The sequence below is a fragment of the Mustela putorius genome, unplaced genomic scaffold (assembly GCF_011764305.1).
Source record: "Mustela putorius furo isolate JIRA1106 unplaced genomic scaffold, ASM1176430v1.1 tig00003834_pilon_pilon_pilon, whole genome shotgun sequence".
NCBI lineage: Eukaryota > Metazoa > Chordata > Mammalia > Carnivora > Mustelidae > Mustela > Mustela putorius.
Window position 1 is genome coordinate 93,105,542 of NW_025421987.1, and position 127,845 is coordinate 93,233,386.

Consider the following 127,845-nt stretch of genomic DNA (forward strand, 5'->3'; position numbering starts at 1 on the left):
GGTCCCTGAATTCTAGTAGGCAGCTGTGTGTGTTTGCTGAATCCTATTCATGGGAAATGTGTTTGTTTATTTCATAGTATATTATCTATTTTTCCTTTTAGTGCCCATGTGGCCAAATTCTGAACTCCATCTTAATAAGACTCAAACATATTTGACAGAGTGGTTAGACTTAATGGTTTCCATAAAGTTGTTTTAATAGTTATTTTTCAACAGATGGACAGCTTACATTTGGCTAGATTTCTGTGACAGTGTGATGATTGAAGTTTTCAACAGATGGCACACAAATACTTGGGAAAACACCCTCCCAATATTAAGTGTTGTAAAAAAGACTTTTAGAGTGCCAGAAAAATGATAGTCTGTATTTTCAAGTCCTTAGCCTATGCTATTATGATTATAACTTAGATGGTTTGGAAATTTCCCTTTCTGGCACTTGGATTTATTTTGTTAATGAGCATACATATCTATATTAGAGTGAGAGATGATGAGAAACTGCTGTCAATTAGAGATTCAACACGGATATAGCACTAAATCTCCTTTTGAGTATTGATGAATGTCTCTAACTTCCGCCTGCTGAGTCATTCTACGTCCATGCCATACATACATAGGAAACCTCCTATGTAACCTCCCATAAAAATCAACCATCAGGGATTTCTATGTTCTTTCTGAAAAGTTTTGACTTTAAAAAAAAAAAAAAATTTCACCAGCTCAGAATTTTCAGACATATTCACCAACATGGTGAACTCCCCGACCTTTCAAGTTGTCTCACTTCTACAATGGCTACTTTACACTGTTTTTGGAATCAGTAAGTAAGTGAAGCGGTAGGGGAGTGGTGGAAATCTGTGGGGATGTTCGTGGTTGTCATATGACACAGAGCATTTACTGATTATTTAGTGGGTAGAGACTGAAGTGCCTAGTCCTGCACGATACAGTTTGGCACAAGGAAGCAATGTCCTGTTTCTTACAGTATGACTGAATATCTGGCTGGCCACTCATCTGAGCCTGGAACTTATCTCTGGTTAAGTTAAATGATAGATTAAGTTTTGCAATATAAAGTATTTTTTTTCACAGAATATCAGTATCCACCCATGCCCTGTTCTTTGATTTTACTAGGCTGGTATATGAAAGGCGGAAAGACTTCTTATCTTCTGCTTCTGAATGGTGACCTTTTTCATGCTAAGTAAGTACAAGCATATGGACACTTTATTATGGGTTTTGGTACAGTCACAGACTGAGTGTTTACATAAAACAGATGTTATTATAAATTAAATTCCCCTCTCTATTCCCAATAGGACATCCTATTAATACTTTGGAAATTTTGTATGCAGGCAAATTATCCTATCTATGAATTTCTGGATTTAAAGAGAGAACTATAAAATGCTTACTATTGTAAAGGAGCCCTGGGATTGACCAGGATGAGAAGCATTACTATAGAAAATTAAGCAATTAACAAACAAAATTCTTTCTCACATCTTTTTCAACTGTATGCACATAATACAGTGTTGGAATCATTCAAAGAAAAGGACAGTGGCATGAGTTTTGATAAGTCTTTAATAAGGAATGCAATCCCAATAATTTCTGTGTGTCTATACTTCTATGGAAGTCTTAAACAGATTTTCTTTTATCAAGTCATGTCAGCTAGATCTTCTTTGTTTCTATCATTTCAGATGGCGTTTAATGATTGCTTTAGTTTGAGCTATCCTGCTAACCCCCAGCCAGGGGACTTGATTGAAGTATTTCGTTCTGGCTATCAGCACTGGGCACTGTACTTGGGTGATGGTTATGTTATCAACATAGCACCTCTAGGTAAGGTTTGTTTACAGGAACTCCTAAGAGCTTTTGAGTTTTCTTGTTATAAGGAGGAATCATGAATGAAATCATGAAATAAAATAGAAACAAAATATAGAAAGTAGATAAACCTATCTGAAACAGGTTTAGAGAAGGACATACTAAGACCAAACTGGCATTGGATAAATCACAAAGACCAATTAACATTAAGATTTAAAACCTCTGGATTGGAAAAAAAAAATGAAGAAGTAAATAATCCACTGGGGAAAATATTTGTCACAAACATGGTAAGAATTATTGTCTTTATATATCACACAAATTATATCAATACATTCAACATTTATTTATAGATTACTCAGCATATGCCAAATGCTATTCTAGATGCTGTGGATACATAAACATCAAAATCCCAACAAACAACTGGGTAAGGACCTATGAACAGTTTTTAGGAAAAGAATACCAGAAGCCAATACCTATCTTTAAAGGTAGTAATCTAGAAATTGTATAATAAAATAATAGATTTTATGACTATCACATTAGCAAAGATTTTAAAATGATAATAGTGTGGATAAGGCTATAAGGAAATAAAATCAAGGTTATTGTTTAAAGAAATGAAACATCGTTCTTGAAAGCAATTTAACAGTATGTATTAAAAGTCTATTTTAAAAGATTTTATTTATTTGACAGAGAGAGACATAGCGAGAAAAGGAACACAAGTGGTGGGGGGTGGAGGGGAGGTGGGTGGGAGAGGGAGAAGCAGGCTTCCTGTGCATCTGGGAGCCCAGTGTGAGCATCTGGATCCCAGGACCCTGGGATCATGACCTGAGCTGAAGGCAGAGGCTTAACCACTGAGCCACCCAGGTGTTCATATATATTAGAAGTCTTAAAAGAGTTCATATATTCTGACTCTGTAATTGTACTTCCATGATTTTATTCTTCAGAAATATTTATAGAAATGTGGACTAACATTCCTTATAAGAGTGTTTACTTCTACCTCATTTATAACAGTTTAAAAAATAGACAATAGCAAAATAACAAATATTGGTGAGGATTTGGAGAAAAAGGGAACCCTCTAGCACTGTTGATGAAAATGCAAACTGGTGAAGCCACTTTGTAGAAAACAATTAAAAATAGAAAGTCCTATGATCCAGTAATTCCACTATTGGGTATTTACCTAAAGAAAATGAAAACATTAATTTGAAACGATATATGTACCCCTATGTTTATTGCAGCATTATTTACGATGGCTAACATGTGGGAAACAACCTAGGTGTCCATCCATAGATGAATGGATAAAGAAGATGTGGTATATAAATAATGGAATATTACTCAGCCATGAAAAAGAATGCGTTCTCACCATTTGCAACAACATGAATGCACCTAGAGGGTATTATATTAAGTGAAATAAGTCAGACAGAGAGAGACAAATACCACATGATTTCATTTACATATGGAATCTAAAACACACACACACACACACACAAATGAACAAACAAGCCAGAAACAGACTCGTAAATATAGAGAGCAAATGGGTGGTTACCAGAGGGGAGAGGATAGGGGAATGGATTAAATATGTGGAGGAGACTAAGAGATACAAAAATAGAAATTCTCAGTTGCTTAATGTTCAATAGGGAACTAGTAAAATGAATTATGACTTTGCCACAGAATATCAGATATATGACATATCTAATATTTGACATATTAGATATGTCAAACATATTCTATGTTTGACAGAATTCTTAATTGCAAGTAACAGAAAACAAACAAATTAGGTTGAGCAAAAAGGCAAATTCATTGCTTCACTGAGGGGAACTACCAAAAGGGTGAAGATGGTACTGGACTCAGGCAGGGATACTTGGATGAAAGGGATTGAACATGACTATCAAGCCTCATATCTGCATTTTCTTTCTGTATATTGTCTTAATACTCCCAGACTGTGTGTCTCTAGGAAGCTGAACTAATTAACTGTCAGTATCCTTAGGCTCTCATTCTTACAGTCCTGTGACCCAATAGAAGAGAGCTAATCCCTTCCTGTTCTAGTAAGAACTAGCATGGAGAACAATCCTAGTTCGTATAGTGTGGATCCCATGCCCATCACTGGACCATCCCTGTGCCCAGGAGAATGAGCTGCTATAACTGACCCATACAAAACCTTTTCCAGAAAGAAAGAGTCAGTTGTGGGATGGGGTGCTAGATAGGCCAAAACAATAGCTACTATAATGGCCATTAAAAAAATTCTGGCCACGTTTAATTGCATGAGATAATCTTGCATGATATTTACTTGAAAATTCCAGATTAAAAATGTAGTATGTAATATGAAACCTGATTTGCAAAGAAATAATATATACACATGTGAATGCACACATATACACACATCTGTATTCATGTGTTAATAAGACATAATTGAAGTACATCAAAATAATAACAGTTATTTCTGGGTGGGTAGATAATGGGTGATTTATATTTACATGTTTATGTAGTTTTTTCTGTATTTCCTAAATGCTTAGAAATAAGCACAAATCATTTCTTAAGAAAAAATATATGCAATTAAATAGACTGGGACACAATACCTTTAGAAAAAGTGTCAGAGAATTTTTAATGAAGTGGTTTTTTCAACATTTTGAGATATTTGCCTCTTCTTCTAGAGTATTGGAAATAGAAATGGCAAATAAAATAACATATATGATAAAGAGCCATTAGTTTCTGCAGAGTCTGGTGATTACCATTAAGCAATGTTACATTATTTCTGCAGTTTTCACATCTGGAAAATAATAAAGAGATTTTCCTGTTCTTTCCTTATTTTCACACATTAAGCTCCATATTACTGTGGTTGTAGCATGGAGCTTTGATCATGGATACTGAAATCCAGTTCCTGGTTCTGTTGTTAACTACTCACATCATATTTTGCAAGCCAGTTTATCTCTCCACACTTCAATATCCTCACCTGTAAATTAATTGCAACAGACTAGTCTTTAAAAATTTTAGGAATTCTAACTAGGAGATACAGGCTTTAAGAACTTATAATGTATAAGGACTTTCAACGTGTAAGACAGTAACTGGAAATGCTGCTTGAAGAAAAGGAGCTTGGAAGGTAGGAAAAAAGAGAAGTAGAAAAAGGAAGAGTGTCTAACCACTAGTTATATGGAGACCCCCCACCCCACCCCATGATTTACTTGAACAAATAGCCAAGCATAGCAGTCTCAGGCAGATGGAGAGGGACCAGGGCCTGGCGTTAGAGCTGAACACTGAGCAATCATCTGTCCAGGCTCAGATACTGACAGTTATGGTCCCTGGCAGTCTAGGCAGATGCTTGCCAAATAAGGCAGCTGAAATGGAGTGGCAGGGGATGGGGCATATAACAGGTGGGTGGGTAGGGCATAGCCTAGGGCCACATCTATTGGACCGCACCTACTAGGTTAGGTTCAGTTTCAGGACCTAGTTTCTTGGTCAAAAGAAACTGGCAAGACAAAAGCAGGGCCCCAGTTGACCCTATCTGACCCTTTAGAGGACTGAAGTACCATGCAGGTTTCAAATTGTATCAGGCAGATTTCAAGCCAAATTGAAAGGACAAGTGTAAAAGGCAGAGGAAGGGGTAAGGAGCACAGCTTCGAGACCAGGATGAACTCACTGATCCTAATGCACAACTGCTGAGCTCCAGAGATACTAGTCTGGAAGGTTCAGATGCTGAAAAAGAGCATGTTTTATAGAAAAAAGTAGACAGTGGTCTTAGATGTACTGTGCTAAGAACATATACCAAGATCTCTAACAATAATGCCAACTGATAGAGATCTTATTCCTCAAGAATGGGTAGTTTTCTCACCCAGTTTGCTCTATGGGCAGATACAAATATTCATAGTTTCCTTATATTCCCACTCATATTTTACTAAGTGTTACTGATAAACTTACAGAATGAGTTGTTCAGTCTGGCAAGATTAAGTGGCCTCTGGTTTGGTGGTAAGTTAGGAACAGAGCTTCCTTCCTTCAGGGGCCTCAGTGACTCCATCAATTCCAAAGGTGTGGCACTGTAATTATATGGCATTGGGTTTCACTGGGTTGTGTCCCTTGATCTTGCTAACTAGAATTCTCCTTATAGAGGATGGCATTTCTTCCTCATTTACGAGCGCCAAGTCTATATTCAGCAGGAAAGCCCTGGTGAAGATGCAGCTGCTGAGGGATGTTGTGGGAAAGGACACATACAGAATAAACAATAAATATGATGGGACCTACTCCCCTCTCCCCATGGAAGAAGTCATGCAACGGTCAGAGATGGTTATTGGACAGGAGGTGGAATACGACATACTTGTCAACAACTGTGAGCATTTTGTGACTTTGCTTCGTTATGGAGAAGGAGTTTCAGAGCAGGTGAGTTTCCTTTAGAAGATACATAAAAAGGTTCTTACATTGGAAAAATAGTAACTACTGACTGTAAGACTCCCAGGCAGCAAACAAAAGGAAAAGGACAAGAAAATATGAGAATTCCGAAGGATAAAGGAAGGAATCTAGCTGACCAAGGTCATGTAGCAAGTTAATGGCCAAATTAAAGCTTGAATGTGGACATCATGAATTTGGGGCTGGAAGGAACTTGAAGCGGAACCAAGACCATAGCTTTTCTGTCAGTCCTATTACTCTCTGTCCTTCAGAGTTTTGTTTTGTTCTATTTTCCCATTTCCCTGTCATACAGCAGTTTCAAATCAGTAACCTCATGCACTGAAAAGAACATTCTGAAAAGAATGTTGCCATTTTTAAGTGGGAGATCATTTGCCAAAAACATAGATGGTAACTCCGGGATTCTTTTCCCTTAGCTGAGAGAGGCCAACTAATGACAGACATATTTTGGTGGATTTGAAAATGGTTTCTGTCTCCTTGCAATGCCAGTTTCAGAGGAATTGTGTGCTTTTAAGCAGCTCCTTTGATTCATTGAGCTTTTGGATGATTTTTTAAAAATGGATCGATTATTTTTAAAATAGCATGCAATGTTGCCATTTCTCACACTATTTTGTAGCATAGCAGATTCCTAACTAAAAGCATGCTTGATTCATTTGCCTTCTTTTTCCCTATCATATCACCAATCCAATTCCAACATGGCTGTTTTAAGCTAAAGATTTATTAAAGTGATGTAAGAGAATGAATAAGGTTTCCCAGTATCTTGAAACTGTTGAATGTGTTATATAAAAGTCTATTCTAAGGAATGAGTTTACAATTCTTCTCATGGAAGCTTGGGAAGATAGGAGAGGGAACATTATGAAAGGATACATTTGTTTTCATTAGGAAATAATTTAATTGGAAACTCATTTTTATTAGGAAATACATTAACATAATGAATGTTCTATTCACATGTAACAATAAATTGCTTCTGAACCAGAACACAGAGGCTATCCACATAAATTCCTGCTCGTCTTCGCATTGAAAACTAGTGATACAGCTGGAAATGCAGTCCATCCCTCTCCTTTGCAAATGATAAAGTTGTCTGCTGTGTTCAACAAGCAATTTTTTTAATGTGTTTTTTTAAAAAAAGGGATTAATACCACCTTTTTGCTTTGACTCTAATTTACAGTCCCTCATCTTTTAGCCTTTCATACTCAGAATCAACTCAGGAAAATTAATCATTCCTCAACAACTAGAATGGTTCTCTAACAGGTTCTGTTGAAGACAGTGCTGTGACAGCTTTAAGGAGCCATCTAAACTTTGGAATTCTGCTGACCGGAGCTAGACCAATTTCTTCCCCAGGGGTTAGCTGGGTGGTTTTGGGAACATTGTTTATCAGTTTCCTAATCTATAAACTGAGGTTGTTTGGAGGATTATAGGAGATATTTGAAGTCTGTTAGCACATTGTATTACATATTATCCATCACCAAACCAGCAAAACTTGGATGAATATTTTTAATTGCAATATTTTAAAAATTTTATATATCTTTGTTGGTACTCTTCAATAAAATGTTGACCTGATAGAAACTATAGTACTTGTATTATTATTTTCATTACTATCAATAATTAATAGTATTATTACTAATAATAGCTAATATTGGATTCATTTTTGGATCTCCTCAGGGCTTTGGGGTCTTGGGCTTAGAACTGTTTTTTTGGGGGGGAATGGCTGTGTGTTTATCCCAATTTAAAAAACTGCAAATACATTTAAAAAGATTAGAAAAGTGGAAGGATTGTAGCTCCATCTTTTTCTTGTGTTTTTCTGTATTCAAAAAAACAATAATAGACTTTATTTTTTAGAGCAGTATATAGTTCACAGCAAAACTGAACTGGAAGTTTAGAGAGTTCCCTCAAAGCCCTCCCCATTAGTCATGTACACAGCCTCCCAACTATTAACAGTCCACATCAGTGTAGTATACTTGTTACAAAAGATGAACCAACACTGACATGTTACCCACCAGAGTACATAGTGATGAAAGCTGGAATATGTCACCTCAAAATATGTGGCATAAGGATTATTTTGAGCTGAAGGCAGTTGAGAAGCAAAGCCTAAAATTGGGACATATATTTTCAAAGGTGTCCCTCTGCCCTTCTCTAGCAGGAAGGACAAAAGTTAATCATCCAGGACAACTGGTGGTTATCATTAAGACTCTTACCAGCCTGGAAAGGACACCAGAAAAATCTAAATGACAACCTTAACTAACTAGATTTTGTCATAAGTTTCTCATATATTTACCTTCCCATGGTCTGCTGCTCTGGGAAGCCTAAAAGTGCTTTCTTTTGTCCTGTCTTTACTCTACAAACCTACTATTCTTTTTTGAACATGCCATATAAGCCTGAATTCTACTCCACCTCTTTGAGATACTCTTCCCTGAGTTTCTCCCATGTATATATGAAATGAATATGTTAGTAAACTTGTTGGTTTTCTTTTATAAAGTTGTCTTTTATTAATAAGGTTCAGCTGAGAAACTAATGGGGGTACAGGAAAAAGTTTTGCCTCTCCTAAAATAGTTTACATTAGGGTTCACTCTCAGTGTTGTATATTCTATAAATTTCGACAGATGTATAGTGACATATATATACATCACTATAGTTTCATACAGAATAATTTTCCTCCCTTAAAATTCCTCTATCTTCTGCTTGAGGATTCATCTTTCCTTCACTCTAAACCTCTGGCAACAATTGAGCAGTATGCATACTATGCAATATGCATGTAAAATTCCTCCATCTATTTTCATGGTTTGGTAGCTCACTTTTCTTTATCGCTCAATAACATTCCATTGCCTGGATGTACATTCACCTACTAAAAAACATCTTGATTGATTTCAGGTCTTGGTAATTGTGACTAAAACTTCTAGAAACATTTGTGGGCAGGTTTTCATGTGGATATGAATTTTTAGCTCCTTTCAGTAAATAACAAGGAGCATGCTTACTGCATTGTATGGTAAGAGTATGTTTAGCTTTATAAGAAACCACCAAAGTGTCTTACAAAGTGGCTCTACCCTTTTGCATTTCCACCAACAGTAAATTAGAGTTTCTGTTTTTCCACATCTTCTTTAGGATTTGGTGTTGTGATCATTTTGGGTTTTAGCCATTCTGCTATGTATAGAGTGGTATCTCATTGTCTTACTTTGCAATTCCCTAAGTCTGTGAAGTTAAGCATCATTTCATGTGCTTCTTTGTCATCTGCATATCATATTTGATGATGTGTCCTTTGAGAGCTTTTGTCAATTATAGATTTTTAAATTGGGTTCCTTGCTCATTTTCTTTTTGTTGAGTTTTAAGAGCTTTTCGCATATTTTAAATAACAGTTCTTTACCAGATCTGTCTGTTGGTAATGTTTTTTTTTCTAGTCTGTGGCTTTTCTTTAAAAAAAAAAAAATTTAAAATAGACATTTGCCACTGTTCCAGTCTTAAAAGGTATTAAAATGTGCCTGCCTTTGTGGAAGATGGCAGCACCCTTGAATAGGCCTGGACAAGCTGAACTGTGATACACTCTGACTGTGCTTCAGTGCATAGCACTGTGGCCTTAGTCTCAGGGGAAGAGGAATTTTGATAAGCCCTGCAGTCATCTGTGACCCAGCTACACTATGTGAGGACACAGCACTCCAGATTCAGCTAATGTTTCATTGGTCATGTATAGATCCTTGGAATGCGGCCTTTATTCTTTATGAACCCTGTAAAGGATAAAATGTGAAGAGTCAGCTTAAGTGATTTTGTAATCCTAAATTATAAAATAAAAGCTCTTGTTCATAATAGTTCACTGAGAAGATTCTGGGATGTTATATTCTTGCAGGTCAAATCCCATTACACATAACTCCCAAGAGATTATCCGAATTACTCAGAATTTTGCCATCTAGACTATAATTTGAAATAAGTTTTTGGGATTTGGGAAACTGCCTACACTGTAGGAAGTAGCTTCCTTGTCATGGTATCTGGCATATGTGCTCTCAGGGGGTTTTGGTTTAGGATCACATTGCTTTCCCCAGACCTCTTAGATCTGTGGGATTTCTCTCACCTCTTATGTTTCGAGCCGCTGAAGGAGACACAGTGAATTAGGTCTGCATTTAGCTGGGACCACCCTACCCATAGGCCTCTGCCACCTCCCCAGGCTATCTTTTGACTCCTCTTTCTAAAGGCACCAATTGCACCTTCTTATTTGTTTATTACCTTCCACACTTCCCCATCTCAGAACTTCCTGGGATCTCAGTCTCTGCCTGAAATTAAATGAGGGTTAGGCTTGATTTATAATCCTTGATTCTTGTCTGATTACTGATTTTGCCCCTCTTTGGAATGTTGTCCTGTATCTTGTATCTTCCTGTCCCTTTGGCTTTCCATGTGCCAAGTGGGTAGCTCTATGCTGCGGCAAATTCTGACTCTTCCTTGGGAAATAAACTTAGGCGGTGACTCATTAAAATGTATGAATAAAATAATCAACCAAACAGAATTAGAATTGTAAACTAAATTGGATTTGTCAGTTGTTTGCCAATGCCGTTCTCCCTGGCAACTGAGGATGGTGGCAGAGCAGGGAGCTACAATGACAGGCCTTGTCCCTAGAGACCACAGGATGGTATAACATTGTGTTTCTTTCTTGGCCAGGCCCTTGTGGTCTATTTCCAACAGGGAAGCTACAGTTGGGGAGTAGCACTGTGTAGCAGTCCTGTGGGGATGGCAACCTATGTGGGGAAGGCCTGTGGGTTAGACAGAAGATATGCTCAAATGTGAGCTGGGTCAGGATTTCCAGTATTTGGGTTGGTCCCTAGAGTCATTTGGGAGAAATGTTTTGCTTTATTTGAAAGCCTGATTCTTAAATCCCAGAGAACAACTGTTGTTTTCAGAATACCTGATGACTCTAAAGCATCTGAATGTGACCTTTGGGTCATAAAATTGCACTCAAACTCATACAGATGGAAGGCAATATTAGCTGAGTGCCATGAAAACCATGAATATTCATTAGATCCCTCATCATGATGATGATTAATATCCTTAAAGCTATAAATGTCTGAACTCCTTTATGGACAATTGAGCTTGAGAGTGGTTTATTTTAGTTTGTCTACATGAGAAATTAATTTTTGACACAATAGTTAACATCATTATTGACTTCTTTGGAAGTTTGTTATCAAAATAGAAATTGTATCTACCAAATAAGAGCTTATAGATATTTAGCTTAGATGACACCTCTGAATTATTTTGCTAGTAAACATTCTCAAGTCAGAAACACACACACACACACACACACACACACACACACAGACTTTCACCCTGGTATAGACCCAACCAAACCTGTATATGTTTAGGAGATAATGATTGTTTAGAGGGAATTGGCTCATGACTCAACCTGTACCTAAACATCATGGTGGTATGACCTCAGGCAAATCACTTAACTTACGAAGCTTTGCAAAACAGGAGTACTACCTCCCAGATGTACTACCATGCTTATAAGGAATTGTGCCATAATGAGTTATAAATTTTTGGGGACCACAAAAATATGAAGAATATATACATATGTGTATTTAACTATATCTTTGTCATAATTGTAAAAATCATAAATTTATTTGTTCATACACAGTTAAATTTTACATGAAGCTTTAAATTTATCCTTTGTACATTAAAAAGGTCTTCGTTTTAAGAAACAAGCTAAAGTTTGGATTTAAGACAGAGATGCCTTTAGAATAAGATTTGTTTTTTGTTTGTTTCTCATTTCTTTATAGGCCAACCAAGCAATAAGTACCATTGGGTTTGTGGCAGCTGCTGCTGGTGCCTTCTCACTCCTGGGCTTGTTTCCAAAAAGACAAAGAGCAAAATACTATTAACAATTTACTGAAGAGATATTGGAACTGAAGGAATTTGTGAGGAGGGGAAAAAAAAAAAACTGGGATGAATACTTATTTTCAATGCATCATTATTGTTCCAAATTCCAGTGATGGATGGCAGGCTCTTTAATAAATTGCTTACTGATACTATCTCATCATTGAGCCATGGAAATTTTTCTTCCTACTAGCAAAGATTTGCTGTGGCAGCTTGAACAAGAAGCAGTAGCCTTTTGAGCAAGCCAGCAGCGAATCTTAACAAAATCACATCATATTTTATCTTCTTCCATAAATGTTGTTTTCCTTTTTCCTGAGGGTGGCTATTTTCTACTTTCCAAAGGAATAGAGAACAGTTTATATGTGATTTTAAAGGAAATGTTAAGAGCCCCAAATTGTAGAGATTGACATCTAACTTCATATTCCCTTTCTGGTCAGAAAAGAAACTGGGAGATTTGAACATTTCATTCAGCAGTTTGAGGAGCTCTGATTAGCAATCTATTTGAGAGTGCACGCCCATCTCTTAGTTCCTGTGTCAATGCAGGTGGAGTAGACAGGAGACAAAATTCTGTGCTCCAGCATTTTAGATCCAGTGATTTCCCTGGAAGTGACTCGTTTGTCAGGAGTATGTGACAAGCAAGAGTGGGCTGTTACTTCTACGTAATTCCCTTTGGATTTTGAAGTATTTCAAGGATTTGACCCTCTTAACCTTAGCAAGAGATCATTAAATGCAGGTTTAAAGTGCCATATTTAGAAAACAATATCTCGTGTTACTATTTAAGACTTTTACTGTAAGTCAAGGAGTGTCATTATTTTATTCTTGCGTTTTATTGATTATGTGTTGAATGAAACAAATTACCTTTTAATAACTTCCCAGTGGAATTCTTGTTGGCAGCAGGTGGAGAAAAGTGAATGCAGGTCTCTAAGCCCTAGGGTTGTATCAGACATTACAACATTACCCTACGAACCACACTACCAGCCAATGACATCCTTCTCATGCCATAATTAGAAGCATGGCATTAAATAAAGGAAAAGTTCAAGCAGGTGGGGGGTGGAAGGGGATGATCAGGGAACTAGAAACGTGGTAGATAAGTAAACAGAAGACTCAATGAAAGTCTTGGACCTTTTAAGCTGATGTAGATTTTACCCCAGAGTCAGAAATACTTTATGGTTTAATTGCAGCGTTAAGAGTAATGATGACAGCAGGGGTAATGTGCTACACTCAGGGCCAGTAGAGATCCTGTCTTTCTTCTTTGTTCCCTGACCAATCTCTTTTCTTTCTTATGATACCAATTCTATCTCCTGATAACCCCCAAAGTGGTCCTCTGGGAGGTGTGAATATCTTCTATCATGATCAAAAATGACCCCTTCAGTTTTCTTCTAAATTAAATTTCCCTTCCCTTTTATGTTTTGCATTCAAGTAAGAGTAAAAAACAAACAACCCCCCCCCAAAAAAAACAATAAGTTTTTTTTAAGATTGTCAAATAGGGATGAGATTGGCAGCAGTTTAATATGTTACTTTTCCCAAGGTGTACTTACTTTTTAATAAAGGATGACTACAGAGGGCAAATCTTACCCAAGGCAGGAGACTTGAGTGTGGTGGGATTACCATGCTAACCAATGGGAGAGGAGAGGGAGTCGAACTAGAGAAGGAGAGGACCTCCTGAGGACCCTCAAGTCAAACATTTCTAGACATTTCCACTCCAGAAGACAGTTATAGCTATGCTATGTCACAAATGCACTTTTAAATTGAATTTAAGGAAACCTTTTCAGGTAAGTACTCAGACTCCATTGGTTTTTACCCTGAAAGGAAAGCTCACAAAGTTAGTTATCAGTCTTTCCATAAAAATGGCCAGTCTTGATGATGGGCAACTTAAGACTGTACAGTTTGTGTTTCCTATAGGTAATCATTGATAGATGATCATGCTCATTGTGCTTTTATCAAACATTTCTTCCAAAACTATTAAACCTTTCTCTGAGTGTACTTTTAGCAAAGCCAAGTGTAGAGTTCAATTTTATTATGTACCCCCTCCACACAAAAGGATGAGTGAAATAAATATCATCATCTATCAGGTAATAAATAGGTTATTGGAAAAACTGGGTGGGAGAAGCTGTACATTTATTTAATAAAGTTTTTTTAAAAAATCTTTTTATGTCATCTAAATGTCATGGTGTATCAGTTGAATCTCTGATTCTAAAGGTCAAATTACTAATTACAGATATGCCAGTTCAAGGAACCTGAGCTGTCATATATTTTAGGTTGACATACATTTCTTAATCATAATCTAAAAATCTTTTTTCATCTTTTGTTCTTTCATTGGTAATCACTAAATGAAACACATTTAAAAATTATCATTCTCCAAAGCTGTGCACCAAAGAAAAGGTTAAAAAGCAAATAAAATGTAAATATAAAGGCTTTATTCCTATAGGAATTGGCATTTATGCTACTGGCTTGAATAACATAGTAAAAAATACTATTTAGAGCAATGCATTGCTGAAATGTTAACATTTTTTTCAATCCTAAAGATTCCAGAATCGTGAAGGTGTATGGAATCCATACATCCCACAGTATTTGGCACATAATTGGCACTCATGGGATAGAACTGGCTAACTAATCACCTATGCGCCACTAGAAATCTGTTAAATTGGCAAAATCAGATTTATTTTTATAAAAAATGACTAGTAGTTAATTTAAAATGTTCACTAGGGATATATGTCCTCTCAAGGTCACAGTGAGGTAGATATATATTAAAGGTAATAGTGTGCAGCATATATCTGCAGATTTACCATTCCTGTGGCTATTAAGTGGCCATTAATAATTGATTAAGATAATAAAAAGATGAAATGGAACTTAAGGTTGTTTAGCAGCTTGATAATTGTCATGCTGTAGATACAAACATCATGGGTCCCTTCCCCAGGATTGTTTTTAAGATGAGCAATGCTGATTTTGAGCCCACTTTTCAACTTAGCACTTGAGGTTTAATCTGTCAGCAGCAAAAAGTAAATAGAAGTGCCATGCTTCTTTTAGTGAAAAGTACATTTTAAAAGGTATCCCATTATCTTTGTGATTTACCCAGGATTTTCTTGCTCTCTGAGCCCAAAACCATATACTTTGGAAGATGCCAACATTGGTGGAGTTTGCTTAGATGTAAATTGTGCCCAAGCCAAGATTATAGACAATTAACAGACATCTCCATCACTCTCCTTACCTACACTACCACAGTTAGTGTTGACTTTTCTGAAGTAAATGTCAATTCTTGTTTCTCCATTAAAGCCATACAAAAGAAGCAAAAAGAGGAATTTTGTGACCTTGGGAAAAGATATGCACATAAATGATCTTTGCAAGTAAATAGAAGATTAAACTTATGATGATTTATTGAGAGAAAGGCTTTTCCCCCAAATTCTTTTATTTCTGGAGGTGCAAATAAAAATATATTATTGAAACTTTCAAACATTAAACTGGTCTTCAATTTTCCTTTGTTCTACCAATGTTCATACTCCTAATTTCACTACCATGAAAACTTTATTTTAGCCAGGATAATGCTATGCAATGTGACTAGTTTATTAGGGGTGGAAAAAAAAAAAAGGTAATCCAGGAAGTGCATTTTTTTTTCCTCAATAGGAGAGAATACAGTCCAAATAATCATATTTAAAGTTCTCTTTTGCAAGGTTCAGTACATTGAGAAACACCCTTTGAATCATCCAATGGAGAGAGAAAAGATAAGGATAGACTATGATCCATTTTCCATAATGGTTTAGTTTCAGGGAACAAGGAGATGCTGTGAAGCAAGTACGACAATTCTGATTACAGCCTCGTCCAAAACTGCTGTTCTGTGCTTTGGCCTCCCATTTCGAGTTTTGCTCTTGGAATCTGTTCATGGTCCTCATAGCCGAGGTTGATGTAGAATCCATTTTTGCCATCACCTGAATAATCTGTTCTGTGTGTAGGAGGCCAGGTGGGATCTTCTGCCAGCCTTTTTTGCCAGTTTTTATATTGACTTTTAGAAGAGAATCCAAATTCTTTTTTGATCCATAGCCAGAGCTTTTGGTTTTGAAGGATGACATCCTGAGAAATCAGGTAGAGAAAACATCCAAATTATGAGCCTACTTTTCCCTGCAGCCAGGTTGCTCACCACCGCACTCTGCTCCCCCAGGTCTTCCTATGAGATGTGCTTAGTACTGCTGCTTCTGAAGCAGCTTCTCCTTCCTACTGTCCCCACGATGTCTAGCAGCTCCCCCTGGTTCTTCCCTTTGAGGAAGAAGAGTGCTTGAGAGAAATCTGCCCAAAGCTTACAGCCTTTCATTTCTACAGATTTTCTAGTTAAATCCTGGCTGCTGATTCACTTAGAATTATTTTAGTGCCAGACTGAAATAATAACAAAATAATGTACTCAAAATCAAGGAAAGAAAAAAAAATCACTGCTATCTGCCACATGCCAATTTATCAAATTGTTGTATAACTATTTAAATAAACAGCATCTCTATTTTTGAATGCATGAGTTGAGTCTAAAATTTCAGATAATACTGAGATAATACCTGATATAATACTATAATGAATACCTTCATACACATAAGTTTTCTTTCTCCTTTTGGGTTATTTAAAAATATATAGGCTCAAAAATGGAATTCCTTAAAGAGTACGAGAAATTTTATACCATTATATACAGTTATATGTATGGGTGTGTGTGCGTGTGTATGTATTTTTTAAAATTTGGTTGATCCCTTTCCCCAAGGGACTTAGAATACATAAATCTTTTTTTTTTAACTGTCCCTTTAAAAAAAACAATAGTTCCTGAAACTTTCACTGAGTAGGTGAAGTCATTTAGTGACACTGAGTAGAAGAAAAATGCTATAGAGGAAGACTTTCAAGGGTAAGAATTGACTAAAATGAGAAATGGCTTCCTTTCTCTCTTAATTAAGGAAGCCCTTCTGAAGACAGTTCTTCACTCGAAAGGTCTCATTGAATTTTAGAGCTGGTAGGTCACCTGGTCTTGTCTCTACTAGCTCATGAGAATACTAGAAAAGTATAATATAATGCCTTCATGGGAGATTACATTAGAGTTAATTTAATGTTTTGCTTTCTATGCTACAGATCCTAAAAGCACTTCTATACAGTCTTTAAGATTTTAGAATTTCCCCCAAAGAGAGCATGTACAGCTTTTACAAAACCTTAATAACTATCACTTTTGGGGACAAAAGAGGTTGCATTAAAAAACAGGCATGTGCATAATCCCACCCCCTTCTCCCAAACCCCCTCCCCCCGGCAACCCTCAGTTTGTTTTGTGAGATTAAGAGTCACTTATGGTTATAAAAATAAAAAATTAAAACCTAAAAAAACAGGCATGTGTTGAGAATGATACCTTTTTTTCCCCTAGAAAGAAAGAAAGAGATGTAAGAAATCACTTTACCTCTACAAAGAAGGCCACACAGAACTGGATGAGGGCTACCACCAAAACTGAAACCCTCCATGATGTCAGGGTTGGGATGAGCTGTTAAAAAAAGAAATGCTACCTTTATGCTTTGCATATCTTCCATTTTCAAACAAAATATCTTAATGATCTTGTTTATATTAATTAATATATATTTATATTAATTAATTTATATTTGTAACAAGTCTCTGAGCTTGGAGGGTGGGCATGGCTTTCTTCACTTCACGGATGAGGTCAGTAACTTGCCCAAGGATTCAAAGCCAATCAATAAATGGCAGAGCCAGAATGCAAATGAGAATTGACTGCCTCTGGGCCTGTGCTCCCTTAACTGCCTGACAGAGACTTTGGAAAATGTGCTCTCAGTCACACACATGAGACAAAGCACTTTGGAACTTGCGTGTCTCTCTTCATTTTTATCTTTTCAAAAATAAGAAAGAGAATACAAGATGAAGTTGTTCATTTAATAATACTATTACTTCTAATCCTCCCAAAGTAAAATCTACCTGGAGTTCATTCTTTCAGTAAAACTGATTATGAGTAAAACATAAAGGGGAAAGAGATTCAAGTTGCTTTTGAAACTAGGTGGAAATTTTCTGAACAAATGGTCCTAGCACTAAATCTAATGGCTTGATGGAATTTGAACCCACTCAACCCACCTCCTTTTGAGGACTAAAGGGTGCATACTGACCACCAAATAAAATTAGGTAATAAGTGTGAACACTACAACTTCTCATGCTGCATCCATAGCAAGAGAATATTCACACAGAGCCCTTCTGACCCAAAGTAAAGGACGGGGATTGAGCTGCCTTTAGGACTAAACCCACAGACCTTTCACCACGTCTAGAAGCTCACTTGCAACTCTCACCCCTAGTCTGATATGGGGTATTTCAAAGTAACACTTTGTTATTTTTTTCCCCAAGTACAGACAGACTTTCTGAGGTTGTGAGACACAGCCTGGGAGCATGCTGTCTGGAGAAGGTTGTAAGGTGTGGTAGGGGGTCAGATGCCAGTGGAGAACCTGGCCCTTGCCCTCCCTGTGGCCCCTGCCCTCATCTTGGAGGTCTCTTCTCCATCTCTTGGCTTGGACGGCACCTGTCATATTGCTTTGGAATCATCTGCTTATGTGATGGTCTTCCCTCCTAGTCCCTGAACTACTTGAGAGGGGTGCCCACATATTACTCATCTTTGGAGCCCTAGTGTCAAGCATGTGCTAAAGCTTCATAATGTATTGTAAGTGACTAAATGATATAGGTTTTCACTTCCTAACTGCGTCTCTGTCCACAGCCTCTCTGGCTCTAGCATGTAGCCTTCCTGCCATCATCTAATTAGTCATCCTTAAAAACTCTGCTGAAAAAAACCTGTTTGGATATCATCAATGACTCCCTGTTGCTTTCAGAAGAGAGCCCAAACTTCCCTGACCCTCTCCATCCAGCCATGCCTTCATCATATTCCACAGCATGGTGCTGCCATCTTTGCCAGTCTTCCAGGTGTTCTGTGAAACAAGTCTGGCTTTTGATTTTTATCTCTGCCACCCTACATTCTTTTGCATTTCCAAGACAAAATAGATTCTTCCAGCCCTCTCTGCTTGTGCTCAGGCTGTTCTCCTGGTTGGAAATACTCCTACCCTTTACCTAGCAAAACCTAGCCTATCCTCTAGACACAGATCACATTGTGCCTCCTCCATGAAGCCTCCCATGATAGACACAGGCCCCGTGAGAACTCCTCCTTCTTATGTTCTCACTTCTATGTTACACCCTCTTGAAGCATGGGTGGTCTCATGTTACTACATCATCATATCTCTTGGGTGGGACTCATCTTCACAACAAAACTATAGATTGCAAATCAAGAGTTAATCCTCTTTTTTTTTTTTTACTTCTCCCACAAGTATGGCTCCAAGAATGGATTCAATGACCTCTTGATAAATTTTATTTTAACTCACTGCACCCCAGATTAAATGATGTCCACTGAAATAAAACTCCCTGCAGTCCATGTCTGACAGAGAGAATATGATTGGCCTGTACGTCTACTTTTCCTTACTCCTTACAACTACATCATAAAGGATTTCTACTATATGTTAAAAAAACTAAAATTGGAGAATTAGTTATTATTGTGTTAATAGATTAATTTATTATATTAGTATAACATGGAAGGGTAAAATATCCACGCATAGTATTTTAGGTGTGAAGAGATAAATGTCCCTGACTGAAAATATAGATCATCTGAAAACAATCAGAGGGTCGCATATGGGAGAGCCAGGTAAGCTATTTGTTGTTTTAGTAAATGAGAAGAACCTCACAATATTAAAATATCAGAGAGAATATGGTAATAATTAACGGTGCAGATATGGTTCCATCGCACATGTGAGTCATTGAAGATGTGATAATGAATAGCTCTTACCTCCATTCCATGATATATATCTTGAAAGTCAGAAAACAGAATGAAAACTGTGAGACCCAAGGCAGACATCAGCAGAAATGAAAATATATCTGAAGAAACACCAAAACATTATTTTCAGATACTAAATGAATGTTTCATATAATTTGGCACACACTGCAGAACCAATGATCTCTGTTGGGCAAATACCGGATACATCTTCAGATGTTTTGATATATCCTCATATGCTTTAAAATATGTTCTAATGCTTATAAGACAAAGGCTGTATCGTAACATCTTTCTTTGAAAGGCGAGGTGCAGAAAACTGCCAATTAACTACGGTAAACTCCATAAAGGAGTCACGTCAGCTGAGAAGTCCAGGGGGGCTAGGACACCCCGCAGGGACCAGCTCATGTAAAAGGTCCCCAGAGAGGCCCTAAATCACTGCACAGCTAGTGAGTCGTGCCTGAACGGAGAGTCAGTCCCCTCAGCACCACTTCATTCTTCCTTGTTGCCTAGAGAATAAGGTCCAGGGTCTTCAACTGACGTTCAAGGCCTTCCCCAATTCGATTTCAATCTGCCTTTCTGATCTGCTCTCTGATGGCTCTTCCTTATGTGTCTTAGGGAAGTTAAATCACATAGCTGCCATTTCCACGGAGGCCTTTGTTGACAACATACACTGTGTAGGTGATATTTTTCCTGTCTTGGCAAGTTCCACTTTTTCTTAAAAAAAGCCAATTCAGATACCACTTTTTAAAAAAGACTTCCCCAGCGTCTCTTACAAAGTTTTATTTCGTATGGTTATGGACCATTCTGCTTTGCCTGATCTTCCTTTATGAATCTACTAGACTGTAACCACTTAAAAGTGTCTTTGTATGTGTTTTTCTAGGACTCTGAACGGAAAGAATGAGCAACTCTCCTGTACATCTGCTAGGTTCTTTCTCTCCAACCAGCCCAAATGGCTTTGCTTTGGGGAGCTAAACTTCCCAGGATGCAATGTGTCAGCACCACTGTTCTTAACCCTCCAAGCCTCCCAACACCTGTGTCCTCAGAGCTCTTGGGCACTTTGCAGATGGTGCCTTAGAAATGTTTTTGGTAAGATTAGCATCTCCAGGCCAAAAGAGCAGCATTTCATCTGTGTTGCCATGACATAAATGACTCTTACAAGTGTTAAAATTCATAAACAAACAAGCAAAGTAGGTTTTCTCTTATATTCTCTCCACCTCATTTATTCCAGTGTTTATGGTCTGCCAGCCCCCAACTCTATATAGGCCTCTATAACCAGAAATCAGAAGTAACTGCCTATCTACTGCTGGCCCTATTCTATTTTTTTTTAAGATATCAGAGTTCTGTTTTCACCCTTGTGCCCAACGTGTGCCCACATACTCTTCCAAGCTTCACTTTATTTATTTATTTATTTATTAAAATTTTATTTGTTTATTTGACAGAGAGGGACAATGAAAGAGAGAGCACAAGTGGTGGTGGGGGTGGGCAGCAGAGAGAGAGGGAGAAGCAGGCGTTCCACTGAGCAGGGAGCCTAATATGGGGTTCCATCCCAGGATCCTGGGATCATGAGCCGAAGGCAGATGCTTAATGACCCAGGTGCCCCAAAGTTTCACTTTAGATACACAACTAGATGCAGCACCTCCCAGAAGAATACTCAGGCTTGCATGGAAGAGGTGTGAGGCAGACAGAAGAAAAGCAGGAGCTGCAGGATTGCTTATTTCCCAAAATAAAGTGACCTGAATAGCTTGGTGATAAGAAGAGCCCAGAAAAGGGGCTGTATGGAGTTTTCATTTATTCCATTGTCTCCATGTCTCAGGGACCCAGCTAGTGGGAAAAAGAGGATGCCCCCAAACGTCCAAGCTGATGAAGGCCCGGTCATCACAGGAACCAACTGAGTGCTATGCACATCACATTGTCCTTAGACTGACGATCTGAAAACCAGGCCAGGTGGGTGCACAAATGACCATTGTGGAAGCAAATGCTTAAGACCTTCATTTAATTCAGCTTTGATTAGAAAACATAATGAGGAACCAGATGAATGTTGCCTCCCCTGATCAATGGCTACTGATGAGGAAAGTTAAAACTCTTTTTACATAGGTAATTTGGAAAGACAAGTCCTTGGCAAGGCACTACAGATTGTTTCCAGACCATATTTATTCCACAAATATTCACACCTACTTCCATAAAAATTAAATTTGTATTTTTTTCTATATCTCGTCATCATAAAGTTGATCTCCTGTCCAAGGTTATTAAGACAGGGACAAACTTGTCTTTTTTTTTTTTCCCCCAAGATTTTATTTATTTATTTGACAGACAGAGATCACAAGTAGGCAGAGAGACAGGCAGAGAGAGAGGAGGAAGCAGGCTCCCCGCTGAGCAGAGAGCCCAATGTGGGGCTCGATCCCAGGACCCAGGGATCATGACCTGGGATTATAGAATGTAAATAATTCTAAAATTAGTTTAATGTAGTAAATGTATGTTTCTAATTTAGAAAGAGGAATAAGGCTTACTTTTCTAATATCTATGACTTATTTTGAAAATTAGAGGTTACAGGTTATGCCATGGGATGGCATAACTGTAGTAAATTCTCTAAAGCAAAAATTTTATAGACTAGATTTTCTGATCATGATAATGAAAGTAAAAATTATTAATCAAATTTAAATGAAAAATCCTTTCCAACATAGCAATTTAAAACAAAATTCTAAACATCTCTTGGTCAAAAAGGAAATCAAGTCCATTTCATTTGTAAGCTACTGATAAGAAGAGTAGTAAGAGAATGAAAACAAAATCTCTTCCCACTTGAAGATGAAAAATTGCTATTCTTAAACTAGTGGGTCAAAGAAGAAATTCAATAATAATTAGACACATGAAAATGTAAAGAACGTAACCCAAAATATATTTCTTGATCTTGAATGCTTTTCTAATTTCATAAAAATAAAAGAAAATGCATATATTATAAAGACAATTCTAACATTACAATTTTTTTCAGACAAAGTAAGAAGGGGGAAAGAATGGGAAAAGCAAAAATTAACAAGTTAGAAAATGGAAGACAGAATTATTAAATTTTAAAGAAAACCAATAAAAATACATTTCCGCTAAGAATAAATGAAACCAGGGAAATCGGAGGGGTAGAGGAGAGACTGTGGACTCTGAGAAACAAACTGAGGGTTTTGGGAGGGAGAGGGATGGGAGAGATGGATGAGTCTGGTGGTAGGTATTAAGGAGGGTACGTATAGCATGGAGCACTGGGTGTGGTGCATAAACAATGAATCTTGGGACACTGAAAAATAAAATTAAATTAAAAAAAGAATACATGAAACATAAGACATACATGATGAGAACATTAAAAGTTAGAGAAGGCATTAGAGTTAAAAGAAAATGCCACTCAAAATCTGATGCTAAGGTTTGATAATCTCGATGAAATAGAATTATCCAGACCCCCCCCCAAATTATTATTTTAAAAACAGTTTAAAAATAAAATAACTTAAATCAATTCTTTAAAAAAAAATCTTTCAAAGGAAGGATTTTGAGGCAGATGATATTACTGGGTTCTTGCAAACTGCCAAGGAATAGACAATTCCTATCTACAAAGTACTTTTTCTGGGAAAGAAAAAGTCGAAGAGTTTTCAAATCTAATACTCATACCTAACAAAACACTGCACAAAAACATCAGACCAATCCAATATAAAATGCAGACATTAAAATACTATAAAATTCAATTTAGTAAGAGTATAATCCACCACAAATAAGTAGGGTTTGCTCAAGAATATGAAGATAATTTAATAATAAGTTTATTAATATAACAGATTCTAACAATGGGTCAAAAGGAAAAAAAAAGCATCATCATCTCAGTAGGTGATGGGAAGACATTTGATGAAATACATCTCCTGTTCTTGTTTTATTTCATGGAAATAAAAAGGTATTTTCTTTACATGAACTAATATTGAACCAATATTTGAAATCATATTTACAGGTGAAAACAACTGATGTATTTTTATTAAGGAGTAGAACTTTTTGCTACCAACACAATTATTTAATATTATCCTGAAAATTCTGGACTGTATACTAAGACAGAAAATATAAATAAGCAATATAATTACTGGAAAAGAAGAAGAAGCATTACCTGCAGATGATATTAATTATCTTTCTAGAACACTCAAGAATCAAGGAGTAATTGCAAAGTTCAAAAAGTGTTCTGGATAGAAAATAAACAACACTATAACTTTTACAGGTATTAGTGATAACCAGTTAAAAAAATGTGATGGGGGGCTGGGTGGCTCAGTGGGCGAAGCCTCTGCCTTCGCCTCAGGTCACGATCCCAGGGTCCTGGGATCGAGCCTTGAATTGGGCTCTCTGCTCAGCCGGGAGCATGCTTCCTCCTCTTTCTCTGCCTGCTTCTCTGCCTACTTGTGATCTCAGTCAGTCAAATAAATAAATGAAATCTTTTTATAAAAAAATGTTTTAAAAAATGTGATGGGAAAAAGTCACTCACAATATAAAGAAAAATATTAAAAAACACAAAATAAGTTTCTTAAATGTTCAGGATCTACAACAGAAAAAAACAATAAATATTTACTGAACGATGTAAAAAAAAAAAAGCATGAACAAATAGAAAAGGATGGCATGTTTTTAAATGTGAGGACTAAATTGTGTTAACAAATAATTTTTTCCCAAAGTATCAGAATTCAGAAAGGGATTTTTTTTTTAAACCTTACAGTTTGTTATAGAGTTTATCTGGAAGGATGAATAAGCAAGAAAAGTAAGAAATTTTTGAAAAGTGAAGAGTAATGAAGATATGCCAATCTTACTATTCATTAAAATTTATTATAAAACTACAGCTAAATGAATGAAACTATAATTTTTAGATCAAGAATAGACTGGTACATTAATGAGACAGAAAAGATAGCTTAGGAACTAGTTAATTATATAAAAATTGATTTATAGGTATATAACATATATAAATATAATATAGGGGTGCCTGGGTTGCTCAGTTGGCTCAGTGCCAACTTTGGGTTTTGGCTCAGGTCATGATCTCAGGATCATGGGATCCAGCCCCGACATGGGCTCTGAACTCAGTGGGGAGTCTGCTTGAAGTTCTTCCACCTTCCCTCTCCCTTCCTCTGTTCTCCTTGCTCCTACCCCCACAGTCTCTCTTCCAAGAATAAATAAAAATAAAATATTTAAATATAATATAAAAACTCACATAATATAAATTATGTATATAATAAAGCCATACATATACATGAATATGTATGTATGCTAAGGGTGGCATTATATTTAATTAAGAAATAAATGATCCAAAGAAATATTAAGTAATAAAATCTTCTGGGAAAACTAGTAATTACTTGAATAAAGTAGTTTGAGTTCTCAAACTATATGCCACTATTAACATTAGATTTAAAAAAAGAATGGATTAAAAAATATAAATAAGCAATTCAGAAAAGAAATGTTTAATCATATGAAAATATGTTCATCCTCACTGGTGACTTAAGAAATGCACAGAATGGTTAAAGTAACTTGTCCAATGTTATGAAGCTACTAAAGAGGTCAAGTTGTATCTGAATTGATTAGAAGGTCTTCTACATGGTCGCCTGTGTAGCCCAGTCGTTTAAGTGTCTGCCTTGAGCTCAGGTCATGATACCAGGGTCCTGGGACGGAGCCCCGCATGGTGTTTCCTTCTCAGTGGGGAAGCTGCTTCTCCCTATCCCCCTACCCTTTCTCCCACTCATGTACTCCTTCCCACTTGTGGACTCTCTCTCAAATAATTTTTTTTTTTAAAGAAGGTCTTACAAAATACCTTGACATATACAAATGTGCTTTAAATCGTTCTTGATGACTCACAATGGGACAGGACTCACGTGACTATTTAATAATGCATGTGTTTATCTGCCAATGAGGAGGTTACTGCCCAATCGTCTACCACCTATGAAATGTCCTTCAATACTCAATTTAAAAAAAATTTAGAGCAGAATTATATTTTTAATGACAAGGCAAAGCTGAGAAAATAGAGAAAACTGAATAAAATAATGAAAAATGTGGATAACTAGAAGGGGAACTTAGAAGAATGAATCAAGTCAAAACAGCATTATATGACCAGTAGAAATGCCAGCGCTCCATTTTGGCATTCAGCCATCCCTTCACCACCGCCCTGGGATTCTGGGAGGGGGGGAAACGGAAAGAAAATGTGAAAAGAAAAATTAAACTTCATATACTCACAGTTTGTGTAGATGGGTTTTCGAAATGGCTTTCCCTTAGAAAAGATAAACGCCACAGTGATGCAGTTGATGGTGGCGATGGGCCACAGTGTGGTACTCTCAAAACTTAAAATTGAACCAGGAATCAGAGTCGCATTTCCAGTCCCATTTCTCTCCAAACTCACATTCGTTGAGAAATTACTTTGGTTGTCCAGAAAGCACTTACTACAAAAGAATTGCCAGCATTTATGGGATCTTTTATTCTATTTTTATCAGGTGGTACGAAAAAAAGTTTATCACTACCATGGGATCTCAGCTTTCAAATTGCTCCAGCCAGTAACCACCAGAACATATTTTGTTCACTTTTTGCAATGACAAAGCAAAAATAAAATTTAAAACAAGTCAAAATTATTCTTTGTCTAGCATTCCATTTAGAACAAGTGATCTGTCTTGAAAGGACTTGGATGATAATTTTCTATGGCATTCCTTTCAATTCAGAATGAATGAACCATGGCTATCTGCGTGTGTGTGTTTGTCTGCATATATGGTTAGGTGTGTTGTCACACGTGTGCCTGTATGCGTTAGAGTGAGCGTGAGTGTGTGTGTGTGTGTGTGTGTGTGTGTGTTGTTTTCTCTTCTGTGGACGAATGTAAGCCCACTGACTCAGGCCCTCAATTTGAATCTGCCTACTCTAATCCACTCTCTTACTGAGGATCCAAACATGACCCTCTCCTGCTTCTGAGTGTCCATGGCTCTATTTTGCTAATAAATTAAGTTCCAGCTTCTCAGGCAAGCTCAGAAGATCTGTGTACTCTGGTCTCTATCGGCCTTCCTTCCCTTATCTTTTGACAGTCTTCCTATGCTCCTTATATTCCAAACATAGGAATATTTTCTGTTGCCCAAATATCACAGTTTGCACACATCTGGGTCATGTACTCCATTCCCTCTCCACCCCTTTATCTGAAAGGCTTTGTCTTTAGTTCACTGGCAAGCATAACTACCAGACTCCATTCTTGCCTCTAGCACTGAATTTAGCTCACTGTTTTGCAATTATTCATTTGCATATTTTTACTTTCCATCTCAGGGATGAGAGTTCCTTGAATATGAACTGTCTCTTTTGGTTTTATTTTGTTATTGTTTTACTCAAATTTACAAATCCTTAGCACCTAGCGCAGATATGCCACAGAATATTTGCTCAGAAAAGTGCTTAAGTGATGGGTTTTCCCAGTCCAGATTGATCTATTAGCAATATTCATTTTTTTAAATAATCAAACTTACAAATTAGTTTCTATCCACTTTCTTGTTCAGCTTGAAACTTTTTACTCCTATAACTTGTTATAGATGAAATTAGTTCCCAAAAAATAGACTTAAGTCTTTTAATCCTTGGCTCCCTAGGGTACTGAGATGTGCTTTCCATAGAGCAGAGGTTCAGTGACTATTTGCTGAATACATTAATCATCAGTAGCCACAAAGTGTTTTTGCACAAAGGTGACAGATAGACCAGAGGCCTGAATTATAGAGTTTAACATAAAAGTGTATCTAATCTGTTATACTTACATTGCAGATAAGAAAGTTAAGGCATAGCATAGCATAGCCGTTAGTGATAGAGGCAGGACTACCTATCTATCACCCTTGGGGCTATACGTTCTTGTCCTCCAGATTCAATCAGAATATTATCTCTGAGTACACACACTCCAATTAGGAGAAAAATCTTGTTTTGAGAAAAATCTGGTTATGAATTCTCACTTCAAGTAATACTTGAATTTCTGAATTTAGGATCTCAATGACAATCCTGGACATCATTTGATAGTTTTTCATCTTTCACTGATTCCTGGGGCTCGGCTCCTTCAGGATCACAGTAGAGTGTGTGTAAAGGAGTTTGTACAAGCCTTACTTCAAAAAGAGATGCTCCTTTTCTGCCTTTCCTTTGGAGGTCAGGCAGGTTTTGTCAGAAAAAGCAAAGTTTGAATATCTATGGCATAGTTCACTACATTTTACCCTTAATTTACAGTTAAAGACTTACCCTAAGTCTAGTGTTCAGTTAAGTCAGAAAAATGGTACCATCTACTAACATATTATTCATTTGAAAAATGTAAATAAATTTAAACAAATATATCTGGTAAAACAGGGGTCAGCTTACTACAGCTCATTAGGTCAAATCCAACTCAACACCTCTTTTTGTAAATAAAGTTTTTTAAATTAACATATAACATATTATTTGTTTCAAGGGTATAGATCTGTGATTCATCAGTCTTACACAGTTCATAGCACTCACCATAGCAAGTACCCTCCCCATCTTTGTATAAACGAAGTTTTATTGGACATGGTCACACCTACTTTTTTACACATTGTTTGTGGCTGCTTTTCACTACAACAGCAGCACTGGGTAATTACAACAGAGATTGTCAGGTCCACAGAGCCTAAAATGTTTACTCTCTGACCCTCCACAAGAAACATTTGCTGACCTCTGGTCTATATGATCTCCAAACCACCAGGGAATGAGTACATTCATTCAGTCAACCAATGGTTGGGTCTACACATCAACAACAAATGTGAAGATCTTTTCCCACCCACTGCACATGGCTCACCCCAGGACTCTACCCATTAACTGTGTTCTGTGTTCTATCTGGTCATTGATATTTTGCAGTGTGGAGACACAACTTTTGTTAATTAAAAAGTTACAGACTGGGGAGAGGGACAAACCATAAGAGACTCCTAAACTCAGGAAACAAATTGAAGGTTGTTGGGGGTCAGGGGACGGATAGTGTGGCAGGGTTATGGACATTGGGGAGGGTATGTGCTATGGTGAGTGCTGTGAATTGTGTAAGACTGATGAATCACAGACCTGTACCCCTAAAGCAAATAATATATTATATGTTAATAAAATAAAAATTAATTAATTTATTTATTAAGGGTATATGTGCAAAACAAGTTGTACAATGACATTGCGGACTCATTGTATCACCTTCAGAAAGGAAAACTAAAAAACTGAACTTTACCTGTATCTGTAGACCTCACAATACCAGGGCTGCTGCTTCACATAGAGAAATGCACAGATTTGCACAATGCAGGTGAAACAGGTGTTCAAAAAGACTGAGAGCAGCAAAGGTGGAGAAAGGAGCTGTCCTGCTGGTCGGTAAGAAGCCAGCTTTGGGTAGGCATGAGTTGAACTCACTGAAAAACAAATGCATTTTCCCCTATTATGATTTCATTATTGACAGTAAAAATTGGGATGCATCTTATCTCAAGACTTGCATTAGGGTTCAGAGTCAGCAAACATGAATGAGGCTTTATATCTAGATAAGCACATTGCCTAGGTGCATATCCAATGCTACCAGTCCTTGCCTCTTCCATGTTTTGTTTCACCTTCAGAAATGAAAACCAATAGGTTTAAAAGTTCTGCTAATTATACATTTACCATGTTTCATGGTGCAAATATTTTCTCCATAACAAGACTGACCAGGAACGGTAGGTAAAATAGAGTGTGGGCTTTCACATGAAAAAGCAGTACTATGATCTCTCAGTAGAGGTGGGAAGGTGGGGAGTTAAGAAGAGGAGCATAAAGGTCGCCTGGGCAGTTCAGTCAGTTAAGCATCTGCCTTTGGCTTAGGTCATGATCCCAGGGTCCTGGGATTGAATCCCCTGTCAGGCTCCTTGCTCAGCAGGGAGCCTGCTTCCCACTCTACCTGCCTCTCTCCCTGCTTGTGCTTGTGCTCTCTCTCTCTGAAAAATAAATGAATAAAATCTTAAAAAAAAAAAAAGTGGAGAATAAGAGGCATCAGGCTAGACTAATCTTTATATACTGGTGATTTTTTTTTAAAGCACTCATTTTATTATTCATTCAGTCAACATTCTCTAAGTACTTCAGTGTACCAGGATAGATGCTAAAGGTGTGTTCTGTTCCATCCTGCTCACTGGTTAAGTCGCAAGTGGAGAACTGTTAGAACACATTACACCTGGTCAGGGAAAAGAGTTCATAAGATAAACTTGCTTCCAGATGAGAGTGTTAAAATGTATTATAGTTTTGATCCTAAGGTGTTATTTTTTTTTTAATTTAAAGGTTTGACAATAGGCAAAGGTTAAATAGAACAACTATAAATAAGAAAAGATGACTGCATTCTTCTTAGAAGCCACATATTCTAACAAGCTGATGAAAATGGAATGTACTTTACTTCTTAGTGCATCACAGGAAAGAAGCATGGAAAGGTCAGGAATTAGATACAATGCATTCAAAGGTTTACATTATAGTCGGGTTTCAGTTCTTATCTTCAGTTCTTATCTATTGCCTTTTCCTTTTTTATAGCTGATCACTGGTTTCTTTGATGTAAAGAAGAAAGTAGGGTATATATGATTAGATTTATGTTCATGAATGTAAGAGCAAAGCAGTAGGAGCAGGTGTCCAGTTTGGGATGATAACACTCTAAAGTAGGTCTTCAGTTTTCTCAGTGGGTTCTCAGGTAATCACGTGGACCTTCTGGTACTTCATTTTCTCATGTAGAAAGTGGATGTGTAGGAATGTCTAAATGGTCTCCAAAGTCTCTCCTGACTCATTTACTCTAAAGCTCTATAACTATCTAAGGCTTTAGCTTTACCAATTTAATCAGTGTTTCCCCAGGAGGATGCTAGGCTATAGACCATGGGGTATGCAGAGATGAAGAGACATCTCATTTGCCCTGAAGAGCTTGAATTCTGATGGAAAAACACAGATGGGTTGTGTCATAAAGAATTTGGCCAACCTTTATTCCTAGATCCTAGGATGTATCCTCTAAACTGTTGGGATTTCTTGAGTTGACAAAACTGTCTTTTTATTCATGGTAGCCCTGATGGTTTATGCAAACAAGATCACAGATGGTGGGCCCAAAGAAAGTTGGTGATGAAATGATGACTCAGGATGGAACTGGCCATCCCACAGAAAAAGCTAGAGATTGTGATCAACCTCATGGCCAATGATACAATCAAACATGAGTACATAAGAAAAACCCAATAAAAATTCTAGACAAGACACCAAAGTTCAGGTGAGTACTGTTTGGTAATACTCTGCATATTGTCGCCATGGATGTGCCAGGAAAGTAGGGCAAACGGACACCCCGGGAAGAGGACAATGGAAGTGTTGAGATCCTCCCACCATGGGATCCTTTCACCAGACCTCACCCTGTGTGTCTTTCCCTTCGGCTGGTTCTGATTTGTATCCCTTTGCTATAATAAAACTGTAATCCTATGTAGACCACTTTCCTGAATTTTGTGAGTTATTGATATGAATTACTGAACCTGAGGAGAAAATGAGAACCCCTACATTTGCAGCCAGCTGGTCAAAAATGTGAATGGGACCCAAAGCTTATGGCTGAGGTCTGAAGTAAGGACAGTCTTAAGGACGTTATGTCCTTAACTTGTGAAGTTTGGCATCACTCTGGGTAGTTGGTGTGAAAAGTCATTGCATGGCATGCAAGGAAGGGGCACACAGTGTGGCCTCTTGTCAATGCAAAGAGACTGCTCTGGCCACAGAAGGCAGAGGGTGCCATGCTTGGAGTTTTTTCCACGTTCCTATACTCAAGGATGAAGATGGCTATAGAGTGCATGAAGAGGCAGTGGGTGATGGAGAGAGGTGCAACTATATCTCTATGCATTTGGCTCTACCTCTCCAGTCCTCCCTTTTTCAGATGCTCACTGAGTTTCTGACTTTTCTATTACCCAGAAAATTATTGGCCTCATGGTGGTAGAGTGCACTTTATCAGCCTTTAATTTCGGTTTCACTGTGTGATTTTCTGAGGCCAAAGCAATGTTTTCAGAGGTTTCAGGTGTGCTTGTGTGCCCAGCCTCACTCTATGTGATCACAATGAGAGCATGCCCAAGTCTGTCATTCCATCCTGGCTCCAGAATGAAAAATGTGGAGCAGACCTGAATGAAACCCATAGCCTGGACCAAGACTACCTGATCTACGTCCTAAAGCTGATCCGATTTAACTGACCTAGATGTGCTGAATGACAGTCTATCTACAGAGCAAGAGTGGGTATTGTAAGCCACAGAATTTTGGGGAGAGGTTTGTTATACAGTATTATTGTGGCAATAGCTGATTGAAGCAGAGTCCTTACATAATGATTATTTTAACCCTTTCTATATTAAAAATTCTAATGCTTTCTGATAGAGAATCTGAATATCTGATCACACACACACACACACACACACACACAATAAATAAATAAAAGACTAGCATTTTAGGGCCCCTATTATGTTCCAGAGGCTCTGCGAAGTGTCTTACAAACATTATTTCATTAAAAAGCAATGCAAGGGGCACATGTGTGACTCAGTCAGTTAAGCAACCAACTTGTGATTTCTGTTCAGGTCATGACCTCAGAGTTGAAAGATCGAGTTCTGCCTTGAGATCTGTGATGGGCATAGATTCTGTTTCGGATTATCTCTCTGCCCCCCTACCCCCGCCTCTCTCTGACCCTATCCCTTGCTCATTCTCTCTCAAAAAAAAAAAAAAAATAATAATAATAATATATTTTTTTAAGTAATGCAAAATAGGTATTTCAGTTTTATTTTACAAGTGAAGAAAGTGAGGTTCAGAGAAGTAGGGTACCTTATTTAAAGACCCATAGTTGGTGAGCAACAGGGTGATAATATCAACTTAAGCCTGCCTAATTATAAAGCCCCCCATTCTCTGCTCTATAGCACATTGCAGTAGCGTGGATTTCCTGAACTGAAAAGGATAAAATGAGGAGCACTACAATGCCAACTTGTTATTTCTCAGCAGCCAGAACTTTTCTGAATAGTCCAGGTTTCCTTAAAATGGTGATGATATATGTTATCATACTGTATGCAGAGGAATGTAAGCCTGTGAAGTGCTCTATTTCATTCAGAATTAATTATTCCCTCCTCTGAGTTTCCACAGCCCATTACTCATTTTGCTGCTATGTAGTGAGAATGTCTTGCATTAAATCCAGTCATTTACACATGCACTCAGCAGACTGTGAGCTCCCCGAAGGAGGAAACTCTGTCTCATCCCACTGTCTGTCCCTCACTGAACCTGGTACAGGGCCTGCTAAGTAGGAAGACATTTTCAAAGTCTTCTTTTTAGTTGTTCAGCATCATTTGGATATAAGGTAGGCATGCTTTTCCTAAACAGTTGGCTTAGCTTTATATAAAGGACACTTCAAGTCATGTACATCAAATTTTCAGAGGTTCCCAAACCCACCTAAACTACATGCAAAATTTTGAATAGGCTTCATGAGATTTTTAAGGTGAAAAGATCTATGTCTTCATGAGATTCTCCAAAGGGACCAAGACCCCAAAAATGTGAGGAGTCCTTGAAGCACTGATGGAATTTATGTAAGAGAGGCATTTATATAATGGATGGGTTCCCTCCCACAGTCTTCTCTGGACACTGTCTCCATCCATATGCTGGAGTGGTTGGCCTAAATTGAGCTAAATTACATGACCTCATCTTTATTTACAGAAAGGACTGGCTTAGAAGTGGACATTTTACCCAAGTTAGGTCCATAAATTTTCTCTCCAAAATATTTGCAAAGGAGACACTGAGAGGCAGAGCTAATTAGCTGTCCAAAGCTAAACAGAAAGGTTATGGAGGTTCAATAGCAGAGTCACCATTTAGGGTCATTTGCAAGGTGAATGAGTAGAAGTCATACAAAAACAGTAAGAATAGAAAGAAGAAGAAAGAGATAAGATGGCCTCTTGGAAATAAAAAAAGGTGGCCTCTGTTTTCTATTCTTTAGTGCTCTAGACCTGCTCTGACCCCAGGTGCTTCTGAGTTTCTATTCTCAGATTTTTTTCTTTTGAGAATTATGCTCTTAAACATCCCCCTACTTCTTTTTTCTTGATCTAATTTGAGTAGGTTTTGTTAAAAAGAGTAGAGATGCAGCTAGAACAATTTCCTTTTATAATGACTTTGGTAACTTTTAGGGTCAAATTGGGCTTTAAGACATACATTTTCTTAATTGAGTTCTCTGACTTCATTTTACTTTTCTCCTTGATTTCCCTTTAACATATTATATCTTGTCTTATTAGCTGCTTTTGTGTTGCCTTAAAACCTATGGAAACAAGACAAAGTATATATAGATAAGCAAGTACCTAAATTAATTAAATATATTATAGTGTTATCTTTGTCCTATACTAATTCAGGCTTGAGGTCAAAAGCCCTAATCCTGGAACCTGGAAAGGCAGGCCAGGCCGCTTGGTGAGTGTGATTTTACATTGATCATTCAATTGCCAATGACTACTAACATCCACAGATGAATGTCCACAGTTCTCAGCCTGGAAGTCAGGTTCTGTGATCTGATCTGACTCACCTTCTCAAAATTTATCTCCGGCTGTTTTTTTTTTTTTTTTTTCACATATCCTACAGTATGGTCAAATTGAAAAACTCATGTTCTAGCTCTCTCTTGATCATGCTGCTTCATTCTACTTGAAGTACCCATCCTTTAGGAAAAGATTTTTGAAATCCGTCCTTCTTTTTCTATTCTGATGCAAATGTTACTTCTTCCATGAATCAGTCCTTAGTATTTCTCTCTTTTCTCCATTGCTAGCTCTTCCCTAACCCCAGATTTTCAGCAACAATCTCTCCTTTCTCTGAACTTCCAAAGCACCTGTTGTTTCTCTCTCACTCTCACCAAGGTGCCTGCCTTTTTAGGTTCCTACATTAGGGCTTTTGACCTCAAGCTTAAATTAGTATGAAACAAAAACAACACCATCATGTATTAATTAACTTATGTACGTGCTCATCTATATATAGCCTGTCTTGTTCCCACAAGATTTTATAATCTCTCCTTTCTCTGAGCTCCCAAAGTATGCATTGTTTTCTGGCACTTACTACTTTTGACTTGCATTTCCTTATTTATGTATGTGAATCCCCCACTAAACTGTAAACTTCAGTGATCAGGCTTTTTATGTCCCAGACACACCTATGTGCCTAACACATAGTAGAAGATGAACACATCTAAGAGGATATTAAATGGGGCTTTTCCTTTGTTTGGGCCTTTCCTTGCTGAGCCTTATATTTGCTGACCATGAATGGTAAACGCTAACTGAATGAAAAGAGAGATGACAGCCTGTTTCTAATGCACCCATTCAGAGGGATCCATACTGGTCCCTCAACTGTAAGCACGCCCCTAACCCCAAGCAATTACCTATGTGCAGAATATATAAAACTACAGAAATTAAGAGATTTTTAAAAAGATTTTATTTATTTATTTGACAGACAGAGATCGCAATTAGGCGGAGAGGCAGGCAGAGAGAGATGGGGAAGCAGGCTGCCTGCTGAGCAGAGAGCCCCATGCGGGGCTCGATCCCAGGACCCTGAGATCATGACCTGAGCTGAAGGCTGAGGCTTTAACCCACTGAGCCACCCAGGCGCCCCTAAGAGATTTTTTAAAGGGAATTGTGAAGAGTAGCGAGAACTGTGATTTTCTTCCTGGCATCATTCCAATCCAAAATGAGGGGTAGTCATAAGAACCCCTCCAGGAGAGACCTGAAGTATTTGGGGAGGCGGAGATTAGCTTGCTCATTCTGGTTACAATACCAGAGGGAAAGACAGATGGCAGCAGTGAGAGCAGGCTACATCCACTATCTGGTAGGCCAGGTAGAAACAATGGAAATGAGCCAGGCTAGAGTTGTCTCTGAAGGACTCTGCCCAGTGTGGGTAGAGGGCCGAGCAATAGAAAAAGGCTTCAAGTGCATACCATTAGAAGGCAGCTCCTCAGAGGAATCCTGAGGAGTCAGAGAGTGAAAGCACCACCCATGTCAGGGAGTAGTCTAGTCCAGAGTAATTTGCAGGAATTTCTGAAGAGCCCAAGAACTCACCAGTGAGTCCCATGCCAATTTAAATCAATGATACTGCTTCAGCAATATTGAATATTTTTAAGCAATATGTATGATTTACTTGTGAACATGAATTTTAGATGGCTGCCATGTTAGAGGACACTTGATAGGACAGATTAAAATACCCCCATGTAAGTAAAAAGTCATTGGCTCTTGTTGCTCCTAGAGTCCCTGAAGCAAGAGTGGAGAGTAAGCAACACAAGCAGAGTAGAGACCATGGCCTTCTCTCCCATTGCTTGCTCCAAGGTCAGGCTTGATCTAGAGGAAGAAAAAGTCTGAACTGGATGAAAACATGAAATGTTAGCTTACAATGTCTAGACTAATGTCTAAAGATGAGATCATTTTAATACCTGATACTGACCAGGAAATGATCTGCCTGTGGGATGACTGGGCTTGCAGTAATGGAAAAACAATAGTCATTGAAAGCAGAGGATAAAAAAACAAACACTGAGGTGTGTGGGTGACTCAGTCAGTTAAACATCCAACTCTTGATTTCTTCTCAGTGTTGTGAGACTGAGCCCCTCATCAGGTTCCCTCCAGCTCAGAGCCTGCTTGAGATTCTCCCTTTTCCTCTTCCTCTGCCCCTCCCCCCATCTCTTTCTCTATTTCTGTTTTTCTATCTCTCTCTCTCAAACAAATAACTAAATAAATAAAATCTTTAAAAAATACCCCAAACACACTATTCATATTTTTGGATTTCTAATCAATCTACTTGTACTTAGTCTAATTCTGTTCAAGGGTTCGCCGAGTTAGCCAGTCATTTCGAAAGAAGAATAAAAGACTAGGTGCAAGGTGATAGCATTCATGTTGTGACAAGGGCTTACAGTATGTGGCACACTGCTGTACATGTCACATGCATTGTTTTGTCCGATCTTCTCAACCCTAGGAGGACATCTCATATCAGGAAATTATTTCATGAATAGTTTGCCAAAGTTTGCAAAGATAGGGAGTGATCGAAAATGGCCATGGCCTTCTCCACCATGCTACCGCCTTCTAGCTTAGCTCCTAGAACTTCCTGATGTATTTTTGTCTTTTTTTTTTTTTTTAGCATCATTGACCATGTTCACAAATAAATCATACAAATTACTTAAAAATGTCCAACACTGCAAAAGCAATATCACCAATTCAAAATGTTCCAGTCGTGTGACTATTAATAAAACACAGAAAATATGTTAATGGACTATGAATATATATTTCAGCCTGAAGAATCAAAACTGATGTTACTTACATCTCTAATGCTGGTAACTTCTGTCATCGGGTTGATATAATAAACGATTTCTGTATCAGTTTCATGTTTTAAGATGTTACATGAAAATTCTTAAGGTTATTAATATCCTGCATTGCCTGATGTTTAATCTGTTAGTTTTCATAACACTTCCATTGTTGAACAAGGAAAAAGAGATGACTATGTCATTCTTTTTCTTTGCTCTCTGTTGAGGTAGTCACCTTTCTTGCTTATTAAGAGTTAGTATGAAGCCCTGAGTTCTTTGATAGGTAATACTTTATCAGTGTCATCTTAAAGGAGGAAAATGAGCAATAGCTACTGTGAGCCACACCTTGCTTTTGATAGAATTCCTAGAATTAAATGCTAGCATTTGTTTTCACATGTCAAAGACCTAGCAAAAATCTGGTTTTACGTCAATGTGAAGTATAGCTGAATAATAGAAAGTGACCTTTGGGTTTTAAAGATTTCCCTTTCTAGATTTCTTGTACATTTTTCTATGTAAAAGACACACACCTATGAAGAAGTCAGAATACATTGATCATTTTATGAGACTAAGACCTATTTGCTATCAGGATGTTTTAGTGCCAGATCCGAGGACTTCAAGACTCAAATTACTCCAACACCTCTTTCAAAAAACTCACAGGTGATGTGGTTTTAGTACATAAAGGTGCATCTTTCTCAGAAGCTTCGGTTTATGTGAGCATTTCTGAAGTGTCATGGATAAATAAAGATAATTCTGTTTACTTTGCTAAAACACTTACTTGTTAAACAGACCATCAAAGTAATGGCTACATCTTGCATGAGGTACTGGTAATTCCCAAAGAGCTGTAGTTGCTGAAAAGGAAATACAAGTAAATATAAAGGGACGCCTGAGTGGCTCAGTCAGTTGAGCATGCAACTCTTGGCTTTGGCTCTGGTCACGATCTCAGGGTCATGGGATTGAGCCCCACCTCTGGCTCTGCATTCAGTGTATAATCTGCCTGAGATTCTCTCTCTCCCTCTACCTATGTCCCTCCCTCCCCAGGCTCTCTTTCTCTCTTTCCCTCTCTCTCTCTAAGAATAAATAAATAAATAAATCTTGAACAAAAAGTAAATGAAAGCAGCCTTGTTATCACTGCCAAAAATCTTTCTGAAAAGTAGTCAGGAAGCAACAGTTATTTTTCTTTCCTCTTTAAAAAGGAAGTAATTTACCTACAACCTTTAGCATCTCATTGGAGAGAATGAAACCAGATGACGATTTTGCAGTGTTTGCCTTAACTCTATGTTAGCAATGAGAGTCAGCCAGTTGGGAAACACCCTCTTTATTGGCCACAGTAATCTGGCAGCTGCAGTCTCAGCCTGGACAGTTGAATTCTCAACATAAGATACCCACTGGGAACGTCAAACTTAAAATTTTGAAATCCAAGCCACAAATCATTCAACAGGTATTACTCTCCATCCTTATCCATAGATTGAGTTCACAATATCATTCTCTTGGGGTTCATTCACTTTCACAAAATGAACAAGTACCCCCTACCCCAAGTAAGCCCATTGCAGACTTCAGTCTGGTATGCTTGACTTCCTAGGTTTGTATAGACACAGAACTTGTCTGAAGTTACGTTTATGGAGTCTTATATAAAGGTCAACTCGTTACCACCAGAAACATACTTTGCAATACCTGTTGCAACCAGCTGTTTCTCTGCTTCATGGCTGCTGACTGAACACTAAATTATGATTTGAACCATTGGGGACCATATTTATGCGAATAAGAAGTATTTCTGGATTTTTAGAGTGTGAACTCAAGACCCTGAAGTTTCTAATTAAAGGTTTTTTGTGGGGTGGGGGGTGCACAGCTCGGTGGCTCAGTTGATTTAAGCATTTGCCTTTGGCTCAGTCATGATCCCAGAGTCCCAGGATTGAGCCCCACATCAGGCTCCCTGCTCAGCAGGGAGTCTACTTCTCCTTCTGCTCTCCACCCCACTGGTGCTCACTCTCTTTCTCTCTCTCTCAAATCAATAAGAAAAATCTTAAAAAAAAAAAAAGTCTTTGTGGAACACTTTTATTTAAGCCCAGGCCATCAGAGTGAATGGCTGCAGAGTGGCCTATCTCTATGTGGACATGACTTTATGCATAAAGACTTGGAACTGAGAAGTCTTTCATATTTTTGAGAAGACATAAATTGTTCCTCATCCCCATAAATTGTTCCCCAAGGTTCTCACCCTCCAACTCTCTCTCTCTATCTTCTTACATTTCTTCCTCATATCTTTTCCTTTCTTTTCCCCTCAGAATGCAGGTGAGATGCAACAGGGAGAGATTTCCCAAGGCAGCCTTAGTTTTTGTTCTAGAAGCTGCTTTCCTAGAACTTTGGAAACCTGCCAACCTGATTTCCCAGAGGCACATAAGGGCTTGGCCAAGGGCAAAATCTAAGGTGTTCTTAGTGATAGAGGTAGAACTTGAATCTAGGTTTTCTGACTCTCAACCCAGTTCCTATTTCTAATCTGCCTGGTTGCCACTTAGCCCTCTGCATATGATTCTTGCACACAACAGCCCACCAGATTCTAGAGGCCTGTGGTCCTCTCATTCATCTCTCAAATGTCTCAGAAAAACAGTATAATAATTGCCTCCTTGAAGTGTTTCCTGAGGCTGTTGGATCATCTCACTATAGAGCAAGCTATGACTGAATTAATGAAGATTACTTTTGACTTATACATATTTCTTCCATACAGTTAGTTAATTTTAAAATGTTCATTTTTTATTATTTAATTTCAAAAATCTTTTTAAAAAGTTTTTTAAATAGGGACACCTGGGTGGCTCAGTCAGTTAACTATCTGTCTTCCAGTCGGTCATGATCCTGGGGTCCTACGATTGAGCCCCACATCGAGCTCCCTGCTCAGTGGAGAGTCTACTCCTCTCTCTTCCTCTGTTTCTCTCTCTCTCTCTGTTAAATAAATAAATAAATATCTTAAAAAAAATTTTAAATACTAATCCTCTGCTAATGACATGTCGAAGTGTGTACATCCTGACCAGGTTCAGCAGTAAATTTCTGGTCTGGGAGTTTTTCTAATTCTTGGTGCTTCAAGGTCAATTCAAAAACTTTTCTTTCTTTTTATCTCCTCTTAGTCTTTTGTCAAAAATATTCCATAGTTGGAGACTGATGCATTTCCTGCTGAGTTATATTTAGGCTGTTCTGAAGCTCTCTTCATATTCCAAGTAAAGAAATAGATGCTCAAGAGGTCAAGTGTCTCCAGTTATCTAGAAAAAACACCACTCCTAGAAAACTGATCCCCAGCTACTTATTTCTAGCTCCATGTGTCATGTGCAGCTATGCCAAGTTCCCAAGTTTGCAGACATCTATTTTGAGAAATGTCATTTATTTATAAAACATTAAATCCCATGTAGGAGCCACACCCCAAAGAATAAACCAAGGATGTAAATGCAATTAAAACTGGGAAGAAATTATTTAGGTTCATACCCAATAGAGCAGTGAAGTACCAATAAACTGGATTATGCCGTACATGGTCAAGTATTTAAATACCCCGAAGGATGAAACCAGAGCAGCTCGGCCTTCTCTGTTTGAGAAAAATAAAAATAAAAATAACTGGTTATGCATGATATACAGTTCTCAATCTCTTATATTTCAAACAGAGTTCAAGTTTAATAGCTTGTTGATATACATTCACTTAATCAGTGATTCATCCTCTCGATTATTTATTGAAGCGCTCATTTGCTCATTCATTCTCTGCTTCAATCATGACCTCACTCACTGACTCATGCACGCACTCTTATTTAGGACTGATGAGGTACCAACATTCTGCTTAGAGTCGTGGAGGATATAAACGAATCAGGCACAGTCTTTATTTTCAGTGAATCAAAAAGATTAACATGGATATTATAAACACAAGACATCATGATAAGGTGCAAAATGTCAAGCTTTGACTCGACTGTGACTCGTTACATCCTAACAACTTGCTTCTGAGAACTGAACTGTGTACATTTTAGAGTCCCACAGAGACTTCACGCTAAAGGACAGGTGTTCTCGCATATTAGGAAGCATGTCTATGACTCCAATATGTGAGATGAATGGGGTTTTGTTAGTTTCAATGCTCCAGGAAGATCCCATGGTAATAATCTGAGCTGGTGTGGAGTTCAAAAGACATAAAAACAACAGTAGAAACTGCAGGTTAAAAAGTAAGTATTTCCCTTTTAAAAATGCTGTTTGAGCTCTTATTCCCTTAACTGAGGCTTGTTTCAGTGGTGGATGATGACAGGCAAAGAAGACAGTGTGGGGCAGGAGCTCACAATGGAGGAGTGAGGAAACCTGGCAAATAACCCCTCCTGTAGCCTGCTCTTGTCATGACAGAAGTGAATTCACATGGGAGGCAGCCCAGGTCCTCTCTCCGTGGCATGGACATCTGCACTGCTTGAACATTTTGTCAAAGGATGGGGTACCCGAGAAGGAAAACCTTAAAAGCCAAACTAGTAACCGCTTCGCCTTAGACATGATGAGAAGGTTTGGGAGAGATGGGCCAGGATGCCTTGGCCAGATGTTTTTCACCAGTTTTAAGGCACTGCCATTTGTTTTCAATGCAGAATGGAGCAACCTACGAGCTGAGGAGGGGCCAGCATGTGAAGCCTGGACCAATTTCTCACATAAACCTTGTGGTTTCATCCTTTTTATCCTTCTGTGTGTACCTTTCCAGAAAAAAATGAAAGCACCCAGATTCAAAGGCAAGTGCAAAAAGCCATTTTGAGGAAAGTATAAGGGAGGTTTGCACAGGCCTCCAAAATTACCGCTATCCCTAATGATGATGAATTTTAAGAAGCTAACTCATCATTTATGCATTCCACAACCACTCCTCGAATGTTCTGATGTATCCAGCTTAGTACTGGGCATGATAATACAAAAAGGAATGAGGTACAGTCCTTGTCCTGAAGGGCTTCAACTAAAGAAACAAGTCAATCATGTTTCAAAAGATACAAATGAGAACCTGTGGATCTACGCATCTAAAACGGTACCTCAATGCCCCTGGGGTGGGGAGGATGCTTTCCCAGGAATAAGCATGCTTCAAGGATAGCAAGGGTAAAATGAACCTAACAGAGCTGAACCATACCTAATTTTTATGAATCTATGAAATATAAAAGCAAAAAGCTTCTACCCTGAAATCTTACTAAACCATCTGCCACTAGAGAAATTTTACATCATGACCTGGATCTTAAAATACTACACTGCATTCACAAATGCATTAGGTCACATGTGTGAGACAGAGCATCTGAAGTTCAAATGTTACTGTCTTTGGATGGATCAAGTAGGCACTTTGTGCAACTGTCCCAGAGTTTAAACTCTCTCCACACTTGGCACTCCAGCTTACCCTGCGTCACTCCCACCTGAGAAGCTCCTTAGCCCAACTGGGCCCTTGGGTTTCTACACTCCCAAGTCAAAACCCCATTGCTAAACATGGCTCTCCACTTCCCCAACCTGGAATATTCTCCCACCTCCTTCCTGTTTACACATGTTCTGTCCCTCCTTCGAGTTCCAACTCCCCTGCTGAAATCTTCCTTTCTGGCTTAAGTCATCAACCTGAACTACTGGAAAAAATTACCATATTTTCAGGGCATTAATTCATTAAAACTAATTTGCTGAACACTTCTCACTTATCAGGCAGAAGAGTCTCTGTTCTAGGATTAGATTTCTATGTATCTGTACCTTTACTAGGATGTGAGTCTTCCAGGGCAAGATTGGTCTCATCCTTCATCCACTACATTTCCAAGCACAATATTTTAAAAAGCTCCATGAGTTGTGTTGATGATGGAAGGCATGATCTAGGGAAAGGGTCCTGGGCACTGACATTTTGCAGTTGTCATAATATAAACCAAAATTAAGACAGTAGAGAGAGTAAGGAAAGGGCTTGGAGAGAGTCTCTGAAAGATCAGGAAAACACAATGCTCGCTTGGCTATGGACAAAGAAGGGAAAGAGTTCAAAATGCTCCGAGGTTCTCAGGGCTCTAAGGACCAGAGAACACAGGAGTTAGGAAGAGGAGATGTTCTGGAGGCAGGGGAGGTGCTGATGTTTCAGGGTGTGGAAGGCATAGGTACATGCACCCTGGGATCAGGTAGATGTGTCAAGCTGTCTTGCTGCTATGCAAGACGCGGGTGTGGAAAAAATTGCACTGGAATATTTAGGCCAATGACTCCTACTAGTAGTTGCCCATTCAGATGCACAGATGCACCAAGGGACATACTGGAGAACTTCAGGATCATCCTTTTTGAATATATCTCAAGTTTTGGTGCTTTCAGTCCACTGGCTATGAATATAGACTGAAGTTACCCCACCGTGTTACAGGTGAATAAGATTTGTGAACGAAACATAAAACTTAATGTTTTATTTTTAACTACATTTCAAATATGAGTAGAGACAAAATCAGCAATGAGAGTTGAGGGGAGGTGAGGGACCTACTGAGAAAATCAAGTTTTTATTCCTTAAACTTCCTTCAAATGTAGTCTTCCATGTGATCATTTTGGATTTTTGCTGATTTGTATCTTAGAGATGTAACACTATTTGGGGAAGCTTTCTGATGCAGTGTTCCCTTTGTGCTCCCTCACCCACCCCAATCCTAGGGAGGAAGGTTCCAGTATATATCCAACATATAAAATAAGGGAGAGAAGAAGTAAGAAATGCAACTGTTTTTTAAATATCAACTCTACCTTTCAACTATTCGCATGGCATAGGCTTTCATCCTGTAAGCCTCAGCAAAAGTCACTTTTTTGGGTGGCTGTTACCAGCATTCCCAAGCACTGATGGTCCCTTAATTGGTGCTCTGATAACATTTTACCCATACCTCTGTTGGGACATTTATCACTTTAAATTATGTTGAATTCTGCCCAGAGTCAGACAAGGAGCCCATCAGTCATGAGGGTGGAAGGGGAAGTAGTGGCTTACTTGATGAGCTGAGGCACACACTCGATGTTGGCTATTTTCGAGGTGAAATGGGAGGCCACAGATGCTTCCTGCTCTGACAGCGAAATGCCTGCGTGAGCCATTTTCAAAGCCTAGAATGACAAGTCCACATTACACCCAGGACTCCTCAGGCCACATTCTAACTCTTCCAACTCCACGAGGCTATTCTTCACATTGTCGAGTTTATAACACTGTAACCTTCCAGCCCTGGGTTTGTGCTTATGCTGTTCCCCCACCTGGAGTACCTTCCCTCTCCTGATCCAGAAAGTCATCAACTGAAGAGGGACCAGCTAAACAATGACCTCAGTGTAGGAGAGTGGTGGGTGTGTTCGTGTGTGTGTGTGTGTGTGTGCGTGCGCGCATTGGTTGCAGGGATGTAGATGTGAAAAGAAAATGGAAGCATTCATTCAAATAGTCCATGAAAAAGATGACAGCATTTGGGTGGACATTTGTGGGGGCTGTCACAATTCTTACCACTCAGCAGGCTATCTTCATGAACAAAAGGAAAAGCTATCTAATCCTCATCTTTTCCTGGGTATCCTGATCTAGCCAACCAGCTAACTGCTGGGATGAAGTACGGGACGGAAAGCATCTTCACTGGAGACAAGGACCGGATCATATACATCACAGATCACTCCAGGACATGTGTTTCCTCACTGAAATAAAGGCTAATTCATTCTCATCAAGACGAGAAGCAGCCCAGAGAGTGTACAGAACAGACAATGGCTAATTAGCAGGCCAGCAAGTTCCTAATCCTACAAGAATTTTATGAGCATAAAATGGGATTTTGTACTTCTGTAGTTCTTAGCATGCAAAGTACCTTGTTACCACAGCCAGTACATGCTAAATTCCTATTCAATAAATATTAGAATATTTGCTTCTTCCTCTTTTCTCCTTTAGTATTTGGTTTCTTTATTACATATTTTAGGACTATCTACTTTATGCTTCAGTTAATATTATGCAAGATTCTTACCCTGACTAGATAATGAATTTTAAGGAGACAGAGACTATGTCCTTTTTAACACTTACTATTTCTTTTGTACTAAATTCTACATAACTATGGCAATGGGTACTCATTTTTGAAAAGCAGACTAACAGCTGGCTTCTCATGAAGCATAAGGTAGAAAAATGTATAAGAGATCTTTAAGTGTGAGCAGTTTTTCCATAGCACTTTGAAGAAAATATGTAAAAAGAAAGTAAAACAGCTACTCAGATCTCAAGTATCTAACAGCTTTAGAAATACAAAGCAATACTCCTCAGTTTTATACTGAAAATTTTGTACTAAAAATATTTTCTTATTTTCAAGGTAGGATATGGTTTCATCATATCTTCAAAACTCAGAATCCAAAATATGTGCTGCCTTCTATTGTGCATGGAATGCAATCTGCGGAGAATCATTAATTTAGGCTTGCTATAGTTTGTAATAGCCAAAGAGTTTGGTCTATGATTTTACTGATGATAAGAATTTGGGGTTAAAGCCAACTTTTAAAAACTAACCTTGGGGAAGTTTAGCAGGGGAAAAATGCAATTTATACATAATTCAAAACTTAAAACCATCTGTTTCAAATGTTTTCTTCACTAAGCCTTTACCAAGTTGTGTGACTTAAGACAAAATAAATAAATAAATAAAAATGAAAATGAAACAAAAGAGAAGAAAAAGAAAGAGAATAAAGAATTCATCTCCTTGAGATTCACCTCTGTATTGGTAACATGAGCGATTTAAACCAGCTCATCGTGAAAAGTCCCTTCTGGGTCTGAACCACAGGAGTCTAAGTAGACTTTCATTGTCCTTCTTATTCTAGGAGTTGTCAGAAAACAGAAATGGCTCATCTGACTTTACGCTTCTCAGTGTCCAGCTCACACTCGGGTGTGGGGAATATAAACAGCAGACTGATGAAGTGATTGCTGACAGAAGGGTGAAGAGACAGACCCTGGGGAGCTGTGGGGTCCTCGAGAGGGACAGTAGGGAACCACCTGCATTGGTTGAATTCATTTCTACTCACCCCACAGTCATTAGCCCCATCTCCACACATGGCCACATAGTAACTGCAAGGGAAACCATGAGAAAAATTAATACCTTAATGCCTCACTTGGATAATTTTCATCACAACCAACTTGCATGCAGTGTGTGTGTGTGTGTGTGTGTGTGTGTGTGTTTTGAACACATGTGGAATCAGGCTGACAGAAAATGACTGGGAGAGAAGTATTCCTAGACAAATAAGGCCATTGTGTTATCTAAATTGCTTCAATCACATAGAAAGTATAGTGATTCTGCCAAAGACATTTACCAAGATGAATATACATTGTGTAAGAAGTCCTGGGTGATTGTATCAACTAGGGCTAAGCCTTAGAGCGTGCAATCATAATCATAGCACTTTCCACACCTAACACACAGATAGAACATAATCCATCTGTGTTTTGGTAGCTGACAGCATGGAAACCTCAGAGTTTAGACACGAGGAGGAGAAACACTTTTTGGAAATGGTTGAACAGATAAAACCAGAGACATAGACACATAATCTTGGTGCAACCTGGAGTGATATGAAATAACATGTTATACCAGTTGATGTGCAAACACAATGATTTAAATAGAAGGTAAATATAAAGCTGTTGCCAAAGAAAAGGAATTTCTGATCCAGGACATACTCTGTCTTCTCTTATAGGTTAAATAATACATTATGGGTATTGATTAATGGCAATACTATTAAAGGTTCAGAGACAATTTGCCAGAAACACACAAAATAACAAAATTAATACAGGCAAAAAATGAACTTCTCAGAAATTTCCTTATTATTAGTTGAAACATAAGAAATACTCATTTTTTTAAGTCTAAAATGGTCAAATGTAAACAAACTCATGAGGTTTGAACAAACTCCTGAGGTTGGCTGGGAGACATGAAGATCCCCCATGAACATTTCATGCGCTCACATGAGTGTCATGACCACACACATTTGCTGAAGTGGTTTCCTTTCTTCAGGCTCGAAGCCCATGATTAGTCTTTACATCACACAAAGAATCTTACATCTTCTAGTGTTCCCTGAATGCAGACAAGAACCTGGACAACTTTATGTGCATTGCCAGTGATAAAGACAGGAGGAGTAAGATGGGGAAATCAAGAAGAGGGTTCATTCTGAGACAGCATCTATCTTCCTGAATCGATTTTAAAGGGAATATAGCTTTTCAAAAGTAAGCATATAAATTGGTAACATATCTTAGGCATTTGAGAAAGGTAAAATCACTTTCTTCAGCCACTATCATATAATGACCATGTAAGTAAAATAGTCATTTTAGAGGTTACTAACCCAGCTTCAAGGCATTATAGGAGTTGGTAGGCAGTTTCTTAAAACTTCCCTAAGAATGTTTTGACAACAAAAAATAGTAGTGAAAGTCAGTCTCCTGATTTTACCTACTACTTCTTGGCAATTATGGGAAGTTTCACTATTCTCTTTTCCTTTTTACTTTCCTGAAGTCTGTAGCCCAGAAATTTTAACATTCCCAGAAAGTTATAGGTAGGTCTGGTCTCAAGAACTATTTTGTTCTGATGTGACTCGGTCATCTCTATTTTTAAAAACATAAGAAAGGACTTTTTTTTTTTTTTTTTGCCTCTATACCCAAACCCCTGCCAGGGCCAGATACAGTGAAAATATCACTCCACCTCCTTCCTGGAAGACCTGAAATTATTCACCTATCCTCTAATGAACCAACCTTAAATAATTCCAGGTGACGACTCCAACACTTCCCCATTTTTCCTGTTTTAAACTATACAAGCCCCTATTTTTTCTATTCTCCACATTCAAGCCAAGAATCTTCCTCTAAATTATGCTGTAGAGGAACGCTGTCTGGGGTAGGCAGCTTCCAAAATTGCTCTCTGCGATTGCCACCTCTTGGTATTCATAATGTTGTTTAAGTTCCTCCTTCAGTGTGGGCTGGACCTACTGACTCGTTTCTCATGAAGAGAATACAGCAAAAGTAATGGGATATCACTTGTAAGATGAGATTATTAAATATAGTGATCTCTCTCTCTGTTCTCTTGCTCACTCTTGTGGAAGCGAGCCACCACACTGTGAACTGCTTTATGAAATGACGTGTGTAGAAAGGAACTGTGGATGGCTTCTGTCCAATAGCCAATAGAAAACTAGGACTCTTAGCCCAACCACACACAAGGAACTAAATCCTGCCAACAACATGCAAGGGAGACTGGTGGCAGTCCCCTCCAACTCCAGTGCTGAGGGAGCTGCTGTCCTGGCAGACCTTTGATGGCAGTCTTTTGAGAGGCCCTGAGCCAGAAGATTCCACTCAGTACACCTGGATTTCTGACCCATAGAAATGAAAAATAATAAATAGTGTTATTCTAAACTAGTAAACTTGGAGGTAATTTGCTACACAGCAATAGATAATGAATACACTCTCCTTTCATGCAATAATACCTACTTTAATTTCTGAAATTCTTCAATAAGACTAGATTTCTGTCCAGGCGACATTCTTGCAAAAATGGTTCCATTCACCAGAATCTGAAGAGAAAAACAACTATTGCAATAAGATTAGGATGAGGAACACCTTTTAAGTTAAAGAACAGCCCTGAAAATCATTCCTGGCCTCTGTTCGAATATAGCCTTGGGAGGTGTGTCATTAGCGCAAATGTCAGGACAGGGAGAAAGGGGACTCAGTGCTTTACTTTCCAGCTTTCACTTTCATCCCCCATCACGACTTTATGACTTTCTTCCAGGCCATTTTTCTGAAATGGGATAACCTTGAGTTAATAACTGGAAAGCAGCAGAGCATATGGGACAAAAATGCTTAAGGAAATACAGTTCTTTCTACTAAACACCATCCCCACAATTGCAGTACAGGTAGAGGAAAAACAACAAATGAGGAGTAGAGAACCAAGGTTCTGTTCTCAGCTCTGGTCCAACTAGCTGGGCAAACATTTCACAAGGGACCTAACCTCTCTGAGTCTCAGCTGCCCCATCTCCTCAAGGAGGAACTCCACTAACAGCTTTCTAGAAGCCTCTGGGGTTGAGATCCAATGGTCCTTGACTGATAAGGCGACAGAATTTTCAAGAAACTGCTAACAGATGGTTGCTGCCCTCAGCTTGTGCTTCACACTTATCTCCTTCACACTGACAGCACAACCCTGCACAGCACTATTTTTAAATAGACACACAGAGGACAAGATAACAAATGATTTTGAAAATAAACCATGAAGCCTTTGTTTCCTGCTGCCGTAATTTAAGAATCCAGACAGGATGGGGAATAGAGCTTAGCCTGACATTGAGTTGGTGGCTTTTAGAGAGAGACTGACCCACAAAACAGGCAGCACATTTGGAACTATTTGGAGATACTCCCTGCTAGGGAGGGAGAGATGGAGGAAGCCTGAGGTTGGGCTGGCCATGGGGGTGAGAAGCTGGACCAGAGCTCAGACTCTGAAGAAGGGGTCATGTGCATATGTGGGACCAGGTAGGTCTGGGGAACTTCTGAAGGGACAAGTGCCCCTTTGGGGATGTATATTCCCCAAATCTGAGACAACCTCACTAATTATCACCTTCACTACTCTCTTCTTTTTTGACTCACTAGTTTGAGGCAAAACAAAACACTTCATTTCACCAGTACTTACTTTTGGAAGCAAGCTGTTGAAATGCTGAAATATCACTTGGTATGATTTCCCACTCATTGCAAAATGGTAACAGCTCCCTCTTGCTCCATCAGGCACTGAACTGTTCCCAATGTTAAGGTATGTTTCCTAAATTCAAAAGAGCATGGTTTTCACATGGGTTCTCAAGGAATGTTTCTGCTTTCCTATGTTTTATAGAAGGAAGTATGTTTAAGTTATGTAACAGTGGGAGGACCAGCAAATACATAACGTATAATTGTTCATGGTACGTAGATACAGATGAAGAAGATGCTTACAATGTCCTCCCCAAATTATATGAACATATGAGACATTGACAACATAATGCTTGGGATTCTGTCCCAGGAGATAATACATGCATTATCGGTCTACTGAGAAAATCCTTCCAAGGTATCACTTAGCAATTCCAGGGAAGAACAGAAAACATTCTTCCCTTCTCTTTCTTCTCCTCTTCATGCAAACTAATTTTCTAAGATCTTTTACTATTCATTCATTCATTCACACATCATGCCCCAATATCTTTTCTGTAAAAAAGGCAGACTTCTTCTTTGGAGCCTAATTCCTTATAGCACCTGCCTTCTCCCCACCTCAGCAGGTGACACATTCCTTCACAGTGGCCAGCATCTCTTGCATACCCTAGGTGTCATTGCACCAGTTTGACTCCTTCGCTGAAACCCTTCTCTCCTGTCCTCTGTATGTCAATGTGTCCCACCTGGCTCAACCTCGAAAAAGAGCTCCCAGTGAATGCATATGTATTCATCATACCCACAGCTGATCATGCTTTTTTTTTTTTTTAAGATTTTTATTTACTCATTTGAGACAGAGAGAGAGAACATGAGCAGGAGGAGAGGGAAAAGCTGACTCTCCAATGAACAGGGAGCTCAATATGGGGCTTGATCCCACAACCCTGGAGATCATGACCTGAGCCGAAAGCAGATGCTTAACCATCTGAGCCAGCCAGGTGCCCCGCTGATCATGCTTTTTAATGCAACATTTCTCGAGGTCTTCACATTAGTGTAGGACTCTGAGTTCAAATGGTATAAAAGGTGAGAACTTTTTTTTTTTTTTCATTAGAGGGATCCATCTGAGGAAAAGCATTTTTGGGGGGGAAGAAAAATATTTTGATGTACTGAATTAGGAGGCAAAGTGATAGAGCCCTCCCTTTGCATTCCCCCATGCAAAACAGCCAATAAAGGATATGCTTAAAGAATTCTACATGAGGGGCGCCTGGGTGGCTCAGTGGGTTAAGCCGCTGCCTTCGGCTCAGGTCATGATCTCAGGGTCCTGGGATCGAGTCCCACATCGGGCTCTCTGCTCAGCAGGGGGCCTGCTTCCCTTCTTCTCTCTGTGATCTCTTCCCTTCCTCTCTCCTACTGTGATCTCTTTCTGTCAAATAAATAAATAAAATCTTAAAGAAAAAAAATTTAAAAAAAAAGAATTCTACATGAGGTAAAGACAGAATTCCTTTTATTTTCACTGAAAAGCTGGAGAAGAAAAGTGTGGTGGGGAGCCATGGAGGAGGAAAAAGCCTGAGACTGTGATGTGACTTCTCCCAGCAACAACTAAAAATTCACTAAAGGTATTACACAGGTGAATGGGTAGTGTGATGGACTATTTGTTAAAAATTAATGCAGACTGATCTCTAAAAAAAAAAAATAATGAAGACTTGAGTTTTATCACACAGTGCAATTGAGGCAAAATGTACTGACACAGAAGCAAGTGAGTTTGCAAGGAAATAAGCACCAGAAATCTGCAAAACATAGAGAGAGCTGCCATCTTTTACAGCCAATGCAAAGGGGTTTGAGCCAAGTAAGGGCAAAGTTACTCTGTACAGCTGTGCAGTTTGTATACTGAACAAGGCCTACTCTACACTTAACAATCCAAAGGGCTGGTCAGTCTCAAGGAAGGGAGCATTTTTATAATTTGCCATCTGAAAACCACCTCCTTGAACTCACATGTAGGCAGAGGCATTACACTTAGGGATGGGATGTCAGGCTGCAGCTCATTTTCTTCACAAAAGCATAAGAAACTTGCTATCTAGAGAAGCCCAACACCTGTTAACTTTATGTCACAGGCACAGCACAATCTAAATGCCCATGGTTCTGGGTGCAATCAGACAGACTTAAATTTTATTTCCCACTCTGCAACTTGCCAGTCGTGTGTCTTGGGTAAGCCTACCTTGCTGGGCCTCAGTTTTTTCATTTGCAAAATGAACATTTTGTCAACTGTATAAGCTAACTGTGAAAATCAAATGGGAAATACGGATGTAAATTATTGGTTCTCAGCCGCTATTGCATATCAGAATCTTGGGGAGAAGTGGGCTGCTGCAAGCTCCCAACACAGAGATTTGGATTTAATCAATAAAGCCTTGGCACTGGAAGCTTAAAAACTCTTCCAGGTGATTTCTTTGCACAGCCAGGGCTGAGACGTGCTAGTGGAAATGCTAAATGCTTTGCAAATTGCAGAACTCTGGACAGCGGTAAGGGGTTTCGACTGTGGTGACTTCTAATGGTGAGAGAAGGTTGCTGGGACCAGGGCTATATGCCATCAGGGCAGGCCACCAAGGGGCCTTCTAACATTTGCTCACATTCTTCCTCAGGCCATTCTCTTGGTTCTCGACCAGTTGCCAAGTCACAGAGGCAGGAACAAAATCTTCTGGTTCATTGGCTTCAACAAGGATCACCTGGCTTCCTCTAGGAATCATTTCAGAATTCTTTGCCACAGTAATAGCTGTTTGAAGGTTGTCACCTATATGACAAAGAGAGTTAGCTTGCTTCTGTATTAATCTCTCAGCAGCAAGAATTGAGCTCTGCCTCTTCTGAGTGTCCGTACTACATTGCTGGTGCTCTTTGGGGGCATTTCCCTTTTTCTGCCTTATTTTATAACCATTTGGCAGCATCTCTTGCCCAAGCTTGTCTGTCCCTAGTGGTGAAAAACTATGTCTGAAGCTCCCTCCCATAATAGCATCATGTCCAGAACATTGCATATTCCCAACACATGCAGGACTGAAGAAAGACATGGTTAGACAATTTATGACAGATCTCAGGAGACTGACAGCCCTGAGTGGTTGAAGGTAATATGGGCCCACTCTGATAGCATGGGACCATCTTGGGGATCCGGATTGCTGACAAGCAGAGAACAGAACACTGAAAGCTGTGCCGCTCTTGGATTAGATCAGCATATGACTGCCTGCTCCATAGCCCGAAGGATAGTCCAATAGAGTCTTTACATCCTTTACACAGAAGTCTCACTGTGGTTCCTGGTGATCACATATCTATTCTTATGTTTAAACATTTATTATGAGCTGACTAGCATTGTGCCAAACCCAGGTAGGGAGAGGGGACATGAGACAAAGAGTATGAAGTATGGTCCCCGCCACCAATATATGGTCATATTAGGGCTGCTGCACTTATGCCCGGGTAATGGGAGCCCAAGATAACAAATGACAGCTAAGCATTTTTCCTTCTACCTTAGCCACCTGAACCCACTCAGCTCACATGGTCTTCTCTGATTCCTGGGATACATTGAATGTTTCAGGCCTCCAGAAACACACACCAGTAATCATCACCGTCCTGATGCGGGCTTCACTCAGTTCCTTCAAGACTGGTTTCGTTTCCTTTTTCAAGCGATTCTCCATTATGAGAAGTCCCAGAAATGTCAACTCTGACTCTGCTTTCTCTCTTTGGATTCAGGAGAAAATCAATTTTAAAGCTTATTTATGTAGTTTTGACAATTGAACTTTATTTCTTCCTTTTAAAAAAAATTTGTTTTATCAATGTAGCACATGCATATGTTTTAAAAATCGGAAAGAAAGAACCCAAAGCTTATGATGAAAACCAATAGTCCCTGTCTCCAGACACCCTCTCACCTTCAGCTTCCCAGAGGAAAGCACTTCTATATCTTTTATCAACTTCTCCCAGTTTCAACTTCATTTTTAAAAACAATGTGCTTCTCTACAACTCTTTTGTTGTTTTTAAAAACTTTTGTTTTTAATGTGCTTATCTAACAACTCTTTTGTTGTTTTTAAAAACTTTTGTTAATCATATATACATGCCATATTAATCATATATATATTTATTTATTTCAAAGAACTTTTTTGACCTTGTAATTATTTTAGACATTGATTAAGTATGTACTGCATATGAAATACTATGGTAATAGTTGAATATGGAATCACTCATTTCAACCTTCATCTGTAACCTCCAGAAATTACATGACATCAGCCAAACATTTGAAAAGTTTTCAGAGTTTGAAATTGGAAGCTTGGAATCTAACTGCGTCACAATCATTATGTGGGACAACTCCTCAGGAATGGAGACCTTTTAAAAAGTAAATGTGGGACCAAGATCTCTTCCCTAATCTTGCATCATTTCTTTTTCTGTCCAGAGAGGAGTTAAGATTGAAGAAGGAGAGGCAGATTATGGTCAGTCAACCCTGGTGCTGGGTCCTGTCCCACCTCCATATTCCACAGTATATGACAGAGCTGAGTCACAGCCTCTCAGCTTCCACAGGGTGAAGCAACTTCCCTCTCCTGCCATCTCTCTTTCTGGTGTGGTGTAGACTATACTTCTTCCATCTGCTGATTCAGCTGCCTCTCCTCCTTCCCCCACCCACCTACTTCACATCTTACAGAAACGTACAGAAATCTCTCATCTGTACTTATCGCTTGTCTAGTTTTCTTTGATATTGTTTCTTTTCTATCACGTTGGTAGAACTGGGAGGGAGAGGAAATAAACACAGAAAAGAGAAAGATCAGAGTTGGATGTCCTGGTGAAAAATATAACTCAAACTTAGATGGGAACATGGTGAAGAAACTTCTCTCTGGAGTAGAGAGCAAGTTACTACATCTTCATTCAAAAGTCCATTCACCAAATAACTACTCTGTTTTAGACCAAATAGTAGGCACTTTGGTGAATACTCAGGTAATTAGATATGAGTCATGACTTAGTGACCTCAGGAGAATATTATAAAAGAAGATCTATCTAATACAGATTGTGCTAAATTCCCATCATTTAACTTCATGAGTCTCTATTACAGATTGGACTAATATTTTCTAATTACCTAGAACTAAAAGAAAGATCCAGAAATCTTCTCACCAGTTTATTCTGTTTTTGATCTCTATTTTATGACTCTTCCATCTTTCACCAATTCAGACACTTAGGCCTCTTGTTACTCTGCAACATTCTCAGCAAGATCCTGTGTCAGGGCTTGTACTGCTTTTCCTATTGCCTATAGTGCCCTTCCTCCGGATAGCAACGTGCTTTGCTCCCCTACTTTATGCATTTCTTTGTTCAAATGTCACCTCCTCAGAGGACTCACTGATCGCCCCATGTAAATTGGCATTATTATCTATCTCCCCTAATTAGGATATAAACTTCTGAGGGCAAAGATTTTGTTTTATTCACTTCTGAATTTTCAGTGTCCTGAAGAGCATCACACAGAGTCAAGCTCAATAGAAATTTGCTAAACCAGTGAAAGAGGGAATTTTGAAAAAGTACTGCTTCTGCTTTCTAGTTTGCTTTTCTTTTTTTTTTCCTTAAAAAAATGAAACTCTTCTAATTCCCTTTTATGATACCATTTTTAAAAGAAGCTTTTGATTTTCCTGATTGGGAAACTTTGCTAAATATAATTTGATTGTGCTAAAACTCAAAACACTTTTCCTTTTCTCTGTTTGAAAATAGTAACTAAATTTTAAGAAGCATAATAGGGGGCTGATATTCTCTATGAAAATATGAGATGGTTGGAAATCTAGCACATTATATCATCACTTTCTTATTTTGTTATATTTATAATAATAGCTATCTCATTAGTTACTAGTATGTGGCAACTGGGTGATGGCTATCCTCCTTGTCTAAATACATCAACTTTTTTCTTCACACATAACCCTAGCTTTTGTTATTAAAATTGTTTTGTCTTGAAAAATTACAAAATCCTGTGTGTAATGGGTCTTCATGCTTGCTTAAGAATAGCTAACACCTTGAATATTAAATCTGACAGTGCCATTCATTTATTTCAAAATGATCTTTGCAATTCTATTTAGAAGATTAAAATGTCATGGTTGAAAGTCTCCTTGAAGATCATCCCATCCTACACTTTACACAGCATAAAGAAGAGACAATGATTCCATTAGAGCAAATGGACATAGGTTGCAAATAGTTACCCTGAACCAAGGATATCCACATCTTATGTATGCAAAGGTGTTAATTGAATATAAATGAGGGTCTTTCGATCAGCAACACAAAATCAAAGATAATAATGCATAGATAATTTGTTATTCAATGTTCCACAGTATTTCACTATTCCTTTGTCTTAGACAATTCAAAAATAACCTTTAAAAACTGAGAAACATTAAGAGAAAAAAAAAAGAATCTGCAGATTATCCTCTAATGGAGATGATTTATACCCTTAATGTAATGAAGAATGCTGAATTCTATTTCATATAACTCAACTTGCACTCAATATCTCTCCAGAACTGAGGGAGGTGTACTATTGAGCCCTGGAAGAAGCCAGGTCTGAAGGATGCTGAAGGTCCGTCACAGTGCCCATTGTCTCCTTCTTTCAAGGAGATGGGACCCCAGTGAGTCAGCCACATAATGTTCCAAGGCTGAAGGAAGGTCAGCTATTTTTGATGGGATGTTGGAAGGTAGGGCAGAGATAGCACACTGACGTCTGGGAGTCAGGAGATCTGGACTGCCATCCTTGTTCTACCTCTAACTGGCATTGTGACCTCAGCAAGTCTTCCCCAGTGTGGCTTAGAGTCACCTATCTCCAAATTAGGAGATTGGAGGAGATGAGTCTCCATCTCCAGGAGGCTTCCCTGTGATTTGAGCTTCCCTGTCCGTCTCCAGCATTCACTTACTTGATGCACACAGAGCCTGCTCTAGTGCTGATTTCTGAGTTCCTTACCGGGCTAAATTCTGTAATTCTGAAAGCTTCTCCATCTTCAAGTCTTTATGGGCAAGAGCAATAACACGGAAGCCTTGTACTGTATAATTCCTCAGTTTCTGTGGGAAATCTTTGGGTACTGTCAGGTGAGAGGAAAGAGGTAAATGTAATATCACATTGAAGGCTACCCAGCTCCTAAACAAGACTGGGATCCAGTCACTGTGCCTTGTTTTAACAAATCTTTTTTTTTTTAAGATTTTATTTATTTATTTGACAGAGATCACAAGTAGGCAGAGAGGCAGGCATAGAGAGAGGGGGAAGCAAGCTCCCTGCTGAGCAGAGAGCCCGATGTGGGGCTCAATCCCAGGACCCCGAGATCATGACCTGAGCCGAAGGCAGTGGCTTAACCCACTGAGCCACCCAGGCACCCCTGTGCCTTGTTTTAAAACTCCAGAAATACTTTAATAGAAAAACTAAAGCTCCAACTAAAAGTCACTAACAACTTCATCAATGTGATCTTATTATTTTGACAGAACGCCAAAGCTACACTGGTCATCAACTGGGTGTCAAATCCCCTGGCTAGCTTTAATAAAGATGGCCCTCAGGACTGGGTCTACCTGGGTAAAACAAGGGAAACAGCCAATCCTCTAGACTAGAAGTCAGCAAACTACTGGCCAAACCCGGCTCATTACTTGTTTTTTAAAATAAAGTTTTACTGAAATGCAGCCATGCCCATTTGTTTACCATCTATGACTACTTTGGAGTCACAATGGCAGAGTTGAGTGGTTGAGACAATACCATGTGGCCTGCGAAACCTAAAATATTTTCTACCTGGCTCTTTGCAGAAAAGCTTGCCAATCCCTGCTTTAGATGACAGATGATACAATGCCAACATTTGTGTATTTTGGCATAATAGTCATAACTACTGTTAAAATACTTACAAAATCTTTATGGTTTGTAGAATGCCTATAAGGGTATTAGAAAGAAGCACAGCATAATGGAAGTATATTGTGGCTTAGGTAACAAAACACCTAATTTTTAGTCTCTACACTACCACTAACTAGATCTCTGACCTTGGGCTTGTTAGGTCTCTCTGCTATACTTTAATTTCCCCATCCATAGAATGAGGGGATACGGAACTCTATGTCCCCATTCAGCTCAGACTTTCTGTAGTTCTAAAATGTTCCAGGAGGTGGGGATTGAAGAAGATCCTGGCTCTCTCTCTTTCTTAAATACAGAGTCCTTATTAGCCTATGTCAAAGATCTGAGATAAGAACAATAAGAAAAACTGAAAGTTCTACCAGAAGGATGAGAGGTGAGAAGTGACAGGCTCAAACCCTCACAATAGTCATTGGCAATAGTCATTGATTAGAATTTCAAGAAGATACTCACTTGTATCTGTGAGGGAAAAAAAAATTAAACAGCGAAATATAGGACATCAGTCTGTGAAGGTTAGAGTGATAGAGGTAATGAGAGCTCTGAGAAAGATCAAAGTCAGAAAAAAAGGGCCCGCTTCCAAGGTAAAAATGGCTCTAAGTAGGAGGCAGAAGTTAAAGCAATCATTTGCCGAATCTAGAATTGTGTGCACAAGTTGATGGTTATCAGCAATCATAAGGAGAATATAGATGAAAATCAGGAGAAAAAGACCAATTTTATCCAAATGAACTCATTTGAATGCAACAATATTCTTACAAATCTGGGCTGCCGCTTAGAGGGTGCATATATTTATAAGACTAAGAAACAATACAAATCAACTCAAAATCTGTCCCAGAAAGATGAAATTGCTATGAAAATGATCAATTACACTGCTCTAATACCACCTAATTTACTCCAATCACTTTTTTTGGTAAGAGATTTATCTTGTCTATATTCTCCTTCCATTGATCTGCACAAGCTTTTACGTGGTGTCAGCCCCCAGAGGGGGCAGGCAGAGTACCCCAGCCGCAGGAAGAGTGCAGGGTCCAGACCTGTCCCATTGGTTCCCAGTGCATGCTCCTCATTCTTGCCCTTCTGGAGACCCTTATATAGCTTCCTGTTTTGGCTCCTGATGGCTGCTTCATATGTCCTTCCCTGATACCCCATTGTGGTTAGACTTTTCTGGATGGACCAAAGTCAGATATTTACTCTCTGCCTTTCTGCCTTGAAATTCTCAACCTCTGCCTTATCAGATGTATTCATTGATTCAGAGTTGTGTGTTTAATGTATTTGGATTTCTAAAATATTTTACCTCCTAAAAGAGAACAGGGTCAGTTAAATGAGTACCTGTTTCAGGCTTGCAGAACTTGGCCAGCATCTCTGGGGCACCCTTCATGTAGACATGGAAGTGATCCTCCCCGGCCACCTGAGTGACCACAGACATCCTCTGCAGACTTGAGGAGAATGGAAACTGGCGCAAGATGGCTATGGCTTCCACAGGACTCTGCGAGAGCACCAAGAAAGGGGAGCTTAAGATGCCTATAAGTGAAATTTAGCAGGTGCACACCAACAGGGTTTGCTCTGCAGTGAACCCAGAGACATAACAAAGTGGTGTATTTGTCACAACATTGATAATTTTCTGCCTGTCTCTAAGGTGATTCCCTCATCAAATTGTCTGGTCTGCAGGGCCCTTCCCCATGGCTGCCTGGGGAAATCCTAATTATCTTCCAGGCAAACTTAACAGGTCACTTCATCTGTGATGCTTCTCTCTGTCTCAGAAACAGTATTCACTCCCACCTCTGGACCCATGTAGCTCTTTCTTCAGCTTTTATTAGAGCACTTGACACATTGTCTTGCACTTATTTGCACCTATATGGATTTTTCTACCCACCCATGTATTCCTCCAACACAGAGGCCAACACATCTAGCTCTGAATTCACTCTGTCCTTTAGCACATAACATAGTGCTGTAGCACATATAGGCACTCCATGAGTGTTTGTTGAATAAATTAAAGGACAGATTCATTAATAAATTAAAGGATATATTCAGGAATTCATTAATAAATTAAAGGATATATTCAGGATATATTCAGGAATAACCTATGCATACTGTTAGGAGAAGGCAATATAATAGGAATATAAAAATACGTGCAAGTCCAGAGAAATTTACCAATTTCAAGGAGAAAAAAACCATTTGATTTAAAAAAGCAAATCATACCCAACTGGCTTTTGGTCCTGGTTTTATTACAATGTTTGAATCTGACATCCCAAATTTGCCATAGTCTGCATTGCAATCTTCCATTATCTGTTTTAAAATGAAAACATTCATAAGATTCCTTAGAGAAAAATAAGAAGAAAGAAATACCTCTCATTTGTATAGCATTTTAATCTTTTTAAAGTTTTTTTCACATGTTTTCTCTTCTAGGCCAATTATCTGAATACCATCATTGTCAAATTTCTGTTGCATTGATTAAGATTAAGGACCTTATTGTAGAATGTCAAAAAGCCAGAAATATTGTGAGTACCATTTAAGTAGTAACTAATGGAAGAAATGTTAGCTATAGGCCAATGGCTCTTCCTAATTAGTATGTCTAGTAACTGGACAAGAGTTTAAGTAGAGATCTACCTCTAATAGAGCTGAGCACATTAGCCCTCAGATAAACATGATCTTGAGATAAATATAGGGTTATTTCTTATTCTATATTTATGTTACAAACAAATTGGTTAGCTAGAGAATTAGCAAGTTAGTTGTTAGCAAATTAGAATGCATATTTGAAAATGGTTTGTATACCTTGGATGTTACAACAGTGTAAGTTATATCATCTGAGAAACTGATATTAACAAAAAATATGGAAAAGGCCATCCATTGTACAAATCTGTTGTACAAGTCAGAAAATAGGAGACTACATCTGGCCTTTGTTCTTTCACTTACTGTTTAACCTTGGGAACATTACTCCATTTCTCCAGATCTCAAATTTCTCCTGAAAAATATTCTAATATCCTTTTTAGAGCTAAAATTCTTAGAGTCTACAGGGATGTTTCCCCTCCCCCTTATGTTTCATGAAAGTTTCCTAACCACCAAAGGATATTTAACTGGAGGCTGCTTCTCACCCAGCTTTAAACTCAGTGAATCACCTTGCACTTTCATGCTTTGTTTGGGGTGGATACCACTGTTCTTAAAGACAATTCTTCTTATAGAGCTAATACTAAAGATTTATGTTCCCATGCAAGACCCCAACTTGTAAGTAATTTGTACAAATAGATCAAACCCCCTCGATGGAGAAGAGGCACTGTCAGAACCAGGATCAATGTCACATACAGTAAATATTGACCCTAAGAAGCTCATCATTGTGTCAGCTCAAATGATGCTGCTAAAGACATTGGTTATAAGGATTACACCAATTACTCCCCTGTAAGATCCAGGAAAGTGATCACTGCTTTGTCTTTATGTCAAAAATTTCTCCACAACACATGCTCGAATTTTAACTTCCTGATATCAGAAATTTCCCTGCTAACTAGGTTTCTTCTTTCATTACTTTTGTTTCGAGAAAGCTGCTCTTTTCTTACTCCCCATCTTTAAATTCTCTCTTGTGAGGTGTATTTCACGTCCCTGCAATCATTTGTTTTCACCCCTTCACCATTCTGTTTAAATGCTGTCCCAGTAGTTGATGCATTACTGTCAGTACCTTTAAAATTTATTTTTTGAGAGCAGAATAATGTAATTAATTAAATAGTGAATGAATGAATGTGTGCCTTCCACTCATGGGGCACTTTACAATGCAAGCAGCCCCTGTAGGGTCATAAGCTCAATGCTTACGACAAGTCTGTGAATGAGGCATCATTATCACAAGGGCACACATGAAGTTAACAGACACAGTCTTGGTTCCGGTTTGGGGGTCACAGAGCTAGAAAGTGGTGGAGTTGAGAAGCCTGCCTACCATGTCATGATGGCCACCAGGATGGTTTTGTACCCTTCAACTCTCATTCACACTCACCTCAGAAAACAGCCAGTTGGAGTGGGGGACTTCCAGTTTGGTGTCTAGACCTATACTGTCTAACACAGTAGCTACCAGCCACTTGTGGCTATTGGTATTTAAATTAATTAAAGTGAATAAAATTGAAAATTCAGTTTCTCAGTTGCATAGCCACACTTCAAGTAGTAGATAGTTACATGAGGCTAGTGGCTACCATGCTAAACAGCACTGCTTTAGACTACTGTTTCTCTGAGGGTGTTAAGGAGCATCATTGTACCATATTTTGGCCTGTCAAGAGTTTGTGGTCAAGTAGGCTTGATAAACGCTGCATATCATAGTCACTCTTGAATATTCATAATGTACCACAATATATCAAAGAAATTCCATAGTTAAGAAATCCACTTTACTTTCTTAAAATAGCAGTTCCCTTAAATTATTTGATCGTGGAACACTTTCATGTTGCACTCATTAATAGAGTTCTTTTGCGTATAGATCCGGAAATTTGGGAACAGTCAGACCTTCAATCACATATTGTTATAAGTCTTCTCTGGGTTTCAACTGAAGTTAGAAAAGCTTTACCACTCCCTGTAAGAATCTCTTCAGGTTTTTCTCATTTAGTCACACCAAGAAACTATCACCTTACCCAGGCAGTGCCCTCCAACATTTTGAGGTCCAGTGGGTCTCCCTGGATGGTCCCGTCGAGAAGGATCAGAGAGTGGCAGCTGGCCATGGCGGCACACAGCGGGCTCCATGGCAAAGTCTTGCCTGAGGCAAAGCTGTGGACTTCTTGAAAACTGATAGAGAAGATGATTAATAAGTGAAGGTCCTCAACAAAATCATTTTACACATTCTGCCCCTTAAATCTCACCAACATAGAATTTAAATAATATGTAAACCTTATGCTCAAATCCTTCCATAGCTCCCATGCCCTATGTAATAAAGTCTGAGCACTCGGATATAATCACTGAAACTTCTGTCAGATTACTTGCAGCCAGCCCCTATGGTGGGAGTGGCAGGGGAAGGCTCAGACTGACACCTGCAAGCTCTTCAGAGTAGTTTCTAGAAAGCCACACCCCCAGGCAAGAGGTCTCTGGGTCAGTGAAGTAGCAGGGATTGGAAGGAAGACTGCCTACTGGTTTCTTTTTCCTTCAAGTAAAAGCGCACCTGGACTGTGAAATGTTTCTCAAGACTCAGTCCTTCACCCTTTGTCCTATTTCTGAAATTCTGGGCATGGATATCCAGCATCTGAAGTTCACTTTCCTCTATGCAAATAGGTTGGCTGGTTTACCTTTCCCTCCTCCCATCTTACAGCCAAACAGTAACTGTATCCAGTTTTCTCTACACCCCAAAAGTTTACTTGGGGAAAGCAAAGAAGAGGAGGGGTAAAAGCTGCAAACACCCCATTCCCCTTTCACTGGTCTGGCCAATAGAAGACAAAGTGGTACCTGTCTGAACAAAAGCCTGGACCAGACATCTGAGCAGCCAGGAGCTGAAGCACACAAGTAGGGTTGAACCCAAGTATCTTCACATGTCTCACTGCCTGTCTGCTGTTATCTTGTGCCAGATCTACACTCTTCCCATCACTGTCTTGGGTAGCTCCTGTATGACTCTTTCAATGACAGAGACCGAGCCATGTTTGGAACCAAAGTAGAGTATCCAGAGCTCAAGGGCTGAGGGATTTGCACTTGGATTGAGAAGGCAGATCTCATCCCTACTACAAAGGCAGCTAGGGCCTTTCCCTCTCTAGCTCCATCCTGGGGTAGCATCTCTGTGATTGCTGTCTCCACTCCCATGGCCAGCTTTAAGCCCGTGTCTATAAAAATTTTAGCCATACCTGTTTCAAGATTCTATTTCAAGTGGTATCTCTGTCACGTGGTTTTCCTCATTCAATTCATTTTCAAAATTAATTTCTACCATTTATTATGTTATTCTAAAATCTGACTGTGTAGTATATCAAGCAATCATTATTGTTTCTCCTTCTCTATATTGATCTGTGTGTCTTAATAGTAGCACTTTCCACAGCCTGTATTGTGCATAGAAGGCAGGTGAACATTTTTCCCATGAAATGTGAGCTCTATGAGGGAGGAGACAGAGCTCTTTTTCTCTGGACTCCTCCTCAATCCCACCCCCACCAGCCCACTAACCACTAGCAAGTCTTTGCAGTTTTTAATTCAGCACAGTTCTGATTTCACTCTTTGTTCTTCCATTTTATTCATGCAATTCCTTACTCATCCAGCTCATTCTATTTTTCATGTGGAGTTTGAAGACCTACTTTTCTTGTCTGATTCTGTACTTAGAACTCATTTGACTTAACAAATTAAAATAATTGAGAAGTAGTTCTAGTAAATTATTATATATATTTTATGTGACATTCATCCCTCACCACTGGAAAGATGGCTCTGAGTAGCACCAAGATAGCCACACAAATCCCACAGTCCACCTTCGCTAAAGTACCTACCAGTTGTCAACAGTTGGGACAGTCCCCCAGAGGTCCAGCCCATCTTCCGTAAGGGTGCCAGTCTGGAAGAAATTAGAATTGGTGTTAACATAAGATTTAGAGCTTTTACTTACATCATGACTTAAACTAAACCCAAGCTCCCAAGAAATCAAAGTAGATCTAGTTGTCCAAAGCCCCTCTTTGTAAACATCAAATTTTAAATCAGAGAAGGGTACCTGAAGGAAAGATTCAGCAAGGAAAGATTCTCCCAAAGCCTATGTTGATCATTAAATGACTCTAGATACTAGTCATTACAATAAAATGTAAATGTTTTGTTTTTGTGTGCTTATTGTACTTGCTATTGTTCAATGGTAGGTGCTCAGGGAATGGAAATCCAATAAGAACCAGTGCGAGTCTGACTTTTCAGTTGGCACCTGCTGTCTTTCTAAAGCAGAGTTCAGAATTTTTTCTTTCTTTTCAAGACAATTTAGTTCATAGTGTGCCATCTGGTTCATAACAGTTTTATAAAATATGGGTGACATGGTGACTGTCCAGATTGATAATGAAATGTTGATAAAGGACTTTGAGAATTTGGAGATAATGAAGTGCTAATAATAAATATTCATTAATGCCCATGAAAGACTTTTATTGTTAGATCAAGAGGAAAATGGTTGGGAGAATTTGATTTGCTGTGTTATGAGGATATTTGTCACATAATGTAACAGAGAAAGCTACATGAAACTAAGTACTATCACAGCACTTTGAATTTGCTCTTTGCTTCAGAGTCCACTATTAATTACAGACGCTGGTGTCTTTATGCAAGAAGCCAACACCCAGAGTAAGCATGAGGCTACACTGCTTCAGCACTATCAAGGCTAAACAGAACACTACCAAAGGGCTGGGGTGTGTCCTTCAATACTGACACCCAGGTCTATGTCATCATTCTTTTAAAATCATTTCTGTACAAGGCACTGAATTTTCTAGTCTTCTATCAATGACATTTCTGTCATTAAAAAAACATAAAATAGGCATAATGTTTTACAATGAAGTGCTTATGATGCTTCCAATTCTTACAACTGAGTAAACAGGGAAAGGACATTCTCAGGTTAGAGATGAAAGGAGCAGCCTCAAGGTCCAGTGGCCTGCAGGTTGAAAAGAAAGAGCCAGAATCCAGCCTGTCTAGATAAAGTTAAATAAATTTTGTAAAATATGCAGAAAGACAAAACCCATACTGGACTTTCAATTAAAGAATGAAGGAATTTTGGTTTCATTAATTTATTTGGACTTCCCAGAAAGCTAACATGCTTTGTGTGAGTTATTCCTTGAAGAACAACAGCAAAAATCTGTTTGCTTCATTTCCCTCCTGCAATTTGTAAGGGTCCCAACCTGTGTGTTTAGATTTCAAATCCTCTTAAGTTTTTCCATAAAAAAGTTAGTAGCTTAATTCAAACTGAAGTGTTTTCCTGATGATCAGATTATATTTTTAAACATCAATATTTTGAACATGAAAACAGAATTGATACCAAAACAAAACAGGAATGGGACTGTGTTATTTCTCTGTGCGAAAATGATCTTTATACAATAAAACTAGACATGAACAGAAAGAAAAGTAAATTATAGTTGCAGTAGTAAAGGGAGTAAGACAGAGAAAGCAAACTTCTTAGCATGAATACTAGCCCAGGCATAGGATGAACTGGATAGAAAAGAGAGAACTTGTTTTATAATAAAGCAACATAAACTGGAAATATATGGAACAGATATATGCAGAAGCCCAGTGGTGAATGTCTTCAAAATGGAAATAACAGTAGATGGGGCTTCAGTTCATCGTGGGGTGCTTTATTCCAACAGCATATTGATAGAGTTTTACAATGTGAAATCTAGAAAGACACTTAGAGATTATTAGAGTTCAAAGTTTTTCTCTTAAAAGATCACACAGAAACTTAGTGTCAGATCCAGGATCTGACTTCCCATTTTGAGGATTCCCAATCCAGAGTTCTTTGCACTCTAACATGCTGTCATGCCACTGGGGTTTGGCCAAGCCTGCTGAGAAGCAGTCCTTCAGCTGTTCTGGCAAAAGAGCACATGAGGATGCGGAGGAAAAAAAACTTTATAAGAGATGTAAAATGAACATCCTCTGGAAGAACTAGTTTTAGAAACAGATGACTATGAAATGAACGTGTTTTATAATCTCCTTATTTTACAGGCACTAGTGAGGCTCCTGGATAAGTACTGGGAATCGCTGCCAGAAAACTTCCCAGGGGCTGTTCTCTGGTCCTAAAACTAAAAGGAGGTTACTGTTAAGTTAACCTTAGTGGTTCCTGATGAGTGGGGTTAAGGGCTTTCTTGTCAAAGGCAACTTGACAAGAATAGAACAAAAATAACTAACCTGCTAACCTGTTCTACTTCCAGCTCGGGGCCAAGACCCATGAACTCTACTCTTGGTTTTTCGCCAACTGCATTCAAATGGACAGGAGTTAGACTCCTCCACCTCTACTCTCCATTTTTGCCCTTCTTGTCTAGGACAATGTTCCCAGATAGCTTTTTGTCTCAGTCCTATCTCCCTTCTGTCCCTTCTCACCAATTACCCTGGATGAAATAAATAAAATACCACCTATAACAATGTCATCCATCTTCTTAAAATAAATGGTAAGACCCCCATTCTCCTTCACAACAAAACTCCAGTCCTTAGCTTGGCACATCAGGCCCTGAGCAATAGGACTCACTCCTCTCTCCACCTGCATCCCCTACCATGCAGCCCCCAATTTAGCCACACCCCACTGTCCTCTGTCCCCCATGTGCCAAAGGCCTTGATATCACTGTGCTGCTGAACCGCTTGCTTCTGAGGCCAGGGCCCATTCTGTATAACACCCAAAGCCACAGCTCTTACCCATGGCAGGTAACTTCACCTCAAGGCCTTGTTCATACCTCTTTCAGCATGTATTTCACTGTGTTATCATTGTCTACACTTCTGCTTTACCTGCTTCCTCAGCTAAGTCAAGAACTTCTGCAGAGCAAGGAATATCTCATTAACGGGGCTCTTGGCCAATGCAGATTAGATAAAAAGTGGCAAAGCCTTTATCAATTACTCAAATGGGAATGAAGTGGAGACACGGAAGAACCAGGCCAGGCCCACTGTATTATAGCAGTTAAACTGACCTGCCCAAGCAGAGGCAAGATCTGATCAGCAGGCAACTGTGGCTGAGGTCCCTCCATATCCCCTACAGGAGAGGCACCGGAAGGAGTCTTAGAACCTGTCCCAGAGTAGCAATCCTCTCCATTTAGACATACTTCTCCCCTGCCACTTCTAGGACTCTAAGCACAGGGACATATTCGCTAATGTGGAATTTTGCTAACCTGAGGATCAAAGGAGAAAGGAGAAACTGAGTGCATAAACAGCCATGGTCCCCTCCCTCCCTTTCCTTAAAAGAAGCAGAGGAAATGAAGGGGATATGCTCGATGAAGCACAGGACAAACATAGCACTTCAGAGAACAGAAATGTCCCAACATTTTTTGCCTGAAAAGTCAGTCATAGAAGTTTTTATAATAGGAGACTGTTTTAAAACCCAACATGGGCACAAAAATATTAAATTTTATAGGAAAGGAATTCATGATGTGATAGCTAAACTACTTCCTTAGGACACAGTAGAGTGGTCCTCTAGAACATGGTCTCACGCTAGCTCACTGTATGGCCTTCTCTGGCTTCAGTGTTCCCATCTGTAAAATGAGTGCAGTGAGCCAAGCATTCTTGGAGTCCTTTTCCAGCTCTGCTGTACCTTGAAATCATTAACCTCCAACCTGGAAAGTTTAGATCATACTTTGTCAAAGCACACGAGGTTTATTTGCCCACACATATTGATTCTCTGTGGGGAGATACAGAAGATTTTCTTTTTCTTCAGCCTCTTTTGTGCATACACAATGCCTGTGGTCAGGGCAGCTGGCAGCACAGGAGGGACAGTAACGGTGAAGAGGAGCAGGGCCATGGTTGTGGTATCTCTTGAAGAAGCCTGGGGAGGGAGGGACATACAGATTAGCTCAGCAGAGCAGGCTGGCACCCTCTCTGGCCCTATCTCCTATAATACCACAAGAGTATTCAAAGTGATCTGGCTTTCTTGGTGGGACTAAGAGCTCTTTTGGGTGTGCCTAAGGAATAGACAAGTTGTCTCCCACTGAGAACAAAAGGGGACTCTGATCCCTACTCTATGTCCATCCTGCCCTTGGATGATTCTGTTTCTTTTAACTTCGCATTCTCTCCACCCAGAGCACCATCCTTCCTCTGCTCATCATAACACACTGTCTGGACTCCCAGGCACAGAGACCACCTTGAATTTGTAACATTTCACACACCAGCTTGATGGTTAGGTTATAAATCTCTCTCAAAAGCTTCCAAACTCCTTTGGGCAAGCAGCTTTAGCTTATACATTTTTGAAGTCATTTTCAAGTTCATCTTATTCATTTCTAGATACAGAGTCTTAGCACAGTTTCTGACAAAGAGGAGGTACCCAGCACATATAAGAAATGCATGGTGACCTGATAAAGATGATGACCAAGATTCTGCTAAGATCTCAGCATGTATTATCTGTTATAGGGAGGTCAATAGTAAAAATACTTTGCTCTCACTACTCATGTTCTGGGGCAGGCATTGTATTAATCAACATACATTATTTAGTGATTTCTCATGGCAACCTTGTGTTGTAAATACTGTTATTTTTTTCTATTTAACAGATAAGGAAAGCAAAGCTTAAAAAATTAAATAACTCCTCAATCCACCTGCTAATTAAATGGTGAGGATATGAACGCTAGTCTGTCCCACTCCAGGGTACAAATATGTGACCATTGTGTTGTATTATTTGGCCGGTTCTCATCAAGTCAAAATCCCAGTCAAGTCTGCAGGAATTCACATGACTGATGAGAGTGGAGCCAAGATCAAATCACAGGGTGGTTTGTTGTATGTTTCAAATACTTTAGATACTATTGGCTTTACCTTAGATTTTGATGAAATCAACCATAATTTCAGCCATAAAATCCTCTTCTGAGTACTGGAAACTCAGGTTCAAGTTCAGTAACAATGCCTGCTCGATACATCATTGGTTCAATCTCAAATTTATTACAAAATCCATCAACTCCTGCTTTTTTTCAATTACAGCTGTGGAGTGTTGACCCTGAGGACTCAGCCCTGTCAAGTCCTGAGCCAATACAAATAGAAGCAGCCAACAGAGCCCCAGGTTATGACCAAGAAGACGGGGTTTGTGATTAGTGTCATTATTTTGGTGTATATTGGATAATGAGTCTCACCCAGGAAATCTTCATTCCCAAACACTGCAGGGACTTTTTACTTGTTTTCTTGCTCAACACTCCTGCTCCCCATATAAAACTGGCACATTGTCTCAAGTTCCAGTCCCATTGGCTGGAGCTCTTTTCAAGATCTATTCTACTGGTACCATTACACCAGGACTTCCTTTGCCCTCTCCTACCTAGAAATACTCCCTGGGGGCTTATATCAGACTGAAATGACTACCCAAAGTGCAAGTGTGAGCATGAACCTTGCCTGGAAATTCTTGTGAATCCCCAGCAATATTTACCCTTCTCCCCAATAACACACATAGAATGCACTAAAGTTACCAATTTGGGCTTTGTAATTAGGTCACCCATACCCAGTTTCATATCTATGTTTAGATCCTTTTATTCATAATTTTTTCTTCTTCCCTATGAGCTCACATTCTTAAGATCCTAATATGTCTTACAGAAAGGACCACACAATTCACCACAAAATCAGACTCTCAGGACCAGAAAGGACTTCAGAGGTCATCTACTTCTCTGTCCAGCCAACACAACTATTCAGAGGGACATCAAATGAAACCAGATACCATGAAGCTTAAAAGAAAGTGGGGATCCAGGCCACATACAGTTCTGTAAAAGTGGACATTTATAATTTTTATTCTTTTTAAAAGAGAGAGTATGTGAGTGGGGAGAAAGAAAATGGGAGGACGGAAGGAGAGAAAGAATCTCAAGAGCTGAGGGTGGAGCCTGACACAGGGCTTGATCTCACAACTGAGATCATGACTTGAGCTGAAATCAAGAGTTGGACCCTGAACTGACTGAGCCACCCAGGCACCCCTATAAAAGTGGACATTTAATTCCATTTTGGAACCCAACAGAACACAGAGCAATTCATTGCCTACATAGCCTGTCAGGTATGTCTTGGACAATGTACACTCTCAAATATTTCAACATTCTCAAATAATCCTAAATTTCTAGGCATGGAATTGAAGATTCCCTTCCATGTGACCTATTTCTACCTTGCTAGACTTAATGTCTCAGTTGCTTACTGTTTCTAGAAGACACATCTGCATTTCTTGCTTTGTCCTTTGCTCACTCTAATTAGTATGCCCTTTCTGCTCTCTGGTATGATTGACTAAGTCCCCTCCATCCTATCAGACTTGAGAAGCATGTATTACCTCTGAAGCTTCGGTATTGCAAATACCACACACACAGTAACCTCTCATTCCATCAAAATGGTGAAAGGACTATGAACTTTGCAACTTTTCGTAGCTGTGTCATTCAATACAATTTTAACTAACCACATATGGGCACTTAAATTGAAATTAATCAAATAATCAAATTAGTTATATTAAATTTGATTAATTAAAGTAGTTAAAATGAAGTAAAATTGAAAGTTCATTTCCTCAGTCATACTAGCCACAGTTTAAGCATTCAATAAGCACACGTGGTTAAGGGCTACCAAATTGAGCAGTGTATGTATAGAATAGTTTAGTCATCTAAGAAAGCTCCGTTGGACATGCTGACTCACAGAATGATGGGGCTAAAAGGTAACCTTATCTAATCCTTTTGAGTTAGGTCAAGTTCCTTGAGAAAGCTTCGCTATTAAAAACCCTACCCCCAATACTTACTCCATGGTACATATATACACCAAGGGCATAGAAGAAACCCACTACTCCAAGGCAGGCCAGGAACACTATGAACTTGAAGGCATCATTGTATAGTTTGAAGTTCAGAGGCCGAGGGTAGAGGATGGATCTTACCAAGTCCCCTTTGGCAGTATTGTAACCTACATAAAGATAATTGGAGGTGGAGTAAGGTCCTTTAATACAGTTTCCCCCAAACCCAAAATGGTTTGCATCGAGTTAAGGATTGGTTAATAGTGTCATTTGAATATGGAATGAAAACACCATTGCTAAAAGTATATTTATATTTATTATTCTTACAAGATTGCCAGGAACAATAAATGGCACTCCTTAGCCCCGCTCAGTTTCATTTGTTCTGGAAGTCAGTGTTTCAGTGGCTCACACAGTGCAGCTCCTCACTCAAGCACATGACTGGGGGAAAGAAGACTAAGGAACCGACAGATGCAGTCACCAGAGAAGATGAGCTGCTGAGAGAAGAAGACTTTAAAACTCAAATATGTGTTGAAAACAATAGAAAATTAAGAGAAAAGGAAAGCACAAAACAAGTGATTTCTTAAATATATGTGCCTCTCATCATGTCATTTTTATGCTCAAAAACCTTCCAGAGCCTCCATTTTTTACAATAAAGTTCAAATTTCTAGGCATGGCATTCGCAGCCCCATCAATCCAGTAGACTACTATCTTGCTAGACTTTTAACTAACACTGCTCTCAGAAGACTCCAGTGCATTCTTTCCTTTGTGTTTTGCAGAAACAGATCAGGATCTTTTTAGCTCTGTGATAAGCTTGGCTAAATCCTTCCCATTCTATCAGGCTTGGCTCAATATGCCACCTCAACAACAAAATGCTTCCTGAATTCTACTCCCATATCAAAATATGGGACTTCATACCAAACTTCATATCAAAAATAATTTCTCCCCTTCTTTGGAGTCCCTATAATACTTAATCACATGACATCTATCACTGTTCTTTGTTTAGATAGCTATAAATTCACGTGTTTCCTGCCCCAGACCACAGTCTTCTTTAAGGTCAAGGAGTATCTCTTTTTTTTTTTCCTTTAGCCCTCAGGGCATAGCACTTTGTAGGTAGCCATTAAAATTTAAGTCATTGGCCCAAAAAAAAAAAATTTGACTACCAGAAATAGGTCACTATTTTTAAGTGTGAAATGCTTTAATTCCTATGCCTTGTGAACATCTTGCTTGGATCCTCAAGCATGGCTTTGTAGGCTTTGGAGAAAAGGAGCAGAGCTTTCTCTAACCTGTTGCTTCAGCATTTTACAAGCTCAGATAAGGGTGCTTCCATGATTACCATCCATTAGTTCTTGTTTATCAGCTAGCTGAGAGATTTTCTTATGCCTATTGACTACTTTGAAACAAAATGATATTTTTAATTAAAAAAAAATCAGGTAGAACAATTGAATCATAGCCTAACTAAAACATTGAGAAAACGAAGTGTTTTGAATTTGTACTTGTGTGGGCTGGCAGAAACAAAGATCACGGGTAAATATAGCAACCTAGGATAGGTCATGGAAGGTATTGGCTGCATCATGTAATATGAAAGATTGGGCATAATATTAATAGTTTTGAAAAGTTTTTGAGCATGGTGTGAATAAACTGCTTCAAAATATGTTTTAAGAAATATGACTTGGTGACAGAGCAAGGGATAGACAGAATAAAAGTCAAGACAAAGTATTTCAGGCCAAAGCTCAAATGGAACAGTCAAAAAAACATTTCTCTTGTAATAGTTAGACAGGAGATGATGAAGGGCCTGGACAAAACACCAGCTGTGGGGATGAAGGAGAGAGAGACAGGACTTGGGAGGTATTTGTAGAATCAACAGGATGTGGTGCCCTACTTGGTTCGGGAGAAAGTAAGGAGTTAAGGGTGATGTGGAAGGACTGGCTAGATGGTAAAGCCGTCAACAGAAAGAGAAGGATGAATGCTTTAGATGCCTCCACTTTGAAGTGTCTGTAGGGAAACTAAGTGGAGGTATCCAGCAGGGATCTTGAAATAATATCTAGCAAGCAGCACTTTAAAAGGAAAAAGTCCTCAAACAATGATTTTGGAACTGATTTCTTGGTAATCACTCAGAGTGGGTATAGAAGGAAAAGAAAAGAAGCACGTGGCCATAAAACAAAAACAAACAAATAAACCTATAATAACATAGTCTTGCCTTTGAGGAAATCTGCTTCATCTCTGTATATGCTTCATCATAAACACATGGTTTAACAACGAACCATTCATTTGGGTATGGTGGCAACTTAGAACAACAAGAGCCCGACTACAAATGAGTATGGCTGTTATTACCAGAATGTAGCAAATTCCATATTCCCAAACAAAATTGTTCCAGTCTAATTTCCCCACTTCTAATCATGAACTAAATTTACAAAAGTGGAATCTACCAACCTGTTTGCAAGACAACTGCTCTCACTGGCCCCTGCCCAGACGGCTTGACCTGGATAACGTCTGTCCCACAGAAAAGGACATGCTTCCGATAATCTTCCAAGCTGTGGGATTTCCAGGCCATGGTGCTGTCCACACGGGGCAATGGTGTCTTTGTGACAGGTATACTTTCTCCTGAAGAAGATTGTCTTTTGTTGATTCCATGTGATCTCAGGTAGTCATTTAGAGCTGGTACTTTCCAGCTTCAAGAAAGTATACAAACACAGCTATTCAGGTCTTACTTAGCATTCCTGAGTCAGATGACTTCTCAGGGATGCTGGTGATGTAAGCAGTGGTATATTTGGCTATATATCAGATATTTACTTAATTTAAATGTACCTATATTTTCCATACCTGGTCTGCATGGCATGCTGTTATAATTTAAAAAGCAGGACATTTTAGCAAAGGGAATTGTCACTTAAATGTCCACACTAGTATTCTTTGGCCCAGATCTATGCTAGGCAATGAATGAACTATAAAGTAAAATGTGTATAACTGGGGCACCTGGGTGGCTCAGTGGGTTAAGCCTTGCCTTCGGCTCGGGTCGTGTTCCCAGGCTCCTGGGACTGAGCCCCGAATAAGGCTCTCTGCTCAGCAGAGAGCTTGCTTCCCTTTCTCTCTCTGCCTGCCTATCTGTCTACTTGTGATCTCTCTGTGTTAAATAAATAAAAAATATTTTTTAAAAAATGTATATAACTATTATTATTCCCTTTCATCTACTTGTTTATCGGTCCATTCATCCATTCATTCAACAAATATTCAACAAAAAGTGCTTTTTCTGTGCCAGGCACTGCTCTAGGTGCTAAAAATATACTAATAAACAAGACAAAAAGAAATCCTGCCCTCAGAGGCCCAGGGGCTAAGCCAATAAAAAGTAGTATATAATTAATAAAAATACAATAAGAGAAGTATTTTTGTAATAGTACCAGGTGATCTGAAGATCTAACCCAAGAGAGGATTAGCCAGGAAAGAGGTCCTGGACAATTAATAAATGACAACTCAAAAGGAAATGAGGCCAGCTAGATCAAGGGGAAGAGGAAAGTATTCTTGGAAGAAATGACAGCAAGAGCTTGCTATGCTCTGGGCACTAAAGATGGCTGAGGATGTTTGGAACATTGAGTGTGACAGTAGAGGTAGAGTCCTAGAAGTACAGAGATGAACAAGAAATTACACCCTCATACGATCTATAAAACATTTTTCATGATGTTTTTGGAGCTTGTAGCGAAAACTAGAAACCAATATAACAGGACATCTTTTTTTTTTCTTTCCGCATCATCTCAGCTCTATTCTCATTAATTAATACTTCTAAATCATTAGATCAATGACATCTATCTTCATCTTCCCTCCCTCCTGTGTTCTTGTTTTTTATTTCCCAGTGGTGGGTTGTTCATCCCAATCTGGATATCTTACTAGCATCCCCAAGTCACCATATCTACAATATCTACAATCTATACTAATATTTTCATCATGAAACGTCCTCCTGACTACTTATGGTACCATCCTTTTGTTTACAGTCTCAGAATCACCACCTTTTCCCATGCTTCTCCCTCTCACAGATTGATTCTCCAACTCTTACTGCTTTTGCCTGTGAGTGGGTTTCACTGATTCATTCTTGGACTCTTGCATTTGGATTCCAAAGGCTTCATTGGTAACTGTTGGCTCATGGTGATTGCCTTATCAATAGATTACCTGTAATTCCTTAGCCCCTTGACACGAAACACATTTTAATAATAATAATTTGAGACTACAGTAGAATTAATACCTCTTTTTTAAATGAGTAAGTATTTCACCCACAATCTGGCTTGACCTCCTGAGTTGGGAGAAACCTTCAGTCCTTCCTCCTATGAGTCTCCTTTGCTATGACGCTACTATCACACTCACTTACACACTCTTGATGCCAGGTGGGTGGGGATTTTCCCCACAACAAGCAATTCTGTGACACTAGCTGGTTGTCCTACAATTTAACTGAATGCAATTCAATTCTCACACTATCTGCCTAGAGACAGCATCAGATCTCACCGCTTAAGGACATAGTCACATAGGACTGTTCCCCCACCCCACCCCCATTTCAGATGCTAGTTGCAAATCTACATTGTCACCTGTGCTCCTGACTAATAAATCTGAGGTTCCCACAATCCCCTTCTGGGGTTCAATTAATTTGCTAGAGTGGCTCACAGAACTCAGGAAAATACTTGCATCTACTAATTTGTTAAAGGATATGTTAAAGGATACAGGTAAATAGCCAGAGGAAGAGAAACAGGATGAGGTTTGGAAGGGTCCCGAGTGCAAACATTCTCTCTTGCTAGATTTTCAAAGCCACCACAAACTGGGCATCACTGGCTCTTTTTCCTACACATTCCAGTGAAACCAGGCCACTGCATATCCTATTACTAACTGCGATTCTTTGCTGGTACTATTCCTTTACTTTTCCTGATAGCAGCAGGAAGACGGGTTATTTAAAATACAAAGAAAATTAACTTGGAGTTTAAAAGGATAGGTTTCAGAGACAAAATAAAAATGCTAATAACACTTCCTGGCTCTCAGATTTAAAAAGCATTAGAATGAATTTAAAACTCCATCAGTCATTTGCTAAATGTTCAATTAGCAAAATAACATGTCATATTTCTAATTTGGAAATAGTATTATATTGATTATACTTATACAAATTCAGGTTCTCTCTCTCCTAGGTAATAACTGAGGGCAAGGACTTGGACATTATAACTTTTTATACTGCTCATTTTCCTTGCTGATATGTAATAGGTTCAAAAGACATATTTTTGCTGAATGCCTGGGTGAACTGAATAAAAACAATTACCCAGGTTTTGCTATGATTGGTTTTTCAAAACTAGTTTTCTACATGATGCATTTTTTACATCCTAAGGTACAAGAAGCTATACAATTTTTATTAGTGATCTTGAATATTCTCAGGAAATTCCTTTAGCTGAGCATTGTTCCTAACTCATTCTCTTTAAAACAGTTGTGCTATTTATTCTTTGTTTGGCTTTACCAGTTATGTTCTAAGTGGTTTTGGAAAAGGGATAGAACCTTTTTGACAAATCTCCAAATCACTGTATCCCCATTGTTTTTGAAATCAGCCTTCGTAGAAGCAGATACTTAGAGACAGTTTCTACTGTTTTTCTGCTTTTGAATCACAGAATATTAATCTACAGTACAGTCTTAGGCTAATATTAGTGGATAGCTTCTGCACACACTACCCACATTTCTAGTGGCAGGCAGGCATTCAATCAACCAGAGATGGAAGTCATTTGGAGATACTGTTCCAAAGATAACATTCAAATCAGATATGATTTTAACACAGAAATGACTTTCAAGGCTCTTTTACGCTATTCACATATTAATGAGGAGTCTCGTGCTTGGCCTTTCTCAGAATCCCAAGAAAGAGTGATTTGCCTACAAATGTTTAGAGGTCTAAAGAGTCTGGAGAGTGTTTTAGAAGGACAAACACTCATCATCAACTTCCGCTGACTTCTGGGACCTGGAAGCACTGGCTGCTGTGAAGTGGGATTCTGCCTCTTATCCTCAATGAGCCAGTGCCTCCGCATGAAATGCCACGTTCTTGTCCTGTTCTATTTTGGGGCCATTCGACTGGAAGCTGTTTGAGGCTAGTGGTCATCTCTCATTTGTCTTGCCACTCAGGAACAACACAGTGCCTGGCACAGAATAGGCATTTCCGAACCTTTATTGAATAAATGGATGGACGAACGAATAAATGAGAGAAAGGGAGAAGTGAAAGACAGAAGGAAAGGAAAAGGGAAGAGAGAAAAGAGCTGACCTAGCAACTCATTACAAGCTTGTCTGACAGGATGCAAATGTGAAATCACCACTTCAGGAAATTCCTGTGTGTTCGACTCGAATCTCTGCACACTACCCACACACACATTTCAAATATGTCACTAAGTCTAATGAGTAGAGGGAAAAGGAAGGGATTGTGGCAGCCTCAATACTACTAATCTGTCCCATAATTACTCCTAAGAGAATGAGGGGCCTGTAGTTTTAGGCCTAGGTTCTCAGGTCAAAAGACCTGGATTTGAGTGTTTTACTTTCTTCTTGGCATTTATGTTCGAAAACGTGTCATTGGAAATTTATGTCACTTACCAATTCTCGTGGTTTTTTTTTCTCCCCACTAGACTGTCACCCCCATGAGGGCAGAATCTTATCTGCCGTGTTCACTGATATATCCCCAGCACCTAATAAAGTGCTCCATAAATAGGAGCTAATACACATTTATGGAATGAATGGATGGATAAATAAATAAACAAATGAATCCACAGAGCAACTCTACCACTTTTAAAATGTGTGACTCTAGGCAAATGGCTTATCCTCTCTGGGCCTTAGATTCTCCCACCTAGAGAGTTATAGATTGAATGAAATAATATATGTAAAACATTAGCATAATGCTTAATATATACAAGAATGAAGAGAAATGAGCTATCGTGCCAAGAGAAATTTCAGAACATTAATAGAATTTCCCCCACAGTATTTATTCCCTTTTGTCTCTTGACTGCTTTGTGAGGAGCTATAACTTGAAGGGGTTCACCTCCTTCAGAGGCAGAAAGGACTGAGGAGTTGGTAACTGGCTTTTGGGTCTCAGAAGTCATTCATAAGTTTGACCATGAACTTTAGAGACCACCTGAGAATAAAAATAAAACTTTTCTGTTCACTATGCCTTCCCTCTACTACTTTTCTAGCTAAATAAAAATCTCTGGATTGGAAATTAGAAGGATCCAAAGGAAACTTAGATATTATGTATCTCTGAGAGAAGCTTAAGGAAACACTCTAGAAGTTTCTGAAAACTGAGCAAAAGGTACCACTTGGCTTCCTTTTGCAGGGACACAGGCCTGAGACACTTCCCAAGTCCAGAGTGGGGAGTGGGGGCAACAGACCGAAGAGTTACCCTAGACCAGACCTACCTTTTCAGTGCCTTGCATCAGGGGGCCCGCCAACTGATGGGAACGACTGACTTATACCACTACTTACTCTCAAGGATGGCAAATTTGGAACAAAAATTAAAACTGCTTAGTTATAAAATTAAATTTCTTGCATAATTGAGCTTATGGCAATAGGATGAAGCTAAGGAGATGAGGAGGAGGAAGATCCTATAATGGGCATGTGCTGTGAGTAGGACTATCCATTTGAGAGAAAAAAAAATGATAAGGCACAAGAAATGAGAGCTTTATCCCTCTTAGAATCCTCCTCCTCCTCCTCCCATGGTCCTTCCTGTTTGGAAGCAAAAGCCACCTCTGACCCTGACACTTGCTAGCTGACCAGTCTGGTCTCTCTCCACCTGGGTTTCCTCATCTGGAAGTTGGGTATTATAACAGCTCTTCATTTATTTTATGCTATGATGAAGTGAGATATAAAAGTTAGTTATAAAATGTAAATTGCTCTAGAGATGCTAGGAGTATTTGCTATTTTTCTTCTAAATAAAGACATAAAGACTCCCGTATATGCAAAGGACTGGTTTGCACATAGAAAAAAAAATAAAAAATCTGAGTCAAATTTGTGGACAAATGCTCTAGGAAGATTATGCATTTTCAGGAATCTAAGCATAATCTGATTGTTCAATCAGGATCCTTTTTAAAATAGTGTACATGAGCGGGCAGATCTATGTTGACTGCATAATAACGTATTTAAAGCATTGTAGTATTTAGATCTTTCTGAAGAAAACAATGAGAAAGAAATACATGTACTTCTGTTTTATGTGTTAGTCCCTAAAATTGACATTTATTAGTACTTAGGTTACATAGATATTAATGCTGGTGACCTTATTTTTCCAGAAACAGACCTAAGAAATGCCACTTACTTCTTAAGGTCATTTTAGGTCAATTCTGGAAAACTGTGGAAAAGCAGCATTGTTTACCCTCTCTACTTCTCCGGAACTCTCTGAGTTTTCCTGGAATCAAGGCAAGAACGATGTACCCAAGTCAGTACACCCAGGGGCACAAACCTGATCAGTCCTCCCCTGATCAGCCATGCTCCTTTGCCAGTGAGAAAAGCCATTCTTCACTGGCAGGCTGCTGGAAATGTGAGAGAGTTGCTACCTGGGAGTGAGGAGGACAGTTTTTCTTGGGCCTGAGGTTTGTGCATCGGGTACTATGGCAACATTCTGGATGAAGGATATGATCAGTATGCAAATCCTCATCGCTATCATTATAAGGCAGTTAGATTTCAACACACTAAAGGAGGATTTTGTAATTATACCGAGCATATTTATGTTTACTACATTTTCCTGCCTCAATTTTAAATTAAGCAGACCCATTTTTAATATGAAATCTGCTTATGTTGAGCAATTTAGGAATTGGTAATGTACTTTACATTTAGGTGATATTAAAAACATTGTGTGTGTGTGTGTGTGTGTGTGTGTGCATGCACATGTGCATGTGTGTGTGTATTTTTCCTGTCTTTAGCAACTCGGAAACAGAAAAATACAACAATTTGTAAGCAGCAAAAACCAAATATTTTCTATTTTGTGTTATTGTATGGTTTCTTCTTATCATGATGTCCTGTGTATTGCAGGGTTTTTGGACTGAAGAATATTTTATACCTAGTGCCTTGCTAATTACACAAATTCAAGTGAACTTTACAAAATACAATCAAGAATAAGAATGACAGTTCAAAACATTACAAGAAAACTGGCTTTCTGCCCAGTAAGATCAACTGGAAACACAATTCTAAAGAACAGAACTTTATATGGCCTTTCCTTGAAGGTTCAACTCAATCTCCTTCCCAGGGAATCCTGGGGCTCAGTTTTCCATCTACAGAGAGCAGGGTTGGATAAAATCTCTGTACCCTGCCAATTGTGAGAACTGTTGGTTTCCTGTTGTGTTGTGTTTGGATAGGCGTGTAAACCATATTCATGTTTATGAAGATACCGTGCACCAAGTAGTCTTATGCATTCACCCAATTCACCCGATTCACCCCACCCATCAGGAAATGAATCAATCACATGCATTAGACTTTTCTTCTATTTAAAAAATTTTGTATTTATTGTCATTTGATTCTTAAGTTATTAAATGTTTCCTCTTTGTATATATGGAGTCTCCATCTGCATGAATAGCCTAGTTGTGTCTCCCTCACCTGTCTCCCCACATCTTACTATCAGGCTGGTATAAAGCAGGTAAGGATGTGTTGATGCACTTTGCTAACTCTTGGCCTAGGTGTTGGACAGGAAAGGAGAAGCTCCATGACAACAGCCTACCTGTGAGCATGCCTTCATTCACCACACAGCTTCCATCAATCAGAATAGCATCACAAGGCAATGAGAATTTTCCTGGAAGAATAAGAGTATCTCCAGGAACCAAGAGACGGGATTCCAGCTCCTGCAAACCTACACAACAGCCAAGGTTTCATGACTGGCTGATCTATTCCTGTTTTTACTGAAAAATGCAAGTGGCTGAGAACTCTAAACCAACCTGTTGACCAAGGACCACCCTACACATTCACTTGCTCCAGCTCCTTTCTGCTCATTTGTAGAACCACAGAAGCCGGATCCATAGCTAAAGATTACCAGAGCAACAAGATTCTACCTTGATCTTAGTACTTGGGACAGCTCTCTGTCCATAGGAGATACTCCAGGCTATCCGTCACCTAAGAGGTGCCCCTTTAATGCTGCTTACTTGCTGGGGCTGGGTTCTTAAACCACTTGGCACACTTTGGATTGGGGCCTAGTGTAAATCATTCAGACAGCTTCTGCTGCCCTAGGGTGAAGCTCCTCACTCCTTGCAAAGAACCATGGCCTCCCCACCCCAGGCTAAATCCAGAGAAAATGCCAAATGCCCAGCCATCAGCAATTTACAAGAATTATTCAGGGCTAGATTCTGGATAACGGATTGAAATGTTATGATTCAGGGTCTGTTTGGGATGGTTATTAAGGGAATTCAAAAAGCCTTAAGAAGGTTTACTGAGCAACATTCAAATGAGTGAAGTATGGAAGGCAGAGGGAACTGGAAGCAGCCCAGACACTGGGTTTAAATGATTCAATCAAGGCAAGGCATGCGAAGTACCCAGGTTACAAAATTCAGTGAGGGGTTCACCTTCCGGGTCCTGCAAATGCAGAGGTAATTTAGCATGATCTTTCCTCCTTAAGTTTTGCATCTTAGAAGCCTTATTTGCCTCACTTTAGCCCAAGACCTGGGTTTAATCAGAGAAGACTTTTCTCCTCAACTAATAATCAGTAACAGATGAGACTGATTCCACCCTGAAATATTAGGATGCTGAAGCTGACAGAACATATCACTTACCTGTGCCCTTTACCGTGACCGTAACCTGGACTTTGTTGTGATCCTCCACAAGGTTGTGCAGCTTGACTGATTGCTGCCAATTCAAAGTTCACATTTAAACATCGGATAGTCCATAACTTGAAAACTACATAATCTTAGCACGGTAAAAACAGAGCCTGCCATCACAGCCAAAGTGACTGTGGGCAAAGGGTCAAGCTCTGCTTTTGATGCTTCTGCTTCCCTACCCCAACCCCTATCCTGGCCATCCCCCAACCAGTAGCAATAAATATGTTAATACATTTAATACTATTTCAATTCCAGGAAACATAATGCACAATCAACCTGCCCCAGGACCAACACTAAGTCCTGAGGCTGCACTTCTTCAAGGTACATGATGAAGCAGGGGAAAGACAAGACCATGAACAGGTTACTTTCCCTCTTGGGACCTCTTTCCCATCTATAAAACAATTAAGCTGAATTTGATCTTTACATTGCAAGAGCCTGGGAATATTTGGGCTATTTTGATTTTATGTGGAACAGCCATCCCTTCCTTTATAAACAGGTGGATTTTCATCTTGGAGATGTCTGCAGACTAGACCAGTGTTTCTCGTTTTGGAAGCCTGGCACTTCCAGTAAGGCATTATTATTCAACCTAACTCCCTTTTCCTCATCTGAAAATGGAGACAATAGCAGTATCTGTTTCAGATGGCTTTTAAAATTTAGTTAGTGTTTATCTTGGTTCTCCCTTTGGAGGTACTTATTACCATGGTAAGAGCTCAGTAAGTACTAATGATTAATAAAAGTTGTTGCTAGATAAACAATTGTCGAAGTGCGTCAGCTGGGAAGATCTGCTTGGGGTGGAATTCATTGAGATATGACCCTGGGCAGAGTGAAGGAATTGGAAGCTGCCCGGAGAAGTGGAGGCAGAGTCTCCTGGGAAAACTCAGGAGAGGGGAAGGCAGAGGTGAGAGTATATTCTCCACACAGTTCACCATATCGACTGTAGGGGGCGCCATCAGCTGGAGCGTTCCTGGAAGGCACAGCCCGGCTCACCTGGATACTCAGAAAAGATCTGAATACTGTCAACAGTACTGAAACACAGCCCAGCTTAATGCAAGTATAAAATTTTCCTTTCAGATGTTAGGGTCAATTATTTTTATCTGTCCTATTGATGATTTTTAGCTGATGGTAGCCAGTGTCACCAGACTAAGACAAGTATTACACACAATTACGTAACTTTCCTCTTGAGAAATATAATAAATTCCGTGTTTTTATTTATACAGAACAATTTATTCTTTACTTCAATTTTTTTTTTTAAGATTTTCTTATTTATTTGTCAGAGAGAGAGCATGAACACAGGCAGACAGAGTGGCAGGCAGAGGCAGAGGGAGAAGCAGACTCCCTGCCGAGCAAGGAGCCCAATGTGGGACTCGATCCCAGGACGCTGGGATCATGACCTGAGCGGAAGGCAGCTGCTTAACCAACTGAACCACCCAGGTGTATTACTGTTAGTTAGGTACATATTCAGTGCCTTAAATTGACTTCCTGTGGCTTGCCAAGTGGGGCATCCATTTTAATGATGGATAATGGTGAGAAAGTCAGCCTCGGTTCTGTGACAAGAAAACTGGATTCAGTCAGGATTCCTGATTTGTGGGTCAGGTTTACACACTAACCAGCCATGTACCCCTATGTAAGAAATTTCACATGATAAGTTATTTGTTCCTTCTCCCTGAATAAGTGACATTGAATTGAATCATTTTCAGTTACCTTACAAAACTGAACATGGTCTGATACTGATTTATTTTGCATATCAGAGATTTATTCAAAGCCCCCAAGGCTTCATAGGGGTACCCAGCGTTTCTAATGGCTCACGTTTATTACTTTTAAACGGTTTAGAACATTAAGCAACTACTCTGTGCCAGGCACAGTGGGTAAGCACCTGGAATGTATTGCTTGATTTTTTTTTCTACTCCTCAAACTAATCCGACAATGAAAATGTTATCATCTCCAATGTACATATAACAAAATAAAATCCAAACAAAAGCAAAACCAAGACAAAATAGGGGCTTGAAAATGTTAAAGTAACTTGTCTACAATCATTCACTTACTAAGTATTAAGATTGACAATAAAACCCTAGTTCATCTGGCTCTAAAGCCTTCACTGTTGATGAATACATTCTCCTAAAGTGCTTGAAAATAGCTTTTTTTCCTGTAAGAAGACAAATAACCTTCCTTATAAATTTCTTTAAGTTACTTTCTTGCTTAGCAAACTCTTTTAGTCAATGCCATGATAACTTCAACCTAGCTTAAGAGGATGATAATCAACACATTTGGAAGTGGTGAAGTATGAGTTCATAATGATTGACTGTAACTCTCAAAACTCATTATGGCATCAAGCCGGATTTATTCATCAGGCTTCGTGTTCTGCGAGACCTGTCATGCTTCCGCGCCTTTGTTCAAGCTCATACTCCGAATGCTCACTCAGGTTTTCCACTAGCAAACTCTTCCGAATCCTTCACATTAAGCCCTTCTCAAATGTCACCTCCACCCTGTATGTCACTAACATCCCCAGAAAGGATTAATTGTTCTGCTGTCTGTGTTCCCACCAGTATTAGTGACCTGATCACATTCCATTACAGCTGTTTTTTATCAGGTGTCCCCTGGGAAGCAGGCCGTTCAAAGAAGACCCAAGTCACTTCCCTCCCTGACTGTTCCTGCTTGGGTACCCTGGGAGTCTATCCCATAGTAGGCCCTCAGCAAACACTTATTTAATAGAACTGAATTATTTTACTCCTCCCAACAACACTGGAGAAGGATAATGTAAGCATCTTCTTCCAGCTAATGTACCAGGAAACTCTACAAACGCGCGTTTCTATGACAACGAACCAGTTAGGAGAAAGGGAGGGCTGTGATGCTGCCCTGATTTGGAAGCTCGCTGCCTGCTTTTCCTCAGGCCCCCTCTGGTTTCTCCCGTCCCTGTTTAGTGGGACCAGGATCCGTTTCCAAGACTAATTTGCATATTGTTATTACTCGGCATCTGTTGCTGTGTGTCCTTGTGTTTGCTGTGGCTGGATTTCCTCCAGAGATGAGTCGTGAGGGCATTAACTCAGGTATCTTTTGAGTCCAGTTCCGTCATGACCGAAGGCAAGGCACTGTGGGTCAGATACCCTCCGCGCTATTTCTAGCAGCGGCCTGTGGAGCCAGCGATGGAGTGTGCGAATCAGCTCAGTGTAAATACAGCTGAATGCCAACCCAACTTGCACTCACACCTGCACCAAACTTGTTAGGGGCTGCCACGGGGTTTTTCTCGGCTTAGGCAAGGTTACTCTCTCTCTCTTTGCGGCGTGATTTGGCGCTAGGTTAGGTAGAGAATGATAGCTTATTCCGCTCCTGCCGACACCACTGTCCCTCTTGCAATTTTCAAGGCTGGTATTTGTTTAGCAGGATTTAGAGAGGGCTGAAGATGGTCCTTCCATTCCTGGCAAAGCCTTTCCCCAGTCTTTTTGAAATAAAATGATCAAACAATGGTTTACTGCTGCAAGGAAACTCCTAGGTCGCTTTGAAATTTTGTTCAGTGGGACGGTGTGAAATACTTGCCTTGGAATCAGGAAACCTGGGGCCATGGTCCTCACAGCCACCGTCACACCGCAAGCCTGAGCAAGTCACTTCCCTCCCTGACTGTTCCTGCTCTTCCCTCGCCGGTGGTGGGAGAATACAACCGTCACAAGTGTATCCTTTTAGAGTTTGCCCTGCCCCACACAAGCGCCTGTTACGGATGTGGGAACCGCTTTAAATAGTGAAGAGCTAAAGAAATACTGATTGTTGGGGATTTGTGACTTCAACTGCAAAGATAGTTTCAGGAAATTAGCTTATTTGCAGTGGTGTTACCAGTCGCTTTACAGGGTGTCAGATAAGCTTTGTTAACAAATAGGAGATGCTAATGGGATTAGTGTCTCTTTGTTAAAGAATTCTTGGCAGTACTGTGTTCAAGTGAAGTTCCCAGGCCAGTCCCTGCTTTAAGCAAAGGCATTTCGGAACTATTAAAATGTAGAAACTGAATGTTCAAGATTCATTAAGGATTTTAAAATAAATATTAAGAAAGCTACAAATGGAAAAACAGAGCATACCTACTTTTGGAAAAGGAGAACTTGATAAGCAAAACAGGAAACCCAGAAACCCAGGAAAGAAAAGAGAAACATATTTGACTACACATTTTTAAATACCTGGGAAAAGTCAAGGTCAAAAGAAAAAAGATGGATTAATAAAATGAAATTTTCCACATGTACAATGGACATGAAGAGACAGTAAATAGAAAAGAAAAATGCATATATCTATTAGAGAAAAATGTGTCTAATCTCATCAATAATCAGCAAAATGTAAATTAAAACAACCATGGGACATAATTTTAAAAATGTTAGCTTGAAAAATTATAAACATTAGTATATAACACCAAATGCTGGTGAGGATCTGGGGAAATGGATACTCTCATATGTTGCTGTTATTTTATTTGAAGAAAATAATATCTCAGTATCTATTAACATCCAAAATACATGTATCTTTTGATTCAACAACATGGCTTTTGGTTGCTTTGCTAAAAAAAAAAAAAAAAAACTGTGAACACTAAAATGTAAGGATACATCTATAGTGTAGTTGTGTGTAATTCAGCATACTTAGGGAAAATTGGAGAGGAAGCCCCTATTTTCCATAAAGAAAAGGATTGTTGAATAACTTATGATATACCATGGAATGTCACACCATGATTTTTGAAACATGGTTTAGAATTATTTATTCTAAACTATTCCTGGTGGATGGCCACTGAATGTATTATAAGTGAAAAATACAAGTTCCAGATTAATACTCAAAGTACATTCCTGTTTTAATAAAACAAATTAATAAGTATATAAATAAATCTCCATATAAACTAATATTTCTGTGCATCCTATAGAGTAGAAAGAGTGAAAAATATGTCCACTGATGATGCCATTAATAAATAAACAGATGTATTTGGATCCTAGTGCTTGAAATTGTCCTTTAGTGGATTCCTCTGGAACAATAGCTCTTAAACTTTTAGCATGCATAGCAATCACCTGTAATGAAACTGTGAAAAAGCACAGATTCCTGTTTTACCCTGAATATTTTGATTTAATAGGTCAAGAGCTTAGGAGATTTGAGTAATTCTCTCACTGAAACATTGCCCTCTAGAGTGAAGAATCAACCTATTTTTTTCTGTAACCCTTCCCCCAGGAATCTCCGTATTTCTTTTCTGTTTCCCTCAAGACAGTTATACCTAAGTTCTAAGTGAAGAAATGGGCATTGTAAAGAATTTTTTTTTTAAGATTTTATTTATTTATTTGACAGACAGAGACCACAAGTAGGCAGAGGGAGACAGAGAGAGAGAGAGAGGAGGAAGCAGGCTCTCCGCTGAGCAGAGAGCCCGATGCGGGGCTAGATTCCATGATCCCTCGTGGGATCATGACCTGAGCCAAAGACAGAGACTTTAACCCACTGAGCCACCCAGGCACCCCTGTAAAGAAATTATGAAAGAGAGACTGAAGTTTGTCATAAACATGTAGATAGGAAATGTGTAGAACAAAAACAGTATTTAAGTGGGGGAAATATGTGGAAACACTCGGGGGGGGTGTAAAATAGCATGCGGTAACACCCCATTTAATTGGGACCCATTGATTACAGGTAACAAAAATTTGTTAAGTTGGCTTAGGCAGGTGAAAATTTGTGAAGATACAGGGATGTCATATAAACCTAAGGTGGGAAGCGAAGCCAGGGGTCTCAAGGGATCCCAACAGAAACAGGAAAAGCTATGAGGAGCAGGTCATTCATTCTCTTTCTCCCTCTACCCTCTCTTTCTCCCTCAGCCTCTCCCCTGGACTCCATATTGTTCACCTCTGTGTTTCCCTGTGTATTTGGCTCATTGCTTTGCTCTTTCTCTGCATAGTGTTTTCTCTGTTTGTCCCCACACAGGAATCAAAGGTAGCCATTCTGGTCCTAGCTAGCAGCATTTCTCAGATCACATTCCTAATAAAGTGTAACAAACAGCTTCAAGCCCTTAGGCTTGGATCCCAGGCAAAAAGTTATGTTGGCATCATTCCTGTCAACAAACTGGCTTCTCCAGAGTTTGGTGACCCCTGTTCCAACTATGCGTGCCAGTGCAAAGAAAGATAGAGCCAGTGAAACAAACTAGCTGCAGGCTGCTAGAGCTCGGGGTGCTCTCAATGGTCAGAGAAGAGGAGGGTGGCAGAGCGCTTGCTCCAAAATATGTGTACTTAATTTCATGCCTGTCAAAGAGTTGGAGGCTGGAGAGAGTAACCCAAGTTCATGGGTCCAGCCCCTGTTGAAGTCTGCTATACTTTATGTCCTTGGGTTCTATGACTACTGGTACATATTTATAATATATATCCATTGGATGATTAGGGTAGTTTAAGTAGGTTTCTATTATTTGTATACATCCTGACCTGATTTGTTTATCTGATAGGCAGGCTAACACCTGATAGTTGCACCTAAGGGTCTAATAGGAAGTGACTCCAGTCTAACACATGCGCCCAGATTTCTAGTGGTCAGAAAATTTCTTAGTAGTGTTCTGAATTTTCAAGGGCTCTTTTTCATTCCTTATTTGTGGCCCGCGCAAAATAATAGAACCCTCATGGTGAGACCTAAAAAAAATAGAGTATAGCCTCCACCATTTACGGCTGAGGAAAGTGAATCCAGGGAAAACAGAGTCCAGAGTGTCATACAATGAGTGAGCCGGTGGTCATTAGCAACCCTGTCCCCATATTCCCATGACGCTTCCCTATTCACATTATAGGGCTCCTCCCTTCTATCTCTGTGCCCGCTCCCATCTGTCCACTGCCAACTTTGCCCACTCCAGACATAATAATAAAAACAATGACAGAAATACTAGTGATAAAAAGAACTAATATTTTGTGAGTATCTACTATGTACCAGGAATATAAATATTCAAATTCATGGTTCAATTTAATTCTCTCAGCTGTAACATCAAAACACACACACAAACACACACACACCTCTTATAGATGAGGAAGCTTATAATAGTGTCAAGTAACACAAATAGGAGAGGTGATGGGGAGATTTTTAACTTGAGTAGATAAGATCTCAGCACCACAAACATCTTCAGAGAGTTCTGTATTTTTCCTGAGAACATTTAGATGGTTTGTGATGATGTATTCGAGTGAATATATGTAACTGTCTTTCCTGTGGAACGAAGGACGTGAGGGTAGGACCGTATTCACTGATGTTTGACTTAAGCCAGAAAGTGTATGAATGGCTTGCAGGTATCAAATTAGATATTCTAATAAAGCAAAGATTTCTCAAAATCTGGGACCTCTAAATTCTATTTGTCGGCTTCACATTACATACATTTATCATACGACCAAGGTAAAAGCTTAGGACACTATGGTTTCCTATTGTGGCTGGCAGAATGTGTCAGATCTTTTATTATCCTTTTATTATCTATTTTCATGCTTTTGCCCAAATGCTTAGACTTCACCAAGAGGACTGTCACTCTACCCCCTGACTTGGCAGCCAGGAAGAAAGTATTCACCACCACCAAAGGCGGTTTACGGGTCACTGTTAATATTTTCGTGATTTAAATTAGTTTGTGAAAAAAACACACATGAGCACTCATTTTTAAAAAAGAAAAGAAAAAACAGAAACAAATAAACAAAACAGGGCCCTGTCATCCCCTCTCTCTATTTCATAGAATTTCCATTTATTAACTTTTCATGTTTAGGTTCTGTTTTCTAACTTTTTACATACTTATTGCTTCTCTCTCATTTCTCATCCAACATTTCATAACTCAAAATTTGTAGGATCTAAACCAGATAAAGAACCAATATTAGATCTAATATTTGTTGAGCAACTGAAATAGAGTTGGAATAAAAGGTCCCTTTCAGTGACTCTTGTGTCAACACCCCGTGTCTACCTTACTGACACATGCTCAGAGCTTACTCTGCGGACATCTAGAACTCGTCTCTCTTCTCACACGTGTGTTCGACTTCCATCCCCAGCTGTGGTACTAGCTTTCTGCTGATGAAATATTGCCTGTGCAGTAGAATTTTGTTGTATAAGGAGCCAGAAGCCCCAACTCTCTCATGAACCCCCTGGATCTGGAACCCCCCTCTGACCTGGAACAAGCACTCTGGATCTTAATTCCTTCTCTCTCAGTGAAGGATGAAGTTGGAGACGAGATGGTTTCAACAGGTCAGTAGGATTGACAGACTGACACATTGTGCTGTACCACCATCTGCCCCTCAGCCCCATGTATACAAAGCTAATTCCATGCTCAAGTTTTCAAAAAATAGACAATAAATACAGCAAGACATCTTTTTGGAGTGGCCTCATGATTCAGCCTGATGACTCTTAAGCAAAGTTGCAGAACATTTTCTAGAAAGATGTTGTGGGAAGCTGAGACTTGCAGGGACTATAGGATTGTAAGTAATATTCCAGAAAATTTTATTTCAGAATGCATTATCATATTATTTATAAGACTTATTTAAAAAAAAAAGGAAGGTTTTAAATGGCTATAAGATGAACAATAATGGAAAGTTACTATGTTGGCATCATTAACCCATCACAGCATTCTTTCCCACCATACTCAGACACAACCTCAGAGTCCTTCCAAACATAGTATGCCATTCAGCCTTCAGTCAATAATTAGACTTTACAAGAACATTTTCATCTACCTGCCAGTCCTGAAGCACTTTTCATGAGATCCCTCATTGACCTTGATTTTTGCTTTATGACATAAGTTTAACAAAGCAACTCCTTGCTCTCAGTAGAAATCCTGTAGGTTTTGCTGTGTGGGCACCAGAAGCGAAATAGAATCCCAGACAGCTCTTACCTGTCGCAAATCATACACACTTAAGACAATGGAGAGAACAGACAAGATGATGATGGCCACAGAGTATTCTACGTAACCTTGAGACAGCCACAAAGTTAGGGTAAAGGCTTGGAACACGTAGAATGGATTTAAAACCTGCAGGTACAAAAACTGCATTTTAGTCACTTGCATAGATCTTAGTGGCAATCAGGACCATGTCATTTCTTTATGGAAATTTTTTCTTTAAATTTTTACAACACACAATGATCTCTAATATTCAGGAATTCACTTAGAACTCAATTTCGGTAGAGAAAATGTCAAGCATGGAGAATGTGCTATGGTGGAAGCAAAGTTATTTTAAGCACTCATAGCCTGACCACACATTGATCATTCTTATTTCTTTTGAACTTTGAAAAATATTTTAGGGCTGTCTGGATGGCTTAGTTTGGTTAAGTGTCTGGCTTTGGCTTGGGTCATGATCTCGGAGTCCTGGGATTGAGTCCTGCTTTGAGCTCCCTGCTTAGCGGGAATCCTGCTTCTCCCTCTCCCTCTGCCCCTTCCCCCCACTCATGCTCTCTCGCTCACTCTCTCTCTCAAATAAATGAATAAAATCTTTAAAAACAAAATATATATATATTTATCAATAACAAAACCTAACAAGTTATCTTTTTAAACAGTATTTACCCATAATGGAAGAGAATTATGATTTAGTCTCTCTATTTTTTCTAAAGATTTTATTTATTTATTTGACAGAGAGAGAGAGAGAGATCACAAGCAGGCAGAGAGGCAGGCAGAGAGAGAGGAGGAAGCAGGCTCCCGGCTAAGCAAAGAGCCCAATGCGGGGCTCGATTCCGGGACCCTGAGATCATCATCTGAGCCGAAGGCAGAGGCTTAACCCACTGAGCTACCCAGGGGCCCCAATTTAGTCTATTTTAAAAACAAACTTCAGCTTTGACCATTTTATTGCATTCTTCACGTGATCACATGCTGCAGATTGAGTCAAGGTGTGTGAGGAAGATGCAAGACTGCACTTGTATCCAGGTCATTTAAAAATAACAGATTCTTCATGTCACGGGTCTTAGCATGATGCTCTGAGAGTCAGGCAAGTCAGCACAGGCCTGCCCTTAAACAGGGACCATTGTACCCACAGCTGTGGTGAACACCATGGGCGGAATCTATCCCCAGCCCAAAGCTGGCCATCCATTCACATAGTTTTTTGGTCTCTTTATAACATCTTTAACTTTTTTTAAGCCCTCAATTGTCCCCATTTTGGCTTTGCTGACCCCACTATTAATGATAGCAGAGAAAGCAAACCTGAGGATCTATGAGTCATATGATGTACACACATCGCATGAATTAAAGAGCCCATCTGAGCAAAACAAGGATTCTTTTCTTTTTCAAAGATTTTATTTATTTATTTGACAGTCATAGATCACAAGTGGGCAGAGAGGCAGGCAGAGGGAGAGAGGAGGAAGCAGGCTCCCCACTGAGCAGAGAGCCCGATGCCGACTCGATCCCAGGACCCTGGGATCATGACCTGAGCCAAAGGCAGAGGCTTAACCCACTGAGCCACCCAGGCCCCCCAAGGATTATTTTCTAGATAAAGTGCTCTTTATGATAATTATGAATTAGATGCAATATTACCTAAAACCAGTGCTACTCTTTCTACCTCTACCTTCTATAATTCTCTAACATGTTAAATAAACTTCTCCTTTAGTCCTGAAAATGAACTGATATCAGGTTAATAAGTTAATAGGCTTTATCTTAAGAGTTCCTTAAAACCCTGGATATATTTTGTACATTGACAAAGATTTGTTCCTTAATGTTTCTTATTATTTCCATTGCAACATGCTTTCCTTAGAAATTATAGCTCTTCTGTCATGTATAAAATGTTTTAATTGTAGATTATGCACTAATGATAATATGATTTTGAGTTTGTATAAATTCAGTAGAAAATTGGTTAAATACTTCTTGTGTAAGAAACAACACCATTATAATTAATTTAGTTCTCTTGTTCAATATTCTTTGGAAGTCAAATACAAAATAGTTTTATCTGCTTTTTTCCTACTAAAGGCTTAGTAAGTAGGTGGAGATAATACTACCACTACTTTCAAAATAGATCAAATTGATACCTGGGAGAATCTTCAGCAGTTTGAAAATAAATAAGAAGTTTATTTATTTTTTTAAAGATTGTATTTATTTATTTATTTGAGAGAGAGAGAGAGAGAACACAGCATGGGGAACAGCAGGCAGAGGGAGAGAGAGAGAGAAGCAAGCTCTCCAAGCAGGGAACCCAATGTGGGGCTCTATCCCAAGATCCTGGGATCATGACCTGAGTTGAAGTTACTATTATTAGTGGTGGTGGCGGTGGTGGCAGTGGTGATGGTGAGCCACCCAGGTGCCCCATGAATAAGAAGTTTAAAAAGCAGCCTGCTTTTTGATAGTGGAGGAAACTGTGTGTATGTGGAGAAATAGGATAAGTGGGAAAATCTCAGTACCTTCTAATCAATTTTTCTGTGAACCTTAGAGTGCTCTAAAAATAGTCTAATAATAAAACATTATTTTGAAAAACATGTCTTGCTAAACAAAATGTTTTAGAAATAGATTAGAAACATGCAGCATGGAGTGGAGGCTAGCACAATCAGCCCACTGGGTTCCACATAAGTACTGGAGAGTGATGGCTAGGAATTCATTGCTGTGGGGAGTAAGACCAACAGTGTTCCGCAATTAGCAGGAGACCAAACCAGGGTTGCCCCCCTGCTCCAGAGCAGAGGCCAAGAAAAGTCAGAACCATAAACTGTTCCCTAGCAGAGGGTGGGGTAGGAAACAACAGAGTTCACGGTGCAACTGTGAACCTGGCCACATTCCAACTGGCTCAGGGCCTATGTCTACTAGATCCTGGGGAGCAGAGCCCCAACCCTCAGGAAAGGCCCTGGCTCTGAATGGAGAACCCTGGGACCACTAAGAGGCAGTCAAACTCAGAGCCTTCTAGGAGTGTGAGTGAACACAGAGAGAAAGAGAGAAATGGAGGCAGGGGAAGGCCCACTGATGGGAAGCCACCACCACCACCACCACTGCCACCGTCACCACCACCACCACCGTCATCACTGCCATCACCACTTGCACTACCATCATCACCACCACCGCCACCACCACCATCACCACTGACACCACCACAACCACTACCACCACCACCACCATCACCACTGCCACCACCGCCACCACCACTAATAATAGTAACTTCAAAGCACACAAAGAAAATATTCCAAAAAAATAAATAAATAGGCTCACTAACAAAAAAATCATTCTCAAGAAAATTAATATGATAAAATAACATGAGAAAGACCAAACAATTCCATTTATAATAGTCAAAAAGATCATAGAAGTAATAATATTACTCCCACCACCAGCATTACAATCACCATCAGAAACATAAGAAAATAATTAAAAAAAAAAAAAAAGAAAATTATGAAACAGCAATATGTCTCTCATACTGGGATGGGATTTTTTTAAAGTGGATTTTACTTTAAAACAAGTGGTTGTTATTGAAAAGGACCAGTTAGAAATCCTGGAATAGGGGCGCCTGGGTGACTCAGTTGATTAAATGTTTGCCTCTTGATTTTGGGTCAGGCCATTATCTCAGGATCATGAGATTGAGCCCCACAACAGGCTCCATGTTCAGTGGGGGGTGGTCTGCTTGGGATTCTTTCTCCCTCTGCTCCTCTCCCTACTTGTGTGCATGCTCTCTCTCACTCTCTCTTTTCTTTTGCTCACTCTCTGAAATAAACAAATAAATCTTTTTTAAAATCCTGGAATAAAAAATATATATTTATCAAAATATTTTTTAAAAAAGAAAAGAAAAGGAAAAAACCTCTATGGACAGGAAAACATAGACTAAAAACAATAGGGAATAAAAAGAAGTTATATGAAACACAGATTTTGTTCAAATCAAAGTATCCATGTGTTACCTGAAATTCCCCTGTGTACCAAGAAGTAAAAAGTAAACAACCAAAATTTTTTTTTTCAAAAATAGATAAAAACAGTTAGTTACCTGTTTAACAAGCAGCTTCCATATAGGCTGGATTTCTACCTCAATGGCATTGGGCCCGCACACTAATCTTCTGTAGGAGATTGATCACCTATTAGTAACATATCTAAAACCTCATTGGTAAGTGAGTACAAGCCAAACTAAGCAAAAGTCACTGCTCTACCCTCTAGGCACTTTGTGCCTTTAATCAAAAATTAATGTGCAAATCCTAAAAAATTAACGTGTTTTTAAAAGGAAAGTGCATGATGGACAAAGTTATTTTTCCTAGTTAAAAAATATCTTAAGTACAATGTAACTCAATAATCAAAATGAAGTTAGTAAAACATTTTGAGTTATTTTTTAATAATTCAATTATATTCTAGGAACAGCTAAAAAGACACAGATATGAAGATGTTCCTAGAATTCTCAAGCATTCGAGATTGCTCTTAACTGTAGAGATCGTATCCATTTTACCTTGGTCTCTTCAGCACCTAGGACAGGCCTTTAATATATGAAAATAAATACATGAATGAATAGTTAATGAACTGGAAGAGGACATATGGTCCTCACAGCTAACCTTTGTAAATCCACACATATGTACATTCCAATAAGAAGCTCTTATGTTTGTGTAACATTTAAAAATTTACAGAGTTCTCACACAAGATTTTCTCATTTGATTGCCAATCAAATGGTCCAAAGGGAAGGGACAACATCCCCATCTTTCCAATGGGAAAAACTATTCATTTGGGTGTTTTGGCAAAAGCATGTATATCTAGTATTAATTGCGACAATACAACTTTTAAGCACAGGTGACTGTCAGAAACTGCACTTAGCCTTTTGTATGTATTATCTTCTGCAATCCCCATATTACCCCTATGAGGTTTCATATTACCATCTTTAATATAAAGAACACTGAGCTTTGGATAAAGTCAGTAACTCTGCCAGTCTCAGAGCTAGAAAGAAGCAGATCCAGGTTTCACACCCTGGTTTCCATGCCTCAACTTCACACTCCATGAGCACCAATGGTGCAGTGTGTATTATGGGTTCTTTAGCTAAGCCATGACATCACTGAGCCCAAGTTTGTCTGACTTCCAAGCCATGCCTTTCCAAGTGCAATTATTGCTTGCCTGAGTCCAAGAGGACTCAAACCAGGGTTTTCTGACCCCATATGTGAAAACCCTGAGGTGCAGAGATGCTGGAGGACAGAAGGGTCAAACAGTATGTGCTACTGGTTTGGAATGTTACATGTCTCCAAACTTCACACTGGGAAGGAGACGTAACCAAGCCACTTGGTGCTCAGGATCCTTTCCAGAATCTGTGGGAATAACCTATTGTTGGCAAAGTGTCAGAACTTCTCAAAATCCTGAACTTGGTCTTCTCCCTTTCTATCTCTCTGCTTAGAATACCCCTCCCACAATCTTCAATTTATAAAGGCCCACTCAGGCTTTGAGAGTCAAATCTGTTGATAGAGCTTAAGGCTGGAGAAATCCGAGATTTAACAAACCTGGATTTGAATCCAGCTAAGGCTTAGCTGCTCCCTAGACCTGGAACTAGATTTCCCACCATATTTGTAGGGCCAACTCTCTCATTTCATTCAGGTTTTTCTTCAATAGCACTTCCTTAGTGGAGTTTTCTTTAACAATTCTATTGAGAACAGCCACCCTGATACTCAACTCAGATTCTCTTTATCTCCTTACCCTATCTCATTTTTCTTTATAGTGTGTTGATAATCTGAAATTGTACCTAATTTTTTACACGTTAGTAAGCATGCAACAAGAGACTCTTATCATTCCCTATAATATAGGCTTCTAGAGGACACTGATATATCTTGAATGCCTAAAAAAGGGCCTAATACATATACTACTCTCAAATAATATTTGTTGAATGAATGAGGGGTGAGCCTCAGTTCCCTTACCTATAAAATGCGTTTCATAACACATTCCTCATAAAACTGCTATCAGTAACATATAACATAAACAAGTAAAGCATTTTGCACAAGTGCCAAGGGCATGACAAGCTCTCAGTAAATGCCAGTTATCTTTCAAGTCTTCCTTAGTCCCACAGGCACAATTAACTGTGTTTTCCTCTCCTCCAACATGCCTCCTTTTCTTAGTGGTAGCAGGCACCTCTTTGAATTGTATCATATAGTTATATATCTTTTTCTTCAAATTTCCTAGACCCTCTTTAATGGCAAGGATGGAGCCTTTTCAACTCTGTTTTTCTAACATCTAGAGGCACACTGTATGAAAGAGAATGTTCCCTAAATCTTGGGATTAATTAATGAGGAACTTTGTGAACCATGTCTAGAATGCTCTCTCCCCTAACAAGTCTGAAAATCCAGTTCACAGAACTATAGAAGCACACAGTTGTGAAAAGTCAGTTTAGAAAGAAACAAGGCAAGTCTGATGTTCATCTTTTTCTGTCTGGTGACATGGTTTCTGGTGTTACCATCAAAAGGAGAGGAGCTCATTTGCCATGAGGACTGAGACCCAACAGATTAATCAGTGCCTATAGATTATCCTTTTTAGGGCTTGTCTGAGACATGTTTGGATCACAGCCTGGCATACCTCTGGCTGCTTGGTCTTTTCCACCATCTCTTGCCAAAAGATATTGCGTGTTTAGGGATCATGTACTCATCTCAATCTGAGCACAAAGAAGGATTTTCAGGGACATTGACCAATGACTGAGCAATCAGAAGGAATGGAAGTCTTGAAGCTGGTAATGTGAGGAAAGTTCCAAGGAACAGAGATTACATACCCTGACTTTAAAAATCTGACAAGCTGAGAGGGAAAAGTCATCCTAGATTTATTCCAGAATTATTCCATTATATCCAGCCTTTTTAGAACTAAATAGGCTGAATAAAATTATGTAGACTTGCCTAATATTCAGAACTATTTATTAGGAGTATAATTTCTTTGGAGGCAGAAGGTCCCTCTCCAAAAGAGATTGAAATACTTCTTAACAGGGAAGCTGTGGAAAGCATTTCTGGGTTGGCTCTAAACTACACTTGAAGAATCACTGAGCTTTCCTGCAACTGTTCCATAATAGTAAATCTACTGCAATGTATTTATTTCTGAAAAACCAAATATAAATGACTAGGAATACTTTCTTTTGTAGTATGGGATGGTCTTTGGGACCATCTTTTGGAATGGTCTATGTCTGTTTCAATTTTATTGTTTGTTCATTCATACATTTTTCAATTTATTCACCAAATAATTATGGTGAATATGTTGTGTGAGGCTCCAAAATGGTGAATCCTAGAGTCGGGGTCCTCAAGGAGGTAGAAGGACTGTGTCAGAATCACTAGTGACCTTTTTCAAACCACACATGTCCACTCTGATTCCATTCTGAGAAGCCACCAAAGGAGTCCTTGGCAGAAAGGGGGACCTAAAGGTTTCCTAAATAGCTAAGGCTAATCCAGGGGGTTCTGGCATGACCCACTTCTGTGAACTTTAGAATTTTCAGGGAGCAGGCTTGTAGAATTAAAAAAAGTTCCCAGTCCTCCAGTTCATGAATGAATAGAGATAGGAGCAGGGGACCTCCTAGAGGTCCCTGAGACCCTCTGAAAAGTTCTCTTCAGGACAATGTTATCTCTCCTGATGTCCCGAGTTGCCTTTTTGCTAGAGATATGTGCGTTTTTCATCGTTGCCTGGCGGCAAGGAAGCCTAATGAGAATGTTGTATTTAGACTTCGTGGCTTTTCGTTATCAGAGAGTTTTGTGATTCTCCTTCCTTTACTGCTCGTGTTGCATCCTTGCTTTTCATAAAGGCAAGCTTATATCCATTCTGGAAATCAATCTAATATCATACAACCAACAAATGAATTGATCACATTTAATTTTTGAAAAAAAGCCCTAGTCTTACAACTAAAAAATTAAGGGGGGATATAGTTTACATTCTACTTACTTGCTTTACTGTTCAATTTAAAAAGGCCATAAATAAAGTCTGCCTATATATTTATAAGGACATTATCTCCTCTATTCTTCATATTTGGGATACTATTATATATATACATATATATGTGTATATATATATATATATATATAAATAATAAGCAAGACTCTTTGTTTTGCTTATTAGATTGTCAAGTTCTTTACTGCATGGGCCAGATTTAAATTTAATTATGTATGATGTTTTTTAAATGTTTATTAAAGCTTGGCACTTGATAAATAAGGACAAACGTGAGGTAGCTACATTGATGGGCAATCTTTCCTATGGAAATGGTGTCCTAGGCAAAGGCAAAGTATATCTGTGATAATCAATTAAATTTCCTAATTAGATCCACTCTTTGGACACCTGGTACTTAATGCTATTAAACCAGTATGTTTTTATGACTTTGAAAATATTTTGTGTTCAGAGTATTAAGCATTGCATCTGAAATCTTACATAATGATATTCTTTCTAAGGCATTTTGCAAATATTGTCATAATCTAGATGTCTTGTTCATTTTTCAACATGTTCAGGCAGTAGGAAAAGTTTAAAAACAGCTGATAGGTAATTCTCAGAGTTGGTATGTGTATGAATCATGGGCCTGCTAAAAGTACATTTTCTGCTCTTACCACCACCCTTTACACCCTTTACTCAGAATAATGGGGGTAGGCCCAAAAACCCGTATTTTAAGTACCAGATTGCTTCTTAGCTTGAGAATTTGTGTTTCTGATGGACTGGAAGAAGGGCAGGCAAGAAATGTCTTTAAAATGGGCAAGAAATGAATGTGATTATTAAGATTCTGGAGAAGGCTTGCAATGGTTTACTTTCAGACTCATCAGGAGTCACCATTTCAGATGATAGATGTGGGAACCAGAAACTCAAAATCTCCATGGGTTAATGAGCAGCATAAGCATTTCTGTACTATTATTACACTATTATGTCCTAATCTATGTGCATTTATAGATCTCATTCTCACAATTATACCACTGTTCTTTGTCTCTCTTTCCCAATAGTCAATGAATGCCTCTGGAGCAATGACTAAGCCTTATTTATCCTTAGATCCCTAGTTCCTTCCAAAGTGCCTAGCATAGAAGGAGATATTGAGTTCATAGGTCAACAAATATATTACTATATTCATTCATTCTGTAAATACCTATCAAACTTCTACCAGGAATCAGGCACTGTTCCAGGTGCCTGGATACAATGGTGAATGACAATACAGTGGTGAATGACACAACTACCTGAGCAAACAAAATCCTCATCTCTAGGCTGTTTCTTCACAGGAAAATGCAGTCATAATATTGTCTTTCTCTCTCTCAGAGGATTTGAAGGATGAGGAAGCAGATGTCTATGAAATGACTCAAGGTTTTTTGAGGAAAGAAAAAAAAAAGACAACATAAAGGAGACTGTTTTGCAGTCCTGAGAGGGGAAAAATCAAATATTATTTGATTGGCTTTTCTTTTTAATAAGTTTGCCTAAGATGAGAACAACTTAAAATACATCTTTGTTGCTGGTAAATAAACTGGGATTATAGGAAGCTGATGAAACACTATGTCAACTGTTCACTGATCATAAGCCATTTGATATCTCACTTTTTACTGGCAGAGTTCATCTCAGGGAGTGTCACAAACCCTACCTGACCTCTTGTTCTTCGCTGGTCAGGCCCAATCCAAATGTGTGATGGATGTCGTGGCAGGAGTTGCTGTCTTCCAGTAGCCTAGGATGTGGTCAGGACAAGAAGCGTGCTTCAGTTCATGGCATTCAACATATCAGTGCTTTTCCTTTATACCCTGATGAATGTTGAGAAAAAGTCAAACTTACCCGACTTTCTGAAACCTCTTCTCCAAGTAATTCCAAACGTACCTGATTTTCTGCACTTGGATACATCGCAGCTGCAATTACAAATGTGATAGGACAAAGTAAAGCCCATGGTGTTAGTGAGGTCTATTTGGCACAAGTCCCAGTGCCATGCTCACTTCCCTTGATACCCTGCAATTCCCAGCGCAGCAGTGTGACATTCAGAACTTCCATCCAACAAACATTTGCATTATTCTTTTTATAAAGATGATGATTTTTATAAAACATGCCATAACATTGCACTCAAAATTACTTACTTTTAATTCTGGCTTCAATACGGCTTGGTTAATGACAGAGTGGCGGTCAGCCACCACGGGTTCTTCTGGATTCTTGCTTATAGGGAACTTTAGTGTGGATAAGTAGAGGCATATAACTTTCTTCCTCATATATCTTTGAAATTCATCCTAGAGAAGACCCATGAAATCCAGCCCATGAAATTCTCAAATGTCATTTATTTAATAAGACAATCAACCAAATATCTACCTAGACTAATGGTTAACAAGAGCCTCAGCATTATATTGGAACTTGCTAGAAATGCAAATCCTCAACCCCACCACAAGCCTACTGAATCAGAAATTCTGGGATGAGGTCAGCAGTCTGTGTTTTAAGGAGCCCTCTAGGTCACTGATTTGCATTAAAATTTGAGAACCACTGTGCTAGAGAATACAGAGAAAGACACACTTTACTGGAGAGTTTTATATCCAGAAAACATTTTCTGGCTATCTTAAAAGTGACATATAGGAGTTTCAACTGTCTTCTTTCCCCTCAGAATATGTATTCTTAAAAAACTGAACTATTGGGGCACCTGGGTGGTTCAGTCGGTTAAGCGTCTGCCTTCGGCTCGGGTCATGATCCCAGGGCCCTGGGATCGAGTCCCACAGTATGCTCCCTGCTTAGAAGGATCCTGCTTCTCCCTCTCCCTCTGACTTCTGCTCCCTCTGCTTTTGTGCTCTATCTCTGTCAAATAAATAAATAAAACCTTAAAAAAAAAAAAACAGAAAACTGAACTATTCTTTCTGTGTTTAGGAGTTATAAGATTGTATGAGTTTTGTCTTTAAGAGTTATAAGAGTGACAGCCCTAGCTTGTATAATGGCTAAATCATTGACAATTAGTCTGACATGGTAGAAACTTCCCCAGGGTGACATGGAGGACATGTTCTTTCCTTAGTCAAAATAAGAGATGGTAAGTATGTTCAGGAACAGTTTGCCATCTCCTATTTGGGGACAAGGAAGCTTAAGTAAAGAAAGGTCTACTCTGGAATGCCAACCAGTCATTAGTTGTACCATCAACGCAATGCTGAAGGGCACTCACCGTTGTTTTTAGCAAAACAGTGTCTGCTTCTTGCAAAGGGCATGGGATGCAATTGGCCCACACCCTCCACTGGGGCTTCCAGTAGAACACAAGCAGAAGAACCCCACAGGTAAGCACGGAGGCTATAAGGCAGAGGGCTCTGCGGAGATTCTGGGTCCGGTAACCAAACACCTCCTGGAATGTAAATAAAACATGACTCTATTTTTCTTTTTTCACATAAACACATCACTCTGTTCCAAGAAACACAAGTGTTAGAGGCAGCAATATTAGTTGGGAGGGAAATCTGGTTTCAGCCAGTTGAATTAGTTTGATTGCTTACAGCTGTCAGCTGATATCATAAAAAAAGAAGGACTCATTTTGCTACCCTGGCATATGAAACTAAAACATGAGGCAGGAGGAGCAAGAAACGGGCAGACTTATTTGGTTCTAAACACCTCAAGAGTCACCTTGACAGGCCCCCCCATGACGGCCCAGGGACTGTTGATGTCCCTCCGGAGATGTTTCAAGACTTCTTGAAAAGCCTCTCAAGGCTTCTTCTGGTCAGGAGTTACCCTCAAACTGGTTTTGGAGCAGTTTTACTTTTTTCAGGTATAAGATTTTTAAAAAATATATTAATGTAAATTTACTGGAGGAGGATGATACAAAGGGTAGGATGATATGAATCAAGAGATTATCTGTGGACATGAAAGACTTTTAAAAGATTGCTCATATGAATTTACCCTGACAGTAACATGCTGAAGTAGTTCTACTTTTAGTAGTAGAGTAGTTGCTATTAACTTGAATGGAGTGAAGTGTTTGAAATGTGGTTTTAGAGCAAACACATAGCCAAAAAAAAAATAGATTCCTTTATTTCAAGCCAATTTCTATTTTCTGTCTTCCACAATGAGGTTTCATAGCATCAGTTTTTAAATTTCAAAAACTAGACTTTTATTGTATTTGGATGACTCAGAGGGATGCTGATTGTGAATTTTATCATTACTATACTATTATTTTAGGCTCTGCTGTTATTTTTATGTGCTTTTCCCCTAAGATTCTGAACTCCTGTGTCCAGATCACAGAAATGTAATGTCAAGAAAATAGCTTTTTACTGAGTTTCTATACCGTCTTTAATGACAGAATCTCCTGAATCTTATGCCGGTTTAGATCATGTTATAATTAATCTCTTGGCTTAATACTTTGGAAAAGTTCTCATCTTCAATATGGTCATTTTCATTAATTGTTTCTAGCAAAGAACTCTTTGGTAGATTAAGATTGTAATAACAGTTGTTGAAAGTAATCCTTAAATGTAATGGGAAGGTCACAGGTAGCAAAGATGTAAGTTTGAGTCACTGCTCTACTAGTTATCAGCTATGTCACCTTAGGTAAATCATATCACCTCTAGGGAATCCTCATGTATTCCTTTACAAAACAATTAGAAATACCTGCCTTACAGGGTACTTGTACTCAAATGAGATAATGTCTCCTTAAGTGCTCTGCAAAGTAATTACAATTTTAAGAGTTCCTTTCCAATGCTCCTCAGTATTATCATCCACCTGGGAAAAAAATGTTCATTAAGTTTACTGATGCAGCCCCTCTATTTTGAGATTATTCATGATGAGGTTTAAATGAATTTAAGAATGTGTTCACACTACTTCTAAGCATATTTTCAGCTGGGTCTCCTTTCTGTCTTCCTATCTACCTTCTGATTCTATAAACCTGCTTTAGTTTTATTTGTGAATGATAGTTGTATTAGACCCAATAAACTGCATATGCCAGTTCACATATTATGTCATAAATTTGCATTATTTTATTAAGTTACTCATGGAGCTTATTGTCAAAGTGTTCAAAATTGAAGCAGAGTGGTTTGGAACTTTAGGTCAGCTTGTAGCTGAAAAATCAGATCTCAAATGTCTTACCCTTTTTTGTTGTTGTTGTTGACTTACATACAATGATGACATTGGTAATCATAATTCTGATACCCCTTCAGTTCTTTTCTATACATTTTTTATTTAAAAAAAAAAGGAACTGACAATGCCAGCAACATGTCAATAAAATCACTACAACTACATACTGTTAATAACCTTATAAACTGGAATAATTCTTTAGAGAAAGCAAGGTGGCAAATTATATCAAGATCTATAAAGATGTTTCTATCTCTTGAATCAGTAATTTCACACTTGGAAATACACTGTAAGGAAATGATACACCAAGTAGAAAGTGATGTGCATAGTAGTGTTCAGGGCAGTATTATCTGTAATAGCAAAGTTACTGGAAGAACCAAATGATAGCTAATAGCTCAGCAAGATGTGAAATATCAAAATGATGGCCAAGGTGGCACCATTAAAAAGAAAATGTATGAAGTTGATTCAGAAATATGGGCCAGTCTATGACATAACGTTAGGTGAAGAAAAAGACAAAGAGTAGGTAAAGTAGATCGGAAACAAATAGTCATGTTAACTCAATGATATCAGTAATTACATTACACGTAAATGACATTAATCCTGTGATTGAAAACAAAGATTGTCAGACTAGATAGTAAAAAACCCACTAGATGTTATTTACAAGAGACCCCTTTAAATACAAAGAAGCAAAAAGATTAAGGGGAGAAGGATAAGAAAGTAAACAATACAAAGACTAGCAAAGAAGAACCAATATAGCTATGTTAATTTCAAACAAGTAGAATTTATTTTATTTTTTAAAGATTTTATTTATTTATTTGACAGAGGAAGAGAGAGCACGAGTAGGGAGAGCAGCAGCAGGCAGAGGGCGAGGGAGAAGCAGGCTCCCCACTGAGGAGGGAGCCCTATACTCCATCCAAGGACATCAGGATCATAACCTCTGCTGAAGACAGAGGCTTAACTGACTGAGCCACCCAGAAGCCCCAAAAATAGACTTGAAAAAATACATATTCTGAGAAAAAGAATGGTAGCTCATCATCTAAAAAGTCAATTCAACAGGAAGAAATAAAGAGAGGGGAAAAAAGAAAGGAAGGAAGGAAGGAAGAAAGGAGAGAGAGAAGGAAGGAAGGGAGGGAGGCAGGGAAAGAAAGAAAAAGAAAGAAAGAAGAAGAGGAGAGAAGGAAAGAAAGAGAAAAGGAAAGAAAGAAGAGAGATAGGGAGGGAGGGAAAAAGAAAGGAAGAAAATAAAGAAGACTCTCAGCATACTAGGAATAGACAGGAACATCCTTCAGCCAACATCATGGTTAATAATGAAATACTGAGTACTTTCCCCCTGAAGTTATAGGTAAAATAAGATTATCAATAATTACCACTAGTATTTAATATAGTACTGAAAGTTCTAACAAGCACAGTAAGACAGGACAAAGTAACAATTTTATAACAACTGGAACATAAGAAGTAACAATTCTGTATTAATACTTAAAAGTTGGTAAGAGAGTAGATCTTAAGTATTCGTCCCACAAAGAATAAGCGGTAATTATGTGAAGTGATGGAAGTGTTAGCTAACACTTTGGTGGTAATAATTTCACAGTATTTAAGTGTGCAAAATCGACATGTTTAAACACCTTAAACGTATACGTTGTTATACGTCAATTATATCTCAACAAAGCTAAGGAAAAAAAGCAGAACTCTCTGTATGAATAAATAATTATGTATATTAGGAAAACCAAAAGAATGTACAGATTAGTAGAGTTAATAAGTGAATTCACTGGGGCCTGGCAGCTCAGTCAGTTAAGCATCTGACTCTTGATTTCAGGTCAGGGGATCACTGGTTGGGGGGTTCGAGCCCCACCTCGATCTCGGTGCTCAGCTCAGAGTCTGCTGGAGATTGTCTCTCTCCCTCTCCCTCCCCTGGCTCATGCTCTCTCTCTAAAATAAATAAATAGGATCTTAAAAAAATAAGTGAATTTATCAAGGTTGCTAGATACTGGGTCAATATAGAAAACCAATTATATTAATAGTAATTTGAAAATGAAGCTATTTGTAATATTATCAAGCAAAAAATATCAATATCCTTATAATGGTTCTAACAAAGTTAAACCTCTAAACTGAAAACTACACATTATTGCTGAAAGCAAAGATCTAAATAAATGAAAATATATATTAAGTTTGGGGATTAGCCAGGAACAATTCCATTTATGATTACATTAGACATTTCTTTATGGTAATAAAGTATGGTAATTGGTATGGAAGTGTAAAGGACCTAAAGTAATTAAGACAATTTTCAAAAAGAACAATTGTGGAGGACTTACACTGCCAGAAATAAAGATTTACTACAAATTCCTAATAATTATTTAAAAAGAAAAGAAGGACAAGAAGAAAGAAAAAAGAAAGAAAAGAGAAACAAAATAGAGAGTCCATAAAGAGACTCAAACGTATGTAATTGCTTTATTTACAAAAAAAAGGAACCAGAGGGGCACCTGGGTGGCTCAGTGGGTTAAGCCTCTGCCTTCAGCTCAGGTCATGATCTCAGGGTTCTGGGATCGAGTCCCACATTGGGCTCTCTGCTCGCCAGCAGCCTGCTTCCACCTCTCTCTCTCTCTCTGCTTGCCTCTCTGCCTACTTGTGATCTCTCTCTGTCAAATTAATAAAATCTTAAAAAAAAAAAAAAAAAGAAACCAGAACCACTGCAATTCAGTAGGAGAACGGGTGGTTTGCTCAATAAGTAGTTGTTGGATCAAAATGAATAGTACCAGAAAAATGAGTTTTTATCCCGGTTTACTCCATACACAAAATTTCATTAATGGTAGCACATATACTTAAATGTGACAACTAAAACAATAGATCATCTGAAAGAAAATATATTTCATGGAGTACACACAGTTAAGTACACAAATATTTCTTAAACAGGAAACAAAAAAAGACCAAAAATATATCTGACTTTATTAAAATTAAAAGCTTCTGTTTAACAAAAGGTGTCTGGAGAAAATATTAGCTATATATGTATGTATATCTGTACCTATATATATAAAAAAAGAATCATATTTGAAAACACAAAAAACTACTCAAATCAATAAAAAAAGAAATACATAAACAATAAAAAATGAGCAGAACACTGAAACAGGCGATTTACAAAAGATTTCTCATATAGCATGCAAGAAGACACTCAATATCATGTCATTAAGAAAATGCAAAATAAAATTAGAATGACATATCACAGGCTAGAATAGCCAAGACAATCCTAACAAAGAACAAAGTTGAAAGGCTTACACAATCAGATTTGAAGATTTACTCTAAAATGACACAATGCAAAGATGACAAAATGATATAGCCATAGAATAGCAAAATTAAAAAGACTGAATATACCAAGTATTGGTAAAAATGTGGAGAAATGATACTCTGATACATTGCCATTGGCAGTATAAATTGATACAGACATTTTGAAAAACTATGTTGCTCAAGATACAAATAATCTATGAGCTAGTAACTCCATTCTTAGATTTTTACACAGAGAATTATATATGATACAACAAGATCTGCACAAGAATATTCATATCAGCTTTATTCAGAAGAGCTCCAAACTGGAAACAATCTAAAGGCACATCAACAGGAGAAAGACAGATAAATTTTGTGTTTTCATGCAATGGAATACTACAAAACAATTTTAAAAATGAACTTCTAATGCAAACAACAGTATGCATGAATTTCACAGACATTATACTGAGTCAATGAAGTATGGTAAATTGATACACAACTCTATCCATAGGAAGTTCCAAAATGAGCAAAAATAATTGATGATAGATGTCACTGAACTGTGCACTTAAGATAAGTGCATCTTATCAACACCACCAATAAAAAGTAAAGGTCGGGGGGAGGTGTGCCTGGGTGGCTCCGTTGGTTAAGTTCCTGCCTTTGGCCAAGTCATGATCCCAGTGTCCTGGAACTGAGCCCTGCATTGGGCTTCCTGCTCAGCAGAGAGTCTGCTTCTCCCTCTGTCCCTCTCCCCTGCTCAGACGCTCTCTTTCTCTTTCAAATAAAGAAATAAAATCTCAAAAAAAATTAATAAAGTTTGCTATTTATTAGCCATGGTTCCAAATAGGCAGGAGTTACTCTAATTTCTTTAATGGAGTTAGATTGAGAAAGAGAAAATGGCTGCAAAATTTGAGAAGTAAGTGAAAACAAATAAGAGCAAGAGGAGTTTCTGTGGGAAATGGAAGGAAGATTTGATGACCTAGGAAGTCTGTAGCTGCCTCCCAGTGTGCATGATTGGGAAGTGTTTGTTTTCACTGAGCACAGATAAGATCACATACCTAATAATCAAGAAATGGGAAAGGTTTCTGTGAAAGACCTCTTTATAGTTGGGGACAGCCCAATCAAAATGTCAGCAGATTTCCCCTCCCCCATCTGTCAAAAAATAAGTAAGTAGATAGATATAAAAGAGCTTATAAGTGTCAAAGTAGCTTTCAGAAATATGTACCTCCTTGAGCAAAGATGAATAGAAACAATGTTTTTGCTTCCTTGATAAACTGGTCTCATAAACTCTGGTAAATTTCCTTTCTATCATTTCTCAGTTTTCCCAGAAGTTATATGCTAGACATGGACTTGAGGTTTTGGTTAAAAGAGTCATTCTTTAATCTGGAATTCTTTTAATCAAATTGCTCTTGGTCAGCTTGCTAATATTTGCATAATTTGAGTTTATCACAGTATATGTTTCCATTTTGATCAATTAATCTCAAGTATTATTTGAGTGTTCTAAATGATTATTCTTCTGATGCATGGTAAAATCCACTAAGATGTGCAGGGTAGAGGAAGGAACCAGGGGCAGTTTGTGTGCTATAAGAGGAAGATGAGTAGAATCCGGAGGTCTCATAGATGTAAAGACATTGGGAACAGGGAGAGGGACGATCAGAATTTCAAACCCACTACACATGGTTCCTTGCGGTAGAGTGGGTTTTGCCACTCTCGGGATTTAACTTCTTTCAATCTCAGTTTCCAACTCTGTACTTAGGGGATAATAGCACACACCTGGAGGCATAGTTGTGAAGATTAAATAGAGGTGTAAGGTGTTGCACACAAAGGAAGCTTTCAATCAATGTCAGCAGGTGCCTTGGTAACAGGTTCAGCCAAAGGTGGAGAGAGTTTTCAGTTTTGAGTTGCAATATACTGAAACAAGGTTGTGAATGGAAACAGGCTGTGTTCCACGGGGTGAGGAACCCAGATCTGACACCTGTGAGTCGAGTTGAATAGCACAGGGGTCATGCCATCTTCACATAGACTTGAATTGTACTCTCTCTAAGCAGTCCCCTCACTTTTCCGTTTCTCACTAAAATTCTGTATTCCTGATACCAGGAGAGGTACCACATCTTTAATGGTCTTTTCCAAGCCCAAAGTCCAGAGGAAGTAGCCTGGATTAGGAGGAAGAATAAAATAGGCACATGCCTTTCAACTGAGGTTGCTATTAAATAAAGGTCATTGACTTAGAGCCCCTCCCAGGTTTATCAGCAGAGCCTCTTTTATTTATACCCCACCCCATTGCCTTCTAGAAGGTTTCACTTCACTGTTCCTTGCTCCATCACTTACTAGTTAATGTGATTTGGGTAAATGATTTAAATTCACTAAATTTTAGATTCCTCATGTGAAAAATGCGGCTGGTTGTAAAACGCAACAGGAATATTCTGGTGTAGCAGTTAAAAGCTGGGGATATGGCATGAGAAAATCAGTTCAGATAATTCTCCTACCACTTAACCAGGTGTAAGACATTGGGCAACCCACTTTATTTCTTCTGATGACCCAATTTCCTCTTCCATAAATGAAAATGATAAAAATACCTTCCAGGGTTGTTGTGAGAAACTAATGAGTTAATTCATGCAAAGCATTTAGCACAGTTCCCGAAACATTTTGAGTGTGCAGCATATATTAAAAGTTAATATTAGCTTGAATAATCTACAGTTCCACAAAATCTCAGTGCATGAAAAGCGGCTGGTCCCACTGGAGTTATTGTGAAATGATTCGACCACAGGCAATATTCAGAACTAAATGCTCTTTAGGAAAACTGTAAGTTGTATTTCTAAAAGTGATTGAGCCAATATCCTAAATGGAATTTTTGCTTTTCGCCTAGAACACCAATTGTCAAAATTAAAGTCAAACACAGGCCAAACAGAAAACTGCTCACCTTTGTAAGACATGAAACTGGGAGAAGGGCTGTAAGATAAATACCAGATTGATTCGAAGATCAATTAGCTCAGGAACTATATAGATGAGCACACACACACACCCCAGTATACTTGTACAGGAAGAAAACCATGTAATAGGGGATCCTCACCAGCAATGTGATGTGACTTTGTATCTGTGACTTAACTGAGCCTCATTTTCCCAGTGCAAAGTGGCTATCTGACTGGCTAGCTCCTAGGGATTAAATGAGAACATACATACATGGATGTATGTATGTAATAGTATATAAAGGACACTTTTTTTTTAAAGATTTTATTTATTTACTTGACAGATAGAGATCACAGATAGGCAGAGAGGCAGGCAGAGAGAGAGAGGGAGGAGGAAGCAGGCTCCCCACTGAGCAGAGAGCCTGATGTGGGGCTCGATCCCGGGACCCTGAGATCATGACCTGAGCTGAAGGCAGAAGCTTTAACCCACTGAGCCATCCAGGCATCCCGATAGAGGGCACTTTTTAAATTATTTTTCTTTCTTTCTTTTTTTAATAGGTAGCTCTTCTACTTCTATCAGAAATGGAGCTAAAATTAGCCAAATTCCTTAGGAAAGAAGAGTTACGGGGTGCAGCTTCAACTAAACATTGTTTCTTCTCAAAATTCTTTTTAGGAGGGATCCTCTTAGTCGTGTGGAATGGTCCATAGGCTCTCTGTCTTTGTTTCTGAATTTTCATTGCATCTGGAGCACTAGCATTTGTGCATAGTTGGTCTTGTGAACATGTCCTTTACCATTTTTTAAAATTTATTTTTTATTTATTTTCGGCATAACAGTATTCATTATTTTTTCACCACACCCAGTGCTCCATGCAATCCCTGCCCTCTATAATACCCACCACCTGGTACCCCAACCTCCCACCCACCCACCAATTCAAACCCCTCAGATTGTTTTTCAGAGTCCATAGTCTCTCATGGTTCACCTCCCCTTCCAATTTCCCCCAACTCCCTTCTCCTCTCTAACTCCCCATGTCCTCCATGCTATTTGTTATGCTCCACAACTAAGTGAAACCATATGATAATTGACTCTCTCTGCTTGACTGATTTCACTCAGCATAATCTCTTCCAGTCCCATCCATGTTGCTACAAAAGTTGGGTATTCATCCTTTCTGATGGAGGCATAATACTCCATAGTGTATATGGACCACATCTTCTTTATCCATTCGTCCATGGAAGGGCATCTTGGTTCTTTCCACAGTTTGGCGACTATGGCCATTGCTGCTATAAACATTGGGGTACAGATGGTCCTTCTTTTCACTACATCTGTATCTTTGGGGTAAATACCCAGGAGTGCAATGGCAGGGTCATAGGGAAGTTCTATTTTTAATTTCTTGAGGAATCTCCACACTGTTCTCTAAAGAGGCTGCACCAACTTGCATTCCCACCAACAGTGTAAGAGGGTTCCCCCTTCTCCACATCCCCTCCAACACATGTTGTTTCCTGTCTTGTTAATTTTGACCATTCTAACTGGTGTAAGGTGATATCTCAATGTGGTTTTAATTTTAATCTCCCTGATGGCTAGTGATGATGAACATTTTTTCATGTGTCTGATAGCCATTTGTATGTCTTCATTGGAGAAGTCTCTGTTCATATCTTCTGCCCATTTTTTGATATGCTTGTCTGTTTTGTGTGTGTTGAGTTTGAGGAGTTCCTTTTTTTAAATTTTTTATTTTTTATAAACATATATTTTTATCCCCAGAGGTACAAGTCTGTGAATCACCAGGTTTACACATTTCACAGCACTCAGGAAAGCACATACCCTCCCCGACGTCCATAATACCACCCCCTTCTCCCAACCCCCTCTCCCCCCAGCAACCCTCAGTTTGTTTTGTGAGATTAAGAGTCACTTATGGTTTGTCTCCCTCCCAATTCCATCTTGTTTCATTGATTCTTCTTCTACCCACTTAAGCCCCCATGTTGCATCACCACTTCCTCATATCAGGGAGATCATATGATAGTTGTCTTTCTCTGCTTGACTTATTTCACTAAGCATGATACACTCTAGTTCCATCCATGTTGTCGCAAATGGCAAGATTTCATTTCTTTTGATGGCTGTATAGTATTCCATTGTGTATATATACCACATCTTCTTGATCCATTCATCTGTTGATGGACATCTAGGTTCTTTCCATAGTTTGGCTATTGTGGACATTGCTGCTATAAACATTCGGGTGCACGTGCCCCTTTGGATCACTACGTTTGTATCTTTAGGGTAAATACCCAGTAGTGCAATTGCTGGGTCATAGGGCAGTTCTATTTTCAACATTTTGAGGAACCTCCATGCTGTTTTCCAGAGTGGCTGCACCAGCTTGCATTCCCACCAACAGTGTAGGAGGGTTCCCCTTTCTCCGCATCCTCGCCAGCATCTGTCATTTCCTGACTTGTTGATTTTAGCCATTCTGACTGGTGTGAGGTGATATCTCATTGTGGTTTTGATTTGTATTTCTCTGATGCCAAGTGATATGGAGCACTTTTTCATGTGTCTGTTGGCCATCTGGATGTCTTCTTTGCAGAAATGTCTGTTCATGTCCTCTGTCCATTTCTTGATTGGATTATTTGTTCTTTGGGTGTTGAGTTTGCTAAGTTCTTTATAGATTTTGGACACTAGTCCTTTGTCTGATATGTCATTTGCAAATATCTTCTCCCATTCTGTCAGTTGTCTTTTAATTTTGTTAACTGTTTCCTTTGCTGTGCAAAAGCTTTTGATCTTGATGAAATCCCAATAGTTCATTTTTGCCCTTGCTTCCCTTGCCTTTGGCAATGTTCCTAGGAAGATGTTGCTGCGGCTGAGGTCGAAGAGGCTGCTGCCTGTGTTCTCCTCAAGGATTTTGATGGATTCCTTTCTCACATTGAGGTCCTTCATCCATTTTGAGTCTATTTTCATGTGTGGTGTAAGGAAATGGTCCAATTTCATTTTTCTGCATGTGGCTGTCCAATTTTCCCAGCACCATTTATTGAAGAGGCTGTCTACACATTTAATGCAATCCCTATCAAAGTACCATCCATCTTTTTCAAAGAAATGGAACAAATAATTCTAAAATTTATATGGAACCAGAAAAGACCTCGAATAGCCAAAGGGATATTGAAAAAGAAAGCCAAAGTTGGTGGCATCACAATTCCGGACTTCAAGCTCTATTACAAAGCTGTCATCATCAAGACAGCATGGTACTGGCACAAAAACAGACACATAGATCAATGGAACAGAGTAGAGAGCCCAGAAATAGACCCTCAACTCTATGGTCAACTAATCTTCGACAAAGCAGGAAAGAATGTCCAAGAGGAGTTCATTATAGATCCTGGATATCAACCTTTTGTCTGTACTGTCATTTGCAAATATCTTCTCCCATTCCGTGGGTTGCCTCTTTGTTTTTTTGACTGTTTCCTTTGCTGTGCAGAAGCTTTCGATTTTGATGAAGTCCCAAAAGTTTATTTTTGCTTTTGTTTCCTTTGCCTTTGGAGACATATCTTGAAAGAAGTCCTTTATCATTTTTGTAAATCCTTTTATTCTTACACTCATCTTTCACTTATTCATCTAAATATTTGTTGCACAGGCACAGTAGTATGGGTCTTTTGGTTTACAATTCATAACACAATCAGTTACTCTAACCAACATTCTCACAGTACAAAGTTGTAAAATACCTATTCAACCAAGACATGACATCAATGACTCTTAGTACTATAATTACTTTCAGAGAATAGCAATGCCAATTTTTGGCTGTGAAGTGTTAAGTTTTTCCATGGGTGAGTGTTCCAAAAGACTTAGAGTAAGTTAGCTTTTTCTGGGTAGACATCAAATGTTTAGACCTTGAATTGTGACCAAGGAGATAATATCTCCGATTCCTTTGATGGGGCAAGATTTCATCATGTTTGCCTTCTTTTTTTCAAACAACAATCACATCACCAGGTTTCTATTCATTATTCACAATCTACCCTTTGTCATCTTTATCTGAACATGCCAAGATATGTTCCTTATGTGTTCCATGGGAAGCGGTTCTTAGAACTCTACTCTCTTGTCTCCAAATCTGACATGTTTCAAAGGTTTAATGTTAGGATAATAGTGTCTCTGTTTAATGGATCGTGTTAGTACGGTCATTGTTCCTCACCCCTCTATTACTGCTTTGGTTTGAACACATGTAGGCATTTGTGTTAATTATCACTAATCATCAAGCATTGTTAGTTATAGTTTCATATATTTTGTCTTGCATTCATGCCATGAAGTGTCCTTTGAGTAGGGGAAGAAAATGTCTTGGACTACTTTCACGTTTTCTACATATTGCAATGAGAAATAACCTTTCTCAAGCATTTACTTAGGTGCCATCCCATCATCACAACCTAGTCCATGAAATAGGCATAATTTTATTGAAAGTACTATTATTAATTTTCTAATTAATTATAATTAGTATTAAATAATAATATTATAATTATTGATATGTTGATAAATTATTATTTGTAGATCAAGAAAACTGAGTCTTGAAGATGTCCAAAATAATTATTAACATAGTTCATCATCTTAAATTTTCCCTTATGCTTTCCTTCTGGAATAAGGAAGTTCCTTTCCTCTTTAGTGGTGTGAATCAAAACTTAGTACCAAAGAGATGAGCATATTATTACTCTCAGTTACACACATTCACATAAAGTCGACTAACAAGAGTGTTAATATGTGGTCTTCCAAAACACAATTAGAAGTAAAAGTGCAACTAAGGACCTTCTTTTGATGTGGCTGGAGTGAAAGAGCAGAAGGCATGGGTCAAAAGGTAATGAGATGCATGGGCTAATCAGCAGGGACAATTTCTAGAGCCAGAATTTACCTTAAACCAAGAACATGCGACAACATGGCATGTTTTGTTAAAGTTTATTCCTGGAATAAGAGCACCACTAAACAAAAGCAGTGTCTCAGACATTATTTGGTTCAGTTCCCTTCCTGAAAAAAATAGCTATAGACCATCTTTCGCCAATGAGCCTCTAGTGTCTGCTTAAGATAGTCACTGACTTATAGGGGTATACTTTCTCTTGCTGGACAGCTGTGGGGCTTTAGTTTTCTGTCATTGCATAACAAACTTAGTGGCTTAAAACAACAAAATTTATTATCTCAGTTTCTGTGGGTTAGGAGTCTCATTAGCTAGATCATTTGCTCAGTGTCTCAAAAAACTGACATCAAGGTGTCGTCTGGGCTGTGTCCCTTCTGGAAATCAAGGGCCTCTTTCAAGATCTTTTTGCTATTGGCAGGATCCAGTTGTCTGTAGCTCTGACATAGAGATGCCCATTTTCCTGCCGGTTGTCAGCCAGAAGTTGCACTCGGTTCTCTGTTCTTAGAGACAGTCAGAGTTCCTACCACCCTGAGCCTTCCATCATCAAAATGGCAATGGAGAACCTCCCTTGCCTCAAGCCCCTCTCACACTCTTAATCTCTCTAACTTCAGGAAGGACACAGTATCATTTCTGGCTTACCTGATGAGGTGAGGCCCACTCAGACAATCTTCCTTTTGATGAACTCAGCTGAGTTCAAGTTAATTAGAGCTTTAAAACCCATTTTGTCACATAACATTACATAATCACAGGAATTACAACTCATCATATTTATGGGTTCCACCACACTCAGCTGAAGGGAATTATATAAGGGCAAGTTCAGTGGAGAGTTGTCATGTTAAAATTCTCCCACCACAAATGGTTAGGAAATTCTCCTATAATGAAAATAAATCAGGCTGTGTTATCCCAGCTTCTACTCTGTTCTCCACATCAACCATTCAACTACTGGAAGACAAGGGCCTTGACTGCTCTTTGGGGAACTATTCCCAATGTCCTTTAAATAATTGTTATTTGTGATATCCAGATATCCCTCTAGAAACACTATGCTTCTTGTGTGAATCTTAGGATGAAATATAACTCCTTAGAGATTTCCTAAATAGTACAGATTATAGCAGGACTATTACTTCTTCTATTATGCAGAACAGACTTCTATTGAGACATCCAAGGATTAATTTTTTATAGCAATATCATCCTGGCAACTAAAATTCAGTCATAACCAAATAAAGAACTTTAAGTACTTTCTCATGCATAGCCACTAAGCCCAAGTCATTGATATTCCCACATTCTGTCACCTAGATTGTTATCTCTCCCTCTTAGTAAGGCCTCAGTTGCAGATTAGATAAGCTTGCCTTCATCCAAGCTGTCAATATAAATGTTGACAAAAGATAAAAGCTAATAGAGCATGATTTTTATTTTCTTTTTTAATCCTTTGAGTAGGGTTTTTGTGTGTGTGTGTTTGTGTGTGTGTTTTCTTAAAGATTTTATTTATTTTTTTATTTGACAGACAGAGATCATAAGTAGGCAGAGAGGCCAGCAGAGAGAGAGAGAGGCTGAACAGAGAGCCTAATGCGGGGCTCGATCCTAGGACTCTGGGATCATGACCTGAGCCAAAGACAGAGGCTTTAACCCACTGAGCCACCCAGGTGCCCCTGTTTGTGTGTTTTTTAATAGAAGATGAAAAGTACATGATGTCTAAAATAACTTATACATTCTAAGTTCCTAATTTTTCCTACTAACTCTTCACACAGTTTCCATAATGGTAGACCTCAAGCAATTCTCACTACCCAAGTTTAATCAGAGAAAGGGGAGATATTCCTAACCTCAATTTCACCTACTATATGCAATTCTGCATTTTTCAAATTGCCCACATATTTAAGTCCTGACTCCTTGGATTTAAATAACTCTTTGTATTGTCATAGCATTCCCCACATTTTATATGTGGCCCTTAAAAACCTTTTAAGTCAGGAGGGATAAGTGATGTTGTTTGGAGCAACTAGCAAGGTCCCAAAAGTTGTCCACACCATGTGGTTAGCAGTGGTTCTTTGACTAAAGCCCAGTTCTGTGGTCTTAGAGTCCAGGAGTACTCCACTGGCTCCCCGAAAAAAGTTACCATGAAGTGAAGTGCTCTCCAGTCAATCTGTGTCCTCCACACCAAGTACCCATTCTTCCCTCTGGAGCTGCTTCCAATTGTAATATTGACACTTAGTTGGTAGGTGTTTGTGCAGGCATGGGGGTACCAACTGAATGGTTGGGCTTTGCAACACATGTGAACAAAACATCTCTTGTGTTTCAGAGGCAGAATCAAGGTCATCTCCACAAAGTAAACGCAGCAAGAATAGCCAAAGACCATCCCAAAATAAATGCTAATATTGCACACAGTGTGCCTCCAGACTCGCGTGACTGAGGAGAGGTATCTATGTCCCCTCTGTGATTAAGAGAATTAAAATACCAGGCTATAAACTTTACAAATATGCACATCGTTAGGGAAAAATAATAAGCTACCAAAGATTTTCATGAACACTCATCTACACATTGAAAAAAACATCAGAATTAGCACAGAACTGTTGAATAGTGAACACAGGTAAGTTAGGTTTTAGTTCTTTAAATCCCTTCAGTCTAAAGATTGTAAGCACTGTAACATTGTCAAGATCAGCATGGTATAATAACAGAAGTGATGTGAACCATATTTGGAATCTAAACTTTCTAGTGGCCGCGTGAAAGAAGTAAAAAGAAGTAGATGAAATCAATTTTCATAATATAGTTCATTTAATCCAACATATCCAAAAGTTGTCATTTCAATGTGTAACCAATATAAAATTACTAACGAGATATTTCACTTTCTTTTGCTGTCTTAAAATGTGGTATGTATGCTATATGTATGCTATACATACACATTTGAGTTTGGTCCAGCTACTTTATTAGTGCTCAAAAACCACATGTGGCCAGTGCCTGTCTTCTTAGGCAGTGCAGATATAAACGACATCATTTATTTCTCTTTGGTTCAGAAAGAAAGGTATGTGGAGAGAGGGTGGGTGTGGATTTCCCACAGATCTCACGGGGAACCAGGAGGCCAAGCAGGAAACGGACACCCTTCTGCTATGTGAACCGTATCCCTTGGGCCCCTCCCCTTCCAGCTTGCTCGCTCTGATCCAGCCCTCCCATTCCTTCTCTCTTTCTCATTGTCTTGCTGTGGGCGTGACTGCCTGTAAACATCATGGAGTGTGAAGGGGGAAGAAGTGGGCTGCATTTCCCACCCGTCCCTTGTAGGCTGAAGACCTTAGGTGAGTTACTTAACCTTCCTGGTCTCAAATGTCCTTCCTATGTGATAGGATTAATTCTTCAACACTGAGTTCTGAGGACCAAATAAAATAACAACTGTAAACCTGTCAGTCCTAAATAGGCACTGTAATTTTCAAGGTTTTAATGATTGTTTTTCTTTTTTTATTTGAGACTTTTAAAATTTAAGACTTTACTTATTTATTGGAAAGAAAGAGAGTGTGCAAGAGAGAGCATGAATTGGAGGTGGGGGTGGGAGGAAGGTGGCAGAGGGAGAGGGAGAGGCAGACTCCCCACTGAGCAGGAAGCCTGATGCGGGGCTCTATCTTAGGATCCCGGGATCATAACCTGACCCAAAGGCAGATGCTTAACTGATCGAGCAACCGAAGCACCCCAGTATTTGTTTTTGAAGTGTATATATATTTAGTGGAAAAGGTAACAGGGAAAAAGGTGAAAACTTTAAAAAAAAACAGGTGTTAAATCCCAGGCCACACTACACTTTAAACCTCTCTATGCTGTTTGCATAACTTCAGCCCAAAGCACACGGAGCCTAAGTTAAGCAGATATACCAAAAACATAAGAATTTTTTTTTAAAGTTTCAGTTTTTGCCTGAGCTTGCCAATTACCTGGAGACCCAGATGATAAGGGGCAGACACCTTAATGAGCACCATGTAGGGTACATGTTGACTACTCTACAAAATGCCTAAGAAGGAAGAAGTTTCATTTGGTCTGATGGATATAAGGATGGCAATAACTCAGTCATCTAGAAAACACGATTTTCTCAGCCCCTGCAGTTTTCCTGATTATAAAATTGTGACCTCAGATCTCAGGGAGTCTTACCATACTTACACCTCTGCAGTTCCTAAAGCCAGCCCCAATACAGTAGCACCTGCCCATAGCCTCGGGTCCTTTGAGAAGACTGTAATCACGAAAAGGGAAGACTCACCAGTTCATTCTCCTCTCCTTGGTTGAGCAAACCCCGGTGGTCTTTACTCTTCTCTTCCATCTAAACAAGACCTCCAGGATAATTCTTTGAGGAAAATCAATACCAGTTGGGGCTATGGGAACGCAGAACAGTCACTACTTGTCACTGCTGTTCTTAGGTGCTTTTAAAATCTCCTAGCACATACTTCGCCTATCAGGCTAACAAAGAGAAGAGAGGAAATACTTTCATCAGCCACAGGATTGGTCTGCTAACCTATCGGCTTGTTGTGTTGTTTTTGTGTTTTTTTTTCTTCCTCCCTAGTGTTTATTTGTTGAGCTAAATGTGAACGCCTCTAGACTTAAGTTGTCGAACCAGAAAGACAAATAATTTCTTGTGCTGTCCCTAAATGTCTCAACTAACAAATGAGAATAGTCACTTTACTAAAATCCCAAAACAGGTGCACCTCGTTGGCTCAGTTGGTTAAGCGACCAACTCTTGATTCCTGCTCAGGTCATGAGCTCAGGGTCATGAAGCTGAGCCCTGCATGGGTCTACCTACACTCAGTCCAGAGTCTGCTTGTCCCTCTTTCTCTGTTCCTCCCCACTGTCTCTCTCTCTCAAATAAATAAATAAAATCCTAAAATAATAACAACAACCACCTAAGACAGAAAGATTAACCAGTGAGAGATAAATAAAAACCATGTGGACTTTGGGGAAGTAATGGATATGTTGGGGTGACAAAGAGATTTTAAGGAAGGAGGGTTGGCTCCTGGCAGGGAATGTAGCAATTATTTTGGAATTAGGAAAACCTGAATTCTAATCCCTGCTCTACCGATGATGCTGGACAGATCAGGGTCATCTGAATATTAGATTACATTTACAGATATAAATGTAATTTATAATCTATAAATTTATAATATAACATATATTATAAGCTTATAATTTAATCTAAATACAGATTAAATATAAATCTATATTTATAGATTGTATTTATATTAGATTCTATTTCAATCTGCATATTAGTTTTCTAATATGTAAAATATCAAAAACAGTTATAGAGTTGATAGGAAGATCTAAGATGATATTTGTAAAAAATCATCTATAGCTCCTGTCATATTCCATAAAAGATAATTATCATCACCATCATCATAAACTAATTGAGAGAAGTTTTTTAAAAAGTAAACTATAATAATAATAATTTGGTTCTGTTCATTTTCTCTTTTTAGTTTGCAAAAAATTTTCAGAGAAATATATAATGCAGGAAAAATGAGAAAGGCTGAATATTAGGATATCATATAAATTTCCATGATTATATAATCACCAGTGAATTTGATATTTTTATCAAAAAATAAGTACACTAGGATCCATTCAAGGGCTGGTTTATTTGTTTCCAATAAACACTTTTTTTTTTTTTTAATTTTTATTACATCCAGTCCAATGAGCAAAATCCTTGCCACTTTGACCATAGAAGAAAACTTACCGGGAATCAAGACTACAGAGAATGATACTTGACTCTTTTTACTGAGAGGGAGTTACTGGGTGCCTTGAGGAGGAACTCGTGCCGCCTTGAAGTTTAGAGAATCCAGTGTGCTCTCTGCCCAGGAGGAAGTGGCGGATGAAAGTAAACAGCTTTTCATGCCAGAGAGGCTACCGAGGTGCCCACACTATAGAATACTATGTCATCACAAATGCTGCATTTTAAGTATCACCAATTTAAGGTAGAACTAAAGAACTAAAGAAAGGAGTCCTGAGCTTTGGTAGAATCTAATTAAAGACTTGAGTAGTGCTCATTCACTTCTTACCCATTAACTATACACTAATATTTCTGGCTAAAAGAACATTTCCTTTGTCTGGCAGCCTGACTTCAGCTAAAGCACCACGATGAGTCATGATTATAACTAAGAGTGGGCATATGACCTAGTTTTCAACGATATATGCAAAGGAAAGACAACTGGGGGCAGAGGTCTTCTGGAAAAGATTATCCTATTTTTTAAATTATCCTATTGATGAAAGAGCGAGAATAACTTATTTTCTACCAATGCCAATAAAGTGCAGCAAAGGGCAAAAGAGCTTAGGTCCTTATGATACCACTAAGCCATGGCACTATGGCTGGGACTACTAACTCTAGACATCTTTCCAATATGTAATGAGATGTTCTTAATAAAACTGCTGCTGTTTGTGGTTTCTGCTACTTATAGCCCAGAGACACAAAATATAACACTCATCAAAACTTTGTTCAACACTTACTCAGCAGTTACATGTTTAACAGCAGATATTTCAGACCCTTGTCAGCCCCTTGGGATTCAGTGGCAAAAAAGAAATTCATTACCCTGAGGGACTTTACAGATGTTTAGGAGAGACAGACCAGTAAGCAGCCTCTTAAACAGAAAGGATCTAGAACTCAGACTGAATTGCTGAGACAAGAACTGCTTCCTGAGAGAAATGACATCTATGCTGACATCTCAAAGACGAGTAGAAACTAACCAGGTGGAAGGAATGGGGTATAGTGGTAGGTTGTGAGCACAATCTAGGACAGAGAACAAAAGAAAATGTGTGACAATGTTCAAGAGAGATGAGAAAATATAGCCTGTGTGGTGTATCAAGAGAAATCAAAGTAAGACTTGAGAATAGAAGGGAAGAAGGGAGGCACTGAGCGATGATGACGGAGATGTGAACAGAGGTGTGCCTGACCACTAAGAGCTTGTACACAGGCCAAACTGGTTAATCCATTCTGTGTTTGTGTGTGTGTGTGTGTGTGTGTGTTTGCTTTGTATGTGGCTAAAGGGCTCTCTCTACTCACCAAACCAAAGACCTTAGCTTCTTTCTACAGATGACCAATATTCTTTCAGTTAAACATGAACTCTTCTAATAATCACAACTGTTCACAAATACCTCATAAGTAATGAGCTCCCCAACCGCAGAGGTATACATGCTGACATTCGGCCTGTTCACCATACAGATAATTAAGATTTTAGGTCAAAGTTTGTATTAGGTAATCTTGAGGTTCTTTAAGTACTGAGCACTTGCTTCAGCCACCAGAGGATTTGCTCTGCAGAGAAAATTATCACATCTGCTTTAAACCCTAACTCCTGGGGTTAGGGTTTTCGATATTAAAAAAGATTAGAAGTCAAACAGATATTAAAAGTCAAAAGATCTACTTTCAAATGTCCATAAGCAAGAAAATGCCAGTCATACCCCCATGGCTTAATCAGCCCCGTGAAGGCCACGGGTGGAAGAGTCACCAATTGTGCTGATGCATGTAGCAGGCATGTGGGGACATAGGAGTGGAGGATAGGGAGGGGATGAAAGGGTATCTTGTGGGAGGAGTAGCTTCAGCATTGCTGGGAACGGCTTCCTCTAGGCTGCTCCGTCATAGCACCCAGGAGGCTGTAACTTAAGTTGGGACTCTCCAGATTTCTTTTCTATCTGAAGGGACCAGATTCTTGACCTCTTGTGACTGGAAGCAAAACACAGTACCTCCTGGTAAACCCCGAAGGCAAACTCCTTATTAATGAGAAGAAGTTGTCAGCACCATATGCCATAAGGTAGGATCTCCAGAGATAGGAGGGAAGGAAGGAGCAGAATGATGAAATGCAAAGGAAAAGGAGTGAAATGCTCACTTCATGAAAATACTCTCCTCACCTGAAGAACTGGTTCCCCCCAGAACCCTAGTCTTAGACCTAATAGGGCCTTACTGTTCAGAGTGAAGCCAGAGGAAGTAAAGGACTAAGAGTATCTCATCTCCTCTCACAGTTCCTGACTCGGGACACAATGTCCAGAAAACAGGAAAGAAACATGGAGATGGAAGGACGTTTGCTCAGAGCGACACAACAAAATAAAGGCAGATCAAGAACCCAGAGACAGCTCTCTGGTCTGTGGTCCAGCTTATCTCCACTAGGAAATACTTCCCCCTCTTCTGCTGTATTTTCTCAAGAACTCTTTTCTGATTCTGGAGAGGTGAAGGTCCTGGGGGGATTATATGGATTAGGAGAGAAGGGATGTCTCTTACCTCTAGTACATGAGCCTTATGAAATGAAGACGCAGTATGCATGGTGGAGTCTGTTAGAACTACACTGCACCTTCTTATTTGGCAGGGACATGATTACCTATCTTCACGTCCCCATGACCTAAAGGGAAACCAGGCTGGATTTGGATGTCTTATCTAGATTTCAAAGCTCCCTTGCTGTTTTCTCTACTAACTACTGAAGCCTTATTAGGGCATCCCATTTCACAAACACTGTCGAATGTCTACACTGGCAATACTGTTTAGTTAAGGTAAGCTGACAGCTAGAACAGCCACAAAGAATAAGATTTGTCAGTGGTTTAACATAGTAGAAGAGTGGTCTAAAATTGTGGTGGTGGGAGGGCATTGGTAGAGCAGTGGAAGGAAGAGAAGTTATCCTGCAAGCAGTGATCCTGAGTCCCAGGGTCCTTCTTTCTTGTGTCTTCATCATCTTCAGCAAGTAGCTTCCAAGGCTGTTGTGGTTATTACAAAAGAATGCATAGAGGATAATCAGTGAAAGTCTCTATGGACCAGTCCTGAAAGAGGTACTTTTACTGTACTAGAAGATTAGCTGGAGCTCAGCCGGATGCCTATACCTGACTAACTGCAAAGTTGACTAGGAAATGTGGTCCACCTGTGTGCCAGGAGGAAGAGGAAGTAAATACGGTGGTTGCTAGCAGTCCCTTCCACACAGACTCTATGAAGGTTGAAGGGATGGACAGGCTGGATCCTTGTCCTCAGGGGACTCAGGCCCAATGAAAGGGGAAAAACAACACAGAGGTGGCTGCTATACAAGGCAAAGTGAGGAAGGCTTGGGTTATTGCAGGATTAAGAAGGAGTATCTCTAAGAGGCCCTGATATTGGTTGACAGGGTATTAGTAGCCTATGATATCCAGTTGAGTGACCTTGAGAGCTCTTTGCAACAACCACAAGGTGAGGGAGAAACTCATATTTCAATACATGACTAATCCTCCATCTGAAATATGGACTCAAAGATGTGGGTAAACATCTACTCTTTAACTGCACTCAGTCTGTCACCCACTCCTTGTCCCTGCCACCCCTAATCACCACTGCACCAAAACCTACACATTTTCTACAGATTAGAACAGAGCAGAGGGAGCTCCCTTTAGGAAACACAAATATGGGATGTTTAAGCTGAAGTCATGGTTTGTCTTTCATATTCCCTACCTTAATTTTCTATTTAGAAGATCCACAAATTGAAAATGTGATAAATATGTCAAAACTTAAATGAATAGAAGTAAAATTTTATCTTATCTAGGGACAAAAAAGAGCCCAAACTATGAAAAAGGACCTTCTCTTATTAATTCTCAACTTCTTGTTGTCCTATTAATTCATATAGCAAACAACTTCCAAGCTCTTAGACTAAGGTTAGACCTGAAGGGGTTGCAGAAATGAATCAGACACTAACCCTGCCCTTAGTAAGTTAACAGTTTGTAAGAAAACTAGACAAAAATATGACTCCTCTATGGGAAGAATAAATGGAATAGGCCAGATGGAGAGAAAATGGAAGAGGGAGAGAGCTCTGAATCCAGCAGCTCAAAGGACTAACAAAGTTGTGTGTCTAGTGGCTTATTCACCTTCATGAGCTCACAGAGAATTTTGAAAATCTGACAAACTTCATAGATTTTCTCCTCCTAAGAATGGAATTCTAGGAGTGGGCAACATGGTCTGAGAATCTCCCGGGTTATGGGAGGAGAAGCTGTTCCCCTGCTTGGAGTGCATGTGGGAGTGGTGGCATAGGAACAAAAGACCTGTGGGCACCATTGACTTGCCCCTTTCCCTACCACAGGAACAAAGACACTGGCTGAAGGCAGCAAACCTTAGCGCTGGCTTTTAGGTCCACTTTGCCATAAACTCCATACCACGGTATGGTTGCACAACCAATTTTAGGACAAGAGGGTACCAGCCACAGGGCAGCAAGACCCTCCCCCAGAGGATTAGTGCTGGTCTGTGTGCGTGTGTGTGGTGGGGGGGAGGTCTCTAAAATTTGGAGTTTAGAAACCCTGCTGCACACCTGAGATAAAACACAGAAGTGCTGCGCCCTTTGGCAGATGGACAGGCCAGACACAGGCAAGGTGAAGATGGGGATCTGGTGGAAGCCTGGGACACAAGAGAGTGTCCTTCTGTGTGCTCTTCTGTGAGGGATTTCTGAGGAATACCAGCCCTGAGTTCCCAGCTCTGGGGATGGGGAATGCAGGATGGTGCCATTTCCCCAGACCCCACCCCACCCATTAGCACTGACCGACCTCAGGGAGCATAACAGTGCCACCTAGTGGAAGCTGGAGCTGCTTACACCAAGCTCTGAACCCCTGAGCCCTGCAGGTGTAGATGGACTAGGATACATTCTCCTGAGAATCAGAGCAGCAGGCCCCTCCCACAGAAGACCAGCACAAACCCCTTGGCCACACCAAATCTACTGATTAGAGAATGGAGCAAAGCTTCAGCTCTAGAGGAAAAAGGATCTAGCTTCTTTTATATTTTTTATTTTTATTTTTTTGTTTTTAAAATTTTTAATTTATCTTTATTATTATTACTATTATTATTACTATTTGCATCTAGCTTCTTTTAATGAGCAGACCAAAACACACCTAGGATCTAGCTTCCCGTTTTGTTTTGTTTTGTTTTGTTTTGTCTGGATCTACCTTCTTTTTTTTTTTTTTTTTTTTTTTTTAAAGATTTTATTTATTTATTTGACACAGAGAGAGATCACAAGTAGGGAGAGAGAGGAGGAAGCAAGCTCTCTGCCGAGCAGAGAGCCCGATGCGGGGCTCGATCCCAGGACCCTGGGATCAGGGCCTGAGCCAAAGGCAGAGGCTTTAACCCACTGAGCCACCCAGGCGCCCCTGGATCTACCTTCTTTTAATGAGCAAACCAAAACACACTTGTTCTAGTTTCCTTTCTTTTATTTTTTTGTTTTGTTTTGGTTTGGGGTTGCTTTGTCTTGTTTTGTCTTTTGGTTGTTTGTTTTATTGGACCTCTTTTTAATATAGCTGTTAGTCTCAGGAGCAGGATACAATAGGCTTTACTAATCATTACACACACACACACACAAGAAAATAGTGACCCAGACATAATGACAAGATGAAGCAATTCACCCCAAAAGAAAGAACAGGAAGAATTCACTGCCAGGGATTTAATTAGTAGAGATACAAGTAAGATTTAATCAATACAGATACAAGTTATTTAAAATAATAATTACAAGGATACTACCTGGGATTGAGAAAAGTATTGAAGACACTAGAGAATCCCTTACTCTGGAGGTAAAAAGAACTAAAACCTAGTCAGAAATAAGAAATGATCTAACCAAAATGCAAAACAATCGATTCAATGACAATGAGGATAGATGAAGCAGAGGAATGAGTGAATCAGTGATATAGAAGATAAAATTTTGGAAAACAATGAAAGTGAAAGAGAGTGGGAAAGAAAAATATTGTATCACCAGTGTAGACTTAGGGAACTTGGAGAAAACTTAAAGCATAATAACATTCATATCATAGTCATCCTAGGAGAAAAAAAAGAATAAGGAGCAGAATATTTATTTGAGCAAATTATAGCTGAGAACTTTCCTAGTCTGGAGATGGAAACAGACACTGAAATCCAAGAAGCTCAGAGATCTCACATTAAATTCAACAAAAGCTGGCCATCACCAAAGACATATAGTCAGATTCACAAAATACGCAGACAAGGAAATAATACTGAAAAGCAACAACGGAAAAAGTCTGTAACAGATGAGTTTGCAGCAGATTGACCCATAGAAACTTGGCAGACCAGAAAAAAGTGACACAATATATTCAACGTGTTGAAAAATATGCAGCCAAGAATACTTTATCCAGCAAGGCTGTCATTCAGAATACAAGCAGAAATAAAGTTTACCTAGCAAACAAACTAAAATAGTGGACCACTAAACCAGCCCTGAAAGGAATATTAAAGGGGACTCTTTGAGGGGGGGAAATAAGACCAAAAGCAACCGAGACTAGAAAGGAACAGAGAACATCACCAGAAACACCAACTTTATAAGTAGCACAATGGCACTAAATGCATATCTTTCAATAATCTCTGCATGTAAATGGACTAAATGCTCCAATCAAAATACATAGGGTTTATGTACCACACTCAGTGCTCCATGCAATACATGCCCTCCTTAATACCCAACCTTGGAACACTGAAAAAGTAAAATTGAATTAAAAAAATAAAAAAGCAAGAACAAGAATAAAAGACTTAGGGTAACAGAATGGATAAAAACAAGACCCATCTCTATGCCATCTATAGAGCCATAGGTAATGCTGCCTCCTGCATACAGGAGACTCATTTTAAACCTAAAGATAACTGCAGACTGAAAGTGAGGGGATGGAAAGTCGTCTTTCATGCTAATGGATATCAAAAGAAAGCTGGAGTCATGTGCCTGGGTGGCTCCATCACTAAAGCATCCAACTCTTGACTTCAGCCCAGGTCATCGTCTCAGGGTTGTGAGATCAAGCCCTGCATTGGGGCTTGATTCTCTCTCCATTCTCTCTCTGCCTCTTCCCCTCTACCACCCTGCTCAAACTCTCTCTCTCTCAAAAGAAAGAAAAAAAGAAACAAAGAGAGAAAGCAAGCAAGCAAGCTAGAGTAGCCATACTTATATCAGACAAACTAGATTTGTAACAAGACTGTAACTAGACTTGTAACAAACTAGATTTGTAACTAGACTGTAACAAGCAATGAAGAAGGGCATTATATCATAATTAACGGGTCTATCCATCAAGAAGTTCTAACAATTGTAAATATTTATGTGCCTACCTTGGGGGCACTCTAATACGTAAAACAATTAAGAGTAAACATGAAGAAACTCACTGATAATAGTATAATAATATTAGGGAACTTTAATACCACACTTATAGCAATGGACAGATCATCTAAGCAGAAAATCAAGGAGAAAACAATGGCTTTCAATGACATACTGGACCAGACGGACTTCAGATATATTCAGAACATATCAACCTAAAACAACAGGATACACATTCTTTTCAAGGTACATCCCACATTCTCTTGAGTAGATCAAATACTGGGTCACAAATCATCCCTCAAAAAGTACAGAAAGATTGAGATCATGCCATGCATACTTTCAGACCACAATGCTATGAAACTTGAAGTCAACCACAAGAAAAATTTAAGGAAGATCAGAAATACATGGACATTAAAGAACATCCTACTAGAGAATGAAAATTAAAGAAGAAATTAAAAAAAAATACACAGAAGCAAATAAAAATGAAAACATAACAGTCCAAACCCTTAGGGATACACCAAAGGTG

The 127,845-nt window shown here is 39.0% G+C and overlaps 2 protein-coding genes across 6 annotated transcripts in view; one reads left to right on the plus strand and one right to left on the minus strand.

Annotated features, from left to right (window-relative positions):
• The window catches only part of PLAAT1 (phospholipase A and acyltransferase 1), an 18,361-nt gene extending 6,183 nt beyond the window's left edge, over positions 1-12,178 (plus strand). For all 3 annotated transcript variants that reach the window (XM_004745278.2, XM_004745277.2, XM_004745279.1), the window contains exons 2-5: positions 1,111-1,177; positions 1,665-1,803; positions 5,879-6,147; positions 11,922-12,178. In XM_004745278.2, the coding sequence (XP_004745335.1) occupies positions 1,665-1,803; positions 5,879-6,147; positions 11,922-12,023 (510 nt within the window). In that variant the 5' untranslated portion in view covers positions 1,111-1,177 and the 3' untranslated portion in view covers positions 12,024-12,178. The remainder of the gene's footprint in view (positions 1-1,110; positions 1,178-1,664; positions 1,804-5,878; positions 6,148-11,921) is intronic.
• Positions 12,179-14,418: 2,240 nt separating this feature from the next.
• Positions 14,419-118,786, minus strand: ATP13A5 (ATPase 13A5). Of its 3 annotated transcripts, none has more exons than XM_004745281.3 (30): positions 118,553-118,786; positions 101,434-101,607; positions 100,379-100,525; positions 100,086-100,156; positions 99,901-99,981; positions 94,360-94,429; positions 90,330-90,464; positions 81,476-81,548; positions 80,434-80,505; positions 73,179-73,349; positions 70,761-70,918; positions 67,668-67,856; positions 63,874-63,935; positions 62,059-62,209; positions 59,660-59,746; positions 58,790-58,946; positions 56,549-56,666; positions 53,198-53,322; positions 52,230-52,390; positions 49,628-49,753; positions 48,445-48,524; positions 46,017-46,059; positions 43,996-44,105; positions 40,530-40,626; positions 37,840-37,912; positions 29,019-29,193; positions 26,042-26,244; positions 19,844-19,932; positions 17,426-17,506; positions 14,419-16,083 (listed from the first exon to the last, which is right to left on the minus strand). In XM_004745281.3, the coding sequence occupies exons 1-30, from the start codon at positions 118,610-118,612 to the stop codon at positions 15,823-15,825; spliced, it is 3,600 nt and encodes a 1,199-aa protein (XP_004745338.2). In that variant the 5' UTR covers positions 118,613-118,786; the 3' UTR covers positions 14,419-15,822. The 3 variants fall into 3 exon arrangements, with proteins under 3 accessions (XP_004745338.2, XP_004745337.2, XP_004745339.2); XM_004745280.3 differs by having other exon boundaries at positions 80,434-80,562; XM_004745282.3 differs by lacking the exon at positions 80,434-80,505.
• Between the last annotated feature and the right edge of the window lie 9,059 nt (positions 118,787-127,845).

What these genes read in the sequence shown, in the direction of transcription:
- ATP13A5 (XM_004745280.3), bottom strand. Translation starts at nt 118,612, where the DNA reads ATGGAAGAGAAGAGTAAAGACCACCGGGGTTTGCTCAACCAAGGAGAG. An exon ending in CTGTTTTGCTAAAAACAACG is followed by an intron (nt 100,526 to 101,433) that starts GTGAGTGCCCTT and finishes GGTCTTCTCTAG; the next exon opens with GATGAATTTCAAAGATATAT. An exon ending in GGTCACGGTAAAGGGCACAG is followed by an intron (nt 80,563 to 81,475) that starts GTAAGTGATATG and finishes GCTGTTGTGTAG; the next exon opens with GTTTGCAGGAGCTGGAATCC.